Source organism: Tiliqua scincoides, chromosome 2, assembly GCF_035046505.1.
Source record: "Tiliqua scincoides isolate rTilSci1 chromosome 2, rTilSci1.hap2, whole genome shotgun sequence".
Taxonomy (NCBI): Eukaryota; Metazoa; Chordata; class Lepidosauria; order Squamata; family Scincidae; genus Tiliqua; species Tiliqua scincoides.
This window is the reverse complement of record NC_089822.1, coordinates 140732531-140876709: the sequence shown is the minus strand read 5'-3', so window position 1 is coordinate 140876709 and position 144179 is coordinate 140732531. Positions and strand designations below refer to the sequence as shown.

Here is a 144179-nt window from a genome sequence, read left to right as displayed (position 1 = left end):
CCAGTCAGCTTTCCCATTCCAGTGTGGGTTAAAATTGGGCTGCAATACTCTCAGAATGCATGCACAGTTATCTGTACCAGTCTGAGCAGCATAGGATTTGGCAGCTGCTGGTGAAGATGTGCCTCTGCTGCCACTGTGATGCCAGCACAACTGCGACCGAATTGTCCGGTCAGTCTCTCTCTTGTGTCTGGTGCAGATACCGCATCTCTGTTTGGATGCTGCAGGGATAACTCTGCTCTGGTTTCAGCCTGACTTTGAATGAGCCCGTTTACAAAATTCATGGCACAAGATTATTTTCCCCTTAGTTGGATGATATTTAGAACTATCTTGGAATAAAAAACATTGATTTAAGTACTGGTGCCTTTTTTTGTTTTGTTAAAAGGAAAAAAACAAAAACCCTGTTCTTTTGGTGAAGAAGTAGGACACTTTGTTCTTTAAAAGTTCTATATTTTCATTTTTGCCAAAGTAGAAATTGATTAATAAGATATTCTGTTCTTTTAACCTTAGCAATTTATCTACATTTTTCACTTCTAGTTCCAGTTGGAGGCAGCTGAGCGAGGGTGGGGGCGGGGAGAATTCATGCTCTAACAAAGCAGGTCCTCCTGACCTTTTTTTATTTTTGGTGGGAAATGAAAGTCTCCTGTTCCCCTCAGAATGCCAGGTAAAAAGGGAAGCAGTGAAATAACAGTTTGGTGAATTCTAATTCCACAGAGCTGGGGGTGGGTAGGCAGCAGGCCATGAATAAATTCATCAACAGTCTCCACCGTGACATGAGCCCTCCCTCTCCCAGATGTGAACCTCACTGTCACAAGCCCATCTTCTGACCAGCAATTCCCACATCTCAGCCGCATGGATGTGTGTGCATGCGCACGGTCTTTCAGTAGGTGAGAGAGAGCCCACTGGGCTTGGGAATTTAGATGAGAGGGGCATGCAAAAAGGGACTGGCTTAGTGACGCAACCTTTTGCACCTGTGCTTCTGATCCATCCATCAGGGGCACCCCGGAGGCAGCCGGCCGGCAATTAGACATTCACAGCCTGAAGCGTCGCCAGGGCCCCCCGAGAAAGGCTGATGTTGGCAAAGACCTTGAATAAAATTTGTATTTATGGTGTGAGGCCCCCTTTCTCCCCCAGCCCACTGCTGATGTCACTCCTAGCATGCCAGTGTCCTTGCACACACTCTGGACATCCCGCTCCCATTCGCGTTTGGGGTTCATTATTTGGAATTATGATTTTATATTGGAAGAAGGGAGGCCCCTCTCTCTGAGGCTAGGGTGGGGATCATCAAGAATTGTATTTTTTTTTCCCATTATCAAATGAGAGTGAATGAGTACTTTGAAAGATCCTGTTGGTCAACTGCTCTACCGTTTGTCCCAATTTAATCCAGTAGTTCCCAAACTTTTTCAACTGGTGGCTCCCTTGACCTACTGGGCTGTTGGCCGCGGCTCCCAGTTAGGGCTACAATCTTATATATCAGTGGCTCTCGCACATTTAGAACCGGGACACACTTTTTAGAATGAGAATCTGTCAGGACCCGCTGGAAGTGATGTCATGACAGAAGTGACATCATCAAGCTGGAAAATTTTTAACAGTCCTAGGCCGCAATCCTACCCACACTTACAGAGTAGCTTGTTAAAAGTACAGGTCTGTAACATTTCCCCAAATGGTCACATACCATGGTAGCATTAAGCCTAATATATTAAAAATAAAATATTGAAATGAATGGGAACCCACCTAAAATTGGCTTGCGACTCACCTAGTGGGTTCCGACCCACAGTTTGAGAAACTCTGCTATATATTTATAGGGTGGTGGGTTTTTCGTGAGGATTCTGCAGCTCCCCTAGCTGGTTTCCGCATCTTCCTGAGGAGCTATGGCTCCACTGGTCTTTAACGTTTTCTGTGCTACAACCCAAATAAATAAATAAATAATGAAACTGGGGACTCGCTTCCGATCCCGCCCCCCTCCCAGGACCCAATCTACCTGCCCCATTTTCCCCTACCTCTTGTGCCTTCACAGTGTTATGTGTAAAACTTGGGCTCAGTCTGAGGAGGACCTGACGGAAAACTGCTGCAGGAGAGGAGGCTGCAGCACCAGTGGAGGGAAGGTAGAGGCTGCTGTGTGCAGAGGCCTATAAAAGGGGCTGCACAAGCAAGAGCAGGATAGACCACCAGGGAAGAGCTGCTGTGAGGAGCCTTGGAGAGCAAGCTCTGCAGAGGAAGAAAGATCACCAGGCGAACTGGGAGAGGAGCTGCAGAGCAGAGCTGAAACGTGAGAACTGAGGAGAGAGAGCTGCAGCAAGGAGCCACTGAGAGCCAGGGAGCAACCAGCCAGCCTGCCTTGGCCTCAAGTCCTGCTGCCTCCTGCCTACCTAGTGCCTGCCTCAGGTCCTCACTCAATCAGGGAATTTGGAACGAGGGTGTTATCATTTTGGTTCAGGTCCATTCCTCACAATAAAAGCCTTGAACCTACATTGGTTTCTGTGGTCTCTGTCAATCCTGCATAACAACAGTAACCCTGTGAGGAAGCAGCCAGAGCAGGACTGGCCTTCGGAGCAGGAGAGCGTGGCGAGTCTGTGCAGGATTATATCAAGAACTCTGTTTTGATCAGGCAGTATCATTATTGAATTGGATCCAAGCCCTCTCTTGCACAGGCTTTGAAAGGTTGCTGTGACCTACCAAACTTTGCAAGCCTATTGGGTTGCAACCCACAGGGCGTAGAACGCTGCTTTAATACAGTGGTGGAATATGAAGATTCCACGCATGACCCATTTGTGCATGTCTTAGAGTCACTCATGTTTAGCTTTGTTTAATATTGAGGGAAAAGATCAGAAATGGTGGGGTGTAATAATTCTATTCACGTTTGCACACTTAGGAAGTGGAAGCTTCTAACTGTGGAGAACCTGAGGAATAAGGTCTCATGCTGCATCTCAAGCCATAAATAGAGCCTCAGGTTACTGGTTTCCAGCACCATTGAGTCTGCTTAGAAATTCAGAAACTTATCTATGGAGCCATGATCATGTGTGTTGAGTATGACTTCTAACAGAGAACTGGAATTCTGAGAATTTTGAGTTTCAATAAAAATTTGCAGCTGGTGCAAAAGTGTATGAGCAGCTGACACGTAATCCTTTGGAATGACTGGAAGCGGAATGGACCTTCCCATGGTGTAGAAATGGTTGGCAACCTTCAGTCTTGAAAGACTATGGTATAAGCCTATAGCACCCAGTATTCCCAGGCGGTCTCCCATCCAAGTACTAACCAGTCCTGACTCTGCTTAGCTTCCGAGATCAGACAAGATCGGGCATGTGCAGGGTAACAGTTGCTGCTGGTGTAGAAATATAGTGGCACTTACTTAACATCCCATGCCCCCCCTCCTATGTCAAGGGCCTGCTTCTAGTCATTTACTGGTACCAGGTTCTGATTTTAGTGTGGCTGAGCGCTCACTAGATAACCCTGAGCTATGGCTGTCTCTTGCCCTCAGTTCTACATCAATAAAATGGGAATATTAACAGGAATATCCCCCAGGATTCTTATGCAGATAACTAGGAAGAGGACTGCAGAACATTCAGCATGCTGAAACTGCTATAGAAATGATGAATAGCAATAATGAGTCTATGCAAATGTGGCAATTTGCATAATGTACTCAAAAATGGCAAATTAGCATTTTATTTGCTGTTCATGGAATTTTTTAAACTTTTAACGCAGAATTTCAGACATGCTGCCCAAGGTCATCCAAAAACACGGACATTATATATCACATTTTGATCCATATACATGCCCTTTCTTGAAGAAGCCCAGGGCAGTACGGTATACTGAGGGGTTATCCAAATATATCCCCACAGCAACCCTATGAGGTAGATTAGAATGAGAGGCAGCAACTGGGCCAGGGTTATTACAGTGCAATCCTAGGCATGTCTACTCAGGAGTACATTGTACTGAGTTCACTGGGGCTCACTTCCAGGGAAGCGTGCATAGGATTGCGTCCTTAGTGAGCTTCAGAGACAAGCAAGGGGCTTGAATCTAGCTCTCCCTCTGGTCCAAGTTCAATTCTCTATCCATGGCACTGCATAATATTCAAGCAATGGCTGAAACATCATGCTCTGATATAATGTAATTCTCAGAGCTTTCCCATATATAGTCTAATTTCATACTCTAAGATTTCTTTCTCCGTGCAAAACTCTTTTATCTTTCTCTCATGTGTCTAAAAGTCAGCCCTGTTCAACTACCTATTTTTATATTGTAAGCATCCCAGAGCAGGGACTGGTCTTTTGCATATGTCACCTGCAAATTCACCATGCATGTATGAAGCAGATGAACCAATTGTTTGACCAGCTGAAAGATTCACTGCACTTCTACAGAAGCTATGTATGTCTGCAGTTTCAGCAAGTTAGCATTAAGCCATTTCTGCCCAATGTTGCAGATACGCAACAGGGACCAAATGTGTGCACCTGTGTGCCAGGCAAAAATTCGAAAAACTCAGGGAACAGGGTAGAGATATCCTGTGGCGTGAGACTTTGCCCAGCGTTCTTTTATGTGAGTCTCCCAGTCTGCATGTGGGAAAACCTCACAGCTTTATAACCGGTAGATTACAGCATTTGAGGACTCTTTCACTCTCACAGCCTAATCGTATCCTATGGCAGCCCAGAGTATGCAGCACAGCTGACAGAGCACTCGCGTTGTATACTATGGGCCAACTGGGATCCCGACAGCCCAAGTGAGCTAAGTAAAAACTTTTTTACTTACCTTTCTGTAGATTGACTTGTCCCCCAATGGGTCTCCTAAGACCTACTCCAGCTCATTAGCTGGCATAAGACTGAAGAGACTCCTGGGAGTGAGTCCAGGTGGGAAGGAGGGATAGGGTTTGGTGTGTGTGATTGTCACTGACATCTTCCCCCTCCCGCCCTTGAACAGCCCCCAGCCTGGTCTGCTTCCCTCTCCAATCTGGCCCCCATCACCAATTTACTGGGGCAGGAGGTCTGGTCTAGAGGGTAGAGCCTCCATTTGCCTGAAGATAACATCCACAAGGTCGCCAGTTCGAGGCCACCGGCACCTTGCGACCTTGAAGCAGCTGACAAGCTGAAACCGGGCTATTCCATCTGCTCTGAGCGTGGGAGGATGGAGGCCAGGATGTGAAACCAGATCAGAGTGAAACATCTGGACTGTTGTGGTTCTTGAAAGATAGAACCTTCTTTCAATTGTAAAAATCCCTACGGGGATTTAATCAGCCTGCCTATGTAAACCGCCTTGAATAAAGTCTTGAATAAAGACCAAGAAAGGCGGTATATAAATACCTGTATTATTATTATTATTATTATTATTATTACTGGCAAGAGTGAAGGACAGTGGAGATTCAGCAGGCAGCTGTTGCCTGCATGCAGCGTTGGGGTGTTTGTGCTGGCAGCTACCACCCACCAAATGGATGAGTGGCTTTCACACGTCATCCTGCAGCTTACAGTGGCAGAATGAGAGACTTGCCACTCTAAGGCCTGGGTGGGATTGGGCCATTTAATCCCTTGAAAACAGAAGCAAGAGCCAAGCACTGGGCTGAACATGAAATGTAGGACTCTGCCCTGAATGTGCACATCAACTTTCTTTCTGTCTCTAACTCTCCAAGGCAGGAATCACATTACAACATAGTCTGTGATTTTTGTTTTGAAAACAGGAGTGAAGGTCAAGCTGGAACTTCCGACAGAGAACTATGTCATAAATGTAGGTGCCATGTTTAAATGTGGAAATTTGTTTGACTATTTTAGAATTGAGGTCTGGTTTCGTCCATTTTTGGCCCAATCCTATCCAGTGATGGCATGTAGGGTGCAGGGCTGCTGAAGCAGTGTCTGCTACATTTTATCTACTGCCCTGTGAAAGAGGCCGGTTGAGAGGGGTAAAGGGAAAAGACCTTACTTTCCTGGCTGCCACATGCCATCCTATGGAACTCCTCAGAGTTACACCAGCTTTGTTGCTGTTGTAACTGTGTGGGTTATCTCAGAATGCCAGATGCAAGGGAGGGCACCAGGATGAGGTCTCTTGTTATCTGGTGTGCTCCCTGGGGCATTTGGTGGGCCGCTGTGAGATACAGGAAGCTGGACTAGATGGGCCTATGGCCTGATCCAGTGGGGCTGTTCTTATATTCTTACCCTGCTGGGGGTGTGTCCAGCCTGGGACAGGGGTTTGGGAGCTAGTAACTGCTCAGCCTCATCCTGTCCCTGTTCCACTCCAATCCCCGCCCCTTCCTTGCCTTTCCACAGGCAGAACCCTGCCAGCAGCCAGTTTGCACTGCACTACTGGCGGTACGTGACTTTATGGCTGCTGCACCAGTGGCTTTACAGCAGCCACCAGCGAGGGTGTTGCCATGATGACAAGGCCCTAGTTACACCAGAAGCATTATGCTGGTTGCTGGCATAATCCAAGGGACTGGGCCATTAGTATTCTTATAGCTTCCTTATGAGTTGTCACAATTGTTTTTCAAGAACTTTGTAACATGCTGTTGTTTGTATAGCAATTTCCTTATTTGTTGCTGGTGTTATTTGTTAAATTGCTTTGGGACATTTGACAGTAAATAAATTCTCCTTTGACACTTCTTTCTAGTTCATCTCTTTCAAGCATTTTGAGTATTGCTCTCCCTTCTGTTTTACTCTTGAGTTTTACAGCCCAATACAGCCCTCTAGATATGTCAATATATTTCTGCATATGCAGGTGCAACAATAGCCTTGCCGGCCTAGGCGTCTGTCCACTGATGGGCTCACCACAGGCACCAGTGCAATGCTGGAAAAACGCTGTGCCCGACTTGTGTTGTGTATGTGTGTGGTGTCATTGGGTCACTTCCTGATATGGTCCCTGTTGCTGTGTTGCTCATTTCTAGTGGTTGTTAGGGGATGTCCCTCCAGCATTGGCCACTTATTGGTGTAGCCTTCACCTACCCCCTGCTCTGTTCTCCCTTGTGATGCTTCTTTGGCCACCAGTGTTGGGACTGATTAGATGCAGTGATTGGCTCATTGGACATCACACTGATGATGTGCTGACATCATGATGATGATGCATGGACATCACACTGATGATGTGCTGATGTTATGGTGATGATGCACCTGTGTCATGAAAATGATACCAGGACACTGCTCCACGAATAATGTGCTGTTTCAGTGATTCCATGGACGGGCTTGGGTGTGTTATTAGGAAGGGCTACACCTGTGTCGCTTTGCCAGGACAGGATTGGCATATGGCCATTGTTGTGCTGGTGTTGGTGCTGTGTTGGTGTGGCATTGCCAGCATGGGCTTAGGGTGTGATGAATGCCACGTTGGCATCTGTGCTCTGTTGGTATGGCATCTGAATAGGATTGGGGTGTTGGAGGATTGGGTTGTTGTACCTGTAATGTTTCTCTTCCTGATTCCATCTAGGGATGGTGAGTCCATATCTGGTGGTGAGTCCTAGGCAGGTCTAGCAACCCTCATGAAAATCCCAGATATAGATTCACCACCCCTAGATGGAGTCACGTAAGGAAACATCACATCTCCCAATCTTTTCTAACAGAGAATGACACTTGTTCCCAGAGCCAGGAGAGACTACAGTCCAATGGACACTAAACCCTACTCCCTTCCTGGGGCTGGGAATGGTCCTAAGAAGCCCTGCCCACATGCGTCCCTACTTGAGTCTCTTCCAGAAACAAAGGCAGAACCCAGTAGTCTCTCTGGTTCCCTAAATATTGGGTGCTCACTAGCTTTCTTTCCATCTGCTTCTTTATGGCTGTGAGCAAGTCAGGGATGAGAGATCAGCTCCACCTTCTCATTGTTTCCCTCCCAATGCTTTGGGAAGAGAGAGAGAGAATACAGATGGGCTAAGAAACCTCCTGGATATTATTAATAAGAACCCCTAACCTGTTTTGCCATTGTTGACCTCTGATTTCTGATCCCTCAGTCTCCTCTCAAAAGATAGATGGTTTAAAAATTTTGAGGCTTCAATCCTAATTTATCAACCAATACAGGAAAACCACAGCTTGCCTTTTATCAAACCACTTCAATTCTGTTTTCAGGTCTGTGCAACTGTGATCATGTTCACCCAGTGGAATCTAACTACTGGGATAGAATGTATAGCTGTTACCTGAGTATTTTGGGTGAGGGGATAAATTGGCTATCTTGCTTTTCACATATAATCAGACTAAGATCGCAATCCTACCCTGCGCTGGAACAGGCAAGCCAAGAGGCTTGCACTGTATCCAGCGCAGGATAGGGGCCCAAGGCAGCTGAGCCAGAGGCAAGGGGAAACTTTTCCCCTTACCCCTTGGTAAGGTGCCTTTCCCCTTATGGATCTCCTCGGACCTGTGCCACCCCTTGAGGTGGCACAAGCTCAAGGAGAGCGGAGCAGCCTGAAGTCGCTCCGATCTCCCTGGGAATGGGGGTTAGGATCCGGCATAATTGCTGGATCCCAGCCCCACCTCCCGCTCCCCACCTGCCCACCCCCGGGGGAATGCCTCGCTCCCACCCACTCCAGAGCCTTGCATCAGCCCAGCTGGGCCGACACAAGACTCGCAGAGGAAGCCACCATGGAGGCTGGATTCAGCCCCCGTGTGTCGGCACACCTGTGTGCGCTGACATGGTTTACTCCAGAGGAGGTGCATACATGCCAACCTTCCTGGGCTGGCGCAAGGGATTTGCGCCAGCCCAAGTGAAGGGCAGGATTGCACCCTAAATGAAAGATTATTGTATCTCAGTAAAAATGATCATACAAGTATTTTTCAAAATAATGAATGGAATGGGTTCTCATTGCTGAAGTAATTGAGTTATGCACTGTCCACCTGGTTTCTTTTTTTCTTTCTCAACAAAAGAATTAAAAAAAAATCCAACAAGATATAACAATTTTTTTGGCTAAGAAATATGAAAAAACTAGATTTCAAGAAAAAGCTTTAAATTTTACTTTGCTTTGAATGCCTAAACCTGAAGAAGAGTTCTATGTCTGCTGAAAGCTTGCTTCAGGCATTGTGAACAGTAGCTGATCCAATAAAGGCATTATCTTCCTTTGTAGAAAAATACTTTAGAATTGGGGAAGATCATTGTAGATATCATTGCTTGGATCAAGAGTTGCAAATGGATTGTTTACAGTACTAACGCTGAAAGCCCTCTCCCAAGGAGCGCCATTCCTGTTAAAAATACACATTTTGCATTGGTAAATTATGTATGAATGAATGAATGATTTATAAAGTGGCATCAAAGTTTGCAATCCTTTACACAATTTCATAAGCAAAAAAAGAGTCAGGTCCTTTTCTCCCAAGGAGCTTAAAACCCCGATTTTGACAGTCAGGAAGACAACAAAGGGAGAGGAGGAAGAGCAAAAGGTAACAAGGGATGCATATGCACAAGTTCAGTCACACATTTTTGGACCTGGTAGCAGGTAGGGATGAGGATTCAGTGGTTCAATAAAAGACTTCCAGAAAAAGGTGACTTTTGAGATCGGATCTGAAGGAAGAAGGAAGAGCACCACACATGTGATCAGGGATGGAGCCCCAGGCACCAGAGACAGAGTGAATGAGCAAAGTTGTTTCAAGAACAATAGGCCTTCTTCTGGCAGCTGTGGATGGTGTAGGAGCAAAGGTCACAAGCAGGTATTTCCAGGTCAGGCTACCTGTTCTTTCTGCTACAGTGCTACAAAGGCAGAAAATCTTTGGACCCTGATGCAAAATTTGCGTTACAAATGCAACTCACTGCTGCTCACATCCTTGCAATTCTTTCTACATGGTTCCTGCCTATTAAATCTGACCCTGTTTGGCTCTTGGTCACACAGGATCCCAATGGAACATGTCAGCCAAGGTCATTGCTATTGCCAGTAAGTCACACAGTCAGTCATACATGGTGTGTGTGTGTGTGTGTGTGTGTGTGTGTGTGTGAGAGAGAGAGAGAGAGAAACTTCTGCCTTCATATTTCATGTTTGATGTATAAAATGAATGCAGGCTTCATACACGTTGCCAGTGATACATAGCATGTATTTGCTGTGTCCAGGGGTAAGCAGAGCCCGCTCAAGCCATCCTGGAGAGTGAGGCGGCAAGCCAAATGCTGCTCCCAATGTTGCCCTCCTTACCAGATGATGTGCCAGTGTTTCTTTCACTCTCTGGACTGGAAAAGCTAAAGAGGAAGTGCAGAGGGGAAGAGAGCTGTAGGCTAGAGTGCCACTCCTTTCCTCTTCTCCACACTTCCTCTTCTTTCCAAATCCAGGGAGAAGGAGGAGCAGTGGAAGCAAATAGATGGTACCCCCCCCCCCGCCAATCTGATGCAACTTCCTCAGTTGACCTCATTAATGCGCTAGTCCTGGGGGTAAGGGTTCTGCATGGAATTTGCACTCTATTCTCAAAGAATTTATGTACATTCTTTGTGTTGTGTGCTAATGTAAATACATGCCTGTTCTTTGATGAGATAATGTACATGTTGCATGTATTTTGTATACCATGTATAAATATTTTCTCATAAGTGAATGATACTTTGCTAGCATAATTTTTGTCCAACCCTCTTTTTCCTTGCATTTTAAGGAATGCAAAGAAAGCATGAGCAGTGTGCAAGTATGTCCCACTGATGAGGATGTTTTGCAATTCTTGGAGGGACTGAATTTCTCACATCCTTCTACATGTCAGATGAGATATTTTTAATGGATCTGTATCTGGGCTGTGTTTATGGCTCTTTGCATCTAATGGAGCATATAAGAACATAAGAACAGCCCCACTGGATCAGGCCATAGGCCCATCTAGTCCAGCTTCCTATATCTTGCAGCGGCCCACCAAATGCCCCAGGGAGCACACCAGATAACGAGAGACCTCATCCTGGTGCCCTCCCTTGCATTGGCATTCTAACATAGCCCATTTCTAAAATCAGGAGGTTGCACATACACATCATGGCTTGTAACCCATAATGGATTTTTCCTCCAGAAACTTGTCCAATCCCCTTTTAAAGGCGTCCAGGCCAGATGCCGTCACCACATCCTGCGGCAAGGAGTTCCACAGACCAACCACACGCTGAGTAAAGAAATATTTTCTTTTGCCTGTCCTAACTCTCCCAACACTCAATTTTAGTGGATGTCCCCTGGTTCTGGTGTTATGTGAGAGTGTAAAGAGCATCTCTCTCTCCACTTTATCCTTCCCATGCATAATTTTTTATGTCTCAATCATGTCCCCCCTCAGGAGGACTAAGGGGACACTGGGAAATGGCCGTGCCTACTCCTTGCTTGCAGTGGAAGTCAGTTGTGTCTCGTCTGAGCTGGTGTTGTGTTAAAATTTCAGCCTGATCTATATTAGGGAGGGCATTAGAAGGTCAAATGGGCCCCTTAGGAGGTCCTCCTTGTTAGCTTGCCTTGTCCTTAGGAATTATACACACTGGGTGCCCATTGTCACTGGGCAGAAAAACGCTTGCTCCCCTGCCCTAGAAGAGAGAGAAGCAGATGGGGTCAGAAGAGCTAGTTTCTCGCTGGCAGCATTCCCACAGGAAGGGGCAGGGGTTCCCCAGCTGGTACTAAGTTCAAACAACAAGGTGGGGGTCAGGCAGAAATATCTGCAAATGTCTGATCATCCAACCTCTACCTTGGGAAGAATCTCTTACACCTTTGTATTTTGTACGCAGCTGTGATCTTGTGCTCTTAAACATCTTTAGTTTTGTTTTCATAGCACTGGATTTTAAACAAAAAAGGCATCCAGAATTAGGGGTATATTTTTTAGGAAGTCCAGTGCTGGTGGGGTGTTCTTGAGTGATCCTGGGTATGTGCCTGCACCATCAAAGTGTGCCCCTACCACATTTCAGCGCTGGTACCTGCATTACCTGTTTCTAGGGTGAAACAGGTCTTAATGTAGAGATTGCCAGGAGTTGTGGAGCTCCAAACAGGAACCCCATGGCTCAGATGCTGTTTTTCTTCCTTACTGCTCTATCAAGAATGCTGTTTGGAAGAGGAACTGTGGGGAGTCCATGCTGAGATACTAGCACCACTGAAGAAGGGAATGCAGTGTGTCCCCAAAGAATCAAAACAATGCAGGTCTTAAATGGCACGAGCGTGGAGATGAAGAAATGTTGGACCCCCCTCTCAAAGCACAACACCACACTATCCAACAGATTCCCATCCTGTGAAGGCATTTCTTGCCACCTTTACAAAATGTATTCATTCATATTTTTGGCTTGCCCTGCTGTGAGGACTCAAAGCAGACAATATCCAGGACTAAAAAGACAATAAGTCTCCTTTTCCTAAAGTCTCTCAACTTGCTGGGTGTAGGAAGCAAAGGAGGAGGAACAATGAAAAGGGCATTACTGGTACATACATGCTTGCAGGAGCAGGTTCAGGGGTGTGCATGTGTATACATGGTATGGAACTAATGCAGATTTCTCAGGGACTAAAGGCAAAGAGTCAAAGACAAAAGAACAGACTGAGCTCTTTGTGATTAGGTAGGCTGGCAATAAAATGGAGGAGTGCTCTTTAGGAACCACAGGTGAGCTGTTGCTGTCCAGTGTACACCACTATGTAATGGAAAGGGGCTGTTTCTGTAACCTGCTTGACCAGGCCATCCTACATCTGTACTTCTGCTTCTTGGCATAAAAGGTTGCGGATCTCCCTTTTTGATATGTCCAGTTTTGCTTGCCCGGTCAGGGGTTGAACCCAGAACCTCACAGATGAGAGAGATCCCATTTGATAGGTTCTGAGTTTGGGTGAAGACAGATGTGATAGTGGCCACAGTGGGTTCCCCACCTGCAGTGTGAACCCTGCTTTGCAACTTGCCTTATGCACAGATGTATATACCTAATTTGTTTGATCAGCTCTCAGGCTTGCCCTTTCTCTCCTGGTTCAGGTAGGCTACCCAGCTGTTTCATATTTTAAAGTGCCACATGTCTGCATCTACACATTCCACATTCAACTTACTGACTCTTCAGTCACCCACCCCAGTTTTATGAACTTTTAATAAATTATTGAAAAACAGCCTTGGGGATTAAGAAACATCAGCCCTGTTGGATCAGGCCAAACACCCATTTAGTTCAAAATCCTGCTTCCTACAGTTGCCAGCCAGCTGCCCTGTGAAGCCTACCAACAGATCATGAAGTCAATAGCCCATCCACCCCAGCTACTGGTGTTCAAAGACATACAGGCTCTAAGCCTGAAGGTTCCACAAACTGTCATGGCTAATAGCAATATCTTCCAGAAATTTGGGTAGTCATCTAATGAATGGTCAGCACCACATCCCATGGCAGGGAACTTGAGTCAGGTGACTCAAGTCTGAGTCACAAAAACACATGTTTTCACTGACTGGTGCAGACTCGAGTCATCTGTGTCAATGACTCGGGCATTGACTTGAGTCTGAGGCCACTGATTCGGCACTCATGCATGCAGACTTGAGTCTGTCTGTGCCTGGGTGTGCTTGCTTACTTTTTTCATGGTGTGAAAGATCTCGTGGGGCCATAATTCAGACCAGGCAAGTGGCAGGAAAGTTCCAGCCAGGAGGCACAGAAGGGTTAATGTTTTGCTTTTGCATTGAGGAGGAGGGGGGAGGCAAGAGCAGGCTCTCTTGTCCATCTCTGAAGTAACCCATAATCTTTGGATGAAGGATGGGTGGTCTGATTTTTTTCTTTGGGTAATGTAGGGCAGAAGGAAAAGTCCAAGGGGATTCTTGCCTTAGAATTGGCTGGAGAACCAGGGAGGGGGAAAAAGGGGGTGACAAAGTGTGGGGGGGGGAGCGATTCCTAGTGATTACACTTTCCAATTGCATGGGTCCAATGGGCATTGTAACTTGGGAGGAGGAAGCCTCATTGAATGACCAGCGCAAATGGGACTCTTTCTGAGTAGTCTGTGTGTGTGTGTTTTCACCACAGCCATGACCAGGAAACTTGCTGTGTGTGTGTTTTCACCATAAAACGTGCTTTTCAACCCTCTTTCTTTGCCACCCTTCGCATATTGCTTCTGCTCCTTTCTTCGACTTGAACTGAACTGGAACTGGAGTTGGGGGGCGGGAATACCTCTCAAGTGTGCCCCCCCTGCCATGTGTGGCTTGGAGCTGGCGCCCTCTAGGGCAGAGAGGACCCCCCCACACACACACGCCCTCCCCCTGGAGCTTTGCTAGGAAGCCGAGTGGCGGAACCTTCCCATAGCGAGGGGCTGCGCGCGCCTCTTCCCTCTCAATTATTGCGCGGCGACGGGGCCGGGAGACAAATGGGCATGTCAGAGGCAGCTGGAGGGGCTCGGGAGGAGCTGTGCAAATGAATACAGATGGGCTGCAGGCGGCGGGGCCGACTCGCCATTTAATCCGGGGCATGTTTGCAATCAGAGCAGCGCTTCCACGCCGGGCCCCAAATTGGATGAAAATTGGCCTTGAATGGCTGCCGAAAGCGGGGGGGGGGGGGCCTGTGGGTTTCACGCACTGGCTGTCTGGGGGGGGGGGGGTCCATCCGCCCGGCAAGTGTAAGCAAAGCCGAGCGGGAGAGGCCCGGCAGGGCTTGATTGAAACGAGAACGGACCTGATTGCGGGGATTACGGAGCGTGGCCTGGAACGGCGCGCAGGCTAATAGATTTGTTAGCATAATAGAGCCCGTCGCCGCCAGCTGTTGGCGTCACGCCCGGGTGGAGACCGCGCTCCGCGGACAGCCTCGTACATCACCAAATTGAGCCCCTGGGGGGGGGCCGCCGCAGACAAGGCAGACAGCGCTGCGCCCCCCGCCCAGCCCGGGCCCAGCCCCAGCCCCGCTGCTGACAAAGAGGTGGGCGGGGGGGGGGAGCCGAGCGAGGAGCAGGGCAGCCCCGGGGGGAGCGAGGGGCTGGCTGCAGGGCAGGGGGCAGCGCCCGTGGCGTAGCTGGAGGAGGGCTCCCCACCCGCGCTGAGCCTCCCTGTCATCCTGGCTGCGCCTCCCCCCTCCAGCTACGCCACCGGGCAGCGTTGTCGGGCTTTTATGGGCGGACGCTCCAGCGCGTTTTAGGGGCTCGTAAAAGCCTGCAGGCTGAAAGAAATGAGAAGGCGGGCTGTGTGTCTGCATACAACAGCACACACTATTGCTGGGTGGGGTGGGGTGGGGTGGGGGGTGCGCGCACACACTCTTGCCAGGAACGCACAGGGCAGCATGTGCCACCCTGAAGCCATACAACGGTGCTGCCTGCGCACACACGACTACAATATATACGTGAAGGAGGTGGCACGGGAGAGTGTACCAAGGTAAGGTCTGTTCACTTAAAGTTATTCCTGCCCAACGTTGCATATACACAACAGGGATCAAATGTGTGCACCTGTGGGCCGGGCAGGAAATGGGTTAAAGCAGTGATTTTTCAGCCCTTTTCATCTCATGGCACATTGACAAGGTGCTAAAATTGTCCCAAGGGGCTCCATCAGTTTTTGGACACTTGACACTGCCGGTGGGAAGGCTCACATCCTCAGATGGTCCTACTAATAAATGAACCCCCTCCAAACTTATGTGGCACACCTGTGGACCATTTGCAGCATGCCAGTGTGCTGCAGCACAGTGGTTGAAAATGGCTCGTTAAAAGTATCTTTCTTTGACCCACAGCACCAAAGCGTGCAGCCTGGTTAGCACTATAGGGAGTTTTTAATTTTAATTTTTATGTCCTCTGTACAAAGGATCAGGGCTCACATTCTGATGCCGGATGGAGGCTGGCAGCGAGCTGCACAAAGGGACACACTCCTATGTGAATGCATATACAGTACATTATATGGGGGTTCAAAGTCTGATTTATGCTGATGCTCACTAAGTGACTCTGGGCCTGAGACCCACCCATGTCACAGGGGGGAAAAAAGAACAGTTGAGTCTTGTGATGCCTTAGAGCTGCAAATGGTCCCTAGGTGTGCCATGGAAATTTAGATGAGGGCCAGTTATTAGTAGGGCCATTGGGGGATGTGAGCCCCCCCATTGGCAGCACAGCATGCCTGGTCAATTGTAAAAAAACAGATGGTGTCCCTTGACCATTTTAGTGCTTTGCCAGTGTGCCGAGAGATGAAAAATGTTGAAAATCACTGCCTTAGAGACTAACCAATTATGGTTGGATGCATTTTTATGGACTACAGCCCACTGCAATCCAAAAACACATTGCAGTACACTAGTTAGACTTTAAGGGTCACACAGGGCTTAGGGCCCAATACTAATGCACATTGTTGCAAACATGCCGTAAGGCACATTTGCGGGCCCGAGCTCCAGTGCTAGCCCAGCGTTGGCCGGCACTGTGCTAGTGCCAGTGGAGCACCAGAGCTCCGCCACTTGGTGGTTGCGCGGACTGCAGGGCAGCGGAGAGGTAGAGGCATGCGGGAAGGTGGGGAAGGAGGTGTTCCAGGTTGGGGGAAGTGGAGGGAGGGTGGGGATAAGATGTTCTGGGAGGGAGGAAGTAGGGCGGAAGGGAGGCAGGACCGGTGGAGCTTAGCTCCACCAAATCCTCAGCCTCCGTGTCGGGCCCTCTGCCCAACACATCGACTTGAAATTCTACGCCGATCCTCAGTTCATCGTAGAATCAAGCAGTCCTGTCGCAGGGCTTTGGGACTTTACCTGGGAGAATGGGATGATAGCATCTGGGATGCACTATATGTGGTGGCAGCCATTTTTGGCGCTGCTGCAGCCCCACGCACCAGGCGACTCAGGATTGGGCTGCCCATTGTTGGTGTGTTGTTGTTTGCTATTATACATCAATATAGCTACCCTTTTGGCACTTGCTACCTTACAGGGTTGTTGCAAAGATAAAATGGGGGGGGGGATCATGTGTGCAGAACTGGCCTCTTGGGGGGAAGGAATGAATAAAAGTATAAGAATAAAAATTTTGTAAAAGTTGTTTTCTATTTGCAGTAAAACTTTTGCAGTAAAACAGTAACACGTACAGCCCAATCCTAACCGTTTCCCTGCCATAGCGTGTTTCCCATACCAAAACAGGCTTTTATGGTAGGGGATGGGTGATCTGGAGGCTTGGAAGGGAGAGGGAGGGGCCTCACTAAGCCCCTTGACCACCAAAGGGCCTCCTTGGGATTGCACCAGCTCTTTAGGTGGCATAAGGTCGAGGAGAGAAAGTCAGTGTGTTGGCTGGCTCTGGAGGGGATAGCATCTGCAGCAACTCACTCATGCCAAGTGCCACCCTCTCCCACCTCTGACATGCCTCCCATGCTCCCCTGTTCCACTCCAGTCCTGCCTCATTCTGCCCACCCCACCAACTCACCAACATTGGTGGGTTTCCTCTTTACCACAGCCATTCACAGTGGTCCTGCCAGTGGTTGCCTGGAAGCGTCCAGCTCTGTGCACTTTTGGATTGGTGTTTGTGATGCTATAAAGCACGTACCACTGCTAGAATGCTAGTTCCTTAAAACTTATAAAATCCTGCTGATGGGGAGGGAGTAGGGAATGAATCCAACCTTTTGCTCTCCCTCGTAACAGCTAATCTTTGGGAATTTATTTTCTAAACAAACTCTAAGAACCTATGAAGAGCCCTGCTGGATCAGGCCCAGGGCCCATCTAGTCCAGCTTCCTGTATCTCACAGTGGCCCACCAGATGCTTCAGGGAGCACACAAGACCACAAGACACTTGCATCTTGCTGCCACTCCCCTGTGACTCTGAAAGTTAATCCTCAGCGGTGAGTCTCAAAAGGGCAACCTCACCTGCGTTTGCAGCTTGCACACACATGTCTAGTTCCTCTTTCCCTGTTCATACAGAGATGATTTGCATGGAGCCAATAGCCCACTGGAGTGGGATACTAGAAGCTGTCCTCCTAGAACGGAAACAAAGCATCTGTAAAACTTGCACTGCGTATATTTAGCTTCGTGTAAAAATAAGCAGGGTATAGTGGCTACATTTGTTCATTCGTTTTGAAGATTTGTATGCCACTTTCCTCATGGAGCTCATACTCTGCAGAGATGAGGTCCCATGATGGGGTCTGAGCACCTTCGCAGGTGCTCCTGCTGTAAGCCTCTACCCAGCCAAATGGACCAATGCTTGTTAGTGCACGCTAGATCCTTATAGGTGTCATTGCTTCCCATGAATCATTACTACAGGTGCTCATGCCCCATCCCCCCCCCAAATGTACCATCCTATCCAGGAGACCTATTTGCAACGTCTTCCTCCACCTTTTTGCACTCACAGCTATTCCATCACACTCACACCACTTTATGCTGTACAATATAGTATCAATTAAAGTGTTTGTCCCTAATTGGTGATAATGAGCCACTCCTCCCCCGAGATGCCAATGGTAATTAGCAGTACCTGCCCCACCCCCTTGCCAGCCCATTTATTGTGCTGACTGGCGGCAGGCCTGGCTTTCTGCCCGTCGGCTGCTCAGGAAGGCTGCTCTTTATTAAGGGCTCCCGAGGTGCAGGCAGGTCCCCGAGCTGTCAGCCAGCCCCGCTTTGCAGTCTCGTCACGCTGTTTAAATTGGGCTCAGCAGAAAGCAATTTAAAGAGTGTCAGGGCAGGCGGCTGACTCCAGTGGCAAAGGGCCCCCACGCCAGCGGTTTGATAAACGAGATCCAGCCTGCCACAGCTAGGTCGATAACCGGCAGCACACAGTGGCAGGAAAGGGGACTCAAGCCAGGGAAAGAACCTGCACCCAGCCCTGACGTGTGATGATCTAGCCCTGTTCCTAACAGTGCCCCCTACTGGGGCTGGCTTGTAGAGCAGGCCCTGAAAGGTCATCCAATTCTGCTGAACTGGTGAGAAGTTCTGGCTCTCTAAGTATGCCCAGAGATTATAGTATGCCACAAACAAGCCCAATTATATAATGTCCAGAGATCTGTATAACCCAAGGATAGCTTTAGTTGAAATAAACCCCAGGAGTTTAGTGAGGAATAATGTCCCTTCAACTCTGGAGTTAGCAGCCAGTTTTACTGGGAAGTGAGAATACTTTCTTAGCCTGAAACATAGCCCTTGAGTTGTGAGCACCAAAACAAATAATCCACTCAGCACTCCCCTCCCCCAGAAAGGGGGGAATGCGCAACATTCATTCATTTAATTAAAAGATTTTTATACCTTTTTTCCAAAGCTCAAAGCTGTGTACAACAATAAAAGTACAATACCACATAAGAGTAAAAACATAGTAGACAATATCCTGTCAATGCATAATGGATTGAGTAGAAAGGGAGTGAAACTACTCCCCGCCCCCCCAAAAACCCCATAAAGCATGCATTATAACACATAAGCAGTGTTATACTTTATATGTCTTTAACTTTTCCTTAGATGATGTGGGTGGTTTGTGAAAACCTTGAAAGTAACCCTCCAGAGTGCTCTCTCTCTCTCTCAGGTTAAAAATGATGTGATCTGTCTGTGTAGTAGTTCAAACAATGTGTCTGAACAGTGGATGAGCTGTCTTGTCAGTGTTGACATCAGATGACACAGGGCCCAATCCTATCCAACTTTCCACCACAGGTGCAGCCGAAATGCAGCCCCTAGGTATGGGAACACTTGAGAAGGCCTCTGTGACTGCCTCCCCACCACAGAATGCAGTGCACGCCCCGTTGGCGCAGCTGCACCGGCACTGGAAAATTGGATGGGATTGGGCCCATAGCCACTAGATTCTTGTGTTATTTGTTCAGTCACATCAATGAGTGCATTATCTAGAGGAGTTATTCCATTTTCTTAGGTAGAAAATATATGGTGCCACTGAGTGTTCAGAAAATATTATCCTCTTGTTTTTAATGCACAGTAAACTCATTGCGCAGAGAGGTCCAACGTCTACAGGACTTTTCTGACCTTACATTTCCCTACTGAAATTTTAAAAACATGTTGAGGAAAATGGCCAGAAAGTGACTGAAGGTGCACACCTTTGTAATGCTGAAACAATCTGTTACATGCACTAGTTCCACAGCTTTCCGATATTTCTGAAGAAATGTAAAAATAGCTCTGCTGACTAAGACTACAGTCCTATGGGGTCCTGGGACGCTTGTATTTGCAAGAGGTAGCAGCAGGGCACTGGAGGTTCTGTCTCCCAGATCAACAGCCAAGCCACTGGAGCCTCAGCAGGGGTGGGGGGGGGAAAGGGGGTTGCATTACCCTGGCCCTTCTCCCCCAGCTGCTAGGACTTTTTGGCTCCTAGCCAGTCTTTGGTTGATGGGCAGGCTGGGTTCTTCTCCCTCCAGCTGCCTGACCCAGACTGCCTTCATCCTTGGCCCAGCTGGGCTTTATGCTCATGACCAGCCCCTCCAGGCCCCACCCCTTTCTCCATGGGAGGGTTAAAAGGCTGACTGGCCTCTCCTAGCTCCTCTCCTCCCTGCTTGTGATAGCCAAAAGCCTGGTGTTCCTCCCTCCTTCTCCTGGCTCTCCAGATTGGTATTCAACCTGCTGCTGGCCTTAGAGCCTGTCTCCTCCTTGCCTTGAGCTCCCCTCTTGCAAGCTTGTTCCCTCCAAGTTTCCCCCAGGTAAGTCAGGGGGACCCCGACAAGTCCATTGCGTTTAGCATTCTGAACCCAGCTGTGCCCAGCTAGACACAGTTCTGGGCATGAGGGTGACAGCTTTCCTGTTTGTCCCCATCATGTGGGACTCAAAAGGATGCTGTCTTTTCTCATGGGTGTTTCATTTAGTTAATGGCTGTTCAGACTGATCCTGCTTGAATCTATCCGTCATCTCAGCAAGTGGCAAGCACTGCATCTGGTGGTAGTGTATTCCATAAGAGTTCACTGGTCTCTTTCATTATCATCATCAAATGCTTGTGTAGCACATTTTCTCAATATTCACATTATCTCCTTAATGCTTGAAGCAGCTCTGTAAGGTAGCCCAATATTATTGTTTTCATATTACACTAGATTTGGGGATGGGAAATAAGGTGGCTAAGAGGGTGGAGCTTGCCTATAGGAGCGTCCTCCTTATGAGTGACTGTTGACCCTGTTTTTAGCTCCCTGTAGTGTGTCTCTTGGCAAATCTGAACTCTTGTGCCTGCTCTCTCTCTCTCTCTCTCTCGCTCTCTCCCTTCTGGCATCTTGGGGCCAACAGTTGCTTGTACTCCCTTATTGTTCTGATGTGTGAGAAATGTGCAGAAATCTAGCTCATGTGGCAGAGAATGTGATTTACTGAACTGTTACACTAGCATGGCCCCACTGACTTCAATAACAAGTCAGTGTAAGTGGCCGCTGACTCTTTGTCATAAAATGTTGTCCTGAAAGAAGTCTAGGCTGGGGTGGCCAAGCTTCCAGAAACTACTGCAGAATGCCCTCTAGAGGAAACAAGGTTCCCCAGGCAGTGGGAGCAGCTGTTCATTGAGTGCCACATGTTGACCTCATGTTTCCTGACAGGACTGTTGGCTGAAGAGATGAAGGGGCTGGTAATTTCGCCTGTCACTCAACAGGGAATATGTTATTGAGCTGTGACAGGTGAGATTGCAGAGTCAGGGACATCGAGGTCTAACTTCTTCCCCAGGGGAGTCACAGGGAGAGTCTGCTTGACACCCTACAGCACACCTAAAAGTTACATCAGTGCTAACCCTGACCTTTAAGCCCTCAGGGCAGTGGAGGAAAGTTTCAGGCCCCAAGTGTTGCAGAACAACCTGAGATATCCATGGTTGGGGGAAGCGGTGGTTACAAGGGATATCAGAGTGGCTACCTATGTGCTAGTCTAGTGTCTTGAGAGCCTTTTGTGTATTTGGAGTGTTGGGGTTGGAATCCTAATACTCTTCCAGTGGAACTTGGAATGCAAATGTTTCCCCTGCCAGAGCTCCCTTTGTGCACCCTGCCTGCTTACATTCTGAGTGAGGCTCAGCTGGGCTCCTGGAGCACCACAGGATGGTTCCCTTAGTTATGGCACACGTCAGGCTGGAGGCAGCCTGTCAAGAGGAGCCCTTTCCCTGGGCAGTCATGCCTGTTGCCTTGATGGACTGGCAGCAACACAGAACTGGACACCTGCCAGCTTTTGAACACAAACAAGAATGGGGGAAATTTCCCTTCCCTCCCCCTCCCAAGAGTCACCTCTTGCCCATGCTTAATGAAATATTGAAGCAGGTTGCTGGTGACAGGTAGCTGCCTGCCACAGGCTGCACAGGAGTCAGGGAAGAGGGGGAGCATGGATATTAGATCTGAAGAGTGACAGGGGCTAATGGATGGGTGCAATTAAGTACTCTGGGTCCTGAGAGGAGAGAGAGTCAGTGTCCTGCTGCAAAATGCACATGTGGAGGGGTCAGGGAACAGAGGATCCCCAAGGACCAGGATGCTGCGGGGCGGGGGGGGGGGGGAATGCCCCAGGCACAGTTGTGTGTTCCAGGAGGGAAAGTCTGGTCCATCCCCAGTGCACTTTCTGGTGGAGGGAATGCTCAGAGACAAATAGCAAAGGAAGAAAGGGACAAATTGCAAAGAGAGCTAGATGACAGTGGGTGGTGGTGGTGGTGAATTAAGGTCAGTGGGCAGTAAAGCAGGAGCGGTCTCTCTGGGCCCAGGTGTATGACTGAACAACACAGGTGGCGTACTTTATTAGTAAACAGTATGCTTCTAAAAAGGTGAAGAATTGTAATATTAATAGGTCCATCCATACCAAAAGTAATGGTTCTGCTCTGCCTGTATACTACTAGGGCTAATCAGAGGCTTTGATAATAGTTTCTGTTCCTTATTCACATTGATGTTATAGTCCCGGTGGTGATTGATAACAGGCATGGAATTATTTCTTTCCACTAGCTGTATACAAGCACATTTTTCATGGAAACATTCTTGCCTACGGACTACCAACAATTATAATTTGCTCACTAACAAAATGTGAACCATTGAGTCAGACTTGGTATATATTAAGAGGAATCTCCCCAGAGTGTGTGGGTATCATCCCACAGTGACAGCTGGCTACACCTTGCCTGCAGAGAAGGCCAGTTTTGTACTTGTTGCAACCATGTTCCCAAGTGTATTGTTTTACTTTTCCCTTAAGGAGTGAATTTCGACTGTTCATTTCTATGTGAAAAAACCCAGAGGGATGCACTTGGGAGCCCAGTGACCCAAACTATCCTAGCCATTGAGACTCAAGGCTGCTCCTTTATCTGCATAGCCCCATTCTCCAGGGTTTCATCTCTTACTCATGCTAAAGCATGATGGAATATTGGAAACTGGCATTTATCCATCTATATAAAAAGATAATTATTGTACAATTGGAATGCATGATTGTCTCCATTAACACACATTACTGCTATTATAAATACTGTTATATATTATTCATATCTTGTCCTTCCCCCAAGGAACTCAGAATTGGGTTTTAGCTTCAGGACAGCCCCAAGAGGGAGGTTACGTTGAGCAATAGAGACTTTAGCCACCCAGCGAGCTTCATACCTATTGGGATTTGAATCTGGATTCTCCCAGGTTCATATTTAACTGAAGACCAGGGAAACTGCTCAGTAAGTTCATGGGCATTCCAGTTCTTCTCCAGTTCAGAAACCATTTGGTACCCTACTGCAAATGGTGAGCATAAAGCTTCAAGGGAACAACATACACTTTTTTACATCTCAAGGCAAAACATTAAAAACTTAACGAAGAAATATTTAGAAAGGGAAAGCAGGATTTTTTAAAGTGGTATCATTTTTCCCCCATTAGTGTAGTGATGGGGGGCAGATTCAACCAAGATTTTTTGACAATTACTGTCAAAAAAAATTACAATTTATTTTTTGACAATAAATACCTGTATATAATTACTGTATTGATCTGCATAGAATTATAAATTTAGGGTGCATTTCTGCTTAGTCTTTTCTAGATTTCAAAGTAGTAGTGGCTCTGGACATTGTCATATATAATTCTTGGGCTAATTTGAATCCTACTTTTTCACTGGACCAGTCCCACTTAATAAAAGATACGTACACTCACAGCGCAAACGTGGCCTCCACTCACATCAGGGAGAAAAATCACATGGATGTTTGTGTGTGCATCCAAACCACCTCTTTACATGTTCTGATATACATAGCTTAAAAGATTTGGATGAAGCACACGCACACACAAACGTGCGATCAAGGAAACTGGTCTGAATTCACCTCAGTGCAAGGGGAAGGCCCAGGACATGTGCATGCCATGAATGTGTACTCCTTTAAGTAGGTGGAACTGGTCTGGGCAAAAAGTATCATCTGAGACTGTTGCTTGTACATAGTATTGTTTTTGCATACCATTTTAGGAAAAAGAAGACATGTTCTGAAGACATGTTCATGCTTTGGAAATTGTGAAGGCGCAAAAAAGTCCAACCTGTATTTCTAGTGTTTCATGTAGCAAACATGGCAGTGGAGGCACATTTTAAAGTCAGCTACAACATTCAGAAAAATCAGGTTTCCTACTTCCTTTCCCACAGAATACCAAAAGCTGGAAAGACAGTCTCATCCGGCATGAGTGTTTTGGACCTACACAGGGTTCAAAGTGGAAACATTTTCCCCATCCACTTTATTCCTCTGAGCCCAGAAGGGAGGAATTACTACTGTATGTCTTCATGCTTTCCTAGAATGTTTTCTGGAAGAAACCAGTTGGCTGTTTGAAACAGGATCCTGCCTGGACGACCTTTGTTCTGATCCAGCAGGGATCTTCTGATCCTCTTTTAAGAACATAAGAAGAGCGTTGCTGGTTTTAGATTCTTTGAAAATTTGGGAACAGGATGAAGAGTTGCACTCCTGCCAGGTCCATGCAGAGGGTTCTGCTAGAGCAGGGGTGTCCAAACATTTTTGCAGGAGGGCCACATTTCTCTGACACTGTGTCGGGTACCAGGAAGAAAAGGAATTAATTGACACTTAACATTTGAATAAATTTACATAAATGAATTTATTAGAGATGGAACTTATGTGAATGAACGAAGATCTTGTAGTAGCTCAGGGGCTTTAAAAGGCCTTGCACAAAGCAAGGCCAGCCTTTCCTTCATTGCCACTGCTGCATCACAGATGTGAAACAGCAAGTAATGGAGGGAGCCCTTGTCCCACAGCTCAGGTGAGAGGTTGAACAGTTATCCTCACGCTGAGAACAGTTGCGTCAGGCCAGCATGAACTCCAGCAAGTCTCTGGAGGGCCAGAGGCTCACTGGAGACTGGGGGTTCCCCATGGGCCAGATTGGGAGCCCTTGAGGGCTGCAAGTGGCCCCCAGGCCAGGGTTTGGGCACCCCTGCTCTAGAACAGCAGTTCCCAAACTGTTGTGAGGCACTTGTTGGGGCACTACAGATGCCTGATGCGCAGCAGGTAGACTTCAAGTGCCATTCCAGACAGTGGTTGGAGTCTCAGCGCAGCAAGAAAAGCTCTAGTGCACAGAAACTGTGTGCTTGGATAATACTGGCTACCTTACCCCCTTCCTGCATTCGTAGTGGTGTCTTGGGCCTCCGAACCCAGAAGTAACTGGCGATGATGTCATTCCAATCACTTTTAGGAGCTGTGCACTGCACTCAGAGCATGGGGGGGTGTCATGGGTCCCAGAAGTTTGGGAACCGCTGCTCTAGAGCAGAGGATAAGTAAAATGCAAAATGAAGGATAAGTATGGAGAAACATCAAAGACCCATAACTAACCCAAATTTCATTAGGAGGAAATATTTTAGGTTGTTTTTTGTTTTTTGAAAAATGCATTAATTATCTGTAAAGCAATCTAACAATGATCTGCATAGAATAAATGTATCTCTGTATGCAATGTAAACTCTATTTGTCTACATAGAAATAACATGCAACTTGTCCTTTCATTTTGGACACCAGTGCAATACACAGACTTGCAACACTGCAAAAGTAAAACATCACTATGACACAGGTAGTATTTACTTGTATTGAAAACCTTTCATTTGCTGATGACAAAAGTAAATTTACCTAAAAGCAAGAGGAAAGATATTGAAGTAAAATATAGCAATGCCATGGAACATTAGTTTTTTACATTATTCATTACTTTTAAAAAGCAAGGTACAGAAGATTTGAAACTACCTAGTAGAGCTGAATTCTCCTATCTTTCTGAGAATTGAATCTTCTTAGAACCTTTTCCACACTTAAATTCTTGGTTCTCTTTAGCTCAAAAGCTAGGTATACTAAATTAGCCATTCTTGAGTGAGACATTGATAGTCTTTGAGGTCCGTTAATTCGTGTAAGCACTGAGTTCGATTCACAAACTGCTGTGCTACATGCAAAAGTTCTTACTGCTGCTAACATACTGTAACAATCTTCAAAGGCACTCTGGTGTTTGTATATTTCACTGAAGAAATTTTGCTTTTCAGTTTGTTCTTCTCAAGGAAATGTTTTACTACTTTCATTTCTTCTTTACTTGGAATGGTAATACTGAATTTTTTTAGATAATTGAGCCTACCATTTTCATCATCTTTCTGCTGCAATTATTGTCTGAAGATCTCTTCATTGTCGTGGAATCTTCTTTTTATTTCGGCTAGCACTACATCCAGAATTTCAAAAAAGTCAGAAGCATGCTTACTGTGGGTGTCACTACATGATACTCTGTTACCTGTTGTTTCAGACACCACATAATCATCAACTAGGAAATTAAATTTCCTTTTCCTGGACATTTTTACTTCTTCCTCTTTAGCCAGTTTTGTTGTTTCCTGCAGAATTGATTTCAAAGTCTCACTGTTTCTTAAGTATTCTAGTGAACTTTCTGTAGCTTGAATTAAGTTATAGGCCTGCTCCAAGGAAATGTCATGACTTTGGAGTCCCTTATCTACTGGAGAAAGAATTTCCAAAATATTTTTCATTACCACTAGACAAAATCTAAACTCTTGCTTCCGCATTATAAGATGGAGACCAGTGCTAAGAACCACATCTTCCCCAGCAAATCTTTTTCCATTATTTATTGATATTGGTTCAAGAGTCTGGTTCAAGGGCTCCCTCCCATACTTGCTATTTCACATCTGTGAAGCAGCAGTGGCAGCAAAGGAAAGGCTGGCCTTGCTTTGCACAAGGACTTTATAGGCCTTGAGCTATCATGAGACCTTCATGCATTCATATAAGTTCCATCTCTAATATATTCATTTATGCAATGAATTTTTAATGTAAATTAATTCTTTTTCCCAGCCCCCAACACAATGTCAGAGAGATGATGTGGCCCTCCTGCCAAAAAGTTTAGACACCCCTGCTCTAGAGCAAAGATGTGCAACTTCTTATTTGGGAAGGGCCTCTTTGTTTTTTATAATACAATAGTGTGTGTGTGTGTGTGTGTGTGTGTGTGTGTGTGTGTGTGTGTGAGAGAGAGAGAGAGAGAGAGAGAGAGAGAGAGAGAGAGAGAGAGAATTTGCCTTGCAAATTGACCTCCTCCTGAATGGTCTGGCTCAAGCATAAAATTGGCACCACCTAGTGGTACACATCATAACAAGTGCTAGTGTATTGTTTGGGGGGCTTATTGTAATATTTTTGCCTGATGCTGACACTTCCATGCCCTCTGTGTCCATTAAATGGTCTCATCACTTCCTATTTTACATGGGGAAAGGATATCACTAACATGTTTGAGTGAACTGAAATTCAAAGTAGCGGAACCAGGTGAATGTGCGGCAATAAAAATATCCTAACTAGGAACCTTTTAGGCATCAGTTGTGTGCCATTTCAACTCCTTATCTGTAGATTCCTCCCATGGTACAGCTGGAACCGTTTACAGCCTGCAGCCATGGTGGCAGGGCCAACTGCATGGGGCCTTACAGCGAAATCGTCATCTGTTCCCAGCTGGGTGACAGTTTTGTAGAGCCATGTAGTTGGCACTGCTGCTTGTTCATGCTATGGGATAATCCTGTGAGCAGCTACCGTGTTGTTACTGTGCTATTGAAAAGGTATCTTTGTGAGCTCAAAGTGTGCAAGTTTGGTTTGTTGGATGCAAGAAATGATATAAATGAAAATACTGTGGCAGAGCAATGCTGTCAAGAAAGACTCCATTGGGTAGGTTTGCTCAGTTGCCTTACATTCTGTAATGAAGAACCTGGCCTTTGTCCACTTTTTCTGAATACCATGTGCCTAGTTTTCTTCTTTCAAAAGTTGGAGGATATGAAAAAGGACAGAGGGCACATGTTGCCATCCGGGATATTTGTCTTAAGAATCAGGTGTTTTGGTAGCTACCTCTAGAGAGGTAACCCCCTGTTACTCTAGAGCAGCAAAAACAAAAACTTGGTCTGGTCAAAGAGCCATAAAACATAACAAGTACAGTCTATGCCTAGCACAATATGTTCTCTTCCCACTCCTTTTGGGGGGATCAATTTGCAATGGCTTCTGTACCCTACTGTTCTAGCTTGCTACTTATGGTGGGAAGAGAAGCATTCTTGGGGTAGAATAGAGATATGGAATTGGGACTTGGGATTTCGGGCACTTGGCATGATTGCACTCTTGATTTCCAGTTCCATTTCACTCATGCCCTACTCTAGCTACTAGGGACTGCTTTCTAAGATGAAAGTTAAGGCTCCAGGAAACATGCATCCAAGTGCATTTGTTCTTCTGTATACTTTCTCCCACTGTTTTGACTCATAAAACCTTGCTGAGTCTCTTCCAGAGCTGGGGAAAGAATGATGCTTATTGTCGGGGAAGGGGGGGGCTGGGTTGTTGAAAGAGTATAGGAAAAGACAGTTCCGTCCCCTCTCCCTCCTCACATCTTTTCAGCTGGGATTTACTGTCCAAAGAGATGCACTGTGCTCTAGACCATATAAAATTAGTCATTTCCTAAATCCACCGGCCTTGTGCTAATAAATGGCAGCCAGGCTGTATATCACCTGCATGCCAGTACACTCCAAGATTGATATCTGCAGGGCAGCCCGAATTAATTCCTTGGACAAGCGGCATTTATTAAGCATTCTGAGGATGTCAGATGAAGAAATCCATCCTGCCCTTGCTGGCAATTAGGCGGGCAGCGAAAGATCAGGGTGGATAGATGAGGCTCCCGGTGGGGCACAGATGCCAAGGGTCAGACCTTGTCCTAGCTTCAGCAGGAGGTTAGATCCCAGGAAGCAGGCTCCCTCTTCCCCAGCTTGAGCCCCAGTCCTGTTCTGGACTGTGCCTTCTGTTAGAGAATGGGCAGGATAATGGAACCAAGTTGGAGACAGAATTCCCATGTCTAGGCTGAATTAAGCCGTAGCTCATAAGAACCTCGCCTGGAGCCCACCAGATGCCTCAGGGAGTACACAAGACAACCTGCACCCTATTGCCCCTCCCTTGTATCAGAGATAGGCTACTTTTAAAACTGGAGGTAACATACAGTCATCATGAGTTGTTTCCTGTGATGGATGTTTCTGCCATCAATCCCTTTTTAAAGACATCTAAGTGAGGTGCCATCACAACATCCTGTGGCAAGACGTTTCACAGATTGATTCCATGCTGGATATACTTCCTTTTTTGTGTTCTGACTCTCCCATCAGTCTGTGTGGAATGTTTTTCCTTTACCGTGGAGTGACCACAACCGCAAACTATAAACTTGAGAATTTCCAGGCAGATTTTTTGGTGTCAGTTCCTTCTTACAGTTTAAACCCTGCCCAAGGACTGTTTTGCCCATGAAGTGTACACATAAAAGAGGCTTTATTTGCACTCCCAAAAATAGGAAGTGTGAATGGATGAAGACTTGTTTGCAAACCTGCACATCCTAGGTTGCTAGCTGCTAATTCTTGATGCCTGTTCTCAGTGTGTTCCAACAGCGCCCTGACTGGCTGCTGCTTTGGTGCCATTTTTTCCCCCTTTGGCTATGTGATGAAGTCAGCAAGAACAACGGAAACTAATTCTCAGATATGTTGTGCATTGCAATGCATTCACTCTGCATGGAACTGCTACTCCTTGAGTGGTGCTGGAGAGTGCTGCTGCTACTGGAATGGTGAGGTCCTGGGAAGGGAGTGTGGCTGCCAAGGGCACTTTTGTGACCTTTTGGATACCTCTGATAAATCAACAAAAGGGGGAGTGCTTGTTGCAAGAGTGTGGCAACACAACAAAAGTGTTCATGAGATTCACTCCCAAGCTCAGCTCTCTGTACACGTCCCGTTCTCAGATGGAAGGTTAATAACCTGCAAGACATTTATTTTGGCCAAGGTCACCCAGACTCTTTCAGTACCAATTGCAAAGGCAAATTTCTGCCCACTGAGTGACATTGGCTTTCTAGGAAGGCATTCCTCCAGACAGTATCATACTGCTAACAAGAGAGGTGCTGGGACACTGCTGAAAACTATGCTCTGAATTGTTTCCAGAAATCAGACCCTATTTCTTTAGAAGTGAAGGAAATGCACTTCCAGGGGCCCTTAATTCCTTTATTCTTGCTTCCTATGTGCTAAGGCGGAGCCATGGCATTTATATTAGGCATGATTCTAGCTCTCAGGATGATCTGCTGCCCCCAGGGCCAAGTTTCCTGCCCTACTTTGTATAGAATCCTTAGTGGTCCCAGTACGAGCGTCCTTTGCCTGTGGTGCTTGACCTAGAAGAAATTATGGGGTGGAGAAGTTGGGCAAAATCTCCAGAGCCGTTCATGGCTTCCTGTAGCCAGAGGCATAACTACAATAGAGCCTGAGGGAGCCTGGGTGCTACACCAAGGGTGGCACAAAGCTGCCAGTTCTTCCTCCACTGGGAGAACTTGGAAGTGACATCATACTGTCATGTGACATTGTGATGTCTGCCCTGGGCACTGGGGCTTCTAGTTGCAGTCTCTGCCTGTAGCATCTGGTATTTCCGAGTTCTTCCCACTGATACTGAATAGTTGGGAACTTCAGCCATCGTGAGCAGACTTCCTGTGTTGTGTGCTGCAAAGCTGGGTTTGTAGAAGGCAGGAGCACCCCCCATGAGAGCTCCTGTCCCCATGAAATTTCTGCCTTGCATCATGGTCCCCTTCCTTTTCTCTCCTTCTCCTCCCCCTCCCCACAATGTGCAGAGAAGAAATGCAAACATTTCAGACTGTGCATCTCTGCCATTGATCACCCCCCCTCCAGAGAGACCCACTGCCCATTCCAAGACAGGTTCCGTGCCTCATTCCCGATTCGGCTCATGCCCACCTGAGCAGCGCGCTGACAAATAGACATTTAAATCAGACAATTAGCTGGCCTCCACCACTGACATTTTTAATGTATTAATGTGCATCAACAGCTAATACATAGAAAATTCCCCTAATAGCAGTGCTTGGGTAAAAGAGGTTGCTTTGCTGCACCAGAGCTGGCAGTGATATACGACTCCGATGGGGCGCCGGACCTGCAGTTCGCATTAATTACCAGTCGACTGACAGGCCGACGTGACAGCATGGAATAGGCAGCGGCCCCTCTATAATATCTCTAGCCACTGTGTGCGTGTGTGCGCGCGTGTCTGAATAAGTAAAAAGAATTTACATTGTGCATATATAAAGGAAGGCACATTTGACGTACCTGTGGGTAGTCACAAGGAGCGCAAACTGTATAAAAGGATGTGTGTGAGCTGTAAATGGTATATGTGCACCCACCTGTGCATAAGAAAAGGTGAATTGTGAATGTGTGCGCAAGAGGGCCATGTAAACCATATGCATTTATTAACTCATATACCTGTGTATCCTAGAGTAAGTGAATTGCACTGTAATGGTGCACATGGGAGAGCCGGAGTGTTGGGCTATGACTGAGTGCTATGTTGGAACTGTCCTTTTGTGTGTGTCTGTGCACGCATGCATGCAGATGTGCAAGTATGTAACAAATGTATGCATGAAACATGTAAAATGCATGGAAGTGACTGAAGGGGAACATATTGGGTGTGTGTGTTTAAGGGGTGAACAATAGTGTAATTTGCCTCTCTGTTCAATGAAAGACACATCTGTTCAGTGGCGTCACTAGGATTCGTGTCACCCGGGGCGGGATGCCAGCACGTCACCCCCATGCAGTGGGTGGGCAACACCCCAGGTGGTGGGCGTGGTGATGTACCATCACTCTGCCCCCACTGGTTTTTTGGCTGTACCTTTTGACAGAACAAAGATAGAACACATTCTGCATGAAATGACACATTGATTGATATATAACATGATGAGATTTTAATGATTTTGGTTGCTAGTGGTGTTACACACACACCCCAGGGTGTCAACTTACTAACACCTTATTGTAGCAGTTCTCAAAGTTTTAGCACCGGGACCCACTTTTTAGAATGACAATCTGTCCAAAACCCACTAGAAGTGATGTCATGATGGAAGTGACATCATCAGGCAAATTAAAATAAGTATAAATAATTAAAGTAAAACAAATAATTAAATAAGCAGAAGCCAGCCCTGTTCCACCAAGTAAATTTCCTCTGTGGCCTGCCTGCAATAACACCCCCTCCAAAACTAGTAAGGTTTTCAGCCCTATCCAGTGCCCAGTTCAGTTTCAGAACTAAACCAGATCACTGTCAGGATCCACCAGGCTTTGCAAGTCTCAGAAAGGTTCACCTTATCAGCTGAAGCCTATTTTGATCCTTTTTAATGGGGGGGAGGGGAGGCTGCATCCTGGAGCACTTGTTTAGGTCCAGCTGCATAGGATCAGGACCATTCTGGTAGCCTTGTACTCTCCTTCACCTGATCTTCCACACCAGCCAAGGCACGTTAGCTTACTCATGAGTAATCGCGACCATGAGGCTTAGTTTTGCTTTCCATAGGACTCAATACATTCGTCTGCTTGGAGGGAGGGACTTCCTTCTCAGGTGTTTTTGGAGGCTGCATTCATTGGGTCAGGACCATTCTGGTGTCATTGGATTCCTCTTGGCTTGCTGTTTCCAATGGTCTAAGGCATGTTTGCTTACCCATGAGTAAATGTGTGATACAGCTCACTTTCCATAGGGATCCATGCATTTTATTTTTGTTCTCTGGTTTTTTGGCCATAACTTTTGATAGAAAGGAGATATTTCACTCTGGTTTTTTGCATTGCATTCCACTCGAAATTGCACATCCAACGGTATATAACATGATGGGGTTACCCCTAACCACCGCGATTTTAGTGTGTCAAACCCCCAGTGTGCATCACCCCCGTGCGCATTACCTGGTGCGGCCCGCACCCCCCTAGCAACGCCACTGCATCTGTTTATAAGGAAAGCATACTATGAATGATATTTAGGCTGCAATCCTATGCACATTTAACTGGGAGTAAGCTCCATTAAACACAGTGGGACTTACTTCTGAGTAGGCATGTATAGGGGCTGTCCCACATATTTCTGTAGGATATAGAGCAGTGGTTCTCACATGTTTTAGGCTGGGACCCACTTCTGAGAATGACAACCTGACTGGGACCCACCAAAAGTGATGTCATCAACCTGGAAGTGATGTCATGACTGGAAGTGACATCATCAAACAGGAAGTGCCATCATTGTTGTGCCAGAGCCTGAAATGATGTCATCAAGCAGGAAGTGACACCATGTTTCTCACCTAGGAACTCTCCCCCCCCCCCCCCCGCTACCAATGGCTTCTCGGAGCACAGTAAGCCACAAATTGAAAGTCAGGCTCAGAAAACTGTCTTGCCTAGTACAACTAAAAAAGCCTAACAAACAGCAGGCTGCAAAGAGAGCCCAAGGAAGGACTGTTGCCTGCCTTGCATTTCAGAGACCATTCTTAGCAACAGATGCATCTTTCCACACATATCTCTTAATGTCATCAACCAGTCTCTTAGAGTTGAATTGCATACTATGCACATGTTGTATTAACAGGACAATCCCATTCATGTCTACTCAAAAGTAAGCCCCATTGTGTTAAATTGGGCTTACTGCTTACTGCCAGGAAAGTGTGCATAGGATTGCAGTCTAAGGGTATGGGGACAGAGGGATGAGAAGGGCTGGAGGGCAGGGTCCAGTCATTGCAGAGGTGGGGGGTGGGTGGGTTTGAAAGAACCAGAAAGAGAAAGAGAGAGAGGAGGCAAAGGGGTGGGCAGATAAAGGGGGTAGTGTCACAACATGGACCACTCAGCATCACACTGCAGCCCAACTTGTGTAAGTGGATATTCTCCTCCCCCCATTAATTTGCTTAAGAAAAAGAAAAAAGATCAACCTGCAGTCTGACTGCCCCATTTGAAGTCAGTCAGTGTATTGTTCCTATTCCAGAAGCCAAATGAAAAAGCAGTCAAGCAATATTTGAATCCACTGTAGGCTATTTACACTTCACCTAAGTGGAGGAAAGATGAGATCAAATTATACTAATAGTTAAATTCATAAATTTAACTCTTGGGTTAAAAAAAACAAAAAACTGGAGTTTTGCCATGGGTGTTATGCAGCCCAGTTGTGTGCAAATTCACTTGTAAGTCTTACAAAGATAAATGGGGTTTATACAAAAGCAAGTGTGCATAAGATTATAGACTCAGGAAGTTCCCTGCCTTCCTCTGTTGTCTCTGCTATGACAATTATTTATAAGCTCCTTGGGGCAGGGACCTGCTGGGAAGTTCTCCATGTGCATCATATGATATTACAATATCCTCCTGCCATCATATGACTTACAGAATCCACTTCTATGCATACCCACATTGAACATTTTCTTCACCAGTATTTTGTATCTGTGTGATCCTCCTTACTTGGGAGCAAGTCCCACTGAACTCAGAGTAGGCTTACTTCTGAGTAGATCTGCATAGGATTTGTAGTGGCTCAATTGGAAGTTAATCAGGAAGCTCTTTGTGGCTGGAAGAGTGGTGGCAGGGGCCTCCCTTTGTTATTCCAACTAGCAGGGAAACCTGCTAAGCAATGGCTCTGGTACTGAAAGAGACCCCCACCCCACTCCTGCATGACCAAGGAGAACACTTGGAAGCAAGTAATCGCTGCAAGTGATAACAAAGGCAGGCAGAGCTGCCTGGAAGTGGAATTCAGTTGCTTCTCTGCACTGCTTTGGAAGGAAACAGAGGGGTGAAAGGAGCAAGGGCAGGTCCCTCAGCCATCTTTAATAATTAAGGAGGGGAGATTAGCCATTCAAAAAGAGAATGGCCACCTCCTCCCAAGGATTGCTGCAAGTAATAACAGAAGCAGGATCTGAGTGCCTCCCTGCACTGCCTTGGAAGGGAAGCCTTCCAAGGAAAGGAACCTTGCCTTTCCTTGGAAAGGAACCAGGAAAGCCTTCCAAGGAAAGGAACCTTGCCTTGGAAAGGAACCAGGAAAGCCTTCCAAGGAAAGGAACCTTGCCTTTCCTTGGAAAGGAACCAGGGAAGGTCCAGCTCAGCTGCCCTGAATAATTAAGGGGGGGGAAGAGCAAAGAAAACAGTGCCTGTCTTTCCAGGCACAAACAAAAGCAAAGCAGGAAGCCCACCTCCAAATCAAGAAGCACTTCTCTCCACTGGATGCTGCAGGAGCAGGCACAGCCTCACACCTGTGTCTGCTGCTCTTTTGCTCCTGGGAGGAGCTTACTGCTCCAGTTTCCAAGATGGCAGCGCCTACTTCAATTGCCAAATTCCAAGATGGCGGTTTGGACCTTCTCGGGACCCACCTGAAATCAGCTTGTGACCCACAGTTTGAGAAACCCTGATATAGAGGCATGTGTTAGTTTACACCTTTTTGTGCACGCTTGTAGAATATGTTGTGATAATGCAAGTATGCAAACTGGATTGTGTATGTGTGCATGTATGTCTGTAAAGGGGATTTTTGTATCTAAAATGTGTAAATGCAAGGATGTTGGGAGTGATGAGGCAACTCCACTATTCATTACTATTTGCAAACTTTTGAGAATACTTTAGGTTACACTATCCAGAATAAAAAGGTGCAAATCAGTATTTACCAGTGTGCATACACTGAAATGATGGAATAAATGTTTCTATGTTGCAAATGAGATGAGGCATAGAAGTTTAGTTTGGATTACAGATCAACTAATCTGCATTAACTAATACAGTTTTATGCTTCCAAATTTTAATACAGTTTGGAAGCAAGTTCCACTGTTATCTATGAGATATACTCCCAAGTAAGTGTGTTTAGGATTAAAGTCCCAGAGGTTATTTTTCATGTGTGGGGGAGAAGGGGGGAGTAACTAACCTGGGATGAAACAGTATGATCTTGTGATGAGTACTGTATTCTTTTGTGAAGGGCAGAAAGACCCTTGTGTTCCTACCGTCCATTCCTAATTCAGCCACTGGTTGCTTTATTACAGAATATACCTGACAAGGTGCCGCCATGGAAAATGCCAGCCTTGGGTCAAGTTCACACACCCCTTTAAATATTTAGATAAACATGCGTTGGTCATAGTATCATTGCATTGTGCTGTCACTGCTTCCATCCCACTGTGTATCACTGGCTGCCACTGGTGGAAGCATAGAGACTCACAATGTACTGGCATCACAACACAGATAAATATTACAGAACAGAGGGGAAAACTCAACATGGGGCTGCCATTTCTGGTGGCAGTTCTGTGTCAAGTGCAGTGTGGATTTCACCCTCAGGGAAGGAATGATATCAAAGCTTAGTGTTCATTTTCCTGTGCGGAGGGGTGTAGCATCTACAGACTGAGAAGAAAAAACCAAAAGAATCTGCAATGATTAGATCTCAGCTAAACAAGTTATCCTTCACCCAGGATAATAAATCAAAGCCTAACAGCCAACTACAGCTCCACTAGGTATAACAGTAGCAGTAGGAAATTATCCCCCAACAGTGAAAGGGGTAGAATAAAGTGGGAAGAACCAACAAAAACAAGAATCACTCAGTGATCAGACATTGGTGACTGAAATTGGGAGCTACAAAGTTCACATCCCAAATGAAGAAGAGAACCCAGTGGCCAGGATCTAAAAACATGGTCAGTCCCATTGTGCCAAATACAGAGAAATAAGGAAAATTTATTTTTAGATTATCAGTGCCATTGCAAGACTGCATCCAAAATTGGTGAAGAACAGCTACAATTGGCACTGGGAGGAAACTGGCAATCTGTTGTTCTGCCAGTTTTGCTCTGAAACAAGACTGGGCTATAAGAAGTGAGGTCTCCGCTGCAAACCATACCTTGGGATCCCACATGTCCATGATCCACCAAGGGATAACACTTTCATTTGCCAACAGTACAAGCATAGGAATAGGGATTTATACAAACGCAAATGCTGACTCGTACACAAAGTCTCCTACAGTCTCATCTATCTATGAACCTTGGTCCTGTTCTGCCCATGAGATCTTCCCCATTGTTATTCAGTACATGGGGAGAGTCTACCACTCATGCTAACAAATATAATACTACTCTAAATTCTCCTACTGTTGGAGAATGGGCATTTTGCACCCCACTGTTGTAAGGAAGGATCATCTGCCAGAGCCTGAGCCAGAGGCAATGTTAAGGGGCAGGATGGCAAACCCTGTGTATTGAAAAACACCCAGGAAATTATGTTACCGCAGAGAGTTCCATTTGGCTGAGGCCCTGCTCCGTAGTGCACTTAGCATAATGATGAACCCAATCTAGGCAACTTGGCTGAAATACCATTTCTCTGAGCCTAATGATTTTCTAAAGTGGTTCCAAATCCCTTTTTAAAAACAAATAAATCAAAAGCCTCCCTTTCAACTATATTTATTTTAAAACACTTATATGCTGCTTCCCCCCCAACCCAAATTAATTTCAGAAGTGGTTCACAAGCTAAAAAATGCAGACTGAATAAATCAGCCATCATTGAAGACAAAAAAGGGAACAGGATCTATGTAGGGGCTAGCAGTTAATTTCCAAAGGCCAATGGAAACAAAAAAAGGATTTCACCCATTTTCAAGAAGGTTCAGAAACCTTTAAAGGTTACGTATCCCTCTGAGGGCCAAACTACACAATAAATTAACAGTGTGATTGGCCCTGTCGCACTTGATTTCTCTTTCCTAAACAGCAACTGTGGTGTGTGTGGTGATGGGGGGGGGGGTTAACTCTTTGCCATGCTATGATCCCAGCCTGGATCTCCTGCGCGCACACATGCCCGCAGCTGCTATTTGTCCCAGGAGGGAAGCTTCCACCTGTGCAAACCTGAGCACTAGCTACTTCAGATATAGACTCGCTAGCTCATCCTTCACTGCCATTAGAATGGAAACATTTGGAATCCCACTTTCAGGTAGAGAAGGTCAGTAGCTTTTCCTCTTTCATTTAAGGCAGATGTGCCCAAGTAATAGACAAGTGTCTAGAAAGGATTTAACAAACATTCCATAAGAAGGTACAATACAATCATTTCAGATAAGTTCAAAAGGATAATTTCTATGCATTTTGAAGGAACAAAAGGTATGCAGATAGTGTAATAACATGGAGAGACTGGTACCAAATCATGGTAGTGTATTCTCTCCTGGAACTGGAACCTTGTTGCAGTTCAGGGCTTGCAGGGTGGATGCTTGGGAATGGTTTCAAAGAGAAGGAAAGGAAAAAGGGGCCACTTTTTTCTTCCCCACCCTCTTGAAACATTTTGCTGCTGTACTATATGTGTTGTACTATATGTGCTGTACAGCCTTAAACCTGTAGAGCTGTACTGTAGAGCAGGGGTCTCCAAACCCCTGCCCGGGGCCAGATGCAGCCCCCAACGTCTCTATTTGGCCTGTGGCAAGCCTATGGTCCCCTGCAAGCCTCTGGCCCGCTCAACTGAATGTGACAGTTGCATCTGGAGGGTGTTCTGAGAGCTGGGGAGGCTATGCTCCTTTCCTCAGAATACCTTCTAAAGGTCTAAAATCATCACTTCCTGGTTTTCCTGAAAAACCAGAACTGACTTTTTGGGCTATCTGAAGGCCTTCAGCTTTCTGAGGCTTTCTAATGTATTTAAATTTTATATTTAAAATTATTTCTTTTTCTGGCCCTTGACACCATGCCACATATTTGATGTGGGCCTCGGGCCTAAAAGTTCTCGGGCCCTGCTGTAGAACTATATAATGGAGAGGGGGTCCTGGAGAGTAGGAAAGGGGGGGGAAGCCACTGAGTAAAATGGGACTTACTTCTGAGTAAACAGGTATAGGATTGTGCTATACTGCTCCAGGATAGTATAAAGGCCAATTTTACTAAGCTACTGCAGTTTTCCAAAGAAATGCACACAAGTTAATAGCACAAATGAATTTTTGTTAAACCACTTGCTCACAAATATTCGTGTTAGCCATTTGAAGTCCAGCCACCTTCTTTTCTGCCTCCTTGCTTGAACCCAGTTCTTCCTTGCCACAGTCAAGCCAGTCCAAAGGAATCCCTTTAGGAACTCAGGAAGTTATCCTATAACTGAGTCAGTCCATTGGTCCACCCAGATGAGTGGCAGCAGCTCTCTGGGGTTCAGACTCTGGGGTCTTTTTCCAGTCCTGCCTGGCGAGACCAAGGATTAAATGTGGCCCCTTCCACTTGCCAAGCAGGGACAGAACCCTTGAGTTGCAGCCCCATCTCCAATTTGGAACCTTTTGCAGTTCTCTGCAGTAACAGGGATGTAGGTACTGCAGCTTCTAGGGTTTCAGGTAGACAAGGGAGCAACCTCTGACCTTTTCCTTTTCCTAGCTCAAGTGCAGGGAGATAGGATCTTTGACTTAGGGCAGAATTCAGTCAGTTTAGGCTCTCTGCAGCTTGGATCAGACCTTGAGAGGCATCAGGGTAATGAATATTCCTGGACTGAAAAAGGGTCAGACATGTGTCTTACAAGTTCTTGCTAGATGCCTGGCATAAAGCGTAATTGGGGGCATTGATCAGACCCGACCACCAGCGCTTAAGGGAATCGATCAGCAAAATCTGCCTACTAATTGAGGCATTTGTCATCTTGTTGGGGTGGGGGGGAGGAAGAGGGAGGATAGAAAGGTGAGATACAGTCTTATGGGCTAGAGGTCTTGGGTTCTTTTCCTGGCTCAGTTATCTTGTGATCATAGGCAAATCCTTTCACTGTACTGAAGTCCCCTCACCTTTTTGTATAGTGAGGGATGGGGCTTTTACACTGTAGGGATTGTGATAATAAATTCCAAGATCTTCTTGTTCTCCATTTCTGAGCTCAGTTATCTTCTGCCTTGCTGGTGGGTAGTCACTCAGTGATTGGTGCTAGAGATGGATAGTGAAAGAGTGAATTATGAGTGTGTGGGGGAGGAGCAGTAGCGTAGCTAAGGGGGTGCAGGGGGTAGCAAATACACTGGGCTACAGGGTGGGTGGGGGCAACAACGTGGCTGAGTAGGCAACAACTTGAAGGCAACAGTGCCTATGCAGCTGCCGGCAGCCCTGCCAGTTCCAGGCACTCCGGAGGGAGGAGGGGCAACAGTCATGCTCAACTGTATGTTGCCCCTCCCTGCAGCCAGGAGGAATCGCTTGTTTGTGCAGGGGGGATAGCCTAGCCCTAACCTCCAGCAGAGCTGAAGGACCACAGCTTTTGGCAGGCACTGTGGAGGAGCTGGTCCTGTCCCCTCCCAGCTGAGACTTCTCCTGAGAATTCAGAGAATTCTCCTGAGAATTCAGAAGTCTGAATGAGCAGACTTCTGTGTCTGCTCATTCAGACACAGGCGCACCTTTCTTTCACTCATCCTGCCAGCCCTCTCTCCCTCCATCACTTCCCCCATCTGTCCTGCTGGACACACTGCCCCCTGAAGCCCTATTTGGCTTATGTGGCAAGAGAGAGGACGTGTGGGGAGCAGAGGAGGGAGGGTGCATGCCTGCCTGCCTGCATTTAGGGAGGGAAGAAGAAGTGTGCTTGGGGGGGCTGTCCGATGGTGGGACATGGGATGTGTGTGAGTGGAGCCCCCGCTAGGCAGGCAGGGGGAGGCCCCAGAGACCCTAGGCTGCAGTCCTACCACACTTTCCCGGGAGTAAACCCCTTTGACTAGATTGGGCTTGCTTCCCAGTAGACATGCAGAGGATTGGGCTCTGAGTTGGCTGACTGTGATAGGTTACCTGTGCATGTGCAGGAACCTGAAGAGGGTAGCATGCAAGGCACAGCAGCCTGGGTGGCAAGTTGCAGCAGGAGCACTGAACAGCAAATTCCACTTCCTAAAGGTCAGCTGCTGGCTCTTATGATTGTCTCCAGTGCCCTACTGCACCTCTCGAACTGTGTAAGGCTGCAATCCCAATTCCTACCTTACCTCACTTACCAGGGAGTAAACCCCATTGAATACAATGGGACTTACTTCTGAGTAGATATGAATAGCTTGCGTTGTAAAAGTGCAACAAGTGCTTTCAACAAGTGCTTGCTATTTTAAAATATTAGCTAACATTTCTCACTCACTTTAACAAATAAAAAGACCCAATTTAATTAATTAAATTTGATGTCATTACTGCGAAGGGGGGCTACGGAATTTTTTTGCACTGGGCAGCAACTTGGTTAGCTATGCCACTGGGGGGGAGGGTTGGCTGGCATCAAGGCAGAAAGCTAGTTTTAGCACACTTCCCTCCCCACCCTGTTAGCCTTTCCTTGATGTAAGCTCTGACAGACCTGAGAGATCAATACAGCTGACCTTTCACAGAGCTGAGGATTGGAGGCATGACAGGTCAGGTGTGGCAGCACACTGGTGGGCCCTTGTGGTCTGATTCTCAGGGAAGAAGATGAGGAAGACGGAGCAATCTGGGCTCATCGATGGAATCTAGGACAACAGGCATATTTTAGAGCAGCTGAGTTTGTCATTGCGCTGGAAAAATATGTGTTTGTGGGGGGATACTCTGGGAGTTGGCACTGTTTGTTTTAAAAAATTCTGATGTTTCAGATTGTATTTTCTGAGCATGTGCAGAATAACTTTCTTCTGATAAAAAGAATGGTGGTTATCCCATCAAGTTACCTTTCCAATCTTTGAAACATTATGCCCACTTTAGGCTAATTAGCTTCCCTTATCCAGAAATAGCCAACCTTAGTGATGCCCTGGTGAACCCCACCACCTCTGTGAAGGCAATCGGCAGGTAGCTTGTCTGTTCAAGCTGCAGGGGTCTTCCTTCTGTTCCCCTGCTCTAGTCAGCAGCTTCTTTGGCTGCAGCAGTGACATCTTTGCTCTCACTGTCTTGTGGCTCAGCAGCTCCACAACAGTATCCAGCGATCTCTGGTACCTGCACTGTGGCAGCCCCACCACACCCTCTGACAATGATTCTTTCACCTTTATCTCCAATGTCTTCATTATTCCTCCTGGGTTACATCTGTGAACCACACCTAATGCAAGCAAAAGTTCTGGTTTTAACTCTATACTTCCCAGACCTGTCAACAGGTCCTGCCTCTGCTGACACCACACACTATCTCCTGAGGTGAATCTTCCGCATTTCCACTACAGTGGTGTTGTGACAGCCTTGTGTCAGGTGTGAACGTGGTGACCTTGGGGCATCCACCCATGATTGGCAGTGATGACTGTAGCTGAGCTGCTCCTTCCTGGGGGGGGGCCACTGGGGGAGTGTCATCCCAGTGATGGCTGCTCACTGGCCCTGCATCTGTCCCACCCCTTGCTCAGTTCATCCTGGCAGTGGCCGCCAACTTTCCAGCCAGGTAAATGCAATAATTAACTCCTTGAATACTGGACAGGCATCACACCAGTGTCAGAGTGCCACTCCATGGACAATGGGCTGTGTTGGAGTTTCCATGGATGCTGTGGGTATTACTGGGAAGTGCTGTGCCAGCATTACTGGGAGGGCTGCACCAGTGTGGCATAGTATGGATTGCATTGAGTTCAGAATTGTACTGAGTTTATGATTGCACTGGCATCAGTGTGGCATCAGTACACTATCTAAATAGGATTGAACCTTAAATAAAGTAAATTAATAAGATCCAAAGGACTGCATAGGTGGTGTCAGAGTAGGGCTTCCAGCTCTGACTAAAGCAATTCCTAAGATTGCTTTTCCAGTATGATGTAATGTAACGAAGCCAGGAGGCTCTGATAAAATCTCCAGAATTTCATTCAGTAGTCACCTGGAGAGTGATAATTCTTAGAGATTTCAGGCCAATTCTGGAGGGCTTCTGGATTTTGGCAGCCTAATGCCAGAGGGGCTGATGGTGTACAAGTGCCCCCCCTCAACTAGTAGCTCGCCCTCCCACTGCTGGACCAACCCACTGCTGAATTATAAACTGGGATTTAAAATAAGACTGCAGTCCTAAGAAGGTTTACTTGAAAGTTAATTGCATCAGACTATCATAGACCAAATACATTTAGAATGGAAGCATTCATGCAAAATACATGTTTTTTCTCTTTCAGAAATCTGTCTTGTGGGACAAATCTGACCCTAGGTGCACTTGTTCTCTGCGGTGCCCCCCCCCTAATATTTTTTTCTGGTACTGCCACTGAAGGGCAGGAAAAGGAAATGCTGCATGGGTACATGTCCTCTAGTTTCACAGTACAAAGAACGGAGCCACATGACTCAGAAACTCTCATTTATAGACATGACTGTCAAGAATGAGAGGGAGTGCTTGTGATCTCTCCATGCAACTGCTGCCCTCAAGCATTACTTTGACTCTCAGCCCTAGCCCAGGAATCCCTGGGACCTCAGTTCAAGTCCCATACAGAGTCAGATTCCTGATGTGTGTGTATATACAGTTAGCTTGATTCAATTGCTATGCGGTATTGGATAGAGCAATCCCAAGAAACTGGGTGAGCTCAAGCACCTTCCTAAGAATCTACCTTACTCTTGACCTTCAGATTGTTTGATCTGGGACTGCTAGTCTGAGAATTAAAAGCAATTATGCACAGTACCGAGGTGATCTATGAACAGATGATACCCATTACCAGTACAGTATCCTGAGAGGCAGAGCCTAGGATTGGGGGGCGGGTAAAGGGCTAATTTGTACACGGGCCCAGAGTCAAAAGGGGGGCCCAGACATTTCCTGGGATCTCACATTTTCCTATCTACTCAGACGTGTTGCCCATACAGAATGCTGGGGACACTACCATGACTGGGGATCCTGGGGACACTCCTGATGCCACATGGGTAGGTAGACCTGGGCTCCAAAGACTTTTCCAGCTGTCTGTACCCTCCCCTCACCATGCTTTGCCCCTCCCTACCCCTATTCTGCTCACCCATCACCACCTTCCCCTTCTGTTTCACCCCCCCTTTTGCAAAGGGGCCCAAAAGAAACTTTGTACCCCCTAATAAAATTCCTCTCAGAGGCTGTGCGCAGAGGCTGCCATGTGAGACTGGGGCAGCAAAAGCAACAAAGAATCTAGGGGTATGTTAAAGACTAGCAAACCAGGTATTTCAGGAGAAGCTTTCATGGACAGTCCACTTCATCACTTTGCACAAAGTATTGCCAGGATGGTGTAGCGGTTCTGAAGTTGGACTAGACTTGGAAGATCCAGGTTCAGATCCCTGCTAGGCCATGAAGCTTCCTGGGTGACCTTGGGCTAGTCACTATCTTGCTGCCTCACCTACCTGACAGGGTTGTTGTGAACACAAAAGGAGGGAAGGGACCATGTACACTGCCCTGAGCTCCTTGGAAGAAGGGCGGCATAAATACATAAATTGTCCTTCCTTGGCATGTGCATATATGCTAATAGAAAGAAAGGTTGCAAATAGTAAAGTCAAGTGGCCATGAAATGCAAGAGGTGTAGCCTGTGAAACTTAAGTACATAAGACATTACGGTATGTGACATAAACATTCTCCTTTAACTTGTATTAGACAGAAGCACAAAGAGAGACACCTAGGACCTTCGTGATCACCATTGTTATGAGACAATTTGGATAAGGTGTGATCATCAACCATCAGTTGAAGAGCAAATCCAAAAATGCAGAATGCAATTGTTTGGCCATGTCTGCAGAATGAACACCAGCTGGCTGCCACACAAACTCCTCTGTTGAGAGCGACCTCTCTACTGGAGGGTTCAGTGGGCAGCACTGAAGAAAATGTGGCTCAAACACTTTGAGGAAGACCTAAGGAGCCAACGCTTGACCATTGACAAGGCACGAAATATCACCAACAATTACCAAGAGTGGAAGTGTGTCATGAATGACACACAGATCTGAACTGCACCAACAGTGTATTGGCCGAGAGGAAAACCTGCTCTCCAAGTGCCAGCTAAGCACTGAAGATTAGATAGAAGGATTTAGTATTGTATCTTTGGTTCTCTCTTGCCTTAAAAAAAATCATGCTTAATGCTTCTGCAAAAGCCCTGCTTTAGGACACTTCCAAAGGAGGTGTTTGGGCTACAATCCTATACCCAGAAGATCCACTGAAAAAAATGGGACTTCTGAGTAGACATGCACAGGATTGTGCTGTTAGTCTGAGACTGTTGCATGCTGTTCATTCACTTTTACTGGAGCTTCGCCTGACATCATCATGCATCTTCTTTCTACTCGTACTTTCCTTTACTGATGGGCTATATGAGATGGTGATACATATATGATAGTGGCTTTTTGTCTTGCTGGCTTCTCTTCTTCTTCATCCTCCTCATAGGGCACTAACAGCACAATCATAATTTGTGCTGGAACAGGAAAACCAACAGGCCTACACTGTATCCAGTGCAAGTTTGGGGCTGTCTGAGGCAAGGGGAAACTTTTCCCCTTACCCCGGGGAGAGCTGCAGCAGCCCCAATGGGGATACTCGGATCTTGGGGAAGTGTCCCCAGGGTCTGTTTTGGGCGTCTGCCCTGCCGACTGAAGAGTGTCATGAAAGTGCCGTTAAACACTTTCACGCCATTCTTGGAGTAGATAGGCCAGCACATGGATGTGTGCTGGCCTCCCCACGTTGATGCGAACCCTGGGGCCCAGTAAGTTTGTGCCAGCTGAGCTCAGCTGGTGCAGGGGTCTGGGGGGGCATGGGGAGGGTGGGGAGGAGGCAGGAGGGTGGTGTTTTGGGGTGGGGGGAGGGCAGGAGGCCAGTGTTTCCGGGGGTGGTTGGGCAGGGAGCGGGAGGGAGGCTAGGACTCAGCACTTATGTCGGATTCTAGCCCAGTGGTGTAAATGCCCTGAAATGATAGCACTGGAGACAGGAGGGATACAGGAGTGTGGGTCTGTCAGCTGCTTCCCCAAAAGATTCTGTTAATACTACAGCCTGCAAAGAGTGTTGGATTGGCTGGCACTTCAAAGAGCTAGTCTGGAAGTCCCCTTCGTCTGGATCTGAAAGCTAACCTTGGAGTTTTTTGTTCTATCCTGGCTTGTCTCATGCAAATCACTCTTATGAATGCTTCAAAGGCCTTCCAAGATAAATTCTTCTAGCCTCTCAATTATTCTTCTTGGCTTGAAAGTCCCTAATTACCTAATTGACAGCTCTGTTCTTGATGACTTAAAGCCATTTATCTGATCTGTGAACCTTTGCAGCCACACCTTGCTGGAAAGATCTGTGCAGCCTGAAGGTTCCTTTGTGAAAACTATAACAGTATGGGCAAATTTTGTTTTGAACCTCTTGGAAATTAAATACTTGAGGGCAAATAGGATTGGAAATGGCTAATATGAAGACTATAATGTCACAACTCTTTCTTTTTCTTTCTATTTAAAAGAATAGAATAGATAGAATTCGTTTGGGAATAATTTTGCTTGATTGCCAACTAACCAGATATCACCTACCTTTCACTCTGGAGCAGGGCTGGCCCAAGACTTCCCAGCACCTGAGGCAGCAAATTCCCTCCATATCTGGTAATGAGCTAGCCTCCTGCTTCCTGGATTGGAAGAAGAAGAGGCGGTAGAACAGAAGAGGAAGTGCAGAAGAGACTTTGATGCTCTAGCCCAGGGGTGCCCAAACCCCAGCCCTGGGGGCCATATGCAGCCCTCGAGGCCTCTCAATGTGGCCCTCAGGGAGTCCCTAGTCTCCAATGAGCCTCTGGCCCTCTGGAGATTTGTTGGAATCTACACTGGTCGGATGCAACTGCTCTCAGCGTGAGGGTGACTGTTTGACCTCTTGTGTGAGCTGTGGGATAAGGGCTTCCTTCACTGCTTGCTGTTTCACATCTGTGATGCAGTGGTGGCAGCAAAGGAAAGGCCAGCCTTGCTTTGTGCAAGGCCTTTTATAAGCCTTGAGCTATTGCAAGACCTTCATTCATTCATATAAGTTCATCTTTAATATATTCATTTATGTAAATCTATGTAAATTTATTCAAATTTTAATTGTAAATTAATTCTTTTTTTCCCCAGCCCTTGACACAGTGTCAGAGAGATGATGTGGCCCTCCTGCCAAAAACTTTGGACACCCCTGCTCTAGCCTACAACTTTCCTCCTCTCCACTTTTCCTCTTGTGCTCTATTCATCTCTTCCTTTACAAGGAGGAGAAGCAGCAGCAGCGGTGCTGAGTAGGTAGGTAGAGGTGGGTGCATCCTGCCAGCCTGAAGTGGAACTGAAGTGGAAACACTTCATCTGCCTTGAAGTGACCACTTCTGTTGGCATCATAGACAGAATCGGCCCTACTCTCGAGACTGTTGTCAGAAAACAGGCTCTGCTTCTTTCTGGCTAAATCACTGAAGAAGGGCTGTAACTCAGTAACCAAATACAAACCCTGGCACTTCCAGATGTGGGGCTGGGAAAGACCCCTGTTTGAAAGCCTGAAAAGCTGCTGCTAGTCAGTGCAGGCAACTCTGAGCTGGATGAACCCAAGAGGTCTAGAAAGCAGCTGCCTTTGATCATCATGTGGCTGTCATGTTTAGTATTTGCATCCTTTTCTTTGATTTTAATCCTATGCTTCCTCCAAGGAGCATACGTTAGTCCTGCAGAGTAGGTTAGGCTGAGAGACCATGACTAGCTCAAGAGTGCCCAGTGTGTTTTATGGCTGGCTGGGGATTTGAATCCAGGTATCTTTGATTCAGGTCCCCCGCGCTCTCTGTGCCATGTACATCACCAGAGGCTTTTGTTTTCTGAGTTTAATCATATGCTTATTGTGCTGCTCAGTTTTGCATGATGCAATACTGGTCTGATTTTCTTTTACCTCAGTAGGTTCTCTGTTGTTTTTTGCAGTTTCCAAACCAAGCATCCTGATACTGGCCTTTTTACCCCAGGTGGTTGTACTGGAAAGATGGCCTGAGAGGACTGAGGCTACAATCCTAGCCACACTTACCTGGGAGTAAGCCCTATTGACTATAATGTGACTTACTTCTGAGTAGACATGCATAGGATTGGGCTCTTAGAATGCCTTAGGATGCAAACAAGGCACAGATTTCCCTCTGATGTAATCAGATTTTGGCTCCCACTCTGGATATTAGCCAATGGATGGGCAGGCAGGCAGGCAACAAAATACCTCCCAGTCCATGTAGGTGAATAGCAGTGCACTATGTGTTACTTATTCAGAGGTAGACCCCAATGTGTTCAGTGGGGCTTACTTGCTGCTATGAGTCCATACAACTTGTTGCTCAGTACAACATTCAGCAGAATGAAGACCAGAATGCCCATGCCCACCAGAGCAGTGTTTCTAAAACTGTGCATTGGAACCTACTAGGTGGGTCACAAGCCAATTTCAGGTGGGTCCCCATTCATTTCAATATTTTATTTTTAATATAGTAGACTTGATACTGCCATGGAATGTGACTGCATTTGGGAAAATGTTACAGACCTGTACTTCTAACAGACTACTCTGTATATGCTTTTAACAATGATAGTAAATGGGATTTATTCCTGAGTCAGTGTGGGTAGGATTGCAGCCTAAGATTGTTAAAAATTTTCCTGCTTGATGATGTCACTTCCAGTCTTGACATCATGTCTGGTGGGTCCTGACAGATACTCATTCTAAAAAGTGGGTCCCGGTGCTAAATGTGTGAGAACCACTGCACTAGTGCATGGAAATTAAGCCCGAGTGAAAAAACAGCAGCATTGTTTTGCTCTAGCAAATCAGAAAAGAAAGGGGAGAATATCTCCTTCCACAAATGGCTGAAGGATTGTGCACAATGTTTTGTGCAAGAGAAGAACCTGTGTTGAGAAACCCAGTGATTAGGATTTTACATTACGGAACCACCTGCCACTGGAGCAGTGGTTCCCAAACTTCTACAAGGAAGTTGGGAACCCTCTAAGTGTTTGTGGGGGCAGGGACAGCGTCGGCACTGCAGCTACAACAGTGATGCTGTGACCAAAGGATTTAATAAAGTACCTGGGGGGGGGCATCCAGAAGGTGCGGGCTGCCCCACAACCCCCTCTGTGGGCCTCCCCACTCCTCCAAACAGCTCTTATCTCTGATTATGAGGCACTTCTGGATTTCCAAACACGAAGTGGGTCGCGACAGGAGATCTGCTTGGAGCAGCAGGGAGGTCCACAGAGGGGATTGCGTCTCCCCTGCACCCTCCGGATGGCCAGCACTGCCCTCCAGGCACCTTACTAAACCCCTTGCTCACATTGCCACACTGTGGTGCCCTTGCTGCCATCAGTGCTTGGCCACTCCCTGTTAAGGGGAATGGTCTGTTTCCAGTTCCCCTGGTGGGTTGTGACCCACCAGTTTGGGAAGCATTGCGCTAGAGCATGAATGAGAGGCAATTAACATCCCCTTGAGTGGGACTCATCTGCCTCAGGCTGTGTGTGCATGCATGTTCCCTTCTTTTATGTTTTGCCCAGTAGCTCACTCTTATCAGTAACAGCATCAGTTTGAGTTGGGTTTCTGTGTGTGTACTAGGCTGGATAGACCCATTTTGACCTCCCTGCCATCCCTATCTGCCTGTCTGACAGCCTGCACCACTTGCCCAATTTCCTGTCAGGTACCTGTCTACCTGGCAGTGTATAATTGCAACATCTTTGTTTCTGTGACAAGTTGTAAACAAGGACATGGGATGAAGGGCTCATTCCAGCGCACTATAGGGGGGGAGGGAGAATTAGGAGGGGCTTTTAACCCCACAAATACTAGGCTTCAACAGCCTCTGAATTTAGCAAACATTAGTTCTCATCCAATAAAATTGACTTGTGAACTCAAATAATACAAAGTATATATTGTGTGAGAAACTAGATTGCATCTGCCTGAGAATTAGGAACTCTTCAGAGAGAGAGACTCCTTTTTTGTTAGCCTCATTTGTGTAGCAGCAGAACAACTGATATGTCTTTTGTGGGAAAAAGAATTGCAAACATGCGTGGTTGTACCTCTGTGAGTAAATCTGTATGTACATATATCTGATAGTGCATGTTCATATCTTTCAATGCCTGCATTCCTTTAGGATGTATCTGTGTACTTCTGTCTTTTGTTCTCTGTACATGTATGCTATCACTGCCCATATTTAAGTATGCTTTTGTGCATTCATGAATATTCAGGCGTGTCCATATGTGTTAGCAGGTATGAGACATGAATCCATGCTTTTATACGTGCATTTATGTGTGTTTGTATACACATGTACATGTTTTGATTTTATGTTCCTGGTCTTTTTTGCATGGCTTCTCATGCATTCTTAGTGTGATCATTGTGGGTGTTTGTGCATTTAACTGTGCAGTACTCATATTTCTATATTCATGCACCTGGGTATGTCTGTATCTTATCCTATTCCCTCCCATGTGTGCATTCAGATTTGTTCAAGTCCCTATATGTGTGTGTTCACTGTCCTTTCGTTAATGCCTAATTGACTTTTCAGTAATAAAGAATACTGTAGTACCTCTGTAATGTTCAGGTGCAAAAAGAGGCTTTTGAAAATGAAGAATGTCTCTTTCATTTAAGGCTTGGCAATCCTTCTGTCAGGTTGTTCTCCCCCCTCCTTCTCCCAGGTCTCCAGGCACAGAATGTTCCTCCTACCCACCCCAATGGCAATCCGACAGCCCCCCATCACCTGCCTGGTTACCTGTCAGGTGTTTGTCTTCTGGTAATGGGGAAGTGCCGGTCGGTCCTGTATTTCTATGAAAATGCACAAATAGGGAGATGGAAGGAAGGTCTCTGCCTGCTCCAGCACTGAAACAGAGGTTGACAGCCCAATCCTAGGCATGACTACTCAAAAGTAAGTCCCATTGAATTCTGTGGGGCTGACTCCCAGGAAAGTGTGCATAGAATTACAACCTTAGGCTGCAATCCTGTACACACTTACCTGGAAGTAAATTCCATTTAACTCAATGGGAGTTACTTCTGAGTAGACATATATAGGCTTGTGCTGTGAGAGTGAGAGAGGACTGAGCCAAGTAGCCCTAGAGGTCGACTTTTGGAGGTCATGGGAGGTACATTTGCCATCCTTAGCTCATAAGACAGCTGGATGGTCAAGAAGTGGACAGGATTCTGGGCCAGAATTCTGCAAGGCATCAGGGCCTGGGGTTTGTTCTGAACAAAACAGAGTTCCTCCGATCCAGGGTTGCATGCCATTCTTGAATGTTGAGATCATCACCACCCCCCATTATCTGACCATAAGCGGGGGGGGGGGGAGGCAAATTTGACAGTTTAAAGCCAGATCTTTTACTGAATCGATTAGAGTTAGGAGACAAATCCCCTCCCCCCTCCAGCAATTGATTCTCTTAAAAGAGTTGGGCAGGAAATCATTAATGGATGTAACAAACATAGTCTATGGGGTGTGAAGTGGTGTGTGCGAGTGTGTGTGTGTGTTCAAAATGGGACAGGGCAAAAGGAAGTCCAGAACTGCTGTTTTACTTGGACTGGTGGGAGGAGGATGTAGCTAAATAGTATCTAAAGTTAAAGTTCAGCATTATGACACATCAGGATATGTTTATTCGGTAAAGCACATATCAAGAACTACCAAAGCCTGTTTCAGCCTCAGCCCTGCTCTTATTTCCCTGCACGCCTCCTCCTTTCTAGCCAGAGTCTGGTTTAAGGAGGCTCCCCTGGACTGCCTGCGCTTGGCTGGGCTCCATCCTTGGCTGCTTCCCCAAGATCCCCTATGGAACAGCCGAGCTTGGAGGCAACCAAGCATTTGCGCTTGGCGCTGGAAGATTCTTGCTCATGATCCCAGAGGGACCAACTGTCATGGAACAGACAGGCTGGGATTTGAGAAGGGCAGGCCTCAGCCAGATCCATCAAGCAGTACCTGGATGGGTGGGGGAGCCGAGCCAGAGAAAAACCTCATATTGACACTGAAAATAAAAATAACATACAGTAATTATTATTATAATACTGAGGGGACTCACTTGCACTGTTCAGAAAATATTTCCTAGTTCCCTTATCCTCAGGGAAAGTCTGAGATTTTCCTTTGTTACTTAGAAAATAGTTAAAACAAACACCTCAAACCCTCAGTTTTTGTTGGAAAATAATAGTGTTGTATGGTGTTTTCTGACTGTGGAAAGCACTTCCCATGTATATTTTTCATATAATCCTTACAGTAACACTGTGAAGTAAGTAGATGTTACTGTCCTCTTATTAATGGCAGGTGTGGAGATGGAGATAATGGCAGGAGTAATATTCAAACTGGAGACCTCTCGGGCACAGCTCATTTAACAACTACACTACACCAGTTCTCATAAAGGCCGTTCAGAAGTTGTGATATACCAACTCCAAGGTACAGAATGTCTGTACTCTGGTACACATATTGGTGGGAATGATTGTATCATCTGAGTTTGCTTTTACAGATTAATAATCTGTGTACACTGCACCCATATTTTACCAGCACTGAATGGAACATGTGAATAACTAAAATCAGCTACAGATTAACAAGGATTGTATCTGGTTACAATAACGTAGCCTGATACTACAGTTTAATATGTGAACACCCCTGTAGTCTTCCTCTTTTGTTTTTAAAGGACAATATTCCCCCCCCCCCATTATATCCTAATAGATGATCAGAATTTTCTGGGGAGAAGAGGAGCTCAAGAGTGTAGATGGAGGAAAAGAAAAAGGAGGAAAGTGACTTCCTCAGAGGTTGGTATGGGGATGGTGATTGGGATGAAGGATAGGCTTGAGAATCCTTCAGGATTTACTAGGAGCCTTCAGAAATCAATCTCCAGGACTCCGAGACAGCTGAAAGCAAATGGAGATTTGAACTAGGCTTCCCTTGCTAACAGCCCAATCCTAAGGGAGAGCCAGGATAATCCTTGAGAGCCAGGGTGGTGTAGTGGTTTGGGCGGTGGACTCAGACCTGGAAGACCCAGGTTCAAATCCCCCCTCACCCATGAAGCTTCCTGGGTGACCTTGGGCCAGTCACTTTCTCTCAGCCTCACCTACCTCACAGGGTTGTTGTGAGGGGAAAAAAGGAGGGGAGCAGCTGTGTACACCGCCCTGAGCTCTTTGGAGGAAGGGCGGTATAAAAATGTGATGAATAATATAATAATAATGATGAATAAGCTACCCTGGAGCAGGAGGCTGGTATCCAAGGCAGGGTTGGGGCTGAAAGTGGCTCGGCAAGGGGAAATGCTTCTCCTTACCTCAGGTAAAGTGGCAATAGCCCCGATGGGGCTACTCCGATCTGTGCCACCTAAAGAGGTGGTGCAGATTTGAGCAGTCTGGAGTTGCCCCAGGCTGCCCGGGAATGGGGATAGGATCCAGCATAAGTGCCAGATGCTGCCCAGCTCCCTCACCTGCTGCCCACCCACAGGCCTGCCTGCCACCCACCCTCCTTCCACCCTGAAACGTTTCCCTCCTGCCTGCCCTAGCCCCCCCCCCCCCGACCTCTGCACTGGCCTAGCTTGGCTAGCGTGGGCTTAACTTTTAGGCCAACCAAGAGGTGCTTGTGCCAGCCTCCCTCCTTGCCCAGTGGTGTGAAAGTGCTTGATGGCACTTTCGCGATACCAATGAACCAGCGGAGAGTTCTTGCACCAGCCCATTGGCTTTTTAAGGATTGCGCTCCAAATGTTATTACACTGAGTTGGGGGGAAAAATCTCTTGGAATAGCTTCAGTCTGAGCTAGCATCCCTAAAGCAGAATGGGGAAACAGACTTCTACAATTTGCCATCTTCTCCTTCTGTGGAGTCATCACATGATTGCTACAGCAGAACAACCCATTTCCTGCTTTCCCTCAGAGACCTCTCTCAGAATCGGGACTGCTCTCAGCCCACTGGCAGCTCAGTTCAGACTGGGAGCCTTTCCTCAGGGACCTTGTACACTGGTTTGTGAATCTTTCAAACAGAAAAGGGACTTATGGCCCAATCCTAAGGCCACATTACAACAGCGAAAACTCATCATAAAAGGCCCAGTAACAGCACAAAGATAGTGCCACTGCCAGACCAGTTGCAGTCACTGCCACAAAGTGGTGACTGATTTGCATCCCTGCCACTGTGGAGCCTTGCACCTGGACTTTCTAGGAGGCACAAGGCCCTTGTGCTGGCCCATGATGGTAACGAAAGTGTCTGTCACCTAGACCGGGTAAGGCGCCTAGACCAGGTAAGCCCCTCACACTCGGTACAGACCCCAGGGCAGGGGCCACCTCCCGCCTTGGACGTTACAGTGCCATAAAGCACTTTCACGCTGTCTCTGGAAGAGGGAGACAAGTGCACAGATGTGCACCAGCCTTCGGAGGCTGACGTGAGCCCCACTTGGCTGGCCTAAACGGTAACCCATGCAGGCTGAGCTCAGCTGGCTCTGGGGTCTGGGGGGCATGGGGAGGGTGGGAGAGAGGTGTTTTGGGATGGGGGAGGGCAGGCGGCAGGTGGGCCCACGGGCCAACAGCAGGGAAGCTGGGGGTGGGGCCAGGATCCGGCACTTATGCTGGATCCTGTACCTGTTCCTGGGCAGCCTGGGGCAGCTCCAGGCTGCTTGAATCTGCATCACCTCCTGAGGTGGTGCAGATCTGAGTAGTCCCATTGGGGCTGCTGCAGCGTTACCCAGGGTAAGAGGAAGCAATTTCCCTTGTCCTGGGCTGAGCCGCTTTCAGCCCCAATCCTGCCTTGGATGCAGGGCAGGCCTACAGGCCTGCCTGCTACATGGCAGATTAGGATTGGGCTGCCCGAAGGCTGATCCCAGCCCGTAGGAATTTATGGCCTAAAGTGTGTGCATACATATTCAATAATAGGTTATGTGCCTCAGCTGCAATTAACACATTTTTTTTCCAATTTAAGCACCTAAATGAGGTAGAAATGAAGGCTTGATGTTGACAGAACATGTGTTTTGCTGGCATAACGGCTTGATAGGATTGGGGTCTTAAGTACAGCTTCCTTACATACAGCTCTGTTCTTGTCAGTCTTCAGATGACATTCAAATTTTTCCCCTTGACTCTTTGTGTAAGCAAAAACAAGCATTCAGGTAGTAATCACAAAAGTATACTGCATTAGAGCAGACAAACAATCCTGGAAGAATGTGTAGCTATCAACAAAATATCACTGTAGACATCTCTGAGATCTCCATCAATGATCTTGTAGGGACCCCATTCCAACACTTGCCTTAGCATATTACAAATGGTACGCATCAGTGGAAACAGATATTTTTCACTTGCACGTATATTTTCCTAAAAGAAAAAAATCAACAAGAAAATTCATGTAATCATAAATATGGCTTTAAAGAGGGCTTAGATACATTCACAGGTCTATCAAGGCCAATTATCTGTGAGAGTTGAATGGAATGTCCACTTTCAGAACCAGGGCACATTGAACACCAGCTGCCAGTAGACAAATGACGGAGGACATTTGTCTTCATGCCCTTGCTGTAGGCTTCCTAGAAGCACCACTGCTGGAAACAGGATACAGGACAACAGGGACCCATAGTCAGAACCAGCAGGCCTCTTCTGTGCTTTTAGAAAAGAAACAGAAATACATTTTGGTATGACCAACACATCAATGTAAAACCCAGTTTGCGCGTGTATTGTGCAACATCAGGAGCAGCTCTGCCTGAGAGTCTTCCTGGTTGTCATAGAAAGTTGGACAGGATTCTGGATGTCTCTCTGTTCGCTGGAAAGTGAAGTGCATTCTTCATTGTATCTTTAGAAGAAACTGTCTATTATTGTCAATTGTCAATTATTCCCTGTGGCTAAAGTTCTAAAGAGCCATTATTTGATTTTTCTCTGTAAACTGCTTTGTGAACTTTTGTTGAAAAGTGGTATATTAATAAATAAATAAATAAAGTGGCGATTGCTCCCTGCCATTTTGGTTATCAGTTCACACACAGATCCAATGTGTGGCAGTGGTGAAGAAGGCTAATTTTATGCTTGGGATCATTAGAAAAGGTATTGAGAATAAAATGGCTAATATTATAATGCCATTGTACAAATTGATGGTAAGGCCACACCTGGAGTATTGTGTTCAGTTCTGTTCACCACATCTCAAAAAAGATATAGTGGAAATGGAAAAGGTGCAGAAGAGCAACCAAAATGATTACAGGGCTGGTTCAACTCCGTTATGAGGAAAGACTACAGCATTTGGGGCTCGTCAGTTTGGAAAAGAGTTGCTTGAGGGGGGACATGATTGAGACATACAAAATTATGTAGGGGATGGATATAGGGGGATGTCCTTTCCCCCCTCACACAACACCAGAACCAGGGGACATCCATTAAAATGGATTGCTGGGAGAGTTAGGACAGACATAAGAAAATATTTTTTGTACTCCATGTGTAATTAGTCTGTGGAACTCCTTGCCAGAGGATGTGTTGATGGCATCTGTCCTGGATTCCTTAAAAAGGGGATTGGACAAATTTCTGGAGGAAAAGTCAATCACAGGTTAAAAACCGTGATGACCTCCTGATTCTAGAAGTATGCTACCTCAGAATGCCAGGGAGGGCAACAGGATGCAGTTCTCTTGTTGTCTTTTGTGCTCCCTGAGGCATCTGGTGGGCCACTGTGAGATACAGGAAACTGGACTAGATAGGCTTTTGGCCTGATCCAGCAGGGCTCTTCTAATGTTCTTATGTTACTTTGATACTGTTCTCCCAGTTTTCAGAGCTAAGAATAGAATTAAGGCAACCCAACTCATTGTCCCCTCCCCAAATCTTATATCATGGCAAAGGGAATCTGTGATTTATGGAAAGTGATTTCTTTTGGGGGGGGGGTATGTGTGGATAGTCCCGTCAGAGGGCTTAAATCCAAGTGTTCTGTGAACAGAGCCACCGGCTAACATCTGTGTCAATCACAGAATGAGCACCTGCTAATCAGTGATGGTGATTCAGGGCCATGCTGCACCGTCAACTCCTGGGGGAATTTGGTGGCAGCAAAAGGCAGCACTTTTTCATTAAAATTCATTAGCCTGTTAAATATTTAACATTCCCCCCCCTCCCATTCTGTCCTAGCTCCATTCCCATGAAGGAGACATCCCCCCACCCTCCAAGCCTGCTTCTCTAACCTGCAGGCCTCCACTTATCTTCTGTACTGGGAATAGATGTCTGTAATGTGGTTTCCCATTCAAGGTTCTTTGGCCTCTTTCCTTTTCAAGAGGAAAGGATCATAAAACAGATCTGGCTCCCAGCTAGCCTATTTTAACCATCTTTCTTTCTCCCTGACCTCATTGTCCCTCTGCATTCCCATCACTTCCTTAATGGAGCTGTGATGCTGATGTCTCCTGCCAGCTAAGTGGGATCAGGACTTAAGTTGATGCCTTCAAGGAGGCTTTTTTTTTTTTTTTAAGTTCCTAGCTCTGTTGCTCAAGGCATGGTCTGTCGGGAGGAGAGCTTCCAAAGGCTGGGAAGGGGTTTTCTCACCTGAGAATGTCATTTGAGTGGTCTTGTTATAGTGAAGGAATATACAAAGCTTCAATAGGCCCAGATCTGCTCTAGGGGCATGTCGTAAACTTAGGGGGGTTTGGGGCGCTCAGAGTTCTTGTTTCTCAAACCCTAAAGCCTTCAAGCCCCCCCCCCCCCGTCCAGTAGTACTGCCACCACCCTGTATGTGCCAGTGTCTCAGTCCAGGGACACTGAGACCCTCTAGGCCTAACTCTATCCCTTGCAGGCACTGAGCTCTTTCTCCAATTAAAGCTTCAGTCCTCAGGTTACTAGACCTCAATGAGCACTTGGTAGCTTGCTGAACGGCTAGGCAGGATTCTGAACCTTTGTCCCCAACAGACAATGAAACAACTTGGTAAAAGAGATTTTAGTTTATTAAGTACATAAGGTTACATAAGGCAGCAAATGCTAGAGGCATAAACATCTAGGAAACATATCAGCAATAAAATAATAAAGCTAACTGGCTCTCTCTGTTAATACCTATCTCTCACCTTGGTCAGTTACTCTTGCAGATTTCGTAGCTCCAGGCTACCTGTGAGGCCAGATGCCCATGGTGGACAATGGAGCTCACCGCGTGCAGGATGTTGCACCCAAAAACTCTGCTCAAGAAGACCCAGACACACCCCTTGGGGCACTCATTAGTATACTTCTTATGCTAATAGTACTGAGGTGACTTCATACTTATTTAGACTGTCCAGTCAGAAACTTTTGAGGACAGAACCTTCTTGGAGTGGGTCTGGTTGCTAGCCCTCCTAGTTCTTACCCCTCCCAACTGGAGATCCATAGCTGCATTCCATTCTGCTTGATCAGGCGCCCCTCAGTCTACTGAGGTGTTAAACATTCCAATGGGTTGTAATTCTTGTTGTTTGTTTACTCACAGTCCTGCAACTGGGAACTGCTAGCCACTTCTCCGTTACTGACTTAACCAACTTAAGTTGGTTCAGGCTTCACATGCTAACCTAGGCCTAAACTGTACATATTAATAACAGGGCAGAAATAGTTTTTCAGGATTTTTTTCCTTCTTCAAGGTGATGGGGAGGTGGGAAGGGAGGAAGCAGGATGCTATAGTAGGACATGGGGCTAAATGCATCTTTGGCCTGATCCAGCAGGGCTTTGCTTGTGATGGAGGAGATGGTAGAAAAGCAGTGTTTGGCACCTATGTGCACTCTACACTAAATTTCTTCATCAAAAGAATGTACAGTTTAAGAAAAGCCAAATTCCTGACTTTCCTGATTTGACCCACCCCAGGACAAGCTGGAGACTGAACCAACTCCTCATGGAGCTTAGCTAGTGAACAGTAGCAGGGGTAGACATGAAATGCTTGCAGTCATTGCCCAATCAGAGCCTGCGCTCTTGAGAGGGAGAAAGAGCAGTCTCTGTTTCCAACATTTGCTAGCCCTTGACAAACTGAAAATCAGGTTATAGGCGGATGCTTCAAAGCACACCAGTAATTCCCAACCTTTGGAGAAAAAGGGAGAAAAACAGCCTTGGGGTATCGGTGTGGGTTGCTTTAAAAAAAAAAAAAGAAATATTAAAGTCTCCCCATCCACCTCCAGGTTAATGCAAAATTATCCGAATTTGCATGGGGCTGGGAGGCAGGCAGGCTGAGTCAACATCAGGCAAGGAGATTGGGCTGATTAATTATGAATTAGGACAAATTGGTGGCCTGCTACTCACTAATCTATGTAAATAAGGACGATAATGCCGTGAATGCCTGTGCAAACAGGAGCTGGCTAGGAAGAGACAGGCAGGCCGGCTCCCTGCGGTGGCAGGTCAGAAGAGACAGACGTTGTGGTGCTATTAATTTTTATGGGGTGATGCCTTGAAATTTACATCGACAATGAGATGCCCATCCCATGGGCTGTCCTGCTAAAGCGGATGCTAGGGGTATTTGTTGGTCAACATGTTCTGCACTGCTTCACTACTATGTGGTGGATCAGTCCATCAGCCTGATTCAAAAAGTCTTGTTCATGGGCGGAGTCAAAGCAGACTTCCATACGAAGTCTTCAATATAAAGAAACAAGGTTGGTTTCTTTAAAAGAGCAGTAAAAAGGAGCCACTGAAATTTGTTGCATGTATCACACCAAGCAGTTTTGTACCACAGAATCTAACCATTGGTGCACTGAACACTAGTGCCAGATTAAACCTTGATTTAGGGAACCCTTGATTTAGCAGGCTTCCGAAATAACAAAAGTTGTCTGCTTCATTTAAAAAACTAGTCATTTATATTTTGCAGAGGTGTGGTGTGTGCACTGTCATAAATGCATATGGATTTAATGGACTTCTGGTATTACAGGACACCCATTCCTCACATTAGTTCACTGTACTGTAGAGCCCTTCCCTCCCCCCCCCCCACATATTTTAACTCAGAGCTGTGGCATGTATTACAACCAAAGCAGCCGTATGGTGAAATTGATATCACATCAACTTATAGACCATTACTAATGGCAATTAAACCACAATGACTTGCGACTTTCCAGAGTTTGCACATCGAGTGAAAATCTCACATGAGGGTCTGCATGGGACATCACACTAACACTTCTGCACAAGGGCCTTTTGTACAAGAATTTCAAAATTTGTTAGTCTCTGATTTTCACAACATCCTTCTTTTGTGTCTTGAATCTGTGCGGCAGTTCAGTATCCCAGTTATTAGGTTTCTGCACTTTCATTAGGATGCAAATGCTGCCACCTGGTGGACATTACATATCTGGACTTTCAGAAGGCGTTCGACAGGGTCCCTCACCAAAAGGCTACTGAAAAAACTCTACAGTCAGAGAATTAGAGGGCAGGTCCTCTCCTGGATTGAGACCTGGTTGAAGGCCAGGAAACAGAGAGCGGGTGTCAATGGGCAACTTTCACAATGGAGAGGGGTGAAAAGCGGTGTGCCCCAAGGATCTGTCCTGGGACCGGTGCTTTTCAACCTCTTCATAAATGACCTGGAGACAGGGGTGAGCAGTGAGGTGGCTAAGTTTGCAGACGACACCAAACTTTTCCGAGTGGTGAAGACCAGAAGTGATTGTGAGGAGCTCCAGAAGGATGTCTCCAAACTGGCAGAATGGGCAGCAAAATGGCAGATGCGCTTCAATGTCAGTAAGTGTAAAGTCATGCACATTGGGGCAAAAAATCAAAACTTCACATATAGGCTGATGGGTTCTGAGCTGTCTGTGGCAGATCAGGAGAGAGATCTTGGGGTGGTGGTGGACAGGTCGATGAAAGTGTCGACTCAATGTGTGGTGGCAGTAAAGAAGGCCAATTCTATGCTTGGGATCATTAGAAAAGGTATTGAGAACAAAACGGCTAATATTATAATGCCATTGTACTAATTGATGGTAAGGCCACACCTGGAGTATTGTGTCCAGTTCTGGTCGCCGCATCTCAAAAAAGACATAGTGGAAATGGAAAAGGTGCAAAAGAGAGCGACTAAGATGATTACTGGGCTGGGTCACCTCCCTTATGAGGAGAGGCTACAGTGTTTGGGCCTCTTCAGCCTAGAAAAGAGGTGCCTGAGGGGGCACATGATTGAGACATACAAAATTATACATGGGAAGGATAAAGTGGAGAGAGAGATGCTCTTTACACTCTCACATAACACCAGAACCAGGGGACATCCACTAAAATTGAGTGTTGGGAGGGTTAGGACAGACAAAAGAAAATATTTCTTTACTCAGCGTGTGGTTGGTCTGTGGAACTCCTTGCCGCAGGATGTGGTGACGGCATCTGGCCTAGGGGATCGGACAAGTTTCTGGAGGAAAAATCCATTACGGGTTACAAGCCATGATGTGTATGCGCAACCTCCTGATTTTAGAAATGAGTTATGTCAGAATGCCAGATGCAAGGGAGGGCACCAGGATGAGGTCTCTTGTTATCTGGTGTGCTCCCTGGGGCATTTGGTGGGCCGCTGTGAGATACAGGAAGCTGGACTAGATGGGCCTATGGCCTGATCCAGTGGGGCTGTTCTTATGTTCTTATTGCCCCAGCATATAGGGGAGTGATAGTGTGACATCACTTCTGGGTTCTCCTCAAAGGAGGGGGTGCTTGAGAAGGAACAGAGACACTAAGCCACAAGCATCCCCATGAAGAGCAATGAGCCACCCAGTGCGCTGCAGACAGTGGGCACCAGCACTGCCCCTACTGCTTGTTGCCCGGTAAATCCATGGCTGATACCACTCCCCCCTGTGGCACCCAGGGCACCTGCCTTGTCTTGCAACACCCAAGATATGCCCCTGCCCCTGAAACACTGGCTGGGCTTAAAGCGCATGGTTTCCTTTCATTATCAATTCCTATGAGGTCTTCTGTCATTCAGAGACTTAACTGAGTAAAGTTAACCCCTGCTAACTGGGTAAGAGGCACTTTTTCAAGTGGGTGCTCCTCTTTTTTTTTTTTTTTTTTTAGCAGGGGGAGAGTAACAGATCTTCTTCAGTATCTTTTCTAGTGGCTGTCTGCTGATGTTCTTTTGCATCTTTTTAGGTTGTGAGCCCTTTTGGGACACGGCGACATTAGTTATTTGATTTTCTCTGTAAACTGCTTTGTGAACTTTTTGTTGAAAAGTGGCACATAGATGTTGTTGTTGTTGATGATGATGATGATGATGATAAAGGAGAGCTCAGCTGCCTACTTTGATCCAGTTGTTATTTTGATTCCAGAAAGTAGCTGGAATGAATGAAGGTTGGCAACGTATTAACAGCCCAATCCTGAGCTGCCCGGGGCGTGCGGCTGCAGTGGCACTGAGAATGGCTGCCGCTGCATCCTGCACACCTCAGCCTGCTGAGGGCGGCGCCTTGGGAGAAGGGGACTTTCATCCCCTTCTCCCTGATAAGGGAAGCAGCCCCGCAATGGGGCTACTCACTTTACCGTAAAGACGTTCTTGTAGGGTGCCGAGCCCTACATGAACGGTCAGGATCCAGTGGAGCAGAGGTCCTGCCTCCCCACCACCCCGCTCCCTCCCGGCACACCTCCCACCCGCCCCCTCTCAGCCTCCACTTACTGTGCCACAGCTGGGTGGTCTTGAGACTGCCGAGCAGTGGAGGCCGGGCACCCGCCCAGCACTAGCCCAGCATCGGCCAGCGCTAGGCTAGCATGGGCAGTAAGCCTGATAAACGTGCTTAATGGCAAGTATGTGACAATGCGTGGCGGCACAAAGCTGCTGTGCCAAGCCCAGGATTGGGCTCTAATTCCTCAGTGAAGAGAAAGGGACTTCATGGGAAAACAAATGGCACAAGCGGGTGGATGAGATGGGGTGTTAGAAATGAAGCCAAAAGCCAGAGCAGAAGTCTTGTCCTTTGTGTTGGAGATGGTGTCCCGTCCAAATATTCCAACTCCCTTCTAATGCCTGCTTTTGGGCTAATTAACACACCTCTAGAGACAACAGCTGTGGTGTGCAAAGAAATGCAGAACTCCTTATCAGTTGAGCAGTTAGTAAAATTTATTGCTCCAAACACAGACAGTCCCTGCATTTCCTCTTGTCCAGAGGCTTTCTCTCCCCAAAACTCCACTTAACTCAGTGGGTAAAGGTCCAAAACCTCCAGTCAAAGTCCAATCCAGTCTCCAAAGCACAGTCCAGTCTTCTGCAGTCCAATCCTTCCCATGGCAGTCCACTGCAGCAGAGTCCCTTCCTCTGTAGCAGAGTCCTCCATCAGAGTCCTGGCAGTCCCCTTCTCCTGTAGGTCCTGGTCCATCCGTGTCCTGTAGGTCTGGGTTCGGGTAACTCTGTCTGGGCTTTGCTTCTTCTGAAGCTGCCTTTTATTCCTGTATGTCCCATTATCCCAATGCAGCTCAACTGTGAGCTACCTCGTTAACTCATTCAAAGTCCCATCAAGGTCAAATGAAGCTCAGGTGCCCATCCAGGTCTCCATTGGCCTAGATTGATTACAGCTGTGGAGCCAGCCCTGCCCTTCCCAGAGCTGTCAACCAGCTGTCAAAACAGGGGCTCACTGTCAACACCACATCATCCACCTGATGATATCTGATCTTCCATTACAGATGGTTAGGCAGACCCTAAGTCTATGAGAGAGAGACCCCAACTTTCCATGAGGTGACATGTTGGGAGATATGTGGCACTTGAAGCCCACTCAGTACTCAAACAGTCAGACATAGCCTTGAAACTGGCATTATAATTGCCTAGTTTTAGTCCTTGCCCGACTTCTCTATCCCCGTCTTCAATACATTCTGTTTCAGATTGTTATTCAATTCATAATGTCTTGATTCTAGTAGGTGGGACAGTTTCTATCTTTTAGGAGCTAGCAGTCTTGCTCTCATCCTCCTTAGGCACCCTAAAGGACTTTGTGGTTAGAGAGGTCACTGTTGCTGTATCTGAGGGAAAGCCAAGCCAGCCAGGCAAGGCCCAAGAAAAGAACACGCTTACATCTTGGAGTCAGAGTATGGGGTGGCCAAGATAGGGCCCGTTGGGGCATGTGGGAAGCTGAACAGCTGGTGTGGGTCCGGGAACCCAAAGAAGCATGTCACAAAGTGGCTGAGGGAGAGTTCACTGGATTTATTTACTTGTGACACGGCCACTTCCTTCCCCTTGTGCAAATGCTCCTGTGCCCATAGGAAATGGATCACTGTCCAATCCACTTAGGAAGGTTTACAGTGATATGTAAAATCTCCAGGGTGAATGATTGGGTAGGACATCAATAGCCATGCTGAGATTTTGCATATCACCGCAATCTTTTGCTAAGATTCTGGATCTACATAGGAACAAAGCTGCATGAGAACAGCAGCTATGTTCCTCCTCGCCCTTTGTGTATTAGATACTAGATTGCAAGAACTATGGAAAGAACTACAAGAGGATATAATTTGATCCTACCTTTTCAAACACCTGTAACTTACTCCCATGTGAATTCAGCTAAACAAATTACTTGTGTACTATTTTCACAGTCAACATATAATTAACTTACAGATTTCACTATCTAGGAAGGATAGGTCTCGTCAGCAATGATTAGCCTAAGTGAAACTTCAATGTTCAGAGGCAGTATACCTGTGAGACTGCAATGTTGTATGTACTTACTTGGGAATAAATGCCATTGAATCCAGCTGGTTTTAGCTCTGAGTAAACATGAGCTAAGAGTGACAGATCTTGGGCGCTAGCAACAGAAGAAGATTATTACCATTATAGTCTATATGGCAGCTTTCAGAGGCACCTTACAGGTTATTATTGGATGCTGGACTAGATGGATCTCAGGTTCTTTTATTTTTGTTGCTTTCTACTAAGCTCAGAAGAAAGGTATTGCTGTTCCATTTCTCCATGCATGACCTAAAGATGCACAGAGCTCTTGGCTTTGAAGAGGGCACCCTGTCCAATTATTTCTACTCAGAAGGGCTGGAAGTATTCATACTCTAGTAGCACATCCCGGGGAAACAGCAGTAGTTTAAAACCAAGGTACTGCTGGTCAAGCACCAACTACATAGTTGCAGCAGTGCGTACAACAGCATGTGATGGGCCTTATCAGTGTGACTGGTATAGCCCAATAGGGAGAAATCGAAGTCCAATGATTCATTCTCCCCTCCCTTGCTGCTGCGGGTATGCTGCAATGCCCTTTGGCCTCTCCTCCTCCCATTGTGGCAGATGACCTGTGCCCAATCTCATCCTCTTCTCTCTAGAAGGGAGGCAAAGTTCAATTCAGCAGCCCCATGCGATCAAAGGCTTCCTGAGTCCTCACTGCAGCCCTGATGACATGGTTGCTATTCATTTCCTCACTGGGAGCATGCTAAAAGGTATGTGATTACAGTTCTAGAAAGGCTGTTCAGGTTCCTGTGTGGATTTGCAGTGCTCAGATTTACTCTGTTGATCCAATATGTGGGGAGCCCCGCCTGGCTGGACCCAGTATGTGGGAGTTGTGAGAAGCTCAAGGGAGAGAAAGCATTGTGAGCAGCCCTCATCAGGCTGGTTCTGGCTCTAGAGAGGGACAAAAGAATCCCATAAATGGCAATGGTTAGATGTCAGGAGAATCAAATTGGCACAGGGAGTTTTTTCCAGTTACTCTACTACAGATACAGACATTTGAGTGCCAGGAAAGGACATGGAATGTGATCGACAGCAGTTTTGGAAGAAGGGAGGGACATACTGGCAGAAACCACAGCTTTACATCTGGCATGCTGACCTGAACCTTGCATGACCTGAATTTACATTCTCTATGTAACTGCTACCTTTTGCTCTCTTCTTTCTTCAGGACTCCTGGCAGCCAACAAGATGTTGTACAGCAGAATACACTGGATATACTGAAGTGTTGTCTGGAGAACGATGGCCAAGCGGCTATTGGTGACTGTTGCCCTTTGGGCTCTGGGGGGCCCTGCAGGGCTCCACCATCTCTACCTAGGCCGGGATAACCATGCCCTATTGTGGATGCTGACTTTGGGGGGGTTCGGAGTAGGGTGGCTTTGGGAGCTGTGGCTGCTGCCTGGTTGGGTGGCACAGGCCAATAGTACCTCAGAACAGCATCCAGATGAACACCCACCATTGAGCCCTGTACGCTTCTTTGGCCAGGCCTTAGTAGGCATCTACTTTGGGTTAGTGGCCTTCATTGGTCTCTCAACCCTGCCTGGTTTCTACTTCCTAGCTCTGCCCCTTGCTGTGGGCCTTGGAGTTCACTTGGTTTCTGAAGTAGGTGATCAAGCCTCAGATCTTCACAGCACCTTGTTGGCAGCCTTCATCACCTCACCAATCTTCTACGGTCGTCCTGTGGCCATCTTACCCGTCAGCCTCGCCACCAGTGTGGTAGCACAGCAGCACCGGCGCTACAAAGCCAGCAGGGGCACCAGTGAGAACCTTAGTGTCCGACTGTACCGAATGGGTTTGGCCTACTTGGCTTTCACTACGCCTTTGGCCTACTGTGCCTTCTACAACACTGCAGCTACTGCCAGCTATGTTGCCAGCACTATTGGAGCTGCACTGGATTGGCTCCATGTATTTCCATCACTGGGTGGTGTATTGGAATCCATACTTCTCCTGCCGTTTCATGCTGCCAAGACACTGGGCTTCACTGGTGGCTACTTCCAGGAGTGGGAGAAGGTTTTTGTGTTCGTGCAGTCCTTCCAGAATGAGAGGCAGCAGATGGCATACAAGGTACAGGGCACCTCCTTACTACTTAGTTCAACCTTCATTGTGCGGAGGCACACTCTATGGCAGCCGGGATGACAGGGGGATTAGATCTGTAAAGAATAATACATGATGGGACTGAATTATACATGATGCACGAGATCCATGAATGGACCTCCCAATGTGTTTTTCTTTTGCTAGAAGCACTCTGTGTGCATGTGTGTTTTTGATTTGGAATTGGGCTACAGTACTGAGTAAGGACCTAAACTTTGCCCCGTGCATCCTAAATCGCCTCTTGTATGTTTTCAAGAAAACAATTTAAATTGGAAAAGCAGCATAGGGGGAAAAAGGGTTAAACCTTTCACTCCCTGAGCAATGGCCTAGATCCAGATTGCCCCCCCCCCCCCGGCTTCTGGCTGCAAGATAGGTTGTATTAATCAGCCAGGCCAATGGACATTATTAAAGCAGAATACAAACAATGCATGGAGCCCAGATCAAACTATTACACAGAATACAAGATATATATATTGAAAAAAAACCTGTAATGGAGATATAGAATCTAATCAGAAAAAGAAAATTGAAGGTCTTTGCAGAAGCTAGTTATTCATCTTATTAATTTTTTTCTTCCGTTTTTAATAGTAACCTAGAGCATACGGTGTCATTAGCCTAATAATTCTGCAATCTTAGAATCACTTAGCAAATGTAATAGATGTAGAAATGAGATCATTCAAAACCAGAGTTATTTAAGCAGGGAGTTCAAAAGGCATAAAAGTAAAGCCATGTGGTAAGTTGTCTGACGCCTGTACCTGCCCTGGACCAACTCTCTGATATTGCTCCTCTACAGCTTCCTCATTATTGTCTGAAATTTTAGGATGCAATCCTGTACACATTTTCTTAGGAGGAAGTTCTGTTGAATCCAGTGGGAAGAGGTGGGAGAAAACAGTGAAAATTAAATAAAAACACATAACACCATTTTCTCACTTTTGTAAACAAAGCAACCCCTTCCTCCAAATCTGTGAAAAAAATGAAACTGTTTTATTTGGCTTTTATGATTTCTTCATAAATGATTTCTTCATTATCAATGGAAGGGGGCCCATTGATAATGACTGTGGCTGCATCTGCTGACACTATAACATCTATGTCACCTACATTTTCAAAGCAATTATAATTTGTAATTATAATGTAAAGTTTGAATAAAAACACAACGCCGCTTTCTGCACTTCTAACTTTGGAAGACACCAAAATCCATGAAAAATAAAACCGTTTTCTCCCACTTCTATTAATGGGGCTTATTTCTGACTAGACACGCCTAGGATTGTGCTGTTAAAGTGCTAGCCTTAAAAGTCTATGGATGAAGTCTGATTGGAAGACTAAAAAACCTTTGAGGAAAAAGATGTCCTTTTACGGTTTGGAAATTGGATTTAAAAGCACTGCCCAGAGACTACTGACACAAAGGGATGCGTCTTTAGTTTTGATGCCATTGGAATGAGAAGAAGGGAAAATAAGGAATTCCCGGAAGCCCAGAATTGCAAAGAAGGGGAACAAAGAAGTGAGTGCAGTGCAGGAATGCTTGGCTTCCCAAAAACCTATGAAACTGCATGTGCCCATTAGAGGCTGTGGGTCCAATCCTGTACAGTGCTCGCCAGCTTTCCGACAGTGCATACTGTCGCAAACGTGCCTTAAGGCACATTTGCAGGCTCTAGCACTGATGGAGCGCTGGTGCTAGCTCAGTGCTGGCCAACGCTGGGCTACGGCCGGGCAAGCTCCACTACCTGGCAGTTGTATGGACTGCCGGCCAGCAGAGAGGTAGGTGGAGGTGTGGGGGGAGGTGAGGAGAGGGTGGGGAGAGGCAGGGAGGAGGTGTGCCCGGGTGAGAGAGTCGGGCAAGAGGGAGGCGGGACTGGTGGAGCAACAACCAGAGCCTCCTTTTGGGCCACTGGTCTGACATGGAGGCTGAAAATTCTAAGCCGACCCTTGGGTCAAAGTAGAATTGAGTAGCCTGATTGTGGCGCTACTCGGCTTACCAGGGGGAAGGGGTCAATAGTCCTCTTCTCCCGAGGAGCTGCCGGCACTGCCTTTGGAGTGTGCAGGATGCAGCAACCGCAATTTTTGGCACTGCTGCAGCCCTGGACACTGGGAGCGCAGATTGGGCTGCCCATCATTACCTAGTTCTGCATATTAAACTTTTGACTTACAAAGAACTTGAAGCCGCCTATCAGAACAGGAACAACTGGACAATTGTTTTACACCCCCCCTCCACTCCAGCCATGTTGATGGCTCCCAGATCATTGGAACTTCCCTCCCATTTCACAGTTCTGATATGTTTTGTTCCCCTTTTCCTCTTAGGTCTTAGGCCTCCGTGATGACGCCACTCCTGAGGAAATCAACAAAAGCTACCGGGAGCTGGTGAAAATTTGGCATCCGGACCACAATCGGCACAGGGTAGCAGAGGCTGAGAGAAGGTTTATTGAGGTTCAGTCTGCCTATGAGCTCCTCACACAGATGAGGAAGCAGAGATGACTGGACTCTGCCTGGAATACCTTTGGTTGAGTGGAAGCACAAAAGCACTGTGTGTACCTTTATATTGGCGGGGATTGAAGCATTGCTTTTGAAGGTGAGCCTCCTCACTGGAGGTTAAGGTGCTTGCTCATGGAAATATTCTGTCTGTGCATCAGGTTGATCCAGAAGGTGGAGGATGTTATAATGTTAACATAATATTAACAACATAATTAACATAATATGTTAATATAATAAACATATAACGTGTTATAATGATATGTGCCTCCCCCCACCCTACACATTGATCTGGCAGTGCTGGAGTTCATAGAGCTTCCCTTTACTATTCAGGCCTTTTAATTCACTAGAATAGTAGTTCCCAAACTGTAGGTTGGTCCTGCAGTTTTTCTGGTCCTCAACACCGTGCCAGATATTTGATGTGGCCCTCTGGCCAAAAAGTTCAGAGACCCCTGCAATTGGGTCCCATTGCTAAAAGTGGGTCCCATTGCTAAAAGGTTTGGGAACCACTGTTCCAGGGTGATTCTCCATAAGACTTACCTAAAGCGGTTTGTAGACTAGTGTGGCGGCCCTTCTCTTTGCCATTTCTTTCCAGGTTCTTGTGACTTAGGAAGAGAATGAATGCCATGTCATCTGCTTTGCTTTGTTTCTGTTAATATTGGCATGATTTGAACATATTTGTTCTTAACTTAAGGAGGCTTGTTGCTAAACCCCTGATCTGACATAAGCATGAGAAAGCACAGGAACTGTACAGTACAGTACTGCACACACACACACACACACACACACACACATGCATGTCTTTCAAAAGTCTTCAAGAACTTCAACTGGCTCCAAATAGAACTGATCCATTAGAAATGTATGGGTAAAGATGCTCTTTTAAAACTGCATTCAGATATTTCAGGGAGCAGTGATTATCTGCCCATGACTGAAGAAAAGTTGTTCCCTTATGTATTACGGGGCACACAATCTGTGCTGGTGCCAGGTTGCTGGGTCCCAAGCCACTCCCAGCCGCTCCCTGATAGCACATTCTTTGCTTCTGAAAGTTGGGGGGTCATCCTGGACTCTCTGGTGGACATGGGCTCTCAGCCAGTGCCCTACCTGGTTAGCCCCAGCGTTGCCACTGATTTGCACAGAGTGTACTTGCTAACTTATTTCCATTTGAAGTTGCTGGGCTGTTGTGCTTGAGATGGAGAGTTGATTCAAAAGCATTTGGTTGCTTTCCTGGTACAGATGGGTCCACGATGCAGTTGCCAGTGGTGAACATATCTTTGTACGGTTAGACAATTGCCAGACTTAAAAAGTGCGTGATTAATGAGATCCTGTGTCTAACTTCACACTAGACTTTGGAAGCAGTCTTGTTGCTAGAGTGCTTCTAAGCTTAGCTTGATGTCTGAAATGAGACCCTATCTGTCCTATGAATCTTCCATTTGGGGCAGGATTGTTAAAACTGAATTCTCGATATAATCCTGCACAGCCTCTTCTTGCTGTTCTCGCAGCTCCAAGACAGGCTCTGCTCAGGCTGCTACCTCACAGGGTTGTTGTGAAGATGCAGGAGGTGGGCAAAGACACAAGAAGCTGATGGGGTGCCAGGGGTGGGTGGGTGGGATAGGTGGTGGTCCCCAGCCTCATATTTTTAAGAACATAAGATGAGCCCTGCTAAATGAGGTCAAAGGCCCATCTAGTGCAGCTTTCTGTGTCTCACAGTGGCTCACCAGGTGCCTCAGGGAGCATGCAAGAGACCTGCATCCTGTTGCCACCCCCTTGCACCTGGCATAACCAGGAGGTTGCACATACCCATCACAGACTGTAACGGATGAGAAATCCCTGCAACCCCTTTTGTAAGGCATCTAGGCCAGACACCCCCCATCTAGTGGCAAGGAGTTCCACAGACTAATTGCATGCTGGGTAAAGGCACATTTTCTAACTCCTGACGCTCTATGTATGTATGTTTTGGAGTCCTGGCATGAAAAAGGCTGTATCACTGGCACAGGTGAAACGTCTCCAATGACAGCAGCACAGTCAGAGCTGGCACCCCCAGGGATGCAAGGGGGGGGGAAATGGGGCCGGCATTTCTGTGCAGTTGACCACCCTCAGGGACATCCTGGCTAGAGGCTTTGCCACAACGGTTCGGAAGAAGGAGGTTTCCCAGGCCGGCCAGGAGCACCAACCGGCTCCCTGCACACCTGATTGCAAACAGCAGGAGCTCTGCAGCCCCGTCCCTTGCAGTCCAGAGATACTCAAACTACATCCCCCAGCGGGCCGCGCGCGAGACAGGGCGGCACCCGAGCGACACCTGGCGCGCAGAGCATGGCGGGAAACGGAGTCCTGACGCCCGCGCCGGAGGGGGCAGGGCCTGCTGCATAGGGGCGGGGCATCGGGAAGCTCTCTCCGCCCCTCCTGAGCGAGAACTGAAGAGGGTGCGCTGTGTGACGTGTCCGCTACGCTCCCTCTTCTCTGCGGCCGGCTTCCCCTGTTGGGGTTAGCGAGCAGGTCTAGGTTGGGCGCCCCGCGGCTCTGGTGCGATCCGTGCTCTCGTCCCCTCACGGGGGCAGCCTGACAGGTCCCCGCCGCAAGACGCAGGTGGCGGGAAAGGACCCCGGTTCGGACGTCCCTCCCGGTACTTTTTGCCTGCGCGCCGCTCTGGGCCCTACTGGGCGAAATAGAAGAGCGCTCTGCACATACCCAGAGGCTACACTTGGGGTCGCTGCAGCCAGCTGGGCGAAAAAGAGCGCTCTGCACATGTCCAGAGGGTACTCAAAGGGTTGCTGCAGGTAATTGGGCAAGAGAGGAGAGTACTTTGCACATGTCCAGAGTCTATGCTCAGGTCCAGTAGTGCAGATCCGAGTAGTCCCATTGTGACTGCAGTGGCTTTCCCTGGGGTAAGGGAAAAAGTTTCCCCTTGCCTTGGGGCGAGCCTCTGGCTGCCTGAAACTTGCGCTAGATACAAGCGCAGGCACACTGGCCTGCCTGTTCCAGTGCAAGTTAGGATTGCTCCCTTAGGGTGCTGGTTCACAGTGTCCTCTGGTGGTAGCAAGAGAAACTGTTCTTAGTGATGGGGATCTGTGATTAAAAGTCAGAATCACCGTCACTTATGGGAAGACTACCTACTGTTGCGAGATGGGAAAGGATTATACAAGGCACAGGGTATGCTTTGATTTCTCCAAACTTCTTAGCCTCTACTGGGGGAAATGATCCTGCAGAAGAGGAGGTGGAAAGACAACTGCTTCTCTCTCCCTCAAGAGATGGAGCTGCCTTCCTTATCTAGAAGGTGAGACATGATGGAAAACAAGCCCTTGGGACTGTAGCAAGCTGCTGGTTGAAGGGAATGTGACCTGCTGTTTATGCATCTAATAGATGCTTCAAGGATGTTCCTGGTCTGATCAGCAGGTGGCATTGTTTTTCAACACAATTAGACTTGGTGTGGAAAACAAGCACCCACAATGACCTGAGTTACCTGTGACACCTGTTGGAGGCGACAGAATTCTAGATTTATCCCCGTGAGGCTGTAGGATTTTTAATCAAAAACTCCTTCCACAGGACAAATGAACACCTTGGAGGAAAAGTTTTAATGTAGGGCCTCTCTCAGGTCTGCAGATTTACAGCGTGCAGCCTGGCTCCAAAATTTGAACTCGCCACCTGCAGAGGAGCAATTCAGAATTCTACCACCTCCATAGATGCAGGTTGGGACTGGGCTAAATGCCTCCGTGCCCTTCAGGATGTGCACCTGCAGCACAGGAGGAGGTCAGTAAGTGTGGCATACCTTTTCTTGACACTTAAAATCTCTTCTGTTCCAGAGTGATGGAGGGATCTGTGTCCTGACACGTGGCTCGGTGTGGCTTAATCTGCTGGGGAGAAACCAACTTTTTGCTGCAGAATGTGGTGGGCAAATGGAAAGCCATGTAAAGTCAGCTGTGTGTAGAAAAGGCTGCAGGCCTTGTCAGTGTCAGAATCCACCCCATATAACAGGGATTTAGCATCTGAGAAACAAGGCACAGGCAAACCTGCTGAAATCCCCCATCAAGAGTCTGGATGGTGCAGCTCACTAACATGAGTCTGCAGTTGCTGTCCGGTTTATGAAAGGCTCCCAGCTCTGTCCTCAGTCTCTAACTCCATTGTGGGTTTCCCCATACAGTTTGTTGTTTGGCATTGTTGATTAACAAAGAAGCAAAAGCATGACAAAGGTGAGTTTTCATTGTGCTGACTGTTAAATACATACATTGGCTCACTATTTTCAGAATGTTGTGAAACAGAAGACCCACAGATTTGGCACGATCTTCTTGAGATGTCCAGGGTAGTTGAGATGAAGGATTTCTGACTCCTCCTCCCTCAAAGGAAATAACTTCACATTTCATTTTTTTTAATCTGCAGAATGTCAGTTTATTGGAACCCTTTGGAAATACATCACTTGCAGCAATTCCTGACTTGGAAGACTAGCTAGAAATGTCTGTTCCTTTAAAAAAAACTAGTTAAGGGGAAATCTGTTTTGGGGTGTGCTAGAACCAGACATTTCTAGCTAGTCTTCCAAGTCAGGAATTGCTGCAGAAGTAAGTGACGTACTTCCCAAAGGTTCCAACAGCCTTTTCTCGGCCATGGTATTCAATTTAATTAATACTTGTGTGCATCTATATTTCTTCTGCCAATGGTGCTCTTGGGGGAAGCAGCAGCACCCCAAGAGGGTTTTTAGAGATATTGAGAAGGGAGCTGGGTGCTGCACCAAAAGGGGGAGGATCTGCCTAGATTCCAGCCCTTAAAGTCTTTTCATGGAAGAGTATTACAGACTTTTCCTGGACCAGTGAATGGTTGAGATCCTGTTAGGCTTGACAAGTGATGGGCATCATTTTGCAAGCTAGCCCAAAAGTGCAGTAGTCATCAATCCCTGCTAGTTTTGGAACCCTGCTTGCTTGGGACTGATGATGATGCAACTTTTCCATAGGAAAAGGCAGTGCAGAAAAGCTCCAGACACTCAAAATATTGCACAGGTGGAAGTGCCAGAATCATCCTCCAATAGCTGCAAAAGCCATCGTTCCTTGGAGGGGGGGAATTGTCTGAATCTATTCCTCCCCTTGTTGCTCTGACCTTGCCCCAAAGGATCAGGGGAGATCTGCTTACCCATCATGATTGGTTCTGCCTTGGTCAATGCTCCGTGAGTCTATCCCACCCCAGTGGTTTCCAGCTAGTGTTTCCGGATCAGGATGTCCCATCTGGCCTTCCAGCGCAGGTTCTGGAGCTCAGCTTTGGAGAGCTGAGGCTTGCTACAGGTGAGCAGATGGAAGGTTTAGTGGGCCAGGTAGACAGAGGAGAACCAGGCCTCCACAAGCACTGTGCATGCTTTTGGAGAGCTTGGACCTGAAAGGGAAAAGGGAGATATGCACCAACATAAACACTGATGCAGAAGTGCCAGGTCAGTAACAAATACTCCATGTCCCTTGGGCTCTGCCATCGTGGCTCCTCCCTCTCCTAGCATAGTGTCACTGGACTCCATTTGGATTAGGCTATTGTAGACCAGCAACCTTGAACAGCTGCATTGGACCCTGGAAATGGGTCACAGCAGTGCCAGCTCTGCTGTTTTCAGGCCAGACAGTGTGAACAGGCTAGGGGTCCTGGAGCAGATAAATCTTGCCAGGAGCCTGAGCTTTGGAGCACTCTTCAGTGTCCTCCCTCCCTCCCAGTCCCACTCTTACCTTGCTTCCTCTCCTTCTGCCCTTTGCAATGGAAAGCACACAATTGCTACTGTAACCTCTACCCTTCACCACTTTCCAGCTGGGATAGAAGGAACAAAAGGTCTGGATGATGAGCAGGTGTTCTCTCACCTGCTGTGCTCTTGAAGGTGGGCCCTAGCTTGTGCCAAACTAAAAATGCAGATCTAGCAAGTTCATGACTTTGAATCAGAGACTTACCAGTTAATTTTCTTAGCTATTACATTGTGTACATTCCAGCTGTCCTCCGTAAGGCAAAACCTGTCAATCCCCCACCCAGGTCACGGTATGGTCTCGAGCAGAAAGCAAGCCCCACGCCCAGCAGACTTACCTGCACAGGTGGTTGCTTGTGTGCTGCAGAACAATCGGGATCAGAAGTATTTGGAAAGTAATTGCAAGAAGACAGTGGTAGAGGAAGAGGGTCTTCATCAGGAAGAAAGGGAGGTAGTTCATGGCCCAACTGCCAGTGCAGAGACCTCCGGCCGACACCTACCACCAGCACGCATCTATCAAGGCAGAGAAGGGTTTGCAGAGCAGTGTTGTGGGATTGCTGAATTGCAGAAACAAGTGGGGCCACAAAACAAATACTGTAGCATGTACATCTTTCTGGAAATCAGTCCCCCAGGACCCTACAGTAATCATGCTCTGAATCTGGCTATTAGGCTTCAGTGCTGGGTGGGAATCTTCAGCAAAAGTAGCTCTTCCCCATCTCCCCATTTCTAATTTTAAAAAATCTTTTGTTCCTCATCTTGCCAGCTCTGAACTCCTCTCTTGGTTTCGTCTGCCCATCTTTGCACAAACTCAGTGTCATGCTGCAGTTCCAATGGTTTCTACGCACCCTGGAATGGACAGGCTTCTCTCCCTCTCCAGGTTTCAGGGTGAAAAGTGTGGGCTCCGATGCAGTGGGATGCCTTTTGTCAGGGTTCCACCACAGACCCTGACTTACCAGGGTAGGGGTCCCAGAAGGCAGAGAATGGCAGGCAGGTCCCCATACTGGGTCAGTGGATACCAGGAGTGGGGCCAGGAATGCTTAAGGGCCAGCAGCTGCTCCTTTTCAATCCCTCAGGCAGGGAGGGGAGGGGTAAGAGGAAGCAGGAAGCCCCATAAGAGGTAAGGAGGCCAATGATGACAGGTAGAGCAGAAAGAGAGGGGAGGTAGGAGGCTGTGCAGTCAACAGTGGCTGCCCAAGACCAGGGCAAACCAACCAAACCAGGGTTCCTTAACTCCCTCAACCTGAAGCCTCTTGCTGGGGCATGCATGCCTGCTTCAAACCCCTACACCTTTCTAGGAATCCTGACACTAATCTTTCTGCTCCCCAGGAAGCATGGCGATTTAAAATTGGTGTTTTAAAACATGGGAGTTACATTCCTAGAGCTCGGTACCCAGAAATGCACGTCATCCACCTTCCTTAGAGTACACTTCAAAGGTCTACAGGGAAAGAACTTCATCCACTGAGACTGCAGGCCAATCAGGGAGATCTAACGGGAGTGGCATATTAACAATGGAGACAGGTTTAGATTCATCAAAGAAGATTGATTTAAAATGTGCTTCCCACATTTTAGCTGGAATTGCTGTGAAACCAAATGAGTTTTTATAGAAACAGCCTGATATAATTTGCCAAAAAATCTTGGTGTTTTTAGATCTCACAGATTTAATTAAACGTGACCATCTCGCTGTTGCATTGTGGTGTAACGAAGTTTTAATAGCTTCCTTGAGTTGGGCAGACAGCTTAAAATATTGTAGTAAATTTAATCTACTATTAGTTACTCGAAATTTATTGTAAGCACTGCGTACAGCAAACTTCAGTGTCAAGCAAGTCTGTTCAAGCTTGGCAGAGTTCTTTCTCCCACCTTCTGTTCTTTAAGGTGGAGGTATCCAGCCCAGTTTGTTCTGGAGAGTTGATATTAAAACCTCGAATAAGGTCACAATCCCTAGTTGGTTATCTGGATCCAGAGTAGACAACTGGAACATGTCCTCAGTTTGTAGTAGTGCGCAAAAGGACTCTTTAGTGGCTGCATCCCATTTAATTATTTTAATTGTGTCAGGGTGACCATCCTCCACCTGAGAGTGGGAATTGTGGTGGCAATCTGAGAAGTAGGCCAAATCACATATTAAGGGTAAATGGTCACTAGACTGTGGGTATCCAACTCTAAAATTCACTATCTGTGGGAGAAAATAAAAGGGAACCAGAATGTAATCAATAACACTCATACCTCTAGTTGAAATATGGGTATACTCTCCTTTATCCCCCAGATAATCTAGGCCGTTTAACCAAGTGAGGCCATTGGCAATACAGAATTTAGCCAAAAGAAGCCCAGCCGCATTAATTGTTCTGTCTTTTGACTGCCTTTCAGAGAAACAAATCTCTGATAAGGTCATATCAGTAGGCAGATCTAATATTTGATGGAAGATGTCGTTATTTTGTCCCACCCTGGCGTTAAAATCCGCAGAAATTATTGGTACGAGAGAAAGAAATTTGCCAGTCAATTCATTAAACATGCCACTAAAATATACCCACTGCTTTTCGGTTGCCGCTTTGTCATTGACAGGTGGCATGTACACATTTATAACCATAAGGCTTTGGTGTGGCAGCCTCAGCTTAATTGCCTGGATTTTACAATAGCTATCGGACATAAACAGCAACTCATGCTTAAAAACTGGTTTCACTAATATGGCGAGACCGCCAGCAGGACGACCTTTTGCTGCGCTCTTCCGCGCTGGTAGTGATGTTACGGAGAACCCTTCAAACTCAATGGGTAAGGTAGCCCATGTTTCCTGTAGCAATATAACATCTCTATCCCTTAGGATTTCATCTAGCACTTTCTCCCGTGACTTTGCTGACCAGCCAGCGATATTCCAAGACAGGATTTTCAGTTGACCTTGGAGGGCTTCAGGGAGTCGATGTGGAAGCAGTCAGTCTGATGGAATTAAGGGAATTTGAATTTCTGAGCCTCTCTGCATGCTTGAGGCAGGTGGTTGTAGCTCTGGCTCAAGCATAATGATCTCTGGCAAACTTAGCTTGGTTTCCAATCGATCCAGCAGATTTGTCTCTTCTAGAGCATTGCCTGTTGCTGCTACGGCTGGAGTTCCATCAGGAACAGGATGGATCAATGGTTGTTGGCTTGGTAGGATATCCACTGTTGAAAGCTGGGAGAGTTGTGCCATGGGTTCCGCTAAAACAGTAGAGGCAGGTTGCTGTTTAATTTGAATAGATGTATTGGGCATCTCCATCACCACACCCTCCATTTTATCATCTAGACAGCAGTGTTCGCTATCAATGGCCTCTTTTGGTGGAGGGAGCAGATGGTTAAGGGGCTGTTTCTCACACTCAGAAGCCCAGGCTGAGCCAACTGGAGGAGGCACTGTAGAGGGAGAGCCCCCAAGAGAGAGGGAGTAAGGCATGCTTCCCCTGACTGGGGACTCCTGATGCATCTCAGTCTGATAGGTCACCCTTAAGAAAGGGTCTTTGTCTGAGGAAACCATTGGAGAGTCCTGTAGAGAAGATGTGCTCTCACATGAAGTAAGGCGATGTGTGGTCTGCATCATATCTGACAGCTTCTTCCAAGAGCATTTCCACTTTCTGCACAGTCTGTCGTTGTTCCTGATGAAGTAAGATTCTGAATGCCTCCAGGGCCTCCCTAGTCTACATTAGATTTAGATGAATCTAAACCTGTCTCCATTGTTAATATGCCACTCCCGTTAGATCTCCCTGATTGGCCTGCAGTCTCAGTGGATGAAGTTCTTTCACTCATTAAGCAGTTAAAGCTGGGTAAAGCAGCGGGACCAGACTCAATTCCTCCTGATATTTATAAAGAAGCACCAGAGTGGTGGGCCCCAATAATTGCAGAACTTTTCACTAGAATTGATAAATTTGGGGTACTTCCGGACACTTGGACTAGATCTATCTTGGTTCCCATCTTTAAAGAAGGGGATAAAAAACTTTCCCCCAGCTACAGGCCAATCAGCCTTTTAGACCTGGCAGGGAAAATGTATGCTTCCCATCTGCTTAAGAAACTTTCTGCCTGGATCTCGGACCATAACATCATAGGCCCAGGGCAAGCGGGTTTTAGACCAAATAAGTCTGCAATTGATCAGTGTGTGGTATTATCACACCTAATCTTCAAACAAAGGACTCAAAATAAAGCCCGACTATATGTGGCCTTTTTAGATTTAAAGTCGGCCTTTGATTCCATAGATAGAGATAGACTCTGGGATAAACTTGAGAAGATGGGAGTGGACAAAAGGCTATTAATATTAATTTGTGCGCTTCATTTAAACACCTCATGCCAAGTGAAATTATCTCCGAGGGGTGACCTCTCGGCCCCAATTCCAATCAACAAGGGGGTCAAGCAGGGGTGTGTTCTTGCTCCCACCCTGTTTAATCTCTTCATTAATGATCTGGCTCCCTATCTAGCAAACTTTGATACGCATTCCCCCAAATTAGGTTCAGTGGATATCCCTCTCCTTTTGTATGCTGATGACATGGCCCTGATATCTCGAACTAAAATAGGATTAAGGAGACTGGTTAATGCCTGCATAGAATATTTTACCAACAATGCCCTTCAGCTAAACTATGAAAAGTCCAAGATTGTGGTGTTTGGGCACTCTTGGAAATCACAGTCTTGGCTTTTCAATCGTAAAACAATACAACAAGTAAAGGAATTTCAGTATCTTGGTCTCCGGTTTCACTACTGGCATTTCTGGTCTTCCCATCGTCTTACAGTAATTAATTCATCCAAACTAGCTGTTCAGGCTATTACTCGCTTTTTCTTCTCTTGGGGTAATTCATTCATTCCAGCTGCTCTCCAGGCTTTTAATGGCAAAGTTACACCTCAAATTTTGTATGGCATTCCTGTTTGGATGCCAGCATTAAATGATTCAATTGAAAAGATACATTCTAATTTTCTATACAAGATCTTAGGTGTACCGCATTGCGTTCCCTTTGCGGCACTTTGCCTGGAGATAGGCCAATATAGGCTGGAGTTTCTAGCTTGGTCCAGTTTCTTAAAATACTGGGCCAAAGTGTGCTTCAGGGCTGACCAAAATCCATTGTTAAAGGGGTTATTGACTGACTCGCTGTTGTCTCCTTGCTTAGCTCTATTCAATAAGAAAATTAGACAAATGGGTCTCGAGGAAGATCTACAAGGAGCTGCTACACTTGAGACTTCTATCAGGCTCTTGATAACAAGACTAATAGACATAGAAAGGCAAGAGATTTTGGCTGCAGCACAAAAAAAATGTTCACCCCTAAATTTCCATCTTAACAATACCTTTGGTCTACAACCAAAATACCTGTCCTTCTTAGAGTGCCCCTTTGAAAGGAGGGCTTTAACATTAGCCTGATGCAACTGTGTTGCCTTCTAATGACCTACTTGGTAGGTTTAGAAATGCCCCAAAGGAAGAACGATTTTGCAATTGTGGCCTCAGAGAGGTAGACTCTCTTCCACACATTGTTCTGCATTGTGCTTTTAATCAGGTGCTCAGAGACCAGTATCTCCCCTCATTATCTGGAAACAAAAAAGGTCTCTCTGAGATCACCTCTTTACAACTTTTGCTGGCAGGTGAATTTGAATCTGTGACCCTTCCAGTTGCTAAATTTCTACATGTGAGCAACTTGAAGTGGGCTAAGTTGCTGGTTCTAAGCAACTTGGAGTAACTGTGTAAGCAAACTGGTGTGTTTTAACTCTTATTTCCTATCTCTCTTTTAATATATACCTTCATACATGACTGTTTGGAGATATTAGTTGTAAAACTATATGCCTAATAAAGGTTTGTTGTATGTTGTTGTTGTCTACAGTGGTGTAATTGTGAGCTAGGAGGAAGTAGGTTGATAGCATATCTGTTTCTAGCAGCAGATGGAAATTGTTCACTAAGAACCCAAGTGCCTAAGTCCAACTCTGTTGAAAAGTTAGCGGTTTTGTGTTAACCTGTCAGAGATGCTTGGAGAAAAAAACCTCTTTGGGAAGGGCTGATGTGGGGAAAGAAAAGGAGAAGACAACACAGGACACCCTTCCCCCCATCAGACTGTCAGGGATGTTGCGGATGTTCCACTGCGGCTGAAGCAGGTACTACAGGAATAGGGCTGTTGGCCAATGTCCAGGTGACCATGTTCCTCAGCAGTTGGATCTATGCCTGAAAGAGGAGAGAGAAAAGTGCAGCTGAGTGGGTGTGCTGCACTGTTCTGCAGGTCTCTTTTCAGAGAACAAAATGGAACATAATCCCAATTTGAAGGGTGGAAGGCACATTGGGATACTCACTCCATTGGATGTGCCTACCATGTACAGGAACCGCCACCACTAGCACTCCCTGAACATCCAGGTGACCTGTGACCCACAAGACCTTTTCACCAGTGTGACAGCAGAGTACCCAGGCAGTGTCCATGATGCTCAGGTCTTTAAGTCTGAGCCTGTCTGAGCCTTTGTAGCCACATGGCATGAGGGGATGGGCTGGTTGCTAGGCAGGAAGGGGTTGGGTGGATGGGGTTGGTGAGGGGGGATTCCTGTGCTGATGCCCTTTCATTGCCCCAAGTGACCGTGGCTACCCCCTGCGGCTGTACCTCCTCACGCTGTATGCAGTGGACACCCCAGGGCTCATTGGCCGGTATGGTGTGGCTCACTGGAAGACCCACATGGTTGTGCAGCAGGCGTTTGGGCTCCACAATATGTGCCTGCGGCGAAGGATCCCACTGCTGGGGGACATGATCAGGACCCCTTGGCAATCTCACTGGCTGATAAGGGGCTGCCGTCTGCCAGGGCAGGAGCCATGAGAAGTGGCGATATGGGAGTATGTCACAGCATGGTTCTTCAGCCAAGGCCAGGTGAGGGCCTCTGAGGCAGAAGGCCCAAGGGGGGGTAGGATGTGCATGCTGCCTCCCTAACCCTCCCCTCCACACCCACAGGATCAAGGGGTGGCAGCATGAGCAGGGGCCCCTGCCAGGGCAGGGCTGGGTGACCTGACATGGAATCCCTGCTGCCATGGGGATGGCGTGCCCAGTAAGAGAGACACACCATGGATCCTGTACGAATGGGTTTCCCCCCCAGAGAAACAAGGTTTGGAATAAAGCACTGCCAATATGGCATACATAAGTGGGGAATTGGGGCATGGGGGGGGCACAGAGTGATGGGGCCAGGTGGAAGCGGGGGATAAGGGGGCTCAGAGATTCCAATGCTCAGGGCCCATCCCCATGCTGTCCAGTAGGGCCAGCATTGCCGCCTACAGGGTGGCAATCTGGCCTTGCAGCCAGCACTGCTGCCTCCCCAGTAGGGGACATGTGCTGGGACACGGTGCTGACTGCCAACCCATAGTCCCGGAGGCCTCGTAGCATGGTCTGGGTGGCGCCCTCCAGGTATAGGAGGCAGTTGTGCAGACCCCGCTGGCTGCCCATGGGTACCTGAATAGATGTGCCGTACCTGCCACATCCATATCACTACCTCCTCTCCCCCCCCCCCCCGCTCCTCCACAGAGAGGGGGAATGCTGCTGCTATGCCCTGGCTGCTGGTGATGGCTGCTCCCTCTCTGCTTCCTCCATGGGGCTGGAGGAACTGGCCGGGGGGGGGGGGGTCGGCATAGCCTCCTAGCATCAGCGCCGTACTGTGCACCATGCTGGTGGCTGCCTAGCTGCTTCAGCTATAGCGATGCCAGCGTCTGCCCAAGCCATGACTCCTGCAGGTCAAACAGTCACTCAGTGGGGTCTTGTGGCAATGCCCAGGCCCTCGCCACCCACACACATCCAGCCCTGCCCCACTTTGCCAGGGTCACCTGCCTGCTGTGGGCAGAGCATGGGGATGGCATGCACCACTCGGGCACCAGCAGGCATATGCCGAGCCAGGATGGAGGAAACCTGCGAAGAGAAAGGAACTGAACAGGCAGACATGGTTAGTACCCAGTGCCTGAGTGAGGTGTTTGTGTATGTGTGCAAGGAGTGCTCTCCACCACCTAAGTCCCCTCCTGAGAGAACAGGGTGCCATAGCCCTGGGCAACGCACCCTGTTCTCTGAGGGAGTGTAGGCCCTGGGTCAGGGCTTTTATGGGGAGGTGGGTGCATTGGGATTGGTTGCCAGAGCTGGGCCTTATCCTAACCTTGTCTGGCCGGGGCAATGGCTGAGCTAGTCTGTGGCTGCTGTGTGTTTTCCCCACAGTCAGACCTTGCATGGCCCCTGTGGGTCTCCTCAGATCTGTGCTACCTCCATCGATGGTACGGTGACCACTGGCATCTGGGGGGGTGTCTGCCCGGGGAACAGGGGTTTGGATATAGCTCTGCTGCTCTGCTCTGTGACATGGCCCTGGAATGGCCCTTGAGCTGGCCTTCCTGCATTGAATCTGGCAATATGATTGTCTAGTTTTAGTCCTTGTCCCATTTCTCTATCACCGTTTTCAATACATTCTTTTTAAAATTGTTATTCAATTCATAATGTCTTGATTCTAGTAGGTGGGACAGTTTCTATCTTTTAGGAGCTAGCAGTCTTGCTCTCATCCTCCTTAGACACCCTAAAGGACTTTGTGGTTAGAGAGGTCATTGCTGCTGTATCTGAGGGAAGGCAAGACCAGGCAGGCAAGGCCCAAGATTGCATAGAAGGTACAGGGCACTTCCTTATGACTAGTTTAACCTTCTTTGTGCGGAGATGCACTTTATGGCAGTTGGGATGACAGTGGAATTAGATCTGTAAAGTTGGACTGAATAATATGTGGTGGGGCTGAATTATGCATAATGCACGAGATCCATGAATGGACCGCCCAATGTGTTTTTCTTTTGCTAAAAGCAGTCACTGTGTGTGTGTGTGTGTGTGTGTGAGAGAGAGAGAGAGATTTGGAATTGGGCTACAGTGCTGAGTGAGGACCTAAACTTTGCCCCGTGTATCCTGTTCTAAATTGCCTTTTGTATGTTTTCAAGAAAACAATTTAAATTGGAAAAGCAGCATAGGGGGAAAGGGTTAAACCTTTCACTCCCTGTGCAATGGCCTAGATCCAGATGCCCCCCCCCCCCGGCTTCTGGCTGCAAGATAGGTTGTATTAATCATCCAGGCCAATGGACAAGGCATTATTAAAGCAGAATACAAATGATGCATGGAGCCCAGACCAAACTATTACACAGAATACAAGATATATATATATTAAAAAAACCTGTAACAGGGAGATATAGAATCTAATCAGAAAAAGAAAATTGAAGGTCTTTGAAGAAGCTAGTTATTCATCTCATTAATTTTTTTCTTCTGCTTTTAACAGCATCCTAGAGCATACGGTGTCATTAGCCTAATAATTCTGCAATCTTAGAATCACTTAGCAAATGTTATAGATGTAGAAATGAGATCATTCAAAACCAGAGTTATTTAAGCAGGGAGTTCAAAAGGCATAAAAGTAAAGCCATGTGGTAAGTTGTCTGATGCCTGTACCTGCCCTGGACCAACTCTCTGATATTGCTCCTCTACAGCTTCCTCATTATTGTCTGAAATTTTAGGATGCAATCCTGTACACATTTTCTTAGGAGGAGGTTCTGTTGAACCCAAGGGGTAGAGATGGGAGAAAACGGTGATAATCAAATGAAAACACATAACACCATTTTCTCACTTTTGTAAACAAGCAACCCCCTCCCCCAAATCTGTGAAAAAAAACAAAACTGTTTTGTTTGGTTTTGTAATTCAATTGGGGGAGGGGGTACATGACTAATGACTGTGGCTGCATTTGCTGACACTATACCACCTACATCACCTACCTAGTATGCTTTTAAAGCAATTATAATTTATAATAATGTAAATTTTGAATAAAAACACATAACACTGCTTTATGCACTTCTAAATTTGGAAGACACCAAAATCCATGAAAAATAAAACCATTTTCTCCCACCTCTAACAATGGGACTTACTTCTGAGTAGACATACCTAGGATTGTGCTGTTAAAGTTGTTGGCATCCTTCAGTCTCGGAAGACTATGGTATCGTGCTCTGAATGGTGGTTCTGGAACAGAGTGTCCTCTCCAGTGCGTGAAGACTGGGTAAAGTAGATATGGAGGATAGACTGTTTCCTATGCAGCAAATCCCCCCTCTCCACGTTGCTGAAATGGTCCAATGGAGAGGCAGAAGCCAATATGGTTGGTTCCAGCGGCGTGGCAGGAGTTGCCAGAATGTGACTATGTTCAGCCATGAACTGCCTCAGGGACTCCGGCTCCAGATTTTGACTCCTGAAGCCTTTTCCATAACTGGATATAGCTACAAGGCAGTGGAGGTTTGGGATCAGAGTTTTCCTTCTCTCAGATGAGCTGCCTTCCCAGGCTAACAAGTCCCATCTACCTGGTGGCTGTTTAGTCACTTCTTAAGACAAGTACAGCCAAACGGAGGGCCTATTCTTATGCCTCAGCCCCAGGGGGGGGGGCACTGTTAGAGTGCTAGCCTTAAATATCAGTAGATGAAGGCTGATTGGAAGACTAAAAAAACTTTGAGGAAAAAGATGTCCTTTTACAGTTTGGAAATTGGATTTAAAAGCACTCAGGCCCAGAGACTACTGACACAAAGGGATGTGTCTTTAGTTTTGATCCCATTGGAATGAGAAGGAGGGAAAATAAGGAATTCCCAGAAGCCCAGAATTGCAAATAAAGGGAACAAAGAAGTGAGTGCAGTGCAGGCATGCTTGGTTTCCCAAAAACCTAAGAAACAGCATGTGCCCATTAGAGACTGTGGGCTCAATCCTATCCAATTTTCCAATGCTGGTGCAACCATGCCAATGGGTCATGTGCTGCATCCTATGGTGCATCCTATGGTTTCTTTATGCTTAATAAAGGTTTATTCATTCATTCATCCTATGGTGGGGAGGCAGTTATAGACACCTCCTCAAGGTAGGGGTTGTGTTCCCTTACCATGGGACTGCATTGTGGCTACACTGGAGCAGGAAAGTTGGATAGGATTGGGCCCTGTGTCATTATCTAGTTCTGCAAACAAGACTTTTGACTCACACAGCACTTGAACCCATCAGAACAGGAACAACTGGACAATTATTTTACTCTCCCCACCCCTACTCCAGCCATTTCAATGGCTCCCAGATCTTTGGAACTTCCTTCGCATTTCACAGCTCTGATAGGCTTTTTTCCCCTCTTCATCATAGCCCACCATGAAGACGCCAGCCCTGAAGAAATCAACAAAAGCTACCAGGAGCTGGTGAAAATTTGGCATCCAGACCATAATTGATGCAGGGTAGCAGAGGCTGAGAGTACGCTCCAGGTAGCCGCCGCCGCCTCCTCCTCAGGAGAAGGGAATTTTTGTCCCCTTCCCATGGTAAACTGAGTAGCCACACAATGGGGCTACTTGATACTATGATGACCCAAAGGTCAGCATAGAATGAAGAGCATCCGTGTTGGGCAGCCAGCCCAACATGGAGCCTCTGGATCTGGTGGAGCAAAGTTCTACCTCCCTCCCTTCCTGGAATGCCTCCTCCCCGCCCTCCCTCTGCCACCTCCACCCATACCTCCACCTATCTCTCTGTTGCTCGGTGGTCCTCATGACCACCAAGCAGCGGAGCTCCGGTGCTTCACCGGCTCTAGTCCAAGTGCCAGAGATTGCAAATGTGTTGTAAGGCATGTTTGTGACAGTGCACACCTGGCTGTGAGCCGGCATGCACTCAGTAGGATTGGGCCTTTAATCCAGAAAGACTGATGTAATTTAACTATTTCTGAATTCCTCCATTCTTACAAGTAGGAGTTCCTGTACTAGTGTGTGAAATCTTGGCAAACTTCAGTTTCACCTTCTCCATATTCCTATTTGTCTCGCTAGCTTCTCTTTGGACCTTCCTAATTCTTCTTAAGTGCCTTTCTGGGGTTATGAATGTTTGTGCTGGACTTCAGGGGGCACACATTAGGAATGTTTGAAATACTGTACCTACTATCCTCTCTGGGCCCAGCAGGCATTGCTGTTGGGCTGTTGAAAAGTAGAGAAACAGAAGGAAAGGATTGGAACCACTTTCGTAATGCAGGTTTTGGGAACAAAAAATGATCCTAAGGGCCATCTTGGATGCAGAAGATATATATGTGCAGTATTTGTATATATTTCAGAAAACCAGCACTGACTGACAACATATACGGATCTGGGCATGTGATGTGTGACAACAGGGCTTCAGCAATCAAATTTACAACAGGTCGGAATGGTTACCTGAGGCTTGAGGGAAGATGTAGGGTTGCCCAAAAGGCAGCTACTTGGGCAGATTTCCAGCAGGCAACTTGAAATGTTTATGCTTAGTCTGAGGCGGAATTCACCAGAACTGAACCACAGAAACTGTTTGGAGCAGCAGTTCCCAAACTGTGCATCGTGGCTCCCCAGGGAAACCAGCTGGGGGAGCCACGGAAAAACCCTGCCATCCTATACAACCTGTATCGGATTGTAGGCCTAATGGGGAGCCACAGCCAAAGGCCCAGTAGGTCAAGGGAGCCACCAGTCAGAAAAGTTTGGAGTGTCACACTTCAGACTGGGATATATGGAGAGCTGCCCAAGAGGACAAATGACTCTGAATATAAGAAGATTGGTGTCACCTCACAACCAAATAACCAGAGTGTTAATAACTTGCTGAGCAGGGACTGGGCTCTTGAAATTAAGGCGAGGTGACTACGGAACCCAAATATGTGCCGTTGTTTCAAATCTCTGGCCATAAACAGGATAAGGGGGCAGGGAAAAGAGGGGAACAACTTTTGATTTGTATTTTAATGCTACTCTTGCATGTGGTTCCCCCATGTTCCTGATGGGGATTTTTAATGTCTCACAGCACACTGACAAGGTCCTAAAATGGTCAAGGCATACCATGAGTTTTGGTCCACTGACAAGGGGCACCATGATGTTGGTGGGGGGCTCACACCCCCCAATGGGCCTACTAATAAACAACCCTCCCCCAAACTCCCGTGACACACCTGCGGACCCTTCATGGCACACCAGTGTGCCACTGAACAGTGGTTGAAAATGGCTGTTGTGGGGCTATGGGAAAGGCTGCTGAACCACAGGGCCACCTCCACCCACCCGGCAGGGCTCCTGAGGACAGGCAGAAGTTCAGCTTTTCCCAGCACACTGAGGAAAGCTTCACAGCTGGACTTCTGCCTGTGCTGCTCTTAAAGGGCCAGCAAGGACCTGAGACCTCCATTACAGAGATGGTCCTAAGCCCCTGCTGCAGCCTTTGGTCTCCTTGCACGCTTCGGCTTTCTCCGGAAAGAGTTCGGGTCTTTCCGTCTCGATCCGGAGGGCGGAGCTAACGCGGCCAATTGTTCCTCGGCTGCACTCTATTGGTCACTGCAGCTTCTCGCCACGCCCCCCGCACCCGGATTGGCTCGGGGTCCTGCGGCTTCGTCCATTGGCTGCCTGCGGCTCTGGCCGCCGTGATTTGGGGCGAAGCGGCCTCCTTCTTCTGCGATTGGCGGTTGCTCCAACGGAGGCCCGGTGGGCAGCGTGAGGAGGGCTCGGCGGCTAGAGCGGCTCTGTTGTTCTCGAGCCGAACGCGGCCGTCCATCTCGAAATCTCGCTCGCTTGTCCGTCTCTGCGGTTGGCCAGAGCTCCGCCAAGAGAAGGGGCCGTTGCCATTGGCTGAAGGGCACGGGCTCCCTGCACTCGATTGGCCGCGGGGCTCGAGCGCTCCTCGCCGCTCCTGGCTCGCTGGCTGGTGGGCGGGGCCCGCTTCCCGGTGGTTTGCGGTGGCTGCTGCGGCCTGAGGTGAGGGGCGGGCGTCGGTTGTGGGGTAGCGGCGATCCCGTTGTGGGGGTAGGGGGCGTGTGTGTGAGGGGGAGGGGCGCCGCGAGAGGGCCGAGGTGGGAGGGGGGCCAGCGGAGGAGCAGCACCGAGGGAGGGAGCCGAGGCTGAGGGAGCGAGTGGCCTCTCGCCACGGGGCTGGGTCGGGCCAAGAGGCAGCCGCGGAGGGGCTGGTGGTCGGGGGGGGGCGGGCTCTCCGAGGCTCAACACGCGCCCCTTTCCCAGGCAGCGCTTGTACTGGGGCGCACCAGCCGAGAACGGCTGTCGGTGTCTGATGCCTGCGCAGGGCTGGGAAGCCTGGAGGGGGGCGAAAGTGCTCCTGGGGAGGTTCCCCTGAGGTAAAGGGTGGCTGGAAGGGGGGCACTTGGTACTGGCTCATAAAATCGTGCATGGGACAGAAAGGACAGGGCCCCAGGTTTCCACTCTGAGGCTGCAGCCCTGTCTGCACTTATCTGGGAGTAAGCCCCATTGACTATAATGGGACTTACTTCTGAGTAGGCGCACATAGGATCAGGTTGTTAGTCTCTTTGGGGGGCAGCCGTTTTCAACCATTCTGCTGTGGCACACAGGTGCTACGGATGGTCTGCAGGTGTGCCACAAGAGTTTGGGGGAGGGTTGTTTGCTGGAAGGGCCTCTGAGGGATGCGAGGCACTGATGTCAGTGCAGTGTGCCTTGTCAATTGTAAAAAAAAACCAATGGTGAGCCTTGACAATTGTAGCACCTTGTCAGTGTGCTGGGAGATGACAAAGGTTGAGGGTCTGGGCTGCTCTGGGGTCACCCATTTGAAACCAAGGGGCAAGAGCATTTAAGAGTGCAACAAATATATGGAATTCCCTGCCCCCAAGATGGAGTGATAGATGGCTTTACAAATCGGACATGCTTACAGGGAATAGATTTATAGGCCTTGATTGATATATGGAACCTTCATGTTCAGAAGCTATATACTTCCAAATAGCAGTTGATGGGGGAGCAATGCCTGGCAAAGGCTTGTTGTTTTCAAGCTCAGCTGATGGATTTCCCAGACAGATCTGGTTGGTCACTGTGGGAAGCAGTATTGACTAGAATAGATAGACCCTTGTCTTGATCCTGTAGGGCTGCTGTTCTTATGTTCACAGAGCATCTTCCCTGCAGTTGAATAAGTGGAGTTGTCAGGTGGGCAACTTGGGGATTGGGCTGCCAGGTAGGCTTGAGCTTATCTTGCCTAAATTCTTCCTATCCTGCCAACTATGCCAATCTGTTCTGTCCAAATATTCCAACTCCCTTCTAATGCCCACTTTTTGGCTAATTAACACCCTCCTTTTCCAAGAATAGCAGCTGTGGTGTGCAAAGAAATGAACAGAACTCCTTATCAGCTGAGCAATTAACAAGAATTTATTGCTACAAACACAGACACTCCTGCAAGTACTCTTGTCCAGAGGCTTTCCTTCTCCAAAACTCCACTTAACTAAGTGGGTAAAGGTCTGAAGCAGGGGTTTAAGGCAACCTTAAACACTCAAAGAGCCATTTGGACCTGTTTTCCGGAGGAAAAAAACCTCAGGAGCCACAAAACCCTTTTGACATCTAAAATGAAGATAATACTGCATATATAGTTTTTTTTTCAACTTTATGCTCTTATAGGTCCCATTTTTATAATGTAGCCCCCTCTTGTAGCTTTTAGTTAGTTTTGTCATACATTCTTGTCCTGTGTTTTCAGACGCCTGGTTCTCTATGGTGTTTTGCCTGATTCCAAGGCCATTCTCTGCCTGGAGAATTGTGCCCACTTTAAGCAAATTAGCTCCCCTTCTTTCCCCCAACAAATGACCCTGGTTCTGCCCTGTAGTCCTGCTGGACCCCACCTCCAGAGTAGCTCGCCTGTTCAACCTGCAGAGGTCCTTTCTCCTGCCAGCAGCTTCCCACCACTACAGCAGCCCCTTGGTCCTCAGCAGGTCTTGGGCACAGCAGCCACACTTCAAACTCCAGTGTCTCCAGCAGTTAGTCACAAAGTCAGCCAGAGTATCCAGGGCAGAGTCCAAAGTCAATAAGCCAAGTCACAGTCCAAGGTCAGATTCCAAAGTAAGTCAGTCAAATCAGTCAGAGTATCCAAGTCAAAGTCAATAAGCCCAGTCAGTCTCCTCTCCAACCTGCACTCCTTCTACAACCCACACCCCCTGCCTCAGGTGCCCTTTATATCCCTGAGGGCCCTATTGCCTTCAAGTGGCTGTAGCTGTGCAGCACACTCTGCTGGATGCCCAGGCCTTAAAGGGGCCACTGCTGACACCACATCTACCTCCTCACCAGATCTTCCAGGATTCCAATACATATGGCAGTTATGACATCTGCTTATCTTACATGGATACTAAAGAACTCCCTCCACCTTCCAGAGGCACCCTGCTGGAAGGAAAAAAAGACACAGACTCCAGAGGTGGGGAAGAGAAGGGGGGGGCAGCCACAGGCCAGCTTCTGCCCTGCCTGCCTGCCCTCCCTCCCTCAGGTTGCAACCCTTTCCACACTATCCTGGGAGTAAGCCCCATTGGCTACAATGGGACTTCTGAGCAGACAAGTTGGTTGAAGCTCTCAGGTTGCAGTCCTCTCCAAACTTTCCTGGGAGGAAGCCTCACTGACTACAGCAGGGCTTACTTGTGAGTAGACCTGCACAGGAGGAGGCTGAGGCTACAGCCCTCCACACCTTCCTGGGAGTAGCCCAGGGACTACATCAGGGCTTACTCTTGAACAGACCTGTGCGGGCTCCCACTCACCCATCCTTGTGCTTGGCCTTGAGCAGGCTCCAAGGCTGCCATCCCAGGCACCCTTTCCTGGGAGTAAGCTTCATCCTCTGTAATGGGGCTTACTACTGAGTAGACACACAGGATGTCTCCTCTGCTGTGGGGGACAAGCCTCTCCTTGCACTGAGTGGGGACCTACTCAGGGAAAGGCGGGCTGCAAGGGCTTGCAATGGCTGAGGAGGAGAGCAGCTCAGGATTGGTTGGTGGTCAGCCAGTGAAGGGCCTTGAGCCATTCCAACTGAAAAAGCCAGGAGCCTGCTGGATGCTGATTGGCTGAGCCTGCTGGAGAGTTAGGGAAGGGAAAAACAGGGAACTTAAGCCTGCAGAGTGGGCAAAATTGAAAAGGGAAACCAATGTGGGGCAGGTGGGGGTGAAGGGAGAGGAGGGCAGTGAGCTCAGGGGGTGGAGGGAAGCAGCCTGCCCTCCCAGCACAGGTGCCTCCTGTTAACCCCTTTGCCACTTTCACCGGGAGGAGCCGCAGCAGACAGCTGAAAGAGCCACATGCGGCTCTAGAGCCGCAGGTTGCCGACCCCTGGTCTGAAGCCTCCAGTCCAAGTCCAATCCAGTCTCTAAAGCACAGTCCAGTCTTCCCAATCCAGTCTTCTGCAGCAGAGTCCCTCCTCTCCAGCAGTGTGTCTCCTTCAGCAGGGTCCTGGCAGTCCTCACTTCTGTAGGTCTTGGTCAGGTAGTGTCTCCCTCTGGGTCAGGGTAGCCTTCTGAAGCTACCTTTTATTCTTGGATGTCTCATAATCTGAAATGTAGCTCACCTGTGAGCTACCTTCAGCTGTAGGGTTTGCACCTGACCAATAGCAATCTGGTATTTAAAGTGTTCTTGGCTATGTGGGCTTTGAAGTTCGTTGCTGCTAGAATGAATTGTCATAGTTTTGAAAAGTAAGTGTCATAGAAATGCTTGAAAAACTGAGGAATAGGTGACTTTCAGCACAACCCTATGCCTGTCTACTAAGATGTAAGCATTGTGTTAAATTGGGCTTACTCCCAGGAAAGTGTGCATAGGGTTGTAACCTTTGAATGAAGTAGGAAGGAAAAGTTTTGGGGGAACTGAGGAAAATTGCTGCTCTATATTTTGTGTCCCACATATGATGATCATCATCTGTTGTGGTGCAAGACATCAGTTTATGCCAGCATTGTTGGCTTTTGTTGAGATCAGATTTAACACCAATCTGTCACTGCCAAGAAAAAAATTGCATACAAGCCTGTAAATCTTAAGTAGTGTTTAAGAGATCAGACTTGCACACAGAATTTGTTGCTGTTTTAGATCTTAGAGGCTTTGGATTTAAATTGTAGCCAAACTATCAACACTTCTGATATGTGAGCTCTAGAAAGTCACTTTCCAAAAAGTGGATCAATTTTCCACCTCATAGTCTAGAACAGGGGGTCTCCAAACCCTGGCCTGGGGGCCAGATGCAGCCTGTGGAGAGCCACTGTCTGGCCCGCGGTCAGCCTCTGATCTCCTGAGAGCCTCTGGCCCAGTTGACCAAACACAACCAGAGTTGTGCTTGTGGGGTGGAGGAATAAGGGTCCATTTAAGTGTGTGTGCTCTATTTCTTGGGCTGTGTTGGTGCTTGGAGAAATCCTGGACATTTGAGCCCATTCATTCATTCATTTCAGTCATTCATCTAAGTTCCATATCTAATGTATTTATTTAAATTTTATATTTAATTTTTTTCCGGCCCTTGACACTGCGCCAGATATTTGATGCGGCCCATCGGCCGAAAGGTTTAGAGACCCCTGGTCTAGGATTACAGTCTGATCTTTACCATGTTTGTTTGAATGGAAGCCCCCTTGATTCTGTTGGTGTTTATTTTCTAGGAATGGTGTTATGGATCATTGTTTTGCACAACTGAAATGCTGTGTAAATTATTAAACCCCAATTAATAACCTCTTGGTGTAGTTGATTGGCCCAAGGTATTACAGACGAATGCATTTTAATGTGATGTGGTTTTAATACTAAAGGTTTCAATTCTGTATCTTGATTTAAGATTTGGTGGATAACTTGGGGTAAACATCTTGGTTCTCTGGGGCATTTATGCCTTGTGTGGTAAACCTACTATCTTGTGAACTATGTGCATTTGAGGATAATTGTTGGTTATGAATTGTGTCCTTTGTACATATGTATTCACATAATCAACAAGACTAAAATAGCTTGGTAAGGGACTATAGTAGTCCAAAGCCAATTAGCCAGACGCTGCTGCATAACATTGATGCTGGTGTTCAAGCTTGAAGGGAAAGATGTTCCTTTGTGTGACATCCTAGAATGAAAAAATCTTGTAGATAATACACTGGAAAACAAAAAACACTGCTTGTGCACAGTGGTGGTAAGATTTGCTTGGGTGAAAATTTCATGGAAGATTTAGGCAAAGCTCTTGATATGTGTACTGTTTACTGTTTGTTGCTGGGGGATAAGAATAGGCCCTCAGTTTGGCTGTACTTGTCGTAAGAGGTGACTAAACAGCCACCGGGTAGATGGGACTCGTCAGCCTGGGAAGGCAGCTCATCTGAGAGAAGGAAAACTCTGATCCCAAACCTCCACTGCCTTGTGGCTACATCCAGTTATGGAAAAGGCTTCAGGAGTCACCCTTGAGGCAAAATCTGGAGCCGGAGTCCCTGAGGCAGTTCGTGGCTGAACACAGTCACATTCTGGCAACTCCTGCGACGCCGCTGGAACCAACCGTATTGGCTTCTGCCTTTCCATTGGACCATTTCAGCGACGTGGAGAGGAGGGATTTGCTGCATGGGAAACAGTCTATCCTCCATATCTACTTTACCCAGTCTTCACGCACTGGAGAGGACACTCTGTTCCAGAACCACCATTCAGAGCGCGATACCACAGTCTTCTGAGACTGAAGGATGCCAACAACAATCTGGCCATGAAACACATTTAAATATTAAGTTGCCAAGGATTCCTTGAAATGACTTCACATCTATTAGTAAAATAAATTCATTGCTTATTGTGTTTTTATCACGCCCTTTCTCCAGTGAGCTCAGAGTGACTACACTGTCCCCTATTTTACAGCCCCATGAGGTAGATTAGGCTGGTGACTGGCCTCAAGTCATCTAAGTGCAAGGGTTCCCAAACCTTTTAGAGGTCATGGTTTTCAACCACTGTGCGCCGTGGCACATTGGTGTCCTGTGAATGGTCCACAGGTGTGCTGTGGGAGTTTGGGGATGGTTTTTTATTAGTAGGGCCATTGGGGGATATGAGTCCCCCACTAGCAGCTTAGTGTCCTTTGTCAATTGTCAAGAAACCGTTGGTGTGCCTTGACAATTTTAGCACCTTTTCAGTGTGCCATGAGATGAAGAAAGTTGAAAATAGCTACTTTAGAGGCTGTTGCTTGATTTAGAAATGCCAAGGGGTGTGGCTATAATGGTGATTGGGCAACAGTGCTCCCCCCAATTAGCAACTTGTTTATCCCTTGATACACACAGCCCAGTGATTATCAGACTTTTCAGCACCAGAACCCACTTTTAAAAATGACAGTGTATGCAGTGATTTTCAACCGTTTTCATCTCACTGCACACTAAAATTGTCAAGGCACACCATCATGTTTTTGACAATTGACAAGACACACCATGCTGCCAGTGGGGGGCTTACATCCCCCATTGTCCCTACTAATAAATGACCTTTCTCCAAATTCCTGTGGCACACCTGTGGACCACTTACGGCACCCCAGTGTGCCACGGCAGAGTCGTTGAAAATGGCTGCTCTATTGGGATCCACCTAGCCTTATGAGCTTTATGAAAAGTGATCTAGAAAATATTTATTTATTTACAAGTAATTCTATTCTCAAAAAACTAGATCCATTTCTCATAATAAAGCAGCCCTAATGAATGAAGTCTTGAAGGGCTTAGTTATGTGACCTGTTCTTCACCTGTGCCAGTACCTGTCCCTGATGGACTTGGGGGGGGGGGGGAAACACACTAGTAAAAAGACTCTGAAACATTTATCTTCCTATATTTACACAAACTGCAGGAGCTCAGCTCTTTGCAGGACAGTTAGCAACTATCTGATTTCTGAATGGTTTCAGGGCTTGAGGCAATTAGTTATCTGATCTTTCTATCACTCTTGTTTTCATTGAAGGCTCTTCAGGACCCATTAGAAATCATGTTGCAACCCACCAAGTGGGTCATAACGTACAGTTTGAGAAATGCTGACATAGCCTAATCTGCCCTCAGTTTTGTCACCCACCGAATATTGAGTCATGACCCACTAGTGATCCTGGACACCCAGTTTGGGAACTGCTACCTTAGTGGGCTTCCAAGCAAAGTGTGAATTTGAACCAGGTCCTAATCCAGCACTTGCTACTGCCCTGTGCTGGCTTTCCTCAGTAAAAACTTGAAAACCTTGTTTCACAAGGCTTTTTCCCTTTTGTAATCTGTATCTTTGTATGCAAATGTTTGCTGCCGTCTTCCCAGAGAAAGACAGGCCACCCACTGTTCAAGGGATATCCGTTCATTTCAAAAGCTTGCTACAGTACCAGTGATGCTAGTTCAACAGAGGATATGTTGAATGTTGGGTGTAAGCAGAGTTCTGAGGGTAGCTTGATAGTTGCTGCTGAGGGTTTTCAGGGCAATGGGAAAGAAGAAAGAAATCTTTTAGAAATATCAACATTAAAAATGTTTTTTTTCCTGCTTTTGGTTGATGGGTTGGTTTTGTGAAGAAACAGTGCATGTTTATCTGTCTCATTTTGTGGAGTAGTTTAATACCCTTGTAGCCTGCTCTTCTCCCAAGGGGTTCAGAGAGGCTTGTATATGATGTCCTGACAGATGCTTTAGCCTGAAAATACTCAAAGCAGATCAGCTTACTTTTAGCAGCAGAACTGTCTTGTGTCTTCATATCTTGAGTAGCAGGGAATAATAGCACAAAATCTGCCTTGATTCAATCTATGCAAAGCAGATACTGTACTCTGAAGGCCACCTGGGTCTACAGCTAAGTTGCAGTTTGAATCCAGATTCAAAACTTGCGTAGAATTTACTGTATATTAGGCTTGAACTGCAACTTTGTTCTTTAATTAAAATTGCATTCATATGCCTCAAACACCTAGATTTGTTAATTGTCACTTTGCCAGTTGCTTTGTTGCCTATGGTGAGAAAGAATCTCTCTTCAGGTGGCAAAACCTTGGTTGTCTTCTTCTGTGCTGTGTGTGATTTAAAATAGATGTGTGTGCACAGGTATATTAGTAAACACATTGACCAGTTTGTAGGCTTATTGAATAATCAAGTGGTTTCTAAACTTACCTGGGTCATGACACCCCTAGCCTCTTCTTCCCAGCTCAGCTGGGTACTGCCATCTTGGATCTTGCAAAATCTCATGTGCTGTGTTGCCCTAAGGCTGAGGTATTCAATGTGTGCGCTGGGACTCCCTGGGTAGGTGGGGCAAGCCCCCAGGGGCATTGCAAGGCATCTTGGGAAGAGAGGTGGCCATAGCTGCTCAGCTCAGCTGCACTTGCTACCTCCCTACTTGCTGCTTTTCTGCGGCTGTGAACAGGGTGGGTGAGGCAGTGTGAGGTGGGGAGGGTGTGTGAAACATGGTGGAGGGAGGTGGTGGAGCCTCCCTGGCATCGGGCTTACCTCTGGTGAGAGAGGTTGCCAGCTTGGCCGTTCCAGCCACCTGCACTGTGTGCGCTTTGGCTTGCCTCTGCACCTGGAGAAGGCTTGGTCAGCAATTGCACTGAGCTCTGTGCAGAGTAGGACTGCTGGCCCAGGCTTCTCTCTCAGTCTGGACAAGGTTTGACTGGCAAGTACAAGCCTGCCCTGTATGGGGAGGGAAGCCTGAGGCCAGAGAGGACCGGGGTCGGGCTTCGCTCCTGCTGCGGTGAGGACCGTAAGGAGCAGGCTCGTGCTCGCCAGCCAAGCCTTCTCCAGACCTGAAGGGAAGCCACGTGATTTCCCTCTCGGTCTGGAGAAGGCTTGGCTGGTGAGCACAAGGCTCCGTACCGGGAGGAAAGCCCGACCCCAGAGAAGGCTGGCCAGACGGTACTGCGTCTGCTTACCAGCTGAGCCCTCTCCAGCACCCTCTGGCACTAAAGTAGGCTCGGCTGGAAACGCAGGCAGCGCTGCCGCTGAATCTTGTTGCCTGCCAGCCTGCTCTAAGTTCAGCTTCGCTCGTGCTCCAGGGAGGACATGCCAGCAAGTGTGCTCAGCTGCTCAGCATGGGGCTTCTTGCCGGCCGTATCCTCCCTGGAGCAGAAGGGAAGCAGAACCTAGAGAAGGCTGGCTGGGCTGTGGAGATGCTGCATTTAATCAGATGCTGCACTTCAGATTTCCCTCCTAGTCAGAAGGGAGACGCGTGCTCCTGGCAGGCTCCAAACTGGGAGGGAAGCCTGATACTAGAGAGCTCCACCAATAAAGGCAGGCAGCGCAGCGCTTCCCTCCGCTTGGGAAGGAGGAAGCCCAGCCTGCTCTTAGTGGGGCGGGATGTCCAAATGCCACAGCCTGCATTCCTCTGTCTTGCCTGGGGGGAATAGGGGTGGCACCTGCATATTAGGGTGTGTGAGTGAGTGTGTGTGTGTGTGTGTGTGTGTGTGCGCGTGCGCGCGCGCGAGCATGCCCCCATCTACTTTGGGGGTGAGTTGTAATCTTGCTCTGTGTGGCTGCCATCCTATCCACACTTTCCTGGGAGTCAGCCCCATTGACTCAAATGGGACTTACTTCTGAGTAGACTTGCCTAGGATTGGGCTCTGTGTCAGCTTTACTAAGGATCTTCACCTTTCTCTTTTTCTTCCCCCTTCTAAAAAGAAAAAAAAGCTGCTCTTGATCAGTCAAGTTTTGTCTCCAAAAAATGATAAATAAAAATACCCATTCCTTTTCAGCTATCCTCCTTTTTCCTCCTGCCTCATTTGGGGGGGGGGGGGGGAGAGACTTCCCAAGTTCGCTGGTATTGTAAGACAAAGGGTGCAATCCTAACCAGGTCTACTCAGAAGTAAGTCCTATTGTGTTTAATGGGACTTACTCCCATGAAAGTGAGGTTAGGATTGCAGCTAAACAGTCTCTGGGTCTTGGTTTAACATCAGTTTGCAATTAACGGATACACACACACAACAAAGTCTTCCCCTCCCCCAGCAAATTCATCACTTCTCCCCCCTTACAAGAAAGAAAAGGACGTCCCTTTCCAAAACCCTCCAGGTGTGTTCCTAACAAACTCAGAGTGCTGGCAGCTCTGCTGCAGATTTGACTTGGTTTTTTTTTGTTTCTAGGTGTATAATTATAAACACCTTCATCCCTGTTTAGGAGTAACTGAGTTGAGGTGATGTAACGGGGAGCCGTGGCCAATGGCCACAAAGATGAGGGGAGCTGCAGGCCAGAAAAGTTTGAGAACCACTGCCCTAAGGTGTCATGATGCACACTTTGGGAACCCCTGGAATAATCTGTAAGGCAAAAATATATGTGAAACATGTTAACTTTTTACAAAATGCTTACAGTGCAATCCTATGTCCTCTCAGAAGTTCCTTTATGTAAGATGGACCCCCTTACTCCCAGGAATTTTTATAGGATTGTAGCCTTTGTGTTAATTATGTTGTTGTGTTCAGAAGTGCTCTTAAGTATTCTCTGTGCAGTTTTGACCTGTTTGTTCATAGAGCTTTCATTGTCCTGGTGTACCAACAAAAGTGAGTGATTTGTTTGTATTTCCAGGCCTAGGTAGTATATGATGTTTCTTCAACAGCTGTCTTGCTTTCTTGATTCACTAATGGACAATATTCCTGAGCTTTTAAAATTGTTTTGCCTTCACCTTTTTAGCTGAGCTTAGTCAGTTATAACTAGATAGAGGTATATATATTTCTTTTTCTTGTTTTGTTTTCCTTAAAAAATCAAAAATTTTCCTGATAACTTGCCTAAAACTTAACTAAGATAGTGCATGCAGCAAAATCTGTATGCAGTATTACAAATTACTTTAGAAAACAAAATACTTTATGAAATTGCTTGTTTTGAGCAGGAGCTTTACTTCTGTATGTTGTCACTTAGCCCATGTCTCAAGAATCTGAGACCACATGGGGTTCTAGATCTGATAAATAGATGAGTTCTGATTGTATAAAATCTCTTCATTCTTCCTCAAGTGCTATGTTAAACAGTGCCTCACTACACTATCAGTGGTTATATGAAGCAGCTCCTGCTTTTGCTTAAAGCTTTTAGGGTAGTTTGGTAGTCTGTTCCAAGAGTTATTCATAAGCGCAGACCAGCACATGTAACATTGCAGCAATTGCCTTGCTGTGAATAGGGGTGAATAGGGGTGTGTGTGTGTTCTTTGGGATAGCTATTCCACTTAGCTGGAATGATTGATTTAATCTGTTTCTTTTCAAAGCATAGCTTACTCTGTATTAGAAATTGGTGAGGGAAATCACCTTGGGTTGCAATCCAAAAATGCCATTTATGTGTAGGTTTGGAAATCTAGCATGCATTTTGATGTGTGAAGCAGTGTTTAGTTTTAGCCAACAAGCATAATGTTTCTATGTGAGCTGCAGCAGCTGCATGCATGGTTCATTTACTAGTGCGTAATTGATGTTTTTTTGATAGCTTCAGTATGTTCACACAGTACAAATGGCTCCTTTGTTTAGTGGGTAAATGTATTGCAAGTAGAAGAGGTACCAGTTCAGGGAGATTGCCTTATACCTTTAAATGGGGCAGGTAGCTTTGAAAGGCATAGTTGTAGGGATTTTTGAAATATTCTATTTTAAACTGATCTGCTCTCAGGAAGGTGAAACTGACTATTTTTGAACAGACCTTGTTTTCTTTGAAACCACTTGTATGTGTCCTGCCTGAGCATTTCTTCCAACTAAGATTCAGTTTCATTAAACTCTGCTTGCCAGCACGGTGTGGAGAAAAAGGCGGGTGTGTAAATGATACTTGAGTCGCAGCAGCCAGCACACTGCTGTTAAGTGAAGCACCTGTTGTGCTGACGTGGAAATGTCTTGCTGAAGACTGTTTTGTGCTTTATTTTTTCTTTAAATAAAATTAGGTTGATAGGTTGTAGACTCTTTTTTTATGTGGAAGTACATTTTTGAGTGCTGTTGTGTGGACCCTCCCTTTTACTGAAAATTCTGACTGTCAGGTAAAATGTTTAAAAGAGGTACCTTTAAAAGCACAGTGAACTTTTATAATTTCCTATTGCTGTGCATTGGGTTCTGAAGCTGGTAGAGTTAAAAGTGGAAGCTTTTATTAGTATCGAGACTGTAAATCAAAAAGTTGAACCCTGTTTTGGCCTATTACTGGCTGCTAGTAAATGAGCAAGTATCACAATGTTTCTGAGGCTTTGTAAACTGTAAATATTTCTAGAACACAATGCTTATCATGTATTTAATCATTCCCAAATAATTGTGTACGTTATATACTTTTCTTAAAAGATGATGGTTATTTCAAATGAGAATGAAATTAGAACTGTGAACCTTTCAGGTGAAGTTTTATTACATATTAAAAAAAAATACTTCTATAGCACCATTTTGTTAAATCAGAAGTTGCATCTCCTCCAGTACTTTATAGGACGGGCTTCTATTCGAGAAGCTGGTATGCTTCTAAATGAAAAGTGAATACAGTACATTCTAAACTAGTACTGGAAAATTGTATTTTTAAGACTGATCAAAACAAAGCACAAAAGTGGTCAAAAGATACTTTAATATATATGTTTCAGTATAAGATTGTATTGAACTTGACCGTATGAAGTTAACGTGATAATTCATAATACATGTAAGTAGTCTACTACTGTGCTTGTTGTCCACTCCAGATCTTGTAAAACTGCTTCACCCTAGTTCCTCTGCTCATTTCCAGTTTCTCAGCATTTACACTCAGCACTGAGGTCCTACCTTATCCTTGGAAAAGAGAAAAGCCAAGGATAGTTGAGATGAGCTCTTTTGCTCTCCTGACTGCCAGAGGGGGGGAAAAGACTCCCATTGGAGAACCACTCAAACTGGCTTCCTAGCACCTAAAACTAGAGGCAAAACAAAGCACAGGTTTTCAGGTCTTTTTGAAAAGGCATAGGCTCTTCTGCTAGAACATGGGTCTCTAAACTTTTCAGCCAAAGGGCCACAACAAATATCTGGCACAGTGTCAAGGAATGGAAAAAAATTTAAATAAATTCATTAGAGATAGAACTTAGATGAATGAATGAATGAATGAATGGGCTCAAATTTCCAGGATTTCACCAAGCATCAACATACACCAAAGAAATAAAGTATGCACTTAAATGGACCCCTGTTCCCCCACCCCACAAGCATAACTCTGGTCGTGTTATTTGATTTTTCTCTGTAAACCGCTTTGTGAACTTTTAGTTGAAAAGCAGTATATAAATACTGTTAATAATAAATAACTGTGCCAGAGGCTCTCAGGGGACCAGAGGCTGGTCATGGGCCGGATAGAGGCTTGCTATAGGCTGCATCTAACTCCCGGGCTGGGGTTTGGAGACCTCTGTGATAGAACAATGTCATTCCCCCCCAGGAAGAATTTTTTATTCTGTTGTACATATTGCAGCCTGTTTTTTGTTTCACCCATTGTCTTCCTGAAAGTGTTTAATTGCTAGTTTTGTTTTAAGGAAACAGAGTTGTATTAGCAAAAGATAACTCTGTAAAGTAACAGAGCAGCCATTTTTCTTGGCAGTTCTTCTGCATCAAAGTTTTCATTTTGAATAGTAAAATGTGAAGTGCTTAACAATAAAACAACTTTTTTCTGCAAAATCGCATGCCACAACTTCAGTACTGCCAATTGAGTGCTGCATATTTTGTAATGGTATGTTGCCATACCTTAGAAAGACTAGCATTTCAAGACTTATGTTCTAACAATCCTGCCCTTAGGAAAAAATGATTTTATGCTATTGGAAATGTTTACTGCTCTTATTGAGTCATAAACATCCTCAATCCTACTGTCTGTGTAGTTTCAAAATGTATTTTACCAGCACGCACTATTCTAATTCTGGAATTGCAAGCTGTTTAAAATGCAGGGCAAAGTCTGCCTTTGATTATCTTGATGACTTTTTGTTGACCTCTTGTAATGTTCTCCTTAAGCAATGTGAATGGGCTTCAGATTTTAAAAAAACCAAAGTTTTGGAAAAATGATTTTTGCATAGAGGCTTGCTAGTATGGTAGGCATCTTCTAAAATTTTTTTTGTACTTTTTGGCGTTTCAGAATCTGAAAAACAGCAACATGAACTGCTGTGTTTGTGCTTCCTAACAGAAGGTTGGTACTAAGAGGACGGATCTACTGTGATCTGCAGTCTGGCTAGCAGGATTTGAAAACTATTGTGCTGCATTTGGAACTGGGGGTTTGCCGTCTCCAAGCAGAGATTTGCCACTTCCTGCCTCAATGCAAAGCAGCACTTGAATTCCTCGTGTCACCTTCTCTTATTTGAGGAAACAGATTCTGGTTTCTACACTACATAATTGAACACTAAATACAGACAAGCTACTATGTCCAAGAAACAAAACCAAAAAGGTAAGGTTTAACTTGGCAATCAAACAAATGGTAAATAATACAGAGGGGTACCAGTATACATGGATTCACTTATTGATGGATTGGATCTGCACCCCCTACATGCATCCCCTGGAGCTCCCTTGTCCTCTGAGCCCAGCATAGGCCATGGACATGCATCAGACTGAGCCTGACAGTTTAAAAAAAAAAAAAAAGCACTATTTCCCTATGAAACTGGAAGTGACGTTTTAAATGCCTTATAAGGCATTAAAAATGTCACTTCCAGTTTTATAGGGAAACTGGTAGTGTTTTTTTTACTGTGGGGCTCAGTGGACCCTCTGGAGGCTAGGGAAGTGGAACTCTCCTTGCCTCTGTAGGGTAGGGTGGGGTGTTCTCTGGTATCTGTGGTTTCAGTAAACCGCGGGGGGGGGGCAGAATGGAACCCCTTCAGATACCTGGGCACGCCTGTATTGTACATAGGTAGATGTTAAATGTGGGTTTTTTTTTGTTTCTAGTCAGAAGTAGAAGATCATCTCTTTATTTTTTAATAAACCAAGATACAATTTACTATTGTATAATTACGTAAAGATCATTTATGTAGATCAGGAAATGTCCTTAAGTAAACACTCATACACCTGTTTGAATCTTCCCAAATATAATTAAGATAAAATTAATCCTAACAATGTCTCTTAACCCAAAGCAAGAGAACTATGAAGACACCAGCTTGTATTTGGATATCTGCTGTTGAGAATATAAATAGACAAAGGAACATGAGAGAATAAAGATTTGTTTCATTGACAGCTGATACTAACAATTGGTAAAATGTGATGGGTAAATGGTGGTTTCTTCTGTAGTGGGTTGACATTTTGCCCCTGGGCTAGATGAAAGAAGGGCACAGCTATTGGTGGCTGGGGCAGGGGAAATAATGTTGCTATTCCTGGAAATTATATTTATTGAAAACACTTGTACCCCTCCTTCTTGCTGTGTACTCAAAAGAGATTACATGTAATTAAAGAAAAATGCATTGTGGGTATGTGAACCACTGTTTTAAGTACCCTTTGTACATCTTCAGATGTGGTATCATGACTTGGCAGCTTCTGTTCAATGCCAGGTGTTTCATAATTTGTCTCTTTGAATGAGAAGTTCACTTGTTTGTTTCAAATAGCCTACCCAGTGTGGCTTTGAGTCTCTGGGTACAGAGTTTAACAGGGTATGTTATTAAAGGCAGCTCTTAGGACAGTGGGCATTATTGTTAAGCTTGTGGTTGGTTCCAAAACATGGTAGCTACACATCATAATTTCCACCTTCCCATTGTAAAATCTGGTAGAAGTTATCTGTGCTCTGGTGTTGCAGTCTGGGTCATTTCTCTGCCCTCCACCAGTGACAGCCAGTAATATGGGTCAGAGAAAGGCATAATGCCCCGCAGTCAGGTCACGGGCAACTTTTTGTTAGATGTTGTAGGTGGCAAAGTGGGAATTAAACATGCGTCTGCCATTATCAGTGGCAGCTGCACATCTAGCAATGTCTAGTTCTTGCCTTTTGTCTTGACAGTTCTTATTTGTCTTTTCAGTAGTTGGTTTTTATTTACTCTAAAACACATATCCTGCCTTCTGATCTTAAAGATTTCAAGGGAGCTAACAACTTTAAATCCATAACACAAATGTTAAAAAATATCAATATTAAAACACAGAACACAACAGGAAAGATATTTAATTAGGTTTGGCAACAGGAAATAAGCAATGGGAATAGCAAACAAAGAAAGTGCCAACTATGAAAAGTTTAAAGATTTGAAACAAGAACACCTTACTCCCCCTTTGTACAGCACAAAGATCAGCAGAATGGGAATAAGTGTCCCTTAGAAGGGTGCTGTCTCATTTTGGTGTACTTCTGAGAAGTTGCTTTCTTAAGTAGCCCTCCACTGTAATCCTGATGGCAGATGAACCTGGCGTAGATCCTGTGAGGAAGATCTTAATGTGCAGGCAAGTAGATATGGGAGAAGGTTGTTCTTAAGACCTGAATCTAGACTGTTTTGGGCTTTAAAGCAGTCATCTGATTGCCATCTGCATTCTTGCATTTATGTATGGGTAAGTGGCTGTTTTTAAAAAAATATTTTTCTCCATTCCGCTTCAGACAGTGGCAACTTCAGCAGTGTTTCACACAGTGATTCCATTCCTGATCCCTTTCTTTTGCCAGTGATCTCTCCCCCTCCCCCATTAGAATGTGCCCAGAAATAACACGACCCAGTCCTGTTTTCCCTGGTTCCACCAATCACAGCATTACCAAAATGGCTACTACTGTATCCAGCTGGACCAAGGAGGCCGCCAGAGGTCTCCTTAGGGAAGAGGATTTTTGTCTCTTCCCCTGAGGAAAACCTCAAGCCCCACAGTGGGGCTACTCAAGTCAGCACCAGCTATTTTCCTGGTGCAGCCTTGAGAAGCCTTGTTGGGCTTTTAAGCCCAATGCGGGGCATAGAATATGGCTGAGGAGGCCTCCACCAGTCCCGCCCCCTCCTGGGCCAGTTCTTTTCCCCCTCCCCTCATCCTGGAATGCCTCCCCTGCCCTGAAAAGCTGCACTGCTGCCCACCAATGGTACTTACCGTTGGCGGCTCCAGCACTGGGTTCTCCTGGTACTGAGGCCCAGTGCTTGTGTTCCTTCCTCCCTGAGTGCTACAAACATGCTTTATGGTATGTCTGCAACACCCAAAGTCAGCAGTATGCACATACTGCTGGCACTGGCAACAATAGGATTGGGTCCATAGACATAGCTTCCTGGTGCATTCATTCTAAAGTGAAGAAAAGACAACTGGCCATCAGTAACAGTACTTGAAGTGCTACTAAACCTATTGCTGTCTGCAGAAACATGGCAACAAATTTTTTTAAAAAGAGAAACCCTGCTGCTGCAAGCAAGGGAAATCCTCTCCCCTGCAACATGCCACCAAGGAGACCATCACACATCCTTGTGCTGATGCAGCCTGCTTCCAAGTTGGCACAAATGTGCTTAATGGCATTTGGGAGCTGGCACAGAGTCGTGCGCTGGCATAAGTTGTTGTTTAGTAGTGGACTGTTGGAATGGTCTACCTCAGTGGTTTTCAAACTCTCTAGGAGTGTTTGGCAGGCAGCAGGGGTGGGAGGAAGGCAGATGCAACACTCAGCATCGTGCCTCTGATCTGGGTGCAGGGGCGTACTGCCACTCACTGCTACCTGCAGCAGCCCCCCAGGGGTTTGGGGGAGCCTGGCACCAGCCTCAGCAGGGCTCCCCATGCAGCACAGAGCCCTCCAGAAGACGATCGTGACCACTTCCTGTTTCACAATTGCAAAACTGGAAGTGGTTGCGATTCTCTTTGAGAGGGCTCTGCGCTGCGTGGGGAGCCCTGCTGAGGCTGGCGCCGGGCTTCCGCAACCCCTGGGAGGCTGCTGCAGGCAGGGGTGAATGGCAGCGCGCCCTTACGCCCAGATCAGAGGCACGATGCTGAGCATTGCGTCTCTGCCTTCCCCTGCCCCTCCCCTTAAGGGAGAACTACCCAGTGCTCTCAGGCTGAAAACCACTGGTCTAACTCTTCAGAAGTTGACCTCTTATAAGGTTTGCCTTTTGAAAAGTTAAGTTTAATTTATCCCACTTTTCTGCACTGAAGTGTATTTAAACAGCTTATGTTCAACATAAGGTTATAGATAACTTCATACTGACATTGGTACTCTAATATAAATTGCTAGTACAGTAAATATACACATACAGCAGGAGGCCACTTTAAAGGTCTAGAAAAGGTTCACCAAAATAGTCTTACGTTTTGCTGCTTTTTGGGGGAGACAGGTTTTAGGCACCAGCCAAGCATTTAATTTGGGTCTTGCAGCTGAGAGGGTCTTCTTACTCATCAACATCTGCTTTTCCTTGAATAGTGAAGGAACATGAAAACCAGCCCTTTGTAGAGGAGCAAGGTTCATGGGCGGGTGTGCACAGGAGGAGACGGTTCTTGAGATGTCTTGGTTCCAAGTTGTTTAACCCTGGGTTAGGCTGGAGTCCATGCCTTCTATCTCTGAACTTGCCCCTTGGAGCCAGCAGTGTGGTTATCTCTCTTTTCCTCCAGTTTCTGCTTCTAGCCCTGCTGACTGGTCTGTATTTGCCAGAACAGAATTATGGAATTGTGTGGACATTTATTTCCATCTGGTAAATTGTTAGAAGTTTCATTTGTCCTGTGGAAAAACAAGGTTTAGTCCTCCAACCTAGAGCAGACACTCTGTTCCAGATTATGATATTTTCCAGTTGACTCAAATGCTTAATTAAGGTTGCATTAATAGGCTGTGCTGTAATGTCTGGAAATAGGAGGCAGAGAAGAAGAGTTTATGTTGTAGTGTAGCATCTTCCGTTACTCATTAACTGGGATTATTTTATTTTCAAATATATTTGTTTCTGTATAAGCAGAAGGCTTGTGGGAAGTTCAGACCCAATTTTTGAAGCCTTTAAATTCAAGTAGCAGTGATGAGTAGGGCCCAGATAGATGTGATATTAATCATGTCATTAACCCTTGCATGGTTTTTTCCTGTTCAATTTTTCTCAAGTAGGAATAATGAACATGCCAAAAGCAGTTATTTTGCATGTGAGGGAAGGTGCCATTTAATCTTTGAAAGTAGCCATTTTATTTAAACCAGTGATTCTCACACATTTTGCACCGGGACCCACTTTTTAGAATGAGAATCTGTCAGGACAGATTCTCAATGGAAGTGATGTCATGACTGGAAGTTACAGCAAGCAGGTAAATTTTTAACAATTCTAGGCTGCAATCCTACCCACACTTACGCAGAAGTAAGTCCCGTTTACTATCATTGTTAAAAGAATACACATAGCAGCTTGTTAAATGTATAGGTCTGTAACATTTCCCCAAATGCAGTCACATACGTACCACGGTAGCATCAAGTCTAATACATTAAAAATAAAATATTGAAATGAATGGGGACCTACCTGAAATTGGCTCGTGACCCACCTAGTGGGTCCCAACCCACAGTTTGAGAAACACTGATTTAAACTAAATGATCTTACTATCCATCTCCACTAGAATGAGTGGTTTGATTGTCAAAAGTATATATAGTAGTTTGCTCACTGAAAAGAGACAAATGACACCCTTTGGTGTCGTTGGGTCAGCTGTTCATAAAAACATTTATCAGCATCCCAGGTCTCTTCTAAACTTTACAACCTTTACCAGCAGAGTGTTTGGATAAGACACCATCATATCAATTTGGGTCTCATTTTTTAAAATTACCTTGAAAGACGAATTTTCAGGTTCTTCAGGACAGAATTGGGTTGGACAAAATCTCTATCAATGCCTTTCCAATTTGATCTTATGCTTCTCATGTCTAAAATATGCTTTTTCCATCCTCTCCTTGTTATAAAATGAATGAACCACTCATCTGGTGTGTAAAGCATAACATGGCCTTGCTTTAGGGGAATTGGAGACAAAATTCAATTAAAATGTTATTAAGAGTTGAAAAATGTGCTGGATAAGTAGACCAAGCTATCTCGCTGTTCACCCAAACATTGGCTAGTCAGATGGCATGCAGCCACACAGCCCTCTGACTAAGATTAATTGGGAGTAGAGTTGGTTTATGTGATGCCTGTAGAGTTCTTTAGCAAGCATCCATCTCTTCAAATGGAACTAATATGAGTTCTCACTCTGACCTGTTTTTTTCCTGCGTTTAATAGAGTTTACATGTGTTACAATAGTGCTGACCAGCTACAGAAAGATGAAATGCAGTGACTCCTTTGATTACACCCATGAATTGCATAAACATCTACCCATGTCTGAAGTTTACGTATATCTGTTGATACTTGTTGTATAGTACATGCAAATGTCAACATACAGCCAGCATACCAACAGACTTCAGTGCATAGGATGCACTATTATTATTATTAACAGTATTTATATACCGCCTTTCAACTCAAAGTTCACAAAGCGGTTTACAGAGAAAAATCAAATAACTAAATGGCTCCCTGTCCCAAAACGGCTCGCAATCTAAAAAGATGCAAAAATGAATACCAGCAGACAGCCACTAAAACAGACACTGCTGGGGGGAGGTGGGCCAGTTACTCTCCCCCTGCTAAAAAAAGGAGCACCCACTTGAAAAAGTGCCTCTTACCCAATTAGCAGCACTATAAGGATAATGTTGAAGTTTTTTATCCTACACTGTGTTTGTTCTAAATATTAAGTGCCAAGGAAGTCCAAGTCTGGTTTCTAAAGTCTGAGAATCCATTCAGCTCTTTAGCACAAAACCCTTGCGTTTCAGTTGTTTAGGAAACGCCCAACTTCTCTTTCCAAGTAATGCTGCGGTTCTGAAACCACATTAGTCCACCTCACTGTTTTACCACCAAGGAAATATGCAGAGAACAATTATGAAAATGTCTATTTGAAAATCCGCTACAGAACTTTGTCTCAAACTGTTGTTTTGCCCTGAATATTGTACTTTATCATCCATTCTATTGTAGTGATTATTATTATTTCTGTACTGCTTTCCAACAAAACATGGTTTACATAGTAGAAGGAATGAGAAGATGGTTCCCTGTCCTTAAGGCACTCGCAGAATACCCAAAGGAAGTAGCCACAACAGCTGCTGGACTAAATAGAGGTTCCTCTCTGCCTGTAGAATTTAAAAGAGCCACCACTTTAGAAGGTGCTTGTATTAGAAAATACATGTTTGAGTTGTGACATCTTGAAGCAAGATGGTTTGAGGGTTATTACTGAATTATTATTCTTTAAATTTATGACGAATATCTTTCTGTTGGCACTATTTAGAAATTCCATGGAAAAGCACTGGTAATTACCTGCGCACGGTAACTGTACAAGTAAATATTTTAAGATTGTTTAGCTCTGTTCACTGCTGTCTGAATATCAGCAAGAGATGTTCTGAATCTCATGTATGAAATGCATATGCACACAATCCACTCTTTCTAGTTCATAGAGAATCCCTTTTATAATGGCTCAAAGTGAACTTTTCAGCAGTAGGCTGCTTCATACATTACAGAGTTAGCTAATAAACCATAGCAACAGACTGTATGGGTAAAGATGCTCTTTTAAAACTGCATTCAGATATTTCAGGGAGCAGTGATTATCTGCACATGACTGAAGAAAAGTTGTTCCCTTATGTATTACGGGGCGCACAATCTGTGCTGGTGCCAGGTTGCTGGGTCCCAGGCCACTCCCAGCCGCTCCCTGATAGCACATTCTTAGCTTCTGAAAGTTGGGGGGTCATCCTGGACTCTCTGGTGGACATGGGCTCTCAGCCAGTGCCCTACCTGGTTAGCCCCAGCGTTGCCACTGATTGCACAGAGTGTACTTGCTAACTTATTTCCACTTGAAGTTGCTGGGCTGTTGTTCTTGAGATGGAGAGTTGATTCAAAAGCATTTGGTTGCTTGCCTGGTACAGATGGGTCCACGATGCAGTTGCCAGTGGTGAACATATCTTTGTACGGTTAGGCAATTGCCAGACTTAAAAAGTGAGTGATTAATGAGATCCTGTGTCTAATTTCACACTAGACTTTGGAAGCAGTCTTGTTGCTAGAGTGCTTCTAAGCTTAGCTTGATGTCTGAGATGAGACCCTATCTGTCCTATGAATCTTCCATTTGGGGCAGGATTGTTAAAACATGACAATTTAGCTATCTTTGTGGGCAAGCCAAAATTTCTGGACATCTGGTTACAGTTGTTTCATGAAATTGTTCCACAGCAGAACTGCTTGTTTGAAAGAGCCGTGTTTCAGAGTTTCTTTTCATACATACCAGCAAGAATGTTTCTGGTTTGTTTTTCTTCCTGTATGCAAGCTATCTCCTTGGAAGGAAACTTCTGACATGGGGTTATTTGCAATCAGGTGATCTGCCTCTGTCACCCTGCATATTTATTTACAGGATTTTTACCCTGCCTTTCTCCCTGAGGGGATCCAAGGTGGTTAAAGCCTATACCAGATTGAAAACAATACTTTTTGAACATAATCAGGTCTGCAGAGAAGAGTAAGATAAGTGCTAAGGTATAAGGAAGGCTGATGACAAGGCAGCTCGAATCAGGAAAATGTTATGAGGGCTATTCTTCTGATCTTCCTTTTTGTAGTATACTTTTGATCTTCCAAGCTGATTATGTTTTAAAAGTGATCCTAATCCTGTACTTGCATTTTGCTTTGTGAACTGCTTTGAACTTTTGTTGAAAAGTGATATATAAATATTCTTAATAAACAGTATGAATCGATGTAACTTGCACATCTGATATGAAAATGGAACAAATTTGTTCCATTTTGATGTGGTAACTTATGAAACGTATTATGGAATTTGAGATACTTTGACTGATGTGGAGGGTGGAAGAAAGAATATGAAAAAGTGGGGAGGTGGGAAGCAAGTGAAGCACAACTGCGGGTAGTGATGGAGAGCTAGGAAGCTATACAGAACCCCCCCACACACACACACTTTGCCTGCGTGTATGAAGCATTTTTCATATCATGCCTGTAAGTTTACGAATAGATCTCCACGGCATGAAGGCTAAAAAAACTACTTAAAAGATGGAGACTGTGATTCTGTTCATAATGAGAATAATTTGGTGAGATTTAGTTCCCAAGAATGAACACCAGATTGTGCTTCAAAAGCTCATTTGCAGGAATCCATGTTTTTTGTTTTTACCAAATGTTGCCTCTTAGATGAAACATCAGATATGTCAAATTGCAGGAGATATAACAGCCCTGTCTGTAGAAGCTTGCTGTCTGGCCCTGAATTTGCATGCTTTTGGCTGTGCAGGGGTTGGAATTAAAGGTTGCCTTCTGCCAAAGCTCAACTTGCCGTCCAAGCCCAGCAATCAGGGAATTAGAGGACAGGTCCTCTCGTGGATTGAGAACTGGTTGGAGGCCAGGAAGCAGAGAGTGGGTGTCAATGGGCAATTTTCACAGTGGAGAGAGGTGAAAAGCGGTGTGCCCCAAGGATCTGTCCTGGGACCGGTGCTTTTCAACCTCTTCATAAATGACCTGGAGACAGGGTTGAGCAGTGAAGTGGCTAAGTTTGCAGATGACACCAAACTTTTCCGAGTGGTAAAGATCAGAAGTGATTGTGAGGAGCTCCAGAAGGATCTCTCCAGACTGGCAGAATGGGCAGCAAAATGGCAGATGCGCTTCAATGTCAGTAAGTGTAAAGTCATGCACATTGGGGCAAAAAATCAAAACTTTAGATATAGGCTGATGGGTTCTGAGCTGTCTGTGACAGATCAGGAGAGAGATCTTGGGGTGGTGGTGGACAGGTCGATGAAAGTGTCGACCCAATGTGCGGCAGCAGTGAAGAAGGCCAATTCTATGCTTGGGATCATTAGGAAGGGTATTGAGAACAAAACGGTTAGTATTATAATGCCGTTGTACAAATCGATGGTAAGGCCACACCTGGAGTATTGTGTCCAGTTCTGGTCGCCGCATCTCAAAAAAGACATAGTGGAAATGGAAAAGGTGCAAAAGAGAGCGACTAAGATGATTACGGGGCTGGGGCACCTTCCTTATGAGGAAAGGCTACGGCGTTTGGGCCTCTTCAGCCTAGAAAAGAGACGCTTGAGGGGGGACATGATTGAGACATACAAAATTATGCAGGGGATGGACAGAGTGGATAGGGAGATGCTCTTTACACTCTCACATAATACCAGAACCAAGGGACATCCACTAAAATTGAGTGTTGGGCGGGTTAGGACAGACAAAAGAAAATATTTCTTTACTCAGCGCGTGGTCGGTCTGTGGAACTCCTTGCCACAGGATGTGGTGCTGGCGTCTAGCCTAGACGCCTTTAAAAGGGGATTGGACGAGTTTCTGGAGGAAAAATCCATTATGGGGTACAAGCCATGATGTGTATGCGCAACCTCCTGATTTTAGGAATGGGTTAAGTCAGAATGCCAGATGTAGGGGAGAGCACCAGGATGAGGTCTCTTGTTATCTGGTGTGCTCCCTGGGGCATTTGGTGGGCCGCTGTGAGATACAGGAAGCTGGACTAGATGGGCCTATGGCCTGATCCAGTGGGGCTGTTCTTATGTTCTTATGTTCAATATAATGTTCAAACCCTCCCCAAACTCTTTTTATCCTAATCTTTTTGGTGACTGGATTTGCAAAAACATCCCAAACAATTTCAGTTCATTGAAATGTATCCATGTACACGGGAGGCACTAAACTAAGCATTTGTCCCCATGATTAATACATCTTCCTTACTGAATCTTCTAGCTGCAATTTTATTGCTACTTTAACTTTTCCTGTGTGTATATCTGCCACGTATATATTTGAACACAAAAATATGAACTGATTTTCTTCTACTCATCACCAGTTGATTATGCAAAACTGAATGCTGCCCTGTTTATCAAGAGGTTCCACTATATTTCCTTTAATGAAGGGGGAGGGAGTGTTTTCAGATAATGGTGACAGAGCACAAATGACTGAAGTTAGGATGGTGATTGAATTTCTTGCTGTCATGTCTCAGATGCAGCTCGGAACCACTGCAGACTATATGGTCTTTCTTGTAACCTTAATGGCTTATTTCTTTAAATTTTCACTGCAGTGAAAGCAGCAATATTTTGGTCTATCCTGAGGTTAAAATTGTTAACTGTGACTTGCTTTTGCCTGTAAATTGGAGGGCAATTCTACTGCTAAATGGAATTGGAAGGTAATAACAGGATGAGTAATTAAAGTGTTCTAAATGTGTTTCCCAACATCTGGAAAGCGAAGCATAACATTCAACCAGGCTGCTTACTCTGCATTTTACGGAAGTGTTACCTTAGAAGCTACAGGTTTTCATGCTTGACATGACAGATATGTGCCCATTGCATATGTTGCAATGAACATCGTAAATGTTTGAATGGGAGAAATGTGTCTGTAAAACCATGGGGAAGGGAGGTGCATTAGGCATTATACTTGGAGATGTGATTGACCGCAACTGTTAGCATGTGTGCAGATGCAAGTCACCACCCTGAATGCTGGTCACTCTGTAGGCATGCTGGAAACTCACTTGTTAGGTTAGAAGCAAATGATGGTTATGTCTTTTTCCTCTTATTGGACAAGAGAATGGGAGAGAATAGAAGTCATATTTAAGCATGCCTCTTGTACTTGATCTTTGTTTGGCTGCCTAGCTTTTTCCTTGACATGCGTGTGTGTGTGTGTGTGTGTGTGTGTGTGTGTGTACTGTAGATTGCTGTGAACTGTAGCAGCCCAGCTGGCTGGCCTAGTAACCGCCTGTTTCCTTACTCCTTCAGTGGCATTTCTTTCACTACCCAAGCCCTGTAAACCTCTTTGCCCCCCCCACCTTAAGGCATGCCTGTTCTAAACAATCTAAATGCCTGTTCTAAATGCCTGTTCTAAATGTTCTAAATGCCTGTTCTAAATATCTAAATAATGGCTTGTTCAGTCAACAGTTAAGTGAGAACTTCAGTGGGGAGAACCTTTGTCATATCCGTCTTTCTTAGTTTGCTGCTGTTTACCACAGATGCTTCTAATGACCCTTGTAGTGTAGGAGCACCTGAAGATGCTTGTAATTGGAGTAGATTCATGCTACTCTTGGCTGCACTACACTTAACATTTCTTAAATGGCTTTTACTTTCTGTAGCTACAATCTTCATTGTCTATCTCTAGAAGAGCATGAGCAGTCACTGCTGACCTGAAAAGGCACTGAGCATATGATTGTTTCACAGTTAACTGGAGCTTCACAGGGCAGAATTTTATGCCCGTACTTCAGAGATTGCTCCAGCAATAACTTTGTCATTAGTGGTTGTGAGGAAATATTTGCCATTAATTCTTTATCCATCACTTTGGACAAGAATTGTGGTTGATGTTTTCTTCTGCCCTGCCCCTCCAGCATGTACCCAGTGTTTCTGGGGGATGGAATGAGTTTGAACAGGCAACTTTTCAGCTAAAGTGGAAATACTGCATAAGCTGGCAATCTGTAACTAATTTGTGTTTAATGGTGTTTAAGCATCATCTTTCAGACATTTTGCATAGGTGGATCTGAAAATACTGGTAATTTTACTATAATCTCCTCTAGGATTAGAATCGGAATGTGAATGTCTTGAGTTGGTATTTTAGAAATTGTTACAAGGATTTGGAACAGTTCTGAGGAAATTCCACAACCCCCTAAGAGCCAGTATCCAATTTCTAAATACTTAGGTATCTGGAATCTCTTGTCATTTTATTTTATTTATGGCACCATCGGTTCTGTGGTCCTTTATACAGTAACGTTAACAAGATAGACAGATCTCTGGTCCAAGGAGCTTACAATCTTAAATTTTCCAGGGTGGGGTAGGGCAAATCAAGAAAGGCAACAAAACAGAGGAATGGAATGAGGAAACAATGGAGTTGCATATAGTTAGACACCATTTCAGCTGAGACCTGAGGGAGTTAAGTCAAAAGTTGCGATAAGATTATGGGTTTTGAAGGCCTATTTGAAGGGACAGAGAAGTAGGAGTGGCAAGAACTTGGATCATGAGACAGTTATTGCAGTGTAGGCAAGGAAAGAGTAAGAACACTCTTAAGTAAGAGTAAGTAAATGAAAGTCATTACCAAGTGGAGTGATTCATAGTAGGTTGCTCCACGGTTGAGAGAGGTGTATGGTTTTGACAGCAGAGTTCTGGATACAAGTAAGAGGAGACAGAAGGTCAATCTCGATGTCAATGAGATGTTAATCTCATTCACATTAAAATTGTATGCGTTCATGTCTAACTGAGAAAGGTGCATGTTGGAGAGGAGTGCTGATTCCCACTTCCCTCCTCACAGTTTGTTGCTGCAGCTATATTTCTTCATTCTAGTCTTAGAATTGAGCAGGAACAGAGAAAAGGGCTGAGGAGAGGTAATGTGGGCAAGGAGGGACGGTTCAGTGTCCTCTTCCTGTGATACCCCTTCAGTGGTAAAGACACACATACTTTATATGTGAATGCATGAGAATAAACATGTCTATGCCACCTTCATGTCTAACTTGACTCCTGAGATCTGTGCTGAGAGTGGCTCAGGAAGGTCATTAACTGTCAGGGTTCTGGACTTCCTTTTCTTGTGGAACTAAGGATAGGCTGAAATGTGACGGGATTTGGCAAAAGGAACCCTGCCAGAGCTCTTTACAATGTCAGATGCTTACTCTTGATCGTTTAGTTGTTTGTAAATTTATGTGTTTGTTATGAGGTGTAAATTGTCAAGTACATGCCACCACCCCATATCCATGGATCTGGTATCCATGGTTTCAGTTACCCACAATTGTGATTCTGGCCCCTATGTTGCCCAGGACCACAAAGTGGCAAACCCATGCCACCCCACCACCCCGCTGAACACATCTGGAGGCCTCCAGAGAGCCAGAGTGGCCACATGCAGCCTCTCCGGCTCTTCTCAGAAGACCTTCTTTGGAAGACCTAAAAATGTCACATCCAGTTTTTGCCTCAGAAGGCCTTCCATGGGCAGCCTCTGTGGCCCTTAAAAGGCCTGAAAAGGCTATTAAAAAAGAGGGAGGTGGCTGGAGGAGGGGATCTCAGCATTGCCCCCAGGCGGCACACCAGGGCTTTTGCCCCCCTGACCTCCCAGGTGCACCAGTGATTATCCACAGTTCTCCCCCACCCCCATATTCATCACCTTCCATTTTCTTCACTAACAAGCAGGCATGTTTCTTGCTTTTACAGACACTACAAGACATGCTGTCTGCTTCCTATTGATGTCCTTACTAGGCTGTTTGCTTGCATGACACATTCCTTTTGTAGCATCTGTAAAACCAAGAAACATGCCTCCTTGTTAGTGAAGAAAATTGAAAGTAATGGATGCAGAGGGTCATGGAGCTTTGTACTTGCACAGTAACCTCTTACCTGTGGGGGGAGGGCTGGAACAGATCCCCCATGGATACGGGAGGACGCCTGTAATCCATTTCAGTAATACCATTAACACCCAATTGTGCTTCAAGGTCTGTGTTCCAAGAGAAAGCTACCAATGTTTTCCCAAGAAACAAGGCAGTAGACACTGAGTTTGTTAGGTTGCTATGGTGGGTGGACTGCTTCCGGTATTGCAGCTGTTCTAAAGGAGCAATTTCATTTAGTATGAAAAACACACTAGTTCAGAAACCTGGATTAGCATGCTTTATAGCTACATCTTGCATGTGCTTTTTGACTCCCTGAGAAAGGGAGAAGGTTGTGAACTGTGAAGCAGTTAAGGTGGTTATTGTTATCTCTGGAGTTGATATTGTGTAATCTAAGGAATGGCTCTTGTGTGCCATGCTCTTTTAAAGCCACAAAAGACATTCTTTGTTTTTGGCTCCAAGTGGATTGACCATCCTGTGAGTGCATACTTGGTACTCAAGCTCTGGAATAGCATGCCTCCTCTTAGGAAAGCAAGCTGCTGTGTCATTGTGATCGGTTGAGCTGAAGTGATAAGAACCTGAAGAGGAGCAAACTATGATCTTAACTGCTTGTCAGCTGTTTTTTGACAAAGGAAAAAGAATCCAGATTCTTCTGGTGGAGCACAAGTGCACCATATAAATATTTCTTAACAATAACAGCATGGTTCAAGTTGTATGCGAACAACTGGAATACATAAGAGTTAGCATATTGATCACTTTGAGTGGACTTTGAGAGGGATGAATGTTTTTTCTTTCTGAGTGGACTTTGAATTTCAGGCATAGTGACAAGATACAGAAACTAGAAAAAATGCTGTAAGGAATGAAGGGCAAATTTTGGTCTCTAGTGAAAACATAGTCCGGCTTCTGGTGAAGTTCATGTGGATGAGATCTCAACCTGTGTGTGCTCTGTACTTAGCAGCTATTTTGCTGGCTTTTTTTTAACAAAAGAAAGTAATTCATGACTGACAATGAATTGCAGAGGTGCTCTTAAAAAGGTTTAGTTAACAGATTTGTTACCCAGTTGACTATGTGCATTCAAAGAATGGTGTCAACATTGGGCATTTTTCCACTCCTTGACCACTCACAAATTGTGGTTATATCAGTGACCTTGGCTTTCAGACCATGTGCCAAATGAACCTTAGCACATCAGCTACCAAAAGTAAGAATTGTGTAGTCCAGGGGTGCTCACACTTTTTTGGCTCGAGAGCTACTTTGAAACCCAGCAAGGCCTGGAGATCTACCAGAGTTTTTTTACAATGTTCACGCAATCATAACATATAACATTTATATGTACAATGTATGTTGGTGTACCTTGCATAACCACATGAGCCAATATTGCACAACACAACATAATTAACTATAAACATTTTTTTGTAATTACTTGAGTTTACTTTGACTTGCACTGAAGTGAATCAGCCAAGGATGCATAGTCGGACAGTAGCTGCTGACAGCCAGCCTCAAGCACACTTCCAAATGTTCATCAGTCATGGTGGAACAGTACTTGGACTTAATGATCTTCCTGTAGGAAAAGGCTGACTCACATAAATAAGTGGAGCCCTTCCTGCCTCAGGTGCTCTTATATCCCTGAGGGCCCTATAGCCTTCAAGTGGCTGCAGCTGTGCAGCACACTCTGCTGGATGCCCAGGCCTTACCCTTAAAGGGGCCATTGCTGACACCACATCTACCTCCTCACCATTTCTTCCTCGATTCCAATACAAGTGGGGGGGGGGGAGCAGATCTCTATACAGACCAGTGCAAAAACAGGGGAAAGGTGTGGGGGAGGGAAGATCTCTATATAGACATCACAGCAAGACCAGTGCAAAACCCCTTGCACACAGAACCAACAGATGGAAGTGGGGGGGGGGCAGATCTCCATACATACCAGTGCAAAAACAGGGGAAAGGTAAGTCAGCCCCAATAGAGTCAACTGGGCTCACTCCCAGGGATGCGTGGATGGGAGAGAAGCCTGCCAGTGGCTCCTCTCCAGGTCTACTCACGAGTCAGCCCCAGTAGAGTCAACGGGCTCACTCCCAGGGATGCTTAGACAGGAGCTCACTCCCAGGGAGCATCACTCCCAGGACGGGGCCCACTCCCAGGGATACGTGGATGGGAGAGAAGCCTGCCAGTGGCTCCTCTCCAGGTCTACTCATGAGTCAGCCCCAGTAGAGTCAATGGGGTTCACTCCCAGGGATGCGTGGACGGGAGAGAAGCCTGCAGTCGACTTATTTTGCCTCGCGAGCGACTTGTAGATCGAGATTGACGTATTGAACACCCCTGGTGTAGTCCTTTGGCACCTGTAATTGACAATGAGCTCCACTTGTCTAAAACAGTAGTGAACCTCTTGAAGCCAAAATGGGAAAAGCTGGGACTCTTTTGATGGATGGCAGTATTGACAGAGCATAAGAAGATTTCCCATCCATGCTCCCAGGCTATGCGTTTGATACGGGCAATTAGACCTTTGATCATCAAACTGCTTGCTGCTTCAATCCTTTTGGCTCTGGGAACTTTAATAGAAAACTGCAGTGCACCTCTTTGTTGTGTGTGAATCTTTAAGGAAGGACAAATGTTCCCTTGGACATTATAGTGACATTAAACAGAATTAGTAGTTGGCAGATCTTGATAAATGAGTTGCAAAGCTTATGTAGTTTGCATATCCAGAAAGGTGAGATAATGTTAAATATTGAATAAAGGATTGGTCCTGAGGTGGATTTCTCTGCATAGATCTGGTAACTGCATTTCACTTCAGATTAGCACAGAACAACAAAAACAGCCCTGGAACTGCTCCGGATAATCTTGATTGGAATTAACCTAGCTCCCTTAGAACACAGAAGAATCGCAGCATCAACTGAGGAAATGTAACCCCTGTCTTTTTTTTCTTTCTCATTCTCTTTGCCTAAGGGCACAATCCTGACCAGCTCTACTCAGAAGTAAGTTCTATTTTGTTCAGTGGGGCTTACTCTCAGGAAAGTGTGATTAGGATTGCAGCCTAAGTTACCTAATGAAGCAGAATTTCAGAAACTTGTTAGGAGCATTTCAAAACTGAACTAGTGAAAATTGAACAGATGTAGCACATCAAAGAGAATTGTTATACCTTTTTGACCCTCACAAATACTTAAGTTTTCATTCATCCTGTGGTGGATTTACCAGCTTTGTCAGTCTGTGGCAATGTGTGTGTGTGCCTCCATGTTCTGAACTCAGCCCAAATAGTAGTGTAACTATGATCTGAGCTGTGTACAGTGAATTTTAGCTTCATGTGTGTAGCTACCTTGCCATGGGCAGGCACAGAATGAATGTATAGGTCAGCCATTTTCAACCACTGTGTCGTGGTCCACAGGTGTGCCACCGGAATTTGGGGGAAGATCATTTATTAGTAGGGCCAATGGGGGATGTGAGTTCCCACTGACAGCATGGTGTGCCTTGTCAATTGTCAAAAACCTGATGGTGTGCCTTGACCATTTTAATGTCTTGTCAGTGTGCCATGAGATGAAAAAGGTTGAACATAGCTGGTATAGGTGACACTGCTAGACAAGAGTTGCTGTGATGGTTATGTGAACAAACTCCAAGACTTTGGTGTGATACTTCTTTCCTTTTTTTGCTGCTACCAACTTTCTCCGGTCTTATATCCTGGGAAAACTGACCAAAGAATTCTCTTTCCCTCATTGAAAGTATATAGAACTTAATGATAAAGGTGAAATAAATTTTTTTTTAACTGTTGGGGATATACTAGGTTGAGCTTCAGAATTCTTTGGTGGCAAGTGCTACCCAGGTAGGCTTTGATCTGGGTTTGGTCTTTCTATATTGCTAGGGTTTGGTGTGGAGGCAGTGTGTGTAAACACTGCAGCGTTGACTAGCTAGAACACCTGTGCCCTCTGCCTCCTTTGTGAGGTGTGTCTCTGTGGTGCTATCTGCAGGGATCGGATGAGTTCTTTTTAGCATGATCTTTAGCCAGTCTTTTATGCTCTCTCAGCACAACACAGCCCATACGTAGAATTAACCAGTGATCTTCATTTGATTCTTTTTGGTGCCTCGAATTTTGAACATTAACCTCTCTGACCTTTTCAGATTCATCAGGGTATATTTTTGATATGCAGTCCAATACTGTGATGGCCCAAGGAGGAACCTTTGAAAACATGAAAGAGAAGGTAAGTGATTCCTAAGCAGTTCTTTATCCAAGGGTTTCAAATGGCATGTTACTTATTACAAGTAGGTAGGAGCTTATGAGCACCTGTGAACAGAAATCTAGGATGAATGCTTGCTGTAGGCATGCCTCTTAGGTCCTTTGCTGCTACCCTTGATTCCTGTACCCCTGGAATTCAGCAACACTGTTCTTCCCCCAACCTTTTCTGACATGTGATTAGGGCTGTGTTTAGAATATAATACACCTACTTGAGTTATTTGTTGATGTGGGGAAAGGGCATTGCTGGTCATTTGGTAGCAAACAGAGCATTGAGTTAGGCTTGACAGAGACAGCACAAGAAAAAAGAAGCCAGGTGGCCCGATTGCCACCGTGGCTTCATGTTGCGTCCAGGTGTGATGTCACTGACAGGTTTGTTGCCATGGGATAGGTTTCAAAAAAATGTCCAGAGAAAACACTGTCAGAGAGCTGTTCCCAAAGCTAAAACGAAACTGACAACAGCTGAGAGAACAGAAACTTAATTCCTGTGTAAGAAGTAAGGGACAATATTTGCCAATAGGGAGCAACTGGTTAATCTTGCTAATCTGCATATCTCTTTGTTCTAGATCAGTGCAGTGCGAGCGATAGTCCCCAACCGCAGCAACAACGAAATCATCCTGGTGCTGCAGCACTTTGATAACTGTGTAGATCGAACTGTGCAAGCTTTCATGGAAGGTGAGTTCTTCATTAACAGTGCTCTGACTGATATGCAGATTGACAGGCTTCAGAATAAGCTCTGGAATAAGCAGTATTAAGCGGGCAGACTTTTTGGTACTCACTCAATTTGCAGTCTCCCCATAATTTGAATTAAGGATTAACATTTGGGCAAGGGGTTGATTGTGCCGAATAAATGCAGGGCCGGAAGACATGAGAGTATTTGTGCTATGCAAACAGATCATCAGTTTTGTTTCATCGTCAGGGTTACTTCATACGGCTTGTATATACCTACAGATAGCAGGAACCAATCCTCTCATTCTTTGCAAAATGTCACGCACAATTATGGTACTATATTAATGATGATGATAGTATGTCTGTTTCTTTTTTTCCACGAGGTCTAAAAACTTGCAAAGAGAGAAATGGTTGCATTCTCCATTCTCCACTATATAGCATGATCATGGCAATACAAATTCCTTTACTTTCTGCTTGAGGTCATTCTATAAATTTATGTAGATTAATGAATATTTAAACGTTCCTTGCCTAACATGAGACTGGAGTTGGTTTCAGTAGCTATCCTAGGTGTACCTGTCATTAAATCATATTGATTGAGTTTTAGATACACAGGAAGGCCTTTCTTGTAGCTTTTCTCAGAATAACCAAGCAAGTAGTATCATTCCTCTTCCTAAATATAGTTTTCTTCAGTCTCTTTCAGAATCTATTTTAAGACTTATGAGATAAAAGGCTGCTTTTCTTGTATTTGAATGAGCCTAAAATTGTAAGATGGAGGTCTTAACATTTAGTGTTGTCACCACCCTACTGTTACATAAAATAAATGATGTCTAAACCAGTTATGCAATGACCTAGAAATGCTGATTTAGCCACTCAAAATAGAGTAAGTCACACTTTCCTGTGCCATGAAATACCTTTGCAAATGCCCATCCTTTCTACTGATCCCTGGTCCTATCTGCAGCACTTTCTGCACATCCAGAATCTTCTTCCTTATTTTTGAGGATTTAAAATCTTAATTGACGATTTGGGACTAGCTGGACAGTCTCGTTAACGCTGCTGTCCAAGTCTTATGGGAAGGGCCCAGAAATGAAGCTAGTTTTTCTTATCACATCCCACGCTAGTCAGTTGCATAACTCTAGTGTTCTAGACCAGGGGTGCCCAAAGTTTTTGGCAGGAGGGCCACATCATCTCTCTGACACTGTGTCGGGGGCCGGGGGAAAAAAAAAGAATTAATTTCCATTTAAAATTTGAATAAATTTACATAGATTTACATAAATGAATATATTAAAGATGAACTTATATGAATGAATGAAGGTCTTGCAATAGCTCAAGGCCTAGAAAAGGCCTTGCACAAAGCAAGGCTGGCCTTTCCTTTGCTGCCACTACTGCATCACAGACATGAAACAACAAGCATTGGAGGAAGCCCTCATCCCACAGCTCACGCAAGAGGTCAAACAGTCACCCTCACCCTGAGAGCAGTTGCGTCGGGCCAGTGTGGGCTCCAACAAATCTCCGGAGGGCCAGAGGCTCATTGGAGACTAGGAGCTCCCTTAGGGCCACATTGAGAGGCCTTGAGGGCCTCAAGTGGCTCCAGGGCCTGGGTTTGGGCACCCCTGTTCTAGACTCTGTTTTTCTTGTAAATGATACTCATTTTCTACTTCCTTCATCCTTTCTAGCATCTCCAGGCAAGCACCTGCAATTTCAACAGTGTAGGGCCCACATTTCTGCAGTTCAGGTTCCGCTCCTGAAACTGAGTGTGTTTGCACTTCTAGAGTACACCTTGATAGGTCTATACACTGTACTAGTGTTTCCTAAACTGTGGGTCACAACCCGATTGTTGGTGACAAACTGATAGCTGACAAAGAACATGTATTGAGTTCTGTGGAAAGTGAAACTAAGGCACGCTTGCACATTTTCTTATGAGTAGGCAAACATGCCTTGGCTCTTATTAAAGGCCAGGCAAAGGGGAATGCAAGGCCACCAGAATGGTGGCAAAGTGAAATTTCTTTTTTAGTCTTGTAAAGCTAGGTGGGTCCTGATAGTGTCATTTTTAAAAGTGGGTCCTGGTGCAAAAAGTTTGGGAACCACTGTACTATACTATTATCTTGGAGGAGAAATTTCTTAGGATTCAGAGTACGATTATGTTTTCAGAATCCTCCTGATAATCGTATGGACTAGAAACTTGAAAAAAAATTTAAGGATATAATCCTATGCACGTTTACCTGAGAGCAAGCCCCACTGGATTCAGTGGGGCGTATTTCCAAGTAACCTTGTATAAGATTGTCTTGGATGATCAAGCTGCTAATGGTCAAGATTTTAATAACACAGGCCAACACACATTTTGCTTCCTTACACCAATTCCTGGGTATATTTGGGATGCTGATTCCAAAAATGGCATCCGTTTTACCCTATCATGTCTAGTTTTGGAGACACAGCATAGCCTCTTTAGTGAATAGTTCAAGCAGCTTCCTCATGAGGAAGCTAACACCATGGTTTCCTCATGAGGAAGCTGCTTGAACCATTCACTAATGAGGCTATAATACATCTCTAAAACTAGATGTGATAGGGAAAACGGATGCCATTTTTTGAATCGGCACCCCAAATTCATATCAAACCACCATAAAGTTTGGGAAAAGCTTTTCTGACCCTCAATTTTGTAGGCCTGTGTAATTGGACTTCCAAGACTGGAAACTTGACATGTTTTTTTTAAATTGCCTAATGACAAACTTCTAACCCTTTTTAAAAATATTCCTTCTTTAGTCAGGCTAGGTTAAAATTCTTAGTATATCTAACCTAATGAACCTTTGGTATCATTGAGAGAGGAGAACTAATTAAATTCTCCCTTTGCATACAATAGGAAAGGAATATAATATAACCTGTTATGCCACACAAAAAGCTATCATGCTAGTGCTATCTAAATAGAAGCAGCCTGTAAATTTTTGGTAACACTAAGGGCCCAGTCTTATCCAATTTTCCAGCACCGGTGTAGCTGCAATGCAGCCCCAAGGTAATGGAACAAATGTTCCCATACCTTAAGGGGGCCTCTGTGACTGCTGCCCTACCACAAGATGTGGTGCCTGACCCATTCGAACAGCTGCACCGGCACTGTAAAATTGGATAGGTTTGGGCCCTAAGCTGGTTCTATCTGTAGGATGTTCCCAAAGTGAAAATAATTGCCTCACAGAAGACCTGAAATTTCTCCTGCCACCCTTTTCAAACTAACTTTGCTTGTCATGCTTGTGTCTACATCAGAGATACTTGTGAAGCACATGAGTCATTGACAACTAATGCTACTAAAGATTTATGTATATATTTTTAGGGAGTGCCAGTGCGGTGTTGAAAGAATGGACGGTAACTGGTAAGAAAAAGGTATGCCTTGAGGTAGGCTTTAACTTGCTTTGCGAAGATAGAAAAGTCCTTGATTTGGACTCTCTTTAAAGTCCCTGGACCCTGATAAGCCCTAATGTTCCCTCTGTGTTACAACGATATAGTAAATAAGCCATGAGTGACTGTAACACTAATTCACTAGAAATCACTGATATGAGAGAGTGCTGATGCTGGTCTCCAATACATTGCAGTTCTTGAAATAAAGTTTTAAGAACCATAATTCACACTTGCTGTATAAGAGCAGAGTGTCCAGAGATTTGGTGATATATTTTATAGCAATATATGAAGTATCATTGGTTGCATAGAGGAGTTTTCCAAACTGTGCATTGTGACATGTTTCTGGGGGCATCATGGAACCCCAGCTGGCTGAGCCGCTTGGCAGGGCAAGTCTGACAACTTGCACTAGAGTGATGTGCAGAGATGTGGAGCAGTGGGCTGGGCTGCTTGTTGAGCTGCTGAAAGGCACACCCTTAGATAAATTGTTTCCATTTGCCCTATTACACGTCTGTAAAATTTTAAATCTGTGTATCCCTGGAACTCACTGATTTAAAATAGACTAGAGCAGGGGTGGCACGCGGGTCATAAAATAAACTAGAGCAAACCCCGGCCAGCAGGCCATTTGTGACCTTTGGGGACCCCCAATCTATCCTTCAGGGAGCCCCCAGTCTCAAATGTGCCTCTGGTCCGTCTGAAAGCATTGGAGCCCATGCTAGCCCTCGACTGCTGTTCACGACCATCAGGTGCTAGATGTAGGCCAAGTTAGAGCAAGGCCTTTTATAGTCTCTGTGTATTTTCTGCTTTTCCCTGGGCATTATTTTAACTCCCCAACTGCCTCTGAACAACTTATGTCTCTATGTGTTTCTGGCTTGGTCTGTATGTTTTCACTGTGCAAGAGGTTTGTGGCAAACAGTTCATAGTTCTCATGTGGTTCTACATGCCTGTACTCTCTAATTTATTCATCTATGTGAATTTATTCAAATTTGAAATGTAAATTTTTTTCTTGACCCCTGACACAGTGTCAGAGAGATGATACAACTCTCCTGCCAAAATGTTTGCCCATCCCTGGACTAGAGGTTCATGTCCAGAGATTTGGTGACCTCATTGCATATTGATATGTGAAGCAGTATATCTTATATGCAGATGTATCTCTCTTCTCTACCTGTCCTTTCTCCCCATGTTACTTTCCTCATTTTTTCCCTCTCCTAGCCAGCTTTCCTAAGCCTATCTCCTTTCCTCTTCTTCAATAAGCTCTCACATGCCCTGCCACTCTCTAGATACTGAGTAACTCGGCTCGTGGCAGCCAGAGCACCTTCTGCCTGCCCTGTGCATTCTGTAACATTAGGGCAGCTCAGTTAATGGTTGCCAGTGGCTTCATTGCCACTGTTATCACAAAAACCTTTGATTTATTACAATATAATCTGCCTTTAGAGCAATGACGTAGCTGGCTGTAACGCCACCCCTGGGCACACCTTCCAGTGCTGCCCTCTGACCTGGAAGTAACTGCAGTAGTGCAATTAAGTTACCATAATTACTTCCAGTTGCCCAGCGCCAAAAAGCGAGCAGCCACTCCAAGAACGGAACCTGTCCCCCCTTCATAGCCACTCTCAGAGTGGCAGTGGCTGTCTGCCTCTTCCACATTTTTTCAAAGTAGAAGAATTTGGCTGGGGTGGTGATCTCCATGGGGGTAGGCTTGTGGCCAGTAAGTGTTGGGGACAGGGATGAAGAAGTTGTGACCTGCTAGGTCAGGGTAGTAGAACCATAAGTTAAAATGTCCCCTTAGTCATGCATTTGGAAGCTGTTGCTTTAAACAGTGGACAGCACCTGTCGTTTAGTAGCAAGAAAAGCAACAACCCTACTGAAACAGTCTACTTACAGTTAGAAACCCTGCAGTATCTTCCTTGCAGTTGGGCTAGAATGTAAGCATAGCATGTGCTATTTGTGTTCTTGTCTTTAAAAAACTGAATCTGTGCCACTGTAACTTAAATTCTGCCCAATGAAAAGCTGACATCTATGACCTAATATAAGTGATGCAAATTAAGAATGATTCATTCTACTTCTACAGGTCATGTTGCTGAAAGGGTTAAGAAGGTGTGTGAGGTAGTAAAGCCCCGCCCCTTGACCACTGGAAATGTTTTTCAGCCACGGCTCTTGTCTGTTTTCACAAGGCATTTCTCTCCCACAACTCAGCATATCTTTGCAGCTGTTAAGGCTCAAAACTGAAAGCTGCAGTTTTCAGAAGGCTTGATTCCATGCCCCTTGGCACATCTGTGTGTTCTGCATTTTCACATTATCAAAAAATGCACACATCCTTCAGACAAATAGATGATTGAGAACAGTAGTGTTGCCTGTCTCCTGTAGTATAGCCTCTCTGCTCGTTTGCCTCACACTTGAGTCCCATTAATCTCAGCCTGTCAGTTTTAATAGTTGAATAAATCTAACCCACTTATAAGGGTGTAATGGCTAGGACTTGACTGCTAAAGTATTTGATTCTCCTTTGTTCCTAAGTTTCATTCAGGAATTAAGCATGGCTTTTTGTTTTTCTTTTCTTTTTTTTTGGTGGGGTTGATATATTAATGCTTAGAACAAGAAGAAGAAAACCAAACCAAAGCCTGCTGCAGAATCAAGTGCCAGCCTTCCTGACCCCAGCAAGCCAACATCCACAGAAGAGGAACAGTCTGCAGCTTCATTGGAGAAGGGTGGGATCAATGGTTACCATGTCAATGGCTCAGCCAATGACACGGAGTCTGTGGACTCGCTTAGTGAAGGCTTGGATACTCTTTCCATAGATGCCAGAGAGTTGGAGGAGAGTGAACCTGCTGTGCCTGAGGTGCCTGATGGATCAGGTTAGTTCTCTGTCAAATATTTTAAGAAGCAGAAGTGCTGCCCTGGTGCATGAAAAAGGTTGGAGGTCTACCTTTTCCTGTTCCCTGTTATATCCAATAGCTGTTAATAGAAAAACAATTCAAACTTTTGCTTTCCACTGTTCTGCAGTATTTTAACAGAATGGAGGTCACCCAGTTTTTTTGAACTAGCTTTGAAACTATTTTTTAAATAGTTTTCGGAGAGAAGTGAATACAGATTAGAGGATCCTGTATATATCTAGTCTTTATACCTACAGCATAACACCTTGCTAGAAAGTGTATGGGTTAAATAGACAGTGACTACATGGAGATGGAACTGAGGGTACCAAGTAGGCTTGGTGAGCATTTTCACAGCGCATTGTGCTGTTTGTTGCCATGCTTTAGTGAAGACTTCTAAAGATGTGCCCGAGAAGAATAGTTTGGGCACGCCTGGCTTAGATTATTTCCTCTGCTCTATTCTCTGTTGTCCTTATGTTCTTTTGATGTTTGACATAATTTTCTTTTTTTTTCCTCTTCAGCGACTTTTGAGTTAGAAAATGGACTAGCAGACTTCAGTCCAAAGTCTGCTGCCATGAGGTCTTCCCAGAATACCCAATCCCTCAGAGGGCAGCCTGAGCTGAGGAGCCCTGGCAAGCCACAATCCAGGCCTGTATCGAGCAACCAGTCACCTATTCCTTCGTCTCTGCCAATGCTAGATGAGATCCCCATATCCTCTGGAAACAAAAAGCTAGGTAGGTCATGTGGGATCTCTGCATTATTCTGTTGGACATCCTCTATCTTTGCTGACCTGATCACAGAGTAGCTGTGAAAGTAGATGGATATGTGTTTGGAACTTAACATTGTTCTCATCATCTTGCATTGTAGTCTAATCAGGCTACTGTAGTGTAAAGGGGTGGAGTGTTGTATTTGGATCAGGGAGACCTTGGTTTGGATCCCTACTCATCCATAAATAATTTTATCCCATCCCCTCTGTCAGCATAGCCTAGCCTTGCAGAATTGTCTTTGAAGATAGAACAGCAAGAGCCTAACCTGCATGTATCCTGAACTCTTTGCAGAAAGGGCTGTGAAAAATGTGATGAATATCCAGTGATGTATTCACACCATTGGAGTCTTGAAAACAGTTTAGCAATGAAACAAATTTAAAATCTAAAATTGTTAATTTTTATTTGTGGTTGCTTCCAAGGAAGCATACAAGGCAGTGGAGGTATACCCTGTTTCTCTGGTTCATAAAGAGCAACTTGGGTTTAGGGACACTTCCTCATGAAGGTCCTCGATCCATTTTGGACAATGGTAATTGATATTCCTATCTTCACTTTTGTAAACATCTTCCATCCATTTTTTAAAACTCAGGAAAATGCAAGTAGGATTTCCCTATATTATTGCCAACATTACATCTCCCAACATTATTGCCAGTGTTTATTTACATTTTTTATACCGCCCTTCCTCCAAAGAGCTCAGGGCAGTATACACAGCTGCTCCCCTCCTTTTGTCCTCACAACAACCCTGTAAGGTAGGTGAGGCTGAGAGAAAGTGACTGGCCCAAGGTCACCCAGGAAGCTTTGTGGCTGAGGAGGGATTTGAACCTGGATCTTCCAGGTCTAAGTCCACCTCCCAAACCACTACACCACCCTGGCTCTCAATGTCCTTTGAACATGAAATAATCTCAACTGTATACTTGACAAGGGTCTAGCATCTGGCAGCTCCCGAGTTGTGATCTGCCTGAGAGAGACTGTGTCTGATTTCCCCCTTTCTCCCATAATGATAAACTTCTATGCCTGCTTTAGTATCAGACTGCTGCCAACATTGTACTGTCAGTCTGCTTTTTACTGACCCAGTAAGGCCCAAATCCTGAGGAGGGAAAATTCAGTGAGAAGTTGACTGTCCTGACAACAAAGGATGCCACTATGTAGAATGTCTCCTGTTTCCGGTTCCATTTGAGTTCCTTCTCAGCTTTGGTATGGGCTGCAGAGAAATTTTGTATAGAGTGTATTAGGTAAGCTGGGGATTAATTTGCAGAGCACATTAGGCAGAGCCCATTAAAACGGAATTTAATTAGATTGCTTAGTGGTGGAAGGATTATGAGTGCTTTAATGTTGCATCTCTGTTGGGCAGGCTGTAGATGACACCCTGTCTTCTTCCTTCCTCCTGCTGCTATAAAAATAAAACAAGAGTTGGTTGACTGAAATATTTTTAAAGAATTGGCATCCCCCTTCAATAGTTGCCCACTATCTAACAGAAATAATTTGTAATCCTTTGTGATATTCCCTCTTCATAAAACCATACATTTTAATACTTTTTCCCTTAATGCAAGTTTGATCCTGAGCCAAAACTTCAGAGAGCCAGTGGTTAATGAGAAGTGACAACCTCTTTTGGTTGTTTCCTTTTAGTCGTCTCTGTTCCCATCTCCACCTGTCAGGAAGGAGGACCTCTAAGACCTTAATTCTAAACATGGTCATTATCTGCAGTTTTGGAGAGATGTGGCCATCCGGCTCCTAGCAGTGGTAGTTCATCTCTCTATAACAAGGGCCATAAGAAGCAGCTGGTAGTTCAGCTAAGCAGGGGGTGAAGCCTTAGTGATGAGAATAAACATGAAAAGTGCTCTGTTAGAGATCTGAAGCAGCTAAGCCTTACATCCCTTTTCTTTTAGAGAAAATGGCTCACTGGTACATGTTTCTGAGTTAACTTTGGGAAAATGGCTTTCCAGTAAACTTGAAACTTAATTCATAGTTTCCCCCTGAGTAATCCACTGCTGCTATTTTTAAAATTTATCTAACATATTTCCTTTTAGTGACTATTTGGCCTCCACTTGGGAAGAAATAGCATTAGGAATTGCCATAACTCTCTTGAATCCATAGTTTTTGCAACAAATGGATGCTTTGTGGCAAACTGTTAGTGGTCTTGAAATTGAAGTTTCCTTGATTATTTATTGCAGTTTGGAAAACCTTCATATTTTTTTTGTGTGTGTATATATAGGTTCCAATATTGAAAAATCAGTGAAAGACCTCCAACGATGCACCGTCTCGCTGGCTCGGTATCGGGTTGTAGTTAAAGAAGAAATGGATGCCTCCATTAAGAAAATGAAACAGGTCTTTGCTGAGCTACAGAGTTGGTATGCTAACACTTGGTTGTTGTATTTGGCCATGAATAAGTTTCAGGTGTTCTGCTAAGGGGAGCAGTCTGATTTGCTGGTCTCCCCCTCACCATGCACAATTTCAGTCATTACATCAGGGCACATTTACTCTGTGGTGCAGTCATGTGAGTAGTACACTTGGTCAAACATTTTGCCTTGATGAATGCTGCTTGGGAATGATGAAATTCCCTTTCAGCAATAACTGAAATTATGGAAGCTGCAAATGACCAGCCTGCTGCATGGTAGTTGTGATCCTCATGCGGAAAAACGTGGCTGCAAGAATCAAAATTCTAGCTAGTGAAATCTAGAACATAAAAGTTAATTATAAGACTGTAAATTATAAGACTAAAGTATTTTAAGACTAAAGTAATTGCAGCTCTCTCTGAGTATTGCCTTGAAGTCACTAAAAATGTTTGTGTCTTAGAATGCCTACAGCTGCAAGGAAAGCCCTGTCTTACCCATTTTTGAATGTTGGTGTTTAAAATCAAAAACATCATATACCAGCGCTGAATATCACACCAGCACTACAAGTCTGTCCCTCCTGAGCAGCAAAGAGATTGTCCTTTTGGAATCTTTGCCAGGAAACTTCCTTGCTGCTTTCTGAGTGGGGAATTCACTAGTCACATAAACTAATGTAATCTGATTAGGTGTTATAGGACTGATTACAAGTCAATCAACTATTTAATAGCTTGATCTGATTAATGTTAATTCAGAAGCAAATTCCATTGAGTTTAGTGGGAATTGATCCCAAGTAATTGTATAGAATTGTGATAGTAATGAATTGATCTTTGTGGTTAAGTTGTGGTTTCTTTAGCATTTTGCAGTATTGAGTCAGTAAAACAGAAGGCTTGGGGGGGTTATCATTTTTTTATATCTACTGAACACTGTCTTATCCCACATTAGCAAGTTTCTTTTTTTTAAACACCCCTGAGTTTGGGAATCAGCTTCCGACTTTTGGGATGGCAGCGGGAGAAAGTCTGTGTATGTATACAGTGGACCCTTGGTATACAATGTGCCTCCCTACCCCTCATAACACCTCTGGATGGGACTGGAGGTGACTTCCACTTGCATCTCAGAGGCCTCTAACCACGGGCTCGACATCCACGGAAGCTCAAATCCGCGATTTGCCAAACCCGCAGATAAGAACCAACTGTATCATTGGTCCTCCATGAATTACACTCTTTGATTTAACTGACTTAATACCACTTATTTTCATAATTGAGTAACTTTGTATGCGTGTATATATTTTACAGTAGTAAGGCCATCTTGATCCCTAATTTTTTTTTTTTTTTTACAGACATGGATGCAGACTTTAAACACAGCCTATTTAACATTTAGTTTTGGATTTCAAAATTGCTTCCAAATCTGAGTCAGTTAAAAAAAATACATGCAGTGAACTTTCCTTCACATGTCAAAGAGAAAAAAATCAGTTTCAGAGCTCAGTAGTGTGAACTTATACATAAGAGAAGCCCTGCTAGATCAGGCCAAAGGCCCTTCTAGACCAGCTTCCTGTATCTCACAATTGCCCAACAGATGCCCCTGGGAGCACACAACAAGAGACCTGCATCCTGGTGCTGTTCCTTGCATCTGGCATTCTATAAATTCACCTGTAATTGTGTGCCCAATACAGCCCAGAGAAAAGGATTTTCATTGTTGCTTTACAGGTGATGTTAGGGTGCTGCTGTTGAATTATATGTCTAGCAGTACAGCCAAAACTTGTTCCCCATTTTTTTAAGCCTTTAATTTGATTCTAGGTCACCTCCTCTTAACATAACTGTAAAATGTTAGTGGGAGCAAGATTCTGGTTTGGGACTACTTGAGCTTCAGATGTGCCCCAAGGATACACACAGAGAGATTTGCTTTGAGTGTCATGGGCTTGGTACGCTGTTATGCTGTGGCGAAGCATGGCAGTATTTTTCAAGGAGTCTCCTTGAGACTCTGTGGCTTAGAATTGGGAATGGTTTCAGTTATTGGATTTTGCCCATATATATTAGTTCATTATTTATTATGCATACAGCCACTTTCCATCAGTGATTCAGCACCTTCTCTGTGGTTATAATCTCTGCAGAGGCCACAAAAGCTGTAATTTGCTGGCTTAAAAATATTTCCTCCAGTAAATATCAATTAATTCTTTGCACTTTGGCTTGGGTTATCATCCTCAGGACACTTGCGTCACCATTTGAAAAGGTTAAAGACCCAAGTGTGGTTGAAAAGCCTTGCTCAGATGAATGCCTCTGTGTGCATGTCACTCTAGGACAGGGTGAGGGCAGAATCTACAGAAACCAGGAAGTGCAGTTCCGTGACACAGGGATATGAAGTGCCTGTTTGGAACAAAGCCAGTGGAACCTCCTTCAATAAATGCCAGGTGAAAAAAGACTCCTGCAGTGAGGCTTTGTACACAGGACTGATAAAGCATCAGGCCTGTGGTCAGGTCAGCTCACCGTTGCAGCCAAGATTACTTACCCTTTCATTAAAGTAGTGTGGTTGCCAGTCTGCTAGAGAGAAGTCAGTATTTCTTATAGTTATCTAGATTCAAGGAACAATGGTTGTGTATGTTCAAGTTGGTGCATACACATGAAATCTTCCATTTGCTTCTGGAAAAGCAGTTCATGTCAGCACATAGGTACAATACAGTCTCTTCCTATGGAAGGGTGTCAAGCAACAGCAGATTTTGGAAGTGTTTTGGTTTCAGGTGCTACATTCTGTAGAAGAGAGCTGGTTCCAATCAACATCTAAAACGTTTTGCCACTCTTTACTCAGCGTGGTTTCAAAAATACTTTTGTGTTACATTGAGGATCTGTTCTGTAGGTGATCTCCCACCATACCTCATTGTTCAGTGACTCTTGTTCAAATATTTCATTTTAGAAATAGGTGATTTTGAAAAATACTACACAGGAGAGTCACAGCTTTTAACCCATTGGAGAAAGTAGGAGACATTCTTGAGTTGCATGATGGGAAGTTGTTGAATAGTATTTACAGTAAAAGTGGTGTTATCGAGCACATGTGGGGAACAGGGTTTGCTAGTTATCCAAATATGTTGATCAACAGAGCTTTCACATGACTTACAAGCCCACCACCAACAGGACTTTTCCTAGGCTTTCACCCCCCCCAACAGCTGCTTTGCCCCCGTCCTCCTTCATGAGGGCCTTTTAGGAAATGGAGGCATTCCACTCCCTTCTTCATAAGGCCTTTGTTAAGCTGCAGTCTAACTGGCATCCCTGCCTGCTTGAGGTAGAGGGCAAATGGTTAACGAAGTCTGCCGCTTAACCAAGTGCTGGATGCCACATTGTTTACTATTTTTTGTTAATTTCTATGCCTCCTATCAGCCCATTCAAAAAGTGTAATGAGAGCATGGAAGGCAAGATGTGCTATGCCAATTACCTGCAAGGTGCTATGGAAGGGCAGAGAGCTGTTCCTGAGGCAGTCTTTCTGAGTGTAATGTGGTTCCACTGCTCAGAGGCTCTACTCATGCAAAGGATTTGTGAACCCTGGTTGCATTTGTTTAGGGCACTGGTTGAATTAGTCCCACTGGGCAGCTGACTTTAACAGAACTGCAAAGTACTCTTGTGCCTATAAGAATCTTGGAGACTACTCTTAAGTTGATCTTGGGGGGGGGCAAGTAAAGGTAAGCTGGCAGGATATTTCACATTCTTCCCTAATGCTGTGGCAGTCTCACTTGTTCTGTATTGTGTGTTCTGTAAGCCACCCAGAGCTGTGTACAGAGCTGAAATAATCCAATCTCTAAATATCTTCCACTGGCTTTCTCCCTGGAGAACTGATTGTGGTGGGGTGAGGAGGGAGAAGTGTGTGTGTGTGGGCTCTTTGCTATTGGAGATAATTTAGGGAAAGGTTTTTGCTGCCCTGGATAAAATACTCCTCTAATGCAGCACAATTCTGTGCATGTCAACTCAAAAGTACACCTCACTGAGTTCAGCAAGACTTGCTTCCAGACATGTATATATAGTAGACCCTCACTTTACAATGGTAATGTGTTCCATAGTCATTGTTGTATTGTGAAAATATTGTAGTGTGAATCCAATAAACTCACTGTTTTTGGTAATTCCTTCCAAGACCTCAACTTCTGCCACAGAAGTAAGCTGAACTTTCTAAAATGTTATTTTAAAGGTGCCCACTGCACTCTTTAGGGGCCATTGTTATGTAAAAAACACTCCCACCCCTAAGAGCTTGCAGGCTTTCACTTCAGCTAAAATCTGTCAATACATACATAGTCATGATGTTACTACCAGGCTGAAACGCTAATAAACCTGTGGTGCTCCTTAGGGGCCATTGTTTTGTTTTACAATGCTACTGGGGCTAAGATGCTACTTCAAAGGCTTTACCTTTTATCTTTCCTCAAACTCACAGAGCCAGGACATTAAACATGCTGCTTTTGGCTGAGTCTCTGCCAAACACTTGCAGTTGTTGTTTGACGTATCTGCTACCCTTGAGGTTCTGTTGTAGGCAGTCATAAAACCCATGGTATAGCAAATCACTTATCGTACAGTGAGCCTTGTTTTGCCACAGAGAGTCCATTGTAAAGTGATTTGATTGCATTGTGAGTCCATAGTAAAGCAGGGACGTACAATACAGGATTGCATCTTTACTGAGATGTAGGAAACTTTTAAGAGTCAGCGCTTAAAACCCCTGGTACCTATGTAGCCAGATTTTCAAGGCAAAGTGAAGGCAGTAAATTAAAGACACATGTTGGGTTTTTGTTTGTTCATTAAAGAGAGAGAAGCTTCACTAGACATGGAAAGATTTTCAGCTTTCTGCTGCCATCTATGTGTTGGCTCTTTCTCTGCTAATATTGGTCTTCTCAATTTGAAAGCACACTGAACAGCATGGACCTTTTTTCATTCAGAGGAGAATATCTTCAGTCTCCTTACTCTAAGTAGTAACTGGCTTGTGTTTTGTCTCGGCTATGTATATGCTGAGTGTAAAAGGTTTCATCCAGATTTCTTTGTCTTTCTCCTAGCCTCATGGATCGTGAAGTAGCCCTTCTGGGTGAAATGGACAAAGTGAAAGCAGAAGCAAGTAGGTCACTGGTGTTTTTTTTTCTTGTCAAAAACATCTTCGTATGGAAGTAGTATAAGATAATTGCATGTAAAAAAAAATCAAATCAAGCTGTGTGAGTAGAAATCAGGTCTTGCACACTTCTCTTTGGTGCCCTTTCCAGATAGTCTGTGCCTACATAAATAACACTATTTCATATTTAAATAACAGTCTTTGAATGTGCAAAGTGCTTCATGTGCTGTATTCTTGATATGGTTCTTACAATAACCCTGTAAAGTAACAGTCCAATCATACTCTGAGAATGCTGGTGCTGGGTATCATAAAAGCATTGTAAAGCACTTTTCAGCACCTGGGAAGTAAGTGGCGCCAGCAGGAAGGCCTGTGCCTTCCTTTACCTGCCCAACAGCCACAGGGGCAGATAAGGGAGGAAGAGCAGAATGGAGGCAGAGAGGGGGCTTTTGGGGTGGGGGGGAGCAGGCAGGGGTAGTTCAGGCCCAGGAGGGGGACGGGGATGGCACTCCATCATATCCTATCTCCTTTCCCTGGGCCTGAAAGCCCTACGTAGGGCTACTAAGTTCTGTGCCAGTGAGTTTGCTGTTGCATATCTGAGCAGCCTTGTTGAGCATATTGGGGCTCTGTATCGGGTAAGGGAACAAATGTTCCCTTACCTTGAGGAGACTTCACACCTACTCGGTTCCAGCATTGGATACAGCGTTGGCCTGGCGGATCCACTGCACCAGCATTGCATAGGATTGGGCTGTAAGCATCCCCATAGTGCACATGGTGAATCAGAGGCTGAAAGTAGTATGTCTAAGGCTACGCAGTTAGAGTTCATAGCAGAGGCAAGAGTCGAACTGGAGAAGTCCTGATTTGCAGCCCAGTCTCTTAGGCACTTTGCTATACCAGCATGTTTACAGATATATTATATGGCAACTCCCAGGTCACTGGAGTTGTGGCATTTGTCTCACAAAACTTTGTTCACTTATTAATTTGTTGCCTGGAGTGAGCCTTTAGGATAGGTGAGAGAAAAATGTAATTGCATTGGCATAACGTTTGGGTCTTGGCTTCTTTTACATTTCAGTGGAAATCCTAGGCAGCCGACAAAAGAAGGCAGAGGCACTGAAGAAGCTGACGGATGTCGCAGTTCGAATGTCAGAGGAACAGTTAGTAGAGCTTAGAGCTGACATAAAGGTGAACCTCAGACTTGTGGGTTATGCAAGCTGCATTCTAAGTTCTAATGTATGAGATGAGGAAGCGGAGGCAGAGGTCAAAATCGAGAGCAGTTATTCAGAACCGACATTCCCTGGTCTAAAATACAGTTCCTTAGCATCCTGTATGGGTTTGTTTCAGTCCCCTTGTATTCTTTCCATCAGAAGACTATAGCTGTTTATGGGCTTGTATGTATGAGGTTTCACCTCTAGCATCTTAGGTTAAGAAGAGGAACTGAAAAGATCCTCTTTCCAAGCTGTTGAGGACAAGGGTTAACATGCCAGGACTAATAGTAATGGCCTTTGATCTAAAGAATTTTTTGGATGTGATATGCAAGAAGCTTGCTGTTGTCCCCATTGTGAAAATGTCCATGATGGATTTTCTGGGCATCTGCTCTTGCTAGCAGAATCACAAGAATTTGAATTGTCAGAGGTGTGTGTATATTATAAAGAGCATACTTTTGAATCCCATGTGGCTTTAGAAAAACTTGCTGAAGTAAAGGAGATTTGTCTTTGATGCAACGGGTGGTTCTGGTAGAGCGCTGGAAATCAGGGCAGTAATAAGTTATTGCTGAACTAATATCCATGCCTTCCTAGCTCTACACATGTATGCTCCCACCATTACTCAGTAGTCCTAGCTGTGTGCCAACAAGGTACATGAATTGTGCAACCAAAATACAATGCACAGATGAAGTACCTTATTTAAACTAAGCATTTTATATATTTTTGACACAATTTGGCTGCCCCTGAAGATGGCATTTTGTATTTCAGTGTTCAGCAATTTCATTCAGAGGGAAATACTTTACGAATACATTTCAAATTTCTGTGTCGACAAGAAGCTTAAGCAAGAGCTTTTGTCTGAACTGTTTCTTGGCATTTATTAAATGCTTGTTCTCTTGCATCTTTTCCTCTTAATAGGATCACAAAAGTGGTTTTATTTGTCTCTACAGCTCTGATAAGTACTGCCTCTTTCCATTACCAGAGGGCAGAAAAAGTTATGTAGAAGTCAGATAGACCAGGTTCAATGAAATTCTGTTTCTGTAACTGCCATTCTGCTAGGAGTGCCGTTTCTAGATATTTGCTTTTTATGTTTTCCAACTTGCTGTTGATGGCATCTGAATTTTGACTTAAGTAGACAATTGGATTCCCTTGCAAAAAATTAGAGGTGGTTTTTTCTTTTTTTGTAATTGTGTAGGTTGCACAGAGAAGGGAACGTACATCTTGTTGTCACACTCCAAACTATGCCTTGGTTGTCATTAAGAATTCCATTCTTAGACTATGAATTTACTTCATAAGAAACAATTTAAACATAATTCTAAAGTTTCAGCATTTTCTCCCTATTCAGCACTTTGTTAGTGAGCGCAAATATGACGAAGATCTTGGAAGGGTAGCTCGCTTCACTTGTGACCTAGATGTGCTAAAGAAGAGTATTGAATCCTTTGGACAAGGTGAGACAGCCCAGACGCTTGGTAGAACTGGAAACCTGCAGAAGGGGTTGATGTTTTCAGTCTGGTAATTATCAGAGTGCCTTGGGGCCAGCTTTGCATGGCTAGTTAAAGTGTAGTTAGCAGTTGAACTAAATTTATCTCCCATTGACAGATACCACATTATTGTGATGATAAAGCTAAATTGGGTGAAACAATGGCCATAAATAGAGCAGTCGAGGCATGGCATTGCATGTCCAGTGAAAAATGTGTAGGTTTTCTTTGTGGGTGTCCATCTTCCTGTTCAAGCTTGCAGAGGTCCCTAGGAGGAGCAAATGACCAGCTACGCGGCTGATGGCAAGATGATGACATCACCAGGCTCTGGAACCTGGAGGGAGACTGTTAGCTGCACAGCTGATGGCAGCTTTGGCTGAAGGCAAAGCAGCAGGGAAGTATGAGGTTTTAAAAGATGGAACAGCATGGAGTTGAACGAAGGAGAGACAAAAATGACCGGAGAGGAGGGAGAGTGGAGCAGAGGGATGAGTACTGGTTGGAGGTGGGAGGAGCAGCCCAGGAAAGATGAGGAAAGCCTTGAAAAGAAGAAGAAATAAAGAAGTCTGAGCAGCATTGGTCTGGTTGTCTGTAGTGTTTTGGGGCCCTGTGGTCCTCTCTGCACCTCAGATATCATACCCATAATGCCTATGATGTGGACCTGCCCTCTTGGGACAAACCCCCAGGAGTGGGGGAAGTCTGCAGAGCCCTTGCCAGAAAGGCTTCGCTCATAACCCTATCTGCTCATGAGGCTTTCTCTGAGGGCCCAGCTGGAATCAGTCCCTCTGGAACCATTTGTCCTCGAACTCATAGCCCAGCTCGGTATAATTTCAGGAAAGAACAGAAGACCCATTTTTCATTAGGTGGACTTTTATTTTACAAAGAAAATGGAAATTGTAATACCCTTTCAAATGGGCAAAGAAATGGGAGACGGAAGAGAAGTTTTTTTATTATTTTTTAATTTGGTACCTAGTCTTGGTGATTATACAAGACATTTTGAACCTGATGTCATCTTCAAGAGGACATAAAGGATTTATTGAGTGGCCTTGGATTACTGTGGGCTACTTTATAAAGGCTCCCTTTGTGTTCCCATTTCAGTTTCACATCCAAAGAACAGTTACTCTACTCGGTCACGGTGCAGTTCAGTCACCTCTGTGTCTGTGAACAGCCCAGACGACGCAGCTACCAGAGAATGTGCCTCTGCTTCTGTTCCAAGCCTTGCCACAGCCAATAAGAAACCACCATCCCCAGCAGAAATCCCTGCCAGTGCAACAAGCCGCCCATTTCAACCCTATCGTGAGGTAACTGCCTAACTTTACCTATTGCTGTTGATAGTCTGGCATGGGGATTGACTAGGAATGCCAAGTGTGGTGGCCTTTCACTTCATGTATGTGCGTGTGCCTCTTGGCTATATTTCACTTCTAGAATTTCAACCTTGTAGCACTCTTAAGAGCCTTACACTCTTAGCCAAGCTACTTCCTAGCTGTGTGGGGACATGGAGGCTACCATAAAAAGTGAGACCATTATGCTGCTGCAGCAGCTTGTTTGCTTTCCCATGAAGATCCTGTACTTGAAACTTGTATCCAGTTTGCTTGTCGAGTTGACTGATTGGAAGAAATTTGGCTTGATTGTTGCTTGCACAGCAGCTCAGAGCTCATTTTCTGAAATCTTACTTAATCCCATAATGGTATTTCTTAGGCCTGAAAATAGGGGTTCTTTTTCATTCTAAGCAGAATGTACCTGCAATTTAAAATGACTGTTTTCCACTTTCTGTGTTTCGCAAACGATATATTGTAAGTGATGCATTTGCTCCCGGCTGAAAGATGTTCTGTGCACCACTTCTGTGTGTGTTCAAAGAATCGGGGGGGGGGGGGGAGGACCATGAATTTTGAGACAAGAAGTTGCACCATTTTTCTCATACACTGACCTTGTATGCTAAATGCTAATAATTTTAGATACCCGTTGCTAACAGCAACTCTTAAAATTGGAACCTGGCAAGAGGTTTTTGCTCTCCTGATTTAATATTGGAATATTCTTGGCATCTGTGACTCTGAGCTGAATGAGGCAAAAGGTGCAGGCAAACATTGATCTTCCCTTTCTTTCCATTTCAGGGGTTCCAGGGTAACAGAAGACCTGGTCAAGGTTATAGGCCCCAAGGACAACGCCAGAATGGACCCTTGCACCCCAATTCAAACCGGTACAGAAATGGGCCTTGGTACCAGTCCAACTCCAGGTCCCGTCCTCCTCTTGGAAACACAAACAACCTCAGCCAGACTTGTGCCACAGGACCTAATGGAACTGGCACTGGCCCTGAGACAGGTCCACCAGCCCCAACTGCACATGCGCATTTGGGTACTCTCAACAAAGAAACCAAGGCTCTCCCACAGCGGAAACCTAGGCCAAACCAGTGCGAGGTAGCCAGTTCTTGAGGACCATGAACTCTGACACCTTCCAAAACTGGATAACAGGATTGTAGGACACACCTAGCTAGAGATGTTAATAAGGAAAGTTTACACTTGCTGTCCCTGTGCCACTTCTTTTCCCCAGTCATTCCTTTTTGGGAAAGCAGCTTCGTCTTGCTTTTCCTGTCCTTGCTTCCTGCCATGTGACATGGGTTAGGCTTTAGTGGAAAAATGCACACTTATGCTGTAAGGCGTGGCCTTGCCAAACCTCACTGCTGCCGCCTCCTTTGCACACTGTGGCTCCTCTTGTACTGGTGCCATCCTGGAAACATTGGCAGAGTCTCTCAGCCAACGAGCAAAAGGGTAGGGGGAATGTCTTCCACGAGCCCCAACCCTACAGCCTCTGTCCTTCCCCCCTCCCTAAATGCTGCTAGCCAGGCCTTACTTCTAACAGCAAAGCTATTCATGCTGGCAATGAAACAAATTGCTGTGAACTGTGAGACTGGGATGCAAAATCCAAATGGGAGGAGCCATAAGAGCAATTGCTGGGATGGTTTTTGTCTTTTTACATCTTCTCTAAATACTACAATTGGGGTAACTGGGCTTGTATGCTTCTTCCACCAGAGGATGGGAGAGACCCAGTCCTCCTGAAAGAAGCAATGTTGTCTGTACGTCATGTATACATTTCAATGTTCCCTACTTTTAATGTTTGGTAAAGGATGGGAGGCTTCGTTTGTTTACCTTCCAGCCACAATCCCACCATCTGATCCTAAACTAAATTTCTAGCAATTTAATTAGCAGTGCTAATCCTAGGTGATCTCAAATAAAATGAAAATTGCTAGTCTTTCTCTATCCTTATATAAATAAAAATGACGTACATGTTTGAAAGATGGCGGCTTCCACCGTGCCTTTATTTCTAGTCATTGGAGAGGTTGGTACAGTTTGGGTTTGTTCCTCTAATGCTAATGGCATAGTTCAGTTGCAGCTTATAAACAAAGAGGGAAAACTGTTTGTTATGCTTGGTGTGTCTCAAAGACAGATTAATTGAGATGGCAGTACTTCAGGCTGGGGCTGACAAGCCAAGAAAAGACAGGAAGAAAGATCAGAGGTTTTGGGAAGGTAGCAACTTGTAACAATTATATAGTGCTAGAGTGTTCAAAGTGCTTCACATGATTTCATTAATATGTACCAGCACCACATAAGGTTGGCCAGCATTCTTAACCCCATTTTGCAAGTAGGCATACCACCACCTCTCAGGCTCAGCCATCCAAAGTCCATCCAGTGAGTTCATGGCAGATGTGACAATATAGAGAATTCCTGGTTCAGAGTTCAGTCTTATAGCCACTATATAGCACTAGTTTTTGTAAAACTAGTGCTCAAAAATGTGGTGCATCTCATAGGTGGTCAGCCATTTACTGTAAGGGTCTTGTGTGACTATTCCCATTTATCCTTGGCAAGTAAACTGTCCTTATTGAGTAGACTTTCAAAAAAATTTTCCTCAATGCATCAAAGTTGCAAGAGAATCACATGGTGCCATTTTTGAAATTCTCTCTCCTGAATTGTAGAACATACTCTTTTTAGTGTATCTAGATCTGCATTGTACAGTTATATATAAAAGCAGAAATTAGGTATAAAACCCCATATTTGTTTGCTGATTAATTACGTTCTACTTGATGGTCATAACATGTCCGATGGCTTCCTTGACCTTGCAAACATGGAATTCATTGCTATACTCATGCTTATCTTCCATATTTCATGAAAAATGGCATTTTAAAAAAAATTGTGTGATATAGCCCTGCAACTCAAATTCATAGTGGAATTTTTGGGGGGATGCTTGTTCAATGGAGGACATGCTTGTCAAACATCTATCAGTGGGAATGTTGATATGCAGCTTCTGTATGTGGTGTTTTTGCTATCATACAACCATAGCATTGTTGAAAATAGCACAGGGAAGGGTTGAGATTTTAGCATACCTACAAGCTTAGGTAGAAATGGAGATGTGATTAGTTTAAAAGGACTGTCATAGCAGGTAAGCAAGTCAATAAAATTATACCTGTTTGAAAAGTATATGTAGTCTTTCCATTACCCAGAGAGGTATGCAAATGATTGAATGTTCAGCACAACAAAGAGTTAGGGTACATGATAGAGTTGTAATCAAGAGGTCAGGGAGGGAAGGTGCATCTTACCAGATTGCATTGATTAGAGGGGGAGAATAATGTGAGTTCACGCTTAATCTATCCATCCCAAATAAGCAAATCTAAAACAATTCAGACGTGAGTTGATGTCCTTTCAGGATCATCCACCACCAACTCTGAAAACATTGTCTACAGTATCATTCTGTTGGCTTCAAAATTTGTGCAGTGTTGAACCATTAATACATGATTATCATTCTGGGGCCAAGCAGGTTCATCATTGTCTGCTGCCTGTTGCTAGTGTTCATCTGTATAGTTATAAATCACAAAGAGATCTGTCAAGGAACTCTGAGTCTGCATCCTTAAACCCAACTGAAAATACAGCAGCTTGTTTCCCAGGCTTCTGGCCTTCCTCCCATTGTGGTGGTGAGATCTGACTTTTTATAAAAAGAGCTCTGAGCAGGTGGCACAGAAAAGAGTTTGTACTTTGAGTCTAGGCTAGTACATAGGGTTCAAGTTTTCCTAGTGAAGCTTGTTTCCCTGTCTTATCCCAATCGATGGTACATGAAAGCTCCACATTGGAAGAAGAAAAAATCAACTGACTCGTTTACTAGGAGGGTGCCAAGAGAAAAGGTGAAGTATTTTCCACAGTGAATATAATCCCCTGAAGAGGCTTGTTTTGGTTTAGCTTGGTATAATTAGTGAATATACTTAAACTGAAATGAAAATGAGCTACTCTGAGAAAATCTATCCATAAACAAAGCCTGTATTAATATGAAGAGAATTTGGATAATCCTCCCTACAAAGTCCTGGACGAAGTGACCAGACCTCTGCTGAATTCAGGTGTCCTTTAAAAAACAGGAGCTAATTTGTGAAGTAGCCAAACCAGCCCTTTTCCTTCAGCAATGCTGTTTTTTAAATCTTCTGAGACTGAAGATTCCTGCCCCACAGCAGCAGTGGTTGACTTGAAAACTTTAGAAGATGCTCCCATCATGACACCAGAAACTGTTCTGTTCAGGATATGACAACCATTTGTCTTGGAGAATTATCATTACAGTAAAAGCTGCTGAGGTATAAAGATGTGTGTATGTCTCGAATTTGCATCATTCCAATTTATTGTCAACTTATTTTCAGCCTATTTGCTCTGTAGATCTGGAGCAGGAAGTGCTGACATGAACAGCTTACATTATGTCTCTGGTGTACTTCCAGGGAATTTACAAGGCCATGAGTTTAGTCTGAAAGCAGATTTCTGGGACAAAGATCATCACAGGTTACAAACTGTGATGGGTTTTGCAACCTCCTGATTTTAGAAATAGGCTACCTCAGAATGCAAGGGAGAGCACCAGGATGCAGATGTCTTGTGTGCTCCATGAGGCAGCTGGTGGACCACTGAGATACAGGAAGCTGGACTAGATGGGCCTGATCCAGCAGGGCTCTTATGTTCATCAGTGCAAATGGTTGCAACAGAACTTTCAAAAGACCTCTGCTGTGTGCAGGCTTCTCCCCTATGTACCCCTATAAACCTTCTTGAGCTGGGGCAGCAGAAGACACACAGCAGGTGTTGGTTCATTTGGAATCTTTTAAACATCCTGTCCTATAGCGGTTCACTGTAAGGTGATAATTTGCAATGAAGGAGCAACATGAGTAGTCCATCATGTAATGTTTAAGCATTGTAAAACCATTACAGTAAAAACAATCATATGGATACTAAAACTCAGAGAACCCATATGAAGTACAACTCTCTTCCTCTTCTTAATCCCAGACCATCCCATTGCTACACACACACTGTCTCAAATGGAAAATCTT

At 45.5% G+C, this 144179-nt stretch overlaps 2 protein-coding genes across 3 annotated transcripts; both read left to right on the top strand.

Annotated features, from left to right (window-relative positions):
• Positions 1–65207: 65207 nt before the first annotated feature.
• DNAJC22 (DnaJ heat shock protein family (Hsp40) member C22) lies at positions 65208–68522 on the top strand. Its single transcript, XM_066612846.1, has 2 exons — positions 65208–66029; positions 68349–68522. Exons 1-2 carry the CDS (start codon positions 65208–65210, stop codon positions 68520–68522), a joined length of 996 nt encoding a protein of 331 aa, XP_066468943.1.
• Positions 68523–87645: 19123 nt separating this feature from the next.
• On the top strand, positions 87646–141076 carry SPATS2 (spermatogenesis associated serine rich 2). 2 transcript variants are annotated; one of them, XM_066617381.1, is made up of 14 exons: positions 87646–87883; positions 101809–102114; positions 119988–120067; positions 120666–120774; positions 124085–124134; positions 126734–126848; positions 126939–126995; positions 127532–127744; positions 129987–130122; positions 135119–135177; positions 136238–136347; positions 137710–137812; positions 138938–139140; positions 139951–141076. In XM_066617381.1, the coding sequence occupies exons 2-14, from the start codon at positions 102090–102092 to the stop codon at positions 140266–140268; spliced, it is 1578 nt and encodes a 525-aa protein (XP_066473478.1). In that variant the 5' UTR covers positions 87646–87883; positions 101809–102089; the 3' UTR covers positions 140269–141076. The 2 variants fall into 2 exon arrangements, with proteins under 2 accessions (XP_066473478.1, XP_066473477.1); XM_066617380.1 differs by having other exon boundaries at positions 87647–87883; positions 126734–126995.
• Positions 141077–144179: the final 3103 nt, after the last annotated feature.

Coding starts and splice junctions, on each gene's coding strand:
- DNAJC22 (XM_066612846.1), top strand. CDS start 65,208: ATGGCCAAGCGGCTATTGGTGACTGTTGCCCTTTGGGCTCTGGGGGGC. Junction 66,030..68,348: donor GGCAGCAGATGGCATACAAG/GTACAGGGCACC, acceptor TTTTCCTCTTAG/GTCTTAGGCCTCCGTGATGA.
- SPATS2 (XM_066617380.1), top strand. CDS start 102,090: ATGTCCAAGAAACAAAACCAAAAAG. Junction 102,115..119,987: donor CAAGAAACAAAACCAAAAAG/GTAAGGTTTAAC, acceptor TGACCTTTTCAG/ATTCATCAGGGTATATTTTT. Junction 139,141..139,950: donor CATTTCAACCCTATCGTGAG/GTAACTGCCTAA, acceptor TTTCCATTTCAG/GGGTTCCAGGGTAACAGAAG.